The 133,099-nt window shown below is 42.1% G+C and overlaps 4 protein-coding genes across 5 annotated transcripts; 2 read left to right on the forward strand and 2 right to left on the reverse strand.

Moving 5' to 3' along the window:
• Positions 1 to 20,503: 20,503 nt before the first annotated feature.
• On the forward strand, positions 20,504 to 35,001 carry LOC147882846 (eukaryotic translation initiation factor 5A-2-like). 2 transcript variants are annotated; one of them, XM_087400276.1, is made up of 5 exons: positions 20,516 to 20,870; positions 29,169 to 29,291; positions 29,402 to 29,458; positions 34,163 to 34,237; positions 34,339 to 34,954. In XM_087400276.1, the coding sequence occupies exons 1-5, from the start codon at positions 20,748 to 20,750 to the stop codon at positions 34,441 to 34,443; spliced, it is 483 nt and encodes a 160-aa protein (XP_087256402.1). In that variant the 5' UTR covers positions 20,516 to 20,747; the 3' UTR covers positions 34,444 to 34,954. The 2 variants fall into 2 exon arrangements, with proteins under 2 accessions (XP_087256403.1, XP_087256402.1); XM_087400277.1 differs by lacking the exon at positions 34,163 to 34,237 and having other exon boundaries at positions 20,504 to 20,870; positions 34,339 to 35,001.
• Positions 35,002 to 48,730: 13,729 nt separating this feature from the next.
• On the forward strand, positions 48,731 to 62,715 carry LOC147882847 (squamosa promoter-binding-like protein 1). Its single transcript, XM_087401129.1, has 11 exons — positions 48,731 to 49,561; positions 49,793 to 50,727; positions 50,814 to 50,992; positions 51,336 to 52,177; positions 52,435 to 52,512; positions 53,347 to 53,454; positions 53,564 to 53,681; positions 53,763 to 53,892; positions 54,034 to 54,211; positions 60,282 to 60,905; positions 61,275 to 62,715. The coding sequence occupies exons 2-11, from the start codon at positions 49,973 to 49,975 to the stop codon at positions 61,770 to 61,772; spliced, it is 3,510 nt and encodes a 1,169-aa protein (XP_087257255.1). The 5' UTR covers positions 48,731 to 49,561; positions 49,793 to 49,972; the 3' UTR covers positions 61,773 to 62,715.
• A 21,361-nt stretch (positions 62,716 to 84,076) lies between these two features.
• LOC147882848 (Flavodoxin family protein) lies at positions 84,077 to 86,822 on the reverse strand. The gene is made up of 2 exons (XM_087400642.1): positions 86,783 to 86,822; positions 84,077 to 86,454 (listed from the first exon to the last, which is right to left on the reverse strand). Exon 2 carries the CDS (start codon positions 86,229 to 86,231, stop codon positions 84,330 to 84,332), a length of 1,902 nt encoding a protein of 633 aa, XP_087256768.1. The 5' UTR covers positions 86,232 to 86,454; positions 86,783 to 86,822; the 3' UTR covers positions 84,077 to 84,329.
• Positions 86,823 to 122,003: 35,181 nt separating this feature from the next.
• On the reverse strand, positions 122,004 to 133,061 carry LOC147882849 (serine/threonine-protein kinase STY13-like). Its single transcript, XM_087400548.1, has 2 exons — positions 131,591 to 133,061; positions 122,004 to 122,774 (listed from the first exon to the last, which is right to left on the reverse strand). The coding sequence occupies exons 1-2, from the start codon at positions 132,427 to 132,429 to the stop codon at positions 122,432 to 122,434; spliced, it is 1,182 nt and encodes a 393-aa protein (XP_087256674.1). The 5' UTR covers positions 132,430 to 133,061; the 3' UTR covers positions 122,004 to 122,431.
• Positions 133,062 to 133,099: the final 38 nt, after the last annotated feature.

Below are 133,099 nucleotides of genomic sequence, written 5' to 3' on the forward strand. Positions count from 1 at the left end.
AGCTCACTAATCCTTACAAGTTGTTACCAACTAATTTGTCAAGTGATTATACAACATGATTTGGATCAGTTCATGCAATTTATTATTAACTACACCTAGGGTATGTTCAAGTCTAACTAGGGTATGTTCAAGTCTATATGTAAAATCTTAGTCTAAATTAAAAAGTATCTTGTGTACACAACATATTCTAAATTTAAAAAGCAACATGTGTACTATTTGATGGATATACTTGTGGAAATGAATAGCAAAGCTTTTGTAATAGTTTGCAATGTTGTGGCATCTTCAAACATAATTCATACATGAAAAACATGTAAAGAAATAGAACTATGTGGTTTTGGGGAGAATATTGGACAATGTTTTGAGGGGAGAGTATAGGGGGTTTTTATTGCCTTGAGAGAACATACAAAACGCATCTATCCTATGTAGCTTCAAGTAAGAAAAATAAAGTTGGTGGTGCTTGAAGATCTCACATCAAACACTTGATTTGGAGCTATGCTCCTTTTCCAGTCACACAAATTTTCAAGTAATTATCTTCCAGCCTACAATGACTTTGATGTCATTGACATGGTCAATGTCTCTAATGCTGGTTATCAACATTCAAAATTTCCAAAATTGTTCGAGCAGGAACACATAGTTGTGATTGGGTGTCTGTTGAATAATCCATTTGCTTTCCTCTCTTGGGTGGCTTACACTCTCAAAATGTGGGTGGGTAGGAAACCATCAAGTACTAAAATAAAAGTTTATTTTTTAGAATTTGAGCTACAATTTGCATATGCTCATGGAGCTAACAGACTAGTTGGTTCATCAATACACACCAACATAATATTGACAACATTGCATATGCAACGTTATAAATAGCAATGACTTCTATCGATGCTGTCTTCTTGCTCCCCTTCCCCTTTGTTTGTCTCCCTCCCTCCTGTACTTCTTCCCCTCTTCACTCATCATGTCGCACCTTGTTCCCCGTAGTTTGTTGGACCTATGGGAGCTCTTGGGGGTTGCAACGACCACGTGGAGCTTCCCCTTGGTTGCAATTTGTCGCGGCGTGCTCTCTAGCCTTGTATTGTTCTACTTGGGAAGTAGGCTCTCAAGCCTTTTGCACCAGACCCGGGCCACTTTGGGATTGGAATTTTTTGCCTCGCTTCTGGTAGCAAAGTGTCGCATTGCAGCATGAGTGATCGTTGGAGCTCTTTTCGTGCTTGTGATGGCTCTCTTGAAGCTTTTTTAGATGCAGTGTACCTAGAGCAGCTTTTGAGCTGCCTCTTGTGTGCCTTTCATCTCCTAGAGCTCTCTACTTGGCAGGTTGCAAGCTTTCATTGGGCTTTTAGGCTTGGAGCAGCCTCGAGTTTGAGCTTTGGGTTGGCCTTTTTGCAGGATCCTTTCCTCGCCTTTTACCCTTTTCATTTCCATCACCCGCCTTCAGGGTCCACTTGGGAGGCTTGGTAGCAACTGCTATTGGTCTAGAGGGCTCTCATGGAAGCACCTTCGATTCCCAATTTCGTGAAGATTTTACTTTCTCCTAAGGATAAACAAGAGATGCAGTTAGGAATTCAGACCTTACAGGATCAAGCCATGGTGGGCATAATTGTTGGACTTGGAGACAAGCTTGACATTAGAGGGGGGCCACATCCACAAGGTCACCAGTTATGGGAGAGGAGATTTTGTTTTCCAGTTGAGCTCACCCAGCACTACCCTCGCACATGTGGACTAGAGCCTCATTTTCCTTGGCCTGCATTTGGTGTATCTTTTTCCCTCGTACCATGGTTTCATAGCTAAGGACATGGACACAACCCACCATGTGCCCTACTTCCTGGGGATGCTCTGCTTCTCGGTGCTCTAGAGGGAGTACAAAGCCATCTTGTTTTCCATCGGGTATGCATGTGGCATGGTGTTGGAGTCTTCACTAGATAGGATAGGACTTGGTTGTGGCAAATGATGGGGTTTCTCGACTCAAATTGGTTGTAGAGAGTTCAGAGTCCCTTGCGAATGAGATCTACCTCAACACCCTCGATGGGGAAGAGCTATGTTTAGTGAATTGAGGGTTTCTTGGCTACCAACCAGTACCTCTAATGTAGATGGATGGGCCACTTGCCACACGATTGCCACAAGGATAGAGATGGGCTCCTGCCCTCCCCCTCGTAGGCCAAACCGAGGCATGAGCCCCAGGCGGATAGGGCCCAACATCCATGTAGGTAACAACAGTAGTAGGAGTCCTAGACCCCATGGGTAGAGCCTTATGTGGGGAAGTTGACTAAGGTAGGGAGGAAGAAGTTGAGTAAGAGTCACCTCCTCCTAGGAATAGGCCCCCAAGCAGTGGCTGCAAATGTAAATAGATCATATGGAGGGCAATATAGATGGGTTTACGATGGGGTGACTCCAAGATCGACATTTTGAATGATACGCCCTTGCTTGTAGACAATAGCACCCCGCATTCTAGAGGCTACGAACTAAGAGCCTCTCGGATGTGGACTCTTGGATTGTTGGACGTGACTTCAACAACCTAGAGGTTGGGGAGGACAAGCAGGGTGGAGCCTCTTTCTTGGAGATACAGATGCCAAAGAGCAACATGTGACAACAATTTACGTTCATGATCTTTGAGGTGGGGATCCTTGGTGAGAGATAGAGTTCTCTAAACTCCTTGGTAGTCTCCGCTTCTCCTTTGGGTAGCGTCAGCGGGATCGACTTCTAGAGATGCTAGACAGGTTCTATGTGGGTGATTTGGCAAGGCAATTCAGGGGGGGGAGCCAATACCACAATGTTTGACCACTCACCAATTGTTCTTCACCTCTAGAATCTTTGTCAAGGGCTCCCCAGAAAGGGGTATGTATTCTAGATGCCTCGTTTTAAGAGGCGGAGGTACTGTAGATGGTCATAGAGATTTGGGGATAGCCCGAGACCCCATTGAAGGGAGGTTGGGCCCAATGGATAGCATAGGCTTCCATAGAGTATCTCAAGGAGCAAGACTCAGGCTCTTAGTGGCTTGCAGATTGGCATGAGTAAGCGTGGCTTGTCGACCTGCAAGACACAAAGATAAGTTGCGTAGAGTCCTCTTATCACTCACCATTGGGTACAAGAACGTGATAGGATGACGACAAATTTTCCAGACCACTGGGGAGCCACTGGGCATCGTTCAGTAGGACACAATTGTAGAGATTGAGAGATATGAGTGCACAAATGCACTTTGACACCAAGGAGATTCTAGAGATGACCATAGACTGCTATCGGAAGTTGTTTTGGTTTGAAGAGGGATCTCCTTAGGTGCATGCAACCCAGGAGGCAGTTTGGACACATACCCGGGCGATGGTCCTTTGTAGAGGTGCCCTTAAGAGGATGGATCGACACCATCCTTCTTTAGGTGATTCTAGGAACACATCCACACACTTTGATTGGCCTTCCAGGAGATTTTTGACTCAGATTCTCTTTTGCAGTCACTGAGTCGTGGTTGGATTTATTTTGATTCTAAAGGGGGGGGATAAGGTTGATCTTCATTGGTGGAGGGTGATTACTCTACTAGACACCGTGTCCAAAATCTTAACCAAGGTCTTGAGTTTGTAGTTGCGGCCCACCTAGTGGATATTATTCACAGCATGAAGACAAGTCTTGTTCATTAGGAGTGGCCCACCTTCACCTTTTGGGAGGTATTGGATTGCATGAGGGAGTCTCAACCTCTTCTATCCTTCTCTTGGAGTTTGAGAACGCTTATGACAGGGTAGAGTGGTCTTTTTGGAAGGCACCATGCAGAGATTAGTCTTCTCAGATAGATGGATCAGAGGGGTCTCAACCTTATATCTAGGAAGTTCTAGCCAAATGCTTATTGGTGGCCACATGGACAAGGCGCCCTAGTTTTTGAGAGTGTGCGACACAAACTTCTCTATTGGAGCTCAGTCAAAATCTCCTTAGCACGCGGGGCCTTAGTGAGACCAACTAGGTCCTTCTCACCATAGCCTAGTACATAGCTTCTTATTGGTGCTTTCACAAGGGATGCATGGGGCAGCTTAGGCGCATGGTGCACAAGGTTTTATGGGTAGGCTCCGATGTTTCATGGAACACAAAAGCCAAGGTCACTTGGCAGATGGTGATCCTACCATAGACCTAGGGAGGGCTGATAATCATTGATCTGAAGATGTAGAGCAGAGCCTTGCTAGGTAAGCTAGTGGTCCGAGACCTCACCCTTGGCTAAGAACCCTAGAAGCTCTTGCTTTGGCAAGGGCTTCTTTGGAACACCCGTCATACATGAGTGGCATCAGTCTCACACGTGGATCTTTCCATAGGCTACCCTCACAAAGAAGGGTCCTCTGATGAGGAGTCTCCACAAGGTTTGACGGTGCTTGGCTGGGGGAATCATTTAGGCTTGTCCTACACGTCTTGAGGTGTTGGAGCGGCAACCAAATCCGGAGGTTTGGGATCAGGAGCGTCTCATTTGGGGCAGTGGACCCACATCATCTGGTTGCAAAGGGACATCGATTGAGCTAGGTCATTTGGGACCTATAAATGTCTCCCCTTGGAGGTGCAGGCACGAGTGTAGGCACTCTTGCATTTCAAGTGGGATAGGCCATGGTGGATGATAGAGATTGATGCGCCAGTCCTTGTTTCATGGTGGGAGGGGTTGCATAGCTTCTCGGCTCCTTATCATTGGTATGGACAGTTCTTGATGCTAGGTGTGCGTCTTGGGATTCCATTTTATGGTAGTCACTTGGTTCCTACTATAGTAGAGATACTACAAAGTGGGACGAGGGGCCTCCTTCAGGCTAACTTGGCTAGAGGCCCCTAGGACGATGAGGCTTTAGGCTTGCTAGAGTGGCAAATGGTCAGGGTTGTGGGCCGTTTGGGCAGAGTGTGGACTACAGACCCCAACATAGACTTGACACGTCAAGAGAGCACATCATGGCAGCCATTAGGAAAAGATGTAGCTCATTTTGGGGCCTTTTGAGCTTTTTCAGCGCGTTATACATGTTATGTGGAGGGGTCAGAATGACTAGAACATGTGTCAGACAGGAATGCGCTTTCTTGGCCGAGTGCCCAAATCGCTTTCTTAAGCACATTGAGGACAAAGGAAAAATGAAGATCGAGGAGATTAATGCAACTCACTGATAATAGTGATAATGACATTCTCTTCATGAATAACCACTCTTGTTGCTATCTGGAAGGACATTACCTACACTTTGCATGCGTTCGAGGAGTTTAGGATGTTGGGATCTTGTTAGAGAGCATTTTTGCAAGGCTTAGCTACATGCATTTTTTATGTCCTCACCATGAGAGGTATTCCTTGGACGTATAGTCCACCACCTTGGTTGCAGCGCTTGCTCCAGAGATTCCTTAGTCAGTGACCTGGGCTCTTTGGAAATAGGTTGGTTTCTTTCTAACAACCAATTTTTTTTTAAATTTATTTTCCTATGACCAACACATTTTGCATTGCTAATTTGTATGGTTGGTTTTTTAAGCATTAATAGAAGTTCCTTTTCTTTGGGGGGAAAAAAGTAAAACACAATATGGACATGAACATCAACTAGGGTCGACAACATTACATATGTAAAGAGCATGTAGCTCATGAGCCAACCGATTAGCTACAACAAAATTTCCATTCGAAGGTAATCTGACGTGTAGTATGAACCAACATACTATCTCCAAAGTCATTTGATGTGACTACTAGCTAGATATTTAGCTATCTCTAGGACATTTGATGTGACCAATAGCTAGACATTTAGCTACTAAATTAGATTTGAACAACAGAGGGAATGAAGATAATCACCATTTTGCCAGTAGACATGTCACAAATATCTAGCTAGGGAATCAATTGTGTTTGTTAGGTCTGCATCAAAGAGAAACTATTGTCAACAACCTTGCAAATGTGAGAGCTAGCTAGTTGCAACATTGTATTTCCAATTTGATATTTCGCTATAACTAGGTGCATTTTCAATGTAATTTGACCTGAAATATCAACTAACAAAGTTGATTGCATGGCTCTAGCATCATTCAACATCACTTGACAGAGGCAATAGCTAGTTAGCCATTTAATGAATCAGGTAGGAAAACAAAGAAAATGCCATGCTAGTGGACACCTCTAACAATGAGATAGTTTGATGTCCAACATGGATGAAGGATCAAGCACAATAGTTGATTAGTGCATGCAAGAGACAATAATGTTTAACAAATTTTCATATATAAGATTTTGGTGGGACATGAGCCAACTAGGTAATAGAACATCGAGGTAAAATAATGTGCAATAATGACCAGCATGATAGCTCCATGGCCCCAACATCATTCAACATAGCATTAGCTAGCTACCTACAATGTAATTGGATATGAATAATGGAGGAAAATAATCCAATGACTTGGAATGGGATACATCCAACCAACTACAACTATTGAATTGTGGTGGGGGGTGCACACACAGGAGAGAGATACAAAATGCACACCTCATCCAAAAATATGATACAATATCTATTGAACCCTACAAGCACTGCCCTAAGTCTATAAGGACTAGTCACTCACAATCAAATTCCACAAGGGTTCCTTATCTTTCTAACCCTTTGACCCATATACAAACTCATATGTACATTGTCATATGCAACCATACCAATGACACATCCTCAACAATTCCCCATCATTGGATTGGTGTATACATTATATAAATTTGAAAATTTTAAACATGTTACAAGGTATTTTAATTTGTGTGATCCTTGGAGAAACAATGCCTCTTGTCACTTAGGGTCTTAGCGAATGCTATGGCACTTGGATAGTCACAAAACCTCATCGTGGGTTAATCTTGGAATACCATCAATATCCTCCAACTACCATCTCAAACATATAGCCGAGTCACATCCACATTGGGCAAGGGAGATACACTGCCTCTACTATGGATAAAGCGACAATGGCTCTACTATGGATAAAGGGAGATACACTGCCTCTACTATGGATAAAGCGACAATGGCTTGCTTCTTGCTAGATAAAGATACACAATGAGAATTTAGTATGAATGTGTATCTTAAAATAGACTCCCTCATGCATCCACCTCCAAAATCTACAACACAAAGCTTGACAACTTATGACCAACTATGGTTCTATGTGTTATAATTATCCTTGAGATATGATAGCTTGTGGTTTGTTATCCTATTGAGATATTTAGAAATATGCTTTTGCCCCAACCCAATGGTGAACATAGAATTTTTCCATATTTGGCTCACAAGTCTTAGTATAAAAGATATATATGAACTTGTGGATGGCATCAAGTAGATGAACTTACTAGCAGCCTGCTGCTGATAAAGTGTGGAATCTTTAAATGGATTACTTTCCATTTTTGCATCTTGTGACAGACTTCATGGAATATCCTTAACCTCATTGATGTCGCTTCTTGGCTTATATGACCATGAACATAACCATGAGAGGCATTCTCTCACTATGATTTTGTAGACGACATTAGGGATTCTCCCTCACTCCCTCTCACTAGTGCTAGGTCAAATGCCATCAAAATTCCACTTTTTTTGGATGCTTATAATTCATTGTCTTCAACCTAATGTCACTTTTCCATTGCATTGGATCTTGTTGGAATAGTCAGGGTTATGGTCTTAGGTACTATTGTAGCATCATATGGTTACGTTATTATGAGTGAGTAGAGGTATATGGTGGATAAGGGAGTCAACTCTAGACCAATTATATAAGATTTGTTTCAAACAGTTCGTGTACACTACAGATCACATATATTGTGATGCTCCCTATGTACGATGGCTCTCTCTCTTCTATGATATCTATTGTAACATTATGTGCATAGGTTAGTATGAGTGGTGGAGTGGCATGTGGTTAATAAGGGTGAGATAAAAGGCTCAACCCAAAACCATCACCACGTGTGAGACATGGAATTAGCTCGGTTTCCCGCAATGGAAGAGGAGGACAAGGAGGAGCTGTGCGCCCCTCTTATGTGCATGCAGCTCAAAAGCCACGGGGTGGCTTCTTCAGCCTCCCTTCGAGAACGTGTACTTTTGTTGGCCCTCCTAGTGCAGACGGTCCGTGGTGGCCAGAGGCTTACATAAGGAGCATCTCATATAGTCCCTCCAGCAAGGAGAAGCTGGTGACAATAGTGAAGGAGGAGCTGCAGGCACCGGTGCCAGCTCTCCCTCCAAGCTTTCACGTGAAGGTGGAACCATGTGCAATGATAAAGTAGGAGACCATGGACCTCGACCAAGGACAGTAGACAAAGCTCCCTCATTGAGTGGAGGCTCCTCAAGCAAGGACCCAAGAGGAGATAGAGAGGATATTAGGCAGATTATGGGAGACAAGAGGCCACCCTCAATTGGCGAGAAAGAAATTGAAGACCATTTGCCATCAGGCATCTCAAAACCCCGACATGCTTCACAACCAGATGAGGACGGAGCACAATATGCTAATGGAGAATATCCAATAGATGGAGAAGGTAAGTCACAATAAAAGCTTTCTGGGATGACAATCTTCTTCAAGACTCTCTAGCTTGGCTTAGGACTCATGCTTTAGTAGGCTTTCTGCCTAGAGTAAGACCCCCTCTCACTTTCATTGAGTCCTGGATCAGGATGAACTGGATTAGGAAAGGTATAAATGTTTTAAATGTAAGATTTCTCAAGAAAGGCTTTTTTGTCTTTCTTTTTGAGAAACCAGAAATGGCTTCCAGAGCCATGCAAAATAGTCTTTGGACTATTAGGAATTGGCCCTTATATCTTGAGTCGTGATCCAAAGATTTTTCTCCTGATTCTTCTAGATCAACTAAGATTCCTGTATGGGTGGATCTCCCAAACTTACCTCTGTACTTATGCAACCAGTTTCCCTCCTTATGTAGTGGGCTAGGAGAAGTCCTTGGAGTAGAGCAAGAAAATTTTGTCAACCCCAGAGAAAATCCTCAGATTTGCATCAACATGGACATAGCAGGAGATGCCTGGAACCCTTACCATTTTTAAGAGGAATGGTAGTGTATTTAGGGAACAACCCCTTTCTTATAAAAATCTCCCCCATTCTTGCTTTTTGTATGGTTTGTCCACACATGTGGTCAAGAGCTGTCCTCTAAAGAGACCCAAATCTAAGGAGCCATAAGCCAATGCTACAAAGCAGCATCCCCTTACTAAAAAGTGGGTCCCTAAAACTCAGAACCCTCCTTCTAAGGGCCAGTCTACTAGATAGGTTTCTAACAAGAGGAGTGAAAAAGACAACAGAGAGACAAAAACAATCAACACAAATTTCTTTGATACACTCAAGGAGCAAGAAGAGAGTTTGGAGGAGAAAGTCACTGTCAATCAAGATGATAACATGGTCATAGAGGTTGGCTGGTCAAAAGAATTTGAAGAGGATGTTAACAGGGAAGATGCCATGGAAGAGGCAGAAGCCAGGAAAGGCCACTCATGATACTATACCTTCTTAGGAAGACACTAGTCAAGGCAAAACTTTCACAGTAGTTCAACATAAGAGAAGACAATCCAAGGTAGCCACAGTGCCAGTGAATAGCCTCAACCCCAAGGCTAAAAAGGGTAAGAAGAAGAATGTTAGATAAATCATGAACTTTCTTGACTCTCAATGTCAGAGGTTTAATGGATCCAAGTAGGAGTGAAGAATTAGCTTTTTGTCTAAGAGCTAACTCACTCTCACCTCTCTTTTTAGCATTGCAAGAAGTCAAACCAAGTAGGTCACTCTTGAAGATAGGTTAAAAGTAATATATAGAAGAAGGATTTGGTTTTCAACTTCTCATGAGGATGGCAAAGGAGGGACACCTCTAGGTATTTTGTCTCACTATAAGGATTGTATTTCTCAAGTCATTACAGATGCTCACAATAGATGGTTAATGTTGCAGTGTTGTGTGAAAGAAATTGACATTTTTTTCATTTCTATCTATGCTCCCAATTCAGCTTCAGAGAGGAGGGAGCTATGGGAATCCTTGCAATACCCCAGATGGCAATTGCATAAAAATGGGGGACTTCAATATGGTAGAGAGCAAAGCAGACAGATGGAAGGGGATGGGCATATGCATCAGAGGATTTGAATTACTTGTTTGGGAAGAATGTAAAGAGCACTGGCAGATGGTTGATGTCAGTCATAAAAGAGAGTTCACTTGGTGCAACAGTCAGATAGGGGAGCACAGAAGGGAGGCTAGACTTGATAGATTCTATATTTCCCAAAACCTCTTGAATAGACAGCTCTCTCTAAGAGTTGTAACATACTCTTCTTTAAGCTTGTCAGATCACAAGCCTATCTCATTGAGATGTGATTTTGGACCTGGGGAGAGGAGTCCCTCCTAGTTCAAAGATAACCCTAAACTCTTTTAGCTTAAGAGTGTATAGAAACTAATTAAGGTGGCTTGGCATAGAGCTTTCTCTAAGCACACATCAACACCTCTTGCTTGGGAATTGGCTGTTAAGGTTTCTCACATTATTTTAAGAACAGCCAGAAAAAAAGGGCACAAATCAGGGCTTAAAGGATGGATTACATCTAAGGTAACATTAGCACTTTAGAGTAAAAAGCCAGAGAGGGCGACAAAGATGCTCATGAAGAATTAAATAAGGCCAAAAGAGAACTCAGAAAACAAGAACAACTTAGACTAAAGGAGTCTAAAGTGTACTACAGAGACTTGTGGGTAGGAAAGACTGACAAGCCTCCTAAGGAAACCTTTAGAATTATCATAAGGAAAAGGTGTCAAGAGGAGATTCCTCTTCTTAAAGGACCAAATCGCTCTCATTTAAGCAACCCTAAGGAAAATATTGACTATATTCAGAATCACTTCAAGGACTTACTTTCTAACTTTCCCCCCAAATGAGGACACCTAGAGAGCAAGATAGCTCTGCCAAATAATAAGGGATAAAGCTGTTAAATCCTTTGATGTCCCCTATCTAGAAAAACCCTTTAGTCTAGAACAGCTGAAAGAAGCTGTAAATGTTATGGTAGATGGGAAGACTTCAGGGGAAGATGGTCTTCCTATTGAATTCTATAAAGGTTTTTAGGAAAGTGTCAAGGAAGGTTGTCTTCCTCTTCATATAAATGGAGGAATTATAAAACTGATCCCTAAGGAAGGCTCTAAGGATGAGTTAAAAAATTAGAGACCCCTCACAATGTTAAGCTGCAGCTACAAAGGATTCAAAGCAAAATGAAGGATTGGGTTCTACTAGAACAAAAAGGTTTCATTAAGGGACGTCACCTTTTGGAAGCTGTCATCAACATCTGGGAAGGGTGTGAGTATGCTAAAGAGACCAAACAGGATATATGCTTTCTTAAGGTGGACTTTGATAGAGCTTATGACATGTTGGAATAGGACTTTATCATCCAATCTCTGTAGGACATGGGTATGGGCACCTCATTTCTTTCTAGTGTTAAGTTGTTGCTTACTAATGCTACTACTAGAGTCAATGTTAATGGCATTATGAGTGACTCTTTTTTCCTCAAGAGATCAATCAGACAACGCTTCCCTCTAGCTCCTCTTTTATTTGCAATTGCTGCAGACTCTCTAGGTTAGGTCCTTAGAAGTTAGATACAGGAGGGAGCTCTGAAAGGGATTGAACTCAATAATGGTAAACAATTGCTATGCCAACAGTTTGATGAGACACTACTTTGACTCCTAGAAACACTGATCAAGATATCATTTGTGTAATGGATTGCCTTGAGGTTTTCTATCAAGCCTTAGGTTCATGTATTAACCACTCCAAAACAGGTTATGCTACTCAGCAGGGAAGGTCAGGGGGTCCTCCAATAGCAAACATGCATGAAGCTACAAAAAGCTACAGTCTTCAGACTCTTAGGGATACCAATGGGGTTTGATGTCACAATGAAGCAGAGGTGGGAATGTGGGTGCTGGACAGAGATTCCAAAAGAAACTAGATAAATGGAGAAGCTTCCAAGCAAATCTGGCAGGTAGAAAAATGGTTCTTAATCATTGTCTCTATCCTATTATCATTTTCTATCTATGTTGTTGGTCTCCATCCAAGAGTGTGCCTTGGACAGATTTATCAAACTATGTAGATCTTTCTTATGGCAGGGTCCAATAAAATCTCTAAGGTTAGATGGGATTATTGTATCAAACCTAAAGAGGAGGGGGGTTATGGGTGATTGAGATCTCCTCTGTTGCCAAAAAACTATCTGCCACTTGGATCATCAAAGCTACTCTTCATCCTGAGGAGGATTGAGCACAGCTGCTCTTGAGAAACATGAGCTACATCAGACCTTGTAGGGCACCCAATTGGAAAAAATATCCCTTTGTTTATGCTCTTTTTAACCTTGAACCTTGTAAATCCAAGGGGAGTCCCTTGTGGAAGTCCATTTGGGGAGCTTTTGAAGAGATAAAAGCCTATATCCTCTTCACTGGTAAAGGTAACTTCATGTTAATTGATTCTATTTGGGTCTCCTCCATTTTTAGATTTACTACTTTGACAGATGAACAATTCATAGTTGTAGCTAAGTCGTTCAAGAAAGGGCTTCAAACTTGGGGTCAGCTGTGGAGTAGAGAACATATCAGATGGAAATCATGGCTTGAAATTAGAAGAGAGTTCTCTCTATCCAACCAACAGGAAGGATTGATTATGGCAAGATTGGAACTCTGGTAAGGAGAGGTGACTTGGAAGGGAGGTTCAGTATTGTGCATACACAAGAAGTTTAGCTCGGTGGGATGCTCCTCCTTATTACCCATCCCAAGTCCTACTGCTGCTGCTGATATGGAGGATCTATTCAGAACCCTTAATAGGAGATGGAAGGTGAATGATGATAGAACCAAATGATACTACAGGTTCCACAGAATTTGGACTAAGAGTGTGCTTGAGAAAATGTCTTGTCTTGCATGGCTAATACTTCATAAATCTATTTGGTCTAATTCAAGAGGACTCAGCATTGGCAAAGGGGATGGAAAGTGTATGAGATGCATAAACCCTATTGAAGATGTCTTCCACGTGTTTGTTGCCTGTCCTCATGCTAGGAAAATATGGAAATTTATCTAGATGGAATATGGTGAGCCTGTTAATTGGAAAGCTATTCTATTAGGAGATGCTTGCAGGATAAGACATGAGCCTTGGTTTATCATCATGGCCCATGCACTTTGGTTCATTTGGATATCTAGGAATAATTTCCAATTTAATCATAAAGATCTTTCTACTGATGCTATGTTTGCTGCATGGTGGAACATGAAAAAAGGAGAATTGACTTCATCATCAGTGCATACAATCTTGAACATCAAAGGTTAAGTGCAAATATTGCCAGACACAAGCTTTCCTGTTTTATTTCAAGTGATCATGTAAAGATTTCTCCTTTTCTTCATGGTGGAACATGAAAAAAGGAGAATTGACTTCATCATCAGTGCATACAATCTTGAACATCAAAGATTGTGCAAATATTTCCAGACACAAGCTTTCCCGTTTTATTTCAAGTGATCATGCAAAGACTCCTCCTTTTCTTCAAAGATGATCTACCACAACTAGCGAACTCCTTCCCTCTTCCCTAGGTTCAACACCTCATGCCTCTACAAGCAAGGTTCCCTCTACTTTTGCTGCTGCTGGTTCCTTACAGGTTACCTCTAACGTTGAGAGCCTCTCCATCAACTCCCCTTCTAAACAGCCTTAAGCTGCCTCTCCAGGAGCCAAAACTTAGATCCATGGCTTTGGCTCTTCTACACAGAACACTCCTATCCCTGTTGATTTTTCCCAGCTATCATCCATGTCTATTGACCCTCTACAGGGCCTCTCTATTGCTCATGGTCATTCTTTTAACACTACTGTTGCCCAAGACACTCTTCTGACACCTCTTTTTGCTGCTGCCTCAGATGCTTAGGAAGATACCTTCAACTTCTCATTTCATCCTTGAGATGTTTGCTGTAGGAGTTTATGCTTTTGTTAATCCTTAGTATGTAAGGGCTATGCTAGCCACAACAATCACTTATGGTTCTATCTTTTTTGGATGTATGACATGATATAAATTAATAAATACACACTACTTTTTTCTGCCCAAAAATAATAATAATATTTTAAGAGATAGCTCTTAAGGTTGCACTTTTTCATGTGATAAATTTCGACATGTTTCTAGATTCATCTAAGATATGGGTAAAATGGATATGTATGTTAGATAATTTTGAGACTTCATAAAATGGATATGTATTTGTTTTCTTGTAGACAAATGCTCATAGAATTGAGAGTGAAGAAGAAATTAAAGAAGATTAGATATGTACCAAATATCATACCACAATATTGAAAAAGAAGACAACTGTTGGTATTTATGTGAGACATGAATAGACTATTTAAAACTTTGCTCCATTTCCTTGTTTGTGTTTTAACTAATAATATTTTATAAGCATTGTAGGAAACGAGTACTGAACCTGTGCTTTGCATGGGCAACGATTTGCTAGAATCAAGGAAATGGATCAACCAAAAAGTAATTTAGAAACGGCCAAGGCCAAAACAAATGCATGTTTTAAACACTCTAAGCTTCTTTTGGCACATGCATTGATCAGTTCTTAAATTGCTAATCAATTCACCTTGTGTCCTCTTCAAGATTTCATTTAGTCATGATGAGTGTTGTTGATCGTTAGAAACTTGGATTGGCTTTTGAAATTCTGGCTGTCTTAAGTTTTAACCCATGGCTCTGAAACCTTCCATCTCCTTTTTTCATTCCATTGGCCTTCCATCTCCTCCTTCCTCCCAAAGCTGAACTTCCATCTCCTCTATTCCATTAACCTTCTATCTCCTCCTACTTCCCAAAGGTGCCTCTTGTCTTTCCACCTTCTCCCCACTCAAAGCATGCCTCATGTCTTTCCACCTCCTCCCCTCTCCAAGCCTCCATCCAAGAGCTCCTTATTTGTGACACTTGGTAGGCTTTCCAAGCTGCCATGTGTCCTCTCTTTTTTCCCCTCTTGACTGTGGTTAATAGGTTAAAGATATGTATGTAAGAATAGACATGTATGATTCAATATATATATTCAAAAAGAATCGAGTCTCTCTCTCTCTCTCTCTCTCTCTCTCTCTCTCTCTCTCTTTGGAGGCAGAAGTTCAAGTGGCTCTTGTGGCAAATGTTTCAAGTACTATGAGAAAAGGAGATAGAGCTTGAAAGGTATGAATATGTGATATATTTTTATTGTAAGATTTGTGTTTTTTTACAGTCATCCGTTTACCTATTGCCAAGCAAGTCACGTAGTCTGTCAAAACAATGATATATGAATTTCTTTCTTTGGATGTTGGAAATAGTCCTACAATGTCGTAGGCCATCAATTCGAATGTCTTTGATGCCGTAGTGGACCGAAGGTCCCCTGGTGGTTTCCTAGTATGTCACTTGAAGGATTGACACACTGGGCACGATTGTAAGTAATCATGGACAGACCACCTAAGTTTCAGCCAAAAGAATTTAGAACGGTTTTTTTCTAGGACCTTAACAAAACCTAAGTGTCCACCAAATATATAATCATGGAATGACTTTAAGTAAAAAAATTTGACTTGCGACGATAGAACATACAATCTTGGTTGAATTGGTGCTTTGTGATAATACAATAAATCATTCTAGACTCTAAAATTGGACACCTTCTGATCTGACTTAATCTGATTGAGTAGAGATGAGATGGTAGGGTTTTGCAATTGAAGTATCCTAAGGTCATCTAAGGAGGGGAGAATTGTACTATAAGTTGGAACCAGGAGGTGTTGGGAAGCAATCGGTCATGATGCTGTAGGATTTGATGAATTGACCACTTGGACGGACTGGTAGTATACACGGCAGAGTGCATCTACAATTTGGTAAACTTACCAGGCCTATAAGTGATGATGAAGTTGTAATATTGTAGGAGCAACACCCACCTCACCAAACGCCCATGAACTTCCTTCTTCATGAGAAGAATGACAAGGGCTACATGATATGTCTGGAGCTAAATTTTTGATCCAGAAACACATAGGGGAAACTTTTGAGCCACCCTAATTACTGAAATGCACTCTAGCTCCATAGAAAAATAGCTGGATTCAGTATTGGACAAAGATTTACTGGCATTAATAATGGGATGCCAATTGTCATTGTTGTCTTGTTGCATGACAACTGCTCCCATGCGCCCTTATTAAAGGCATCCGTCGGGGTTAAAAATGATTTAGTGAAATCCAAGTGACGAAGAAGTGCATCTTGTCTAAGAGCTCCTTTGATGGAATCAATGTGTGGGTGTCCATTTGAAAGGTACCTTTGCATCAAGCAATTGCCTCAACAGAGAAGACATTGCATGAGAGAAGAATAGAGGAAAGAAAAAGAACAAAATTTGAAAAGCAAGCACATTTGTTAAACAAGTGTGTCCTTGTTGAGGTTTAAATTGAATTGTAGGCATTAGGGGAAGTTTTTATCAAAGATTGGTAGAAGTGGGCATGTCTCTCATGTAAAGTATGGCTGCAAAGCACATAAGAGGGTTTCCTAAGTAGGGTTATGTATATAATCATGTGAATCATTTTTTTGGAATCAAGAAGTGTACATTTTTTACAATATTTTGGCCTTTCCTACTCTTCTCCTCTCGCACCTTCACCACTTCTATTTTACTGTTAAGTCAAGGGTTGGATACATGCACTTTCCCCCCTTTCTCCATTTTCGGTTAAAGCTTTTTGTCTTTGTTTTACTAGCTAGAGGGAAGAACCAATCAATGATTATGATGTTTGATACAACATTTAAAAAGGAGTATTTATTAGCAAAGGCAATTCTAAACATGAATTGCTTTCTAGAGGTATCAAAGTTGGTAGATTATTTCTCTTCATCGTGTTAAGCAACTATTATCGAATACAACTATCTAGATGCAGTAACTTGGACCATAGTAGTCTCATCTTCCTACAATACAATAATCTAGTCTTAGAGCTACTGTGGTTATAGAATCCAAGTCAAACAAGTTTGTGAATAATATTGCATGGGAAAGCAACATAGGAATCCATTTTCTTGATTTGAATCATGGACTACATATGTGCACATACTAATATAGCACAAAATCAATCAAGTGGTGGAAAGTGGTATTAGGTTGCTTTTCTTGATGTCTACTCAAGGAAGAGCTACATTAATTTTATGGCAAAAAAAAACATATGCCTTTGGGTACTTTCAATCTTTTAAAACTCTTGTGGAGAAGCAAATTGGTAAAAAGATCAAGAAATGGAGATGTGATGATGGTGGAGGTATAAATCTCACATACTCGACAAATTTTGTAGGTATCATGAGATTAGAAAGAGAATTTACTTGCAAATGCACTAGATAACAGAACGTTGTGAAACACAAAAATAGAGTCACTACAAAAGTCGCTAGATGTGTGATTGTGGATGATAAAAATTTACCATATACCGACTCCTATGTTTAGCCAACAAAATATTATATGCGTACTCAAGGCTTCATATGAGATGTCAATTGCTACTTCGGTCAATCAAACTATAACAAGTGTATCCGATCCAAGAAAAGACAAAGCTATTGTGCAAACAATTAAAGAGCAAGGCTATACAAATAACTCTTTTGCATAGCTCAGGATCCGCTTGTGAAAGTAAAGTTCTAGACAAATGGACTTATATGACCATTATGCTTTTATGGTTAAAGAGCCAATAACATACCAAGATATTGCATTACATTTAGCTTGACAAGGTGCTATGGATGAGAACTCAAAAGCTATACTGAACTACAAGACATGATCTTCTAATGATGACAAGCATAGTAATTGATCTAAGTGGGTCTAAAAAATTAAGATCAATTCTAACGGACAAAGTGAGAAATCAACATGAGACTTGTAGGCACGCGATGCTCACAAGAGTATGGAATAGGTTATTATGACATGTTTGCTTTGGTTGGTCAAAATGAAAATGCCAAGAGGAGTGATTGCCATAGCTACACTCTTTAATTCACCCATCTATCAAATGGGTGTGAAGAATGCATTTTTGAATCAATAAATTGACAAGGATATCTACATGGATGAACCTAGAGGTTATGTTTTTTGTCAAAAAAATCTAAAATGGAGATTATGGAAGTCTCTTTATGGCTCTATGGCTTGAAGCACGCCCTCGAAAAATGGAATGCTAGAATTTGATACTTTTTTCTATAACTTGATTTCTAGTCTCAATTTGCAAATCCCTCACTATATATACGAGAGCATTGTGCTTTATCACAAGAACTTGTGAACAATGATCATCACAAATGTGAAAGAAAAACTTACATTATAATATTTTATGAACAATTGGGTCATTTGCTTTCTTGGCATGGAGATTTGGAGATCGAATTTTCAGATCATGTTGACTCAGTCCAAGTATGCCAAGAAACTTTTGTAGCAATTCCACATGTGTGGATGCTAAATATTTTGACACTCTAATGGAATGCAACATCAAGCTGTCATAGTAGGTTGACTCACCAAACATAGACCTGAAGCAATAGTGTCAATTTATTAGCAGTTGATCTACTTGGCAATCATATGACCCACTCTCAATTATTGTGTTAGTGTACTCAAAAAGTATATGCAAAACCTAATAGGGTTCATCTTTATGCAACATGTAGAGTGCTCAAATATGTGAAAAGGACCTTAGACTTTGAGTTGAAGTATGAATGCCAATAAGAGCTTCACTTTTTAGTATCCACAAGTGTAGACTAGGCTGGTAGCTTTACTAATAGAAGATCTACAAATGGTTTTGCATTCTCTCTTGGTTCTATAGCTATCTCATGGAAAAGTAAGAAGCAACCCATAGTAGCATTGTCCCCAACAAAGCTATATGGGTTGCAAAGACTCTCATCAAAATTTCAGATTTAATGGGAATCCAACTCCTATATGTTATGAAAATATGAACAACATCATACACTTAGCCAAGAACCCTATGGAGATGAGATGGGGACACTATTTTCATGCCTAATCCAAACACATAGGATGAATTATTACTTCATCTAAGAAAATATAATTTAAAGAGAAGGTGATTTGGTTTATTCCTCCACTAATGAGCAGGTGGCAAACATTTTCATAAATCCATTAAGCTTTGACAAGTTCTCATACTTAACAAATCAACTCGGAGGCTACCAAAGCTTGTTGCAACTTAAGAGGAGGGGGAGTAATGGTACTTAAGTAATTGCTATATATACGGAATAAAGCACGTGAATGAACTTGGAATGATTAATTAGAAAATGTATATTTTGACAAGAATAAGGCTATCATTGTGGAATTAATATGTATTTCCTTTTCGAAGGGGGATAGGAAAGACCGAGAGTGAAAAGACATGAAGATGTAGATCATTAGGATCTTATATATCTATTTTTCTTCACTAATGCTCACGTAGACAATGACTTAAAAGTAGTGGCAAGTAGAGGGTATCTGTACCTTGGTGCCCTTTATCAAGAATTTGAGCTTTATGAATGAAAGACTACTAAAGGATGCCAAAGAACATTTTATAGAAATGGCCCATGTCCACTTTGATGGAATGGAATGTGCCTTTACCTTTTCATTGTCAAAAGGCATAATTCATCTTCATTAACCCCAAAAAGCTTTTAAAGGAAAAAAGGTATTCAAATAGGCATTACCCCAAAAAAGTTTTCAAAGGAAGAAAAGTATTTAAAGAACTTGAACTTCAATTTGCATCAAATGTGCATGGTCCTTCTTTGATATCACATTATCGAGGAAGAAGATGATGATCATCAAGAATCACCTGACTTTATTGAAGAAGATGAACTTAGGATCATCAAAACACAATTCTCTTCTAATGGATAAAGGGTAAAAGAAGCATAACAAAAGGAAACTCCTTTGAGAGGAGGGTGTGGGGGAAGGGGCAAATGGATTCGATTGTTGCCATGTCATGACGAGGTTGCTTTTGTGAGGAGCATATATTAGCTTAGTCCACTATGGCCTGGTATTGGCTTTGCAAAATAGTTGTTTGCTCACTTGAAGTAGAAAGACAACAACAAGGTGGCACAACCACCAAGTCTTGGTTAAGAGGAGAGGAAACAAACAAAGTGGCGGATGGGGAGCGGAGAAAGGTAAAATGGGAGGAGAGGAAGAAAAGCAAGTGATGTATGAGGAGAGGAGAAAGGTAAACGAACAGAGATAATAAAAGTAAGTGGGAGGGTCCATTACTCAAAGGAGGGGGAATGGAGCCCGATTGTGGCATACTCTTTATACATTTAATAGAGACACACCTTGAAACACTAAACCATATAATATTAGACAGAACCCTTCATTAACATAATAATAACGGGCCGCCTAATAAAGACCCATCTTGAAACACTAAACCCTAAACATTAGACTTAAACACCTCATTTAATACTACGGATATGGTCTTCATTGACATGTATTTTTGTGACAGTGAAAAGAACACACCCATTTAATACTACTGATATGGTCTTCATTAGACTTAACATCTCATTTAATACTGGTAATATGGTCTTAATTGACATGTATTTTTATTAAAGCAAAACGAAGACACCCATAGAAGAGTCCGTGATGAGAATAAAATTTTACGAAGGAACCTGAATGCCAGCATTGTTAACCAATGGAAGTCAAGGCACGAGGTTTTGTGCATCCTCAAAGGTCCTAGATTTAAAGTGCATAAAATACTTGCATTTTGTACACGCGCACGTGCGTTGTGCTCTTTTTCACATGTGCTGAATAGAGAATCTGTGCTCTTTTTGCTCGTGCGAAGTACATATCCGTGTTAGATAGCGTCTCTTCGTGGAGTGACAACAAAAGTAGTTTTCCGGCCTCTGATTATTGAAGTTCAGCAATAATTCAGCTATGGGAATTGCATCTCCTATAAGAGAGTCGTTTCCCTTTACCAGATCATGCCTTACCTTTGTTCTTCTTCTTCTTGGTCTCTACTATGTCGGATGAAGAGCACCATTTCGAGAACAAGGCCGATGCCGGTGCCTCTAAGACCTTTCCCCAGCAGGCCGGCACCATCCGCAAGAATGGCTACATCGTCATCAAAAATAGGCCCTGCAAGGTGTGGCATTTGAATTCCCGATGCATTCTTTTGGCCCTTCTTGCCTTTCCAATGTGATTGCACATGAATTCTGCTAATTCCATGTATTTGGCACGACGCGTCTCAAGGTTTGCAGTTGGAATTTCCATCTAGCCGTGAATCTTTAAATTGTCAGAGTGAAGCTAACCACTTCAAGATTCAGGTCTTCAACTCAGAAGTAACTATGACTTCAGAGCAGGATAGCAAGTCTCTCTCTATCTCTGGATGTGCTATTTTAAGATTGAGGATGTTGATAAGTAGTTTTGACCTCATGGCCCAAGCTAGGACGTTCAAGATCGGGAGGAGTCTGCCCCCCGTTAAGGGCCATAGGCTCATTGCCTCTACTTCACTGAGAGCCATTGAAGCTCATGAAAGCACACAGCCAGAAGGGAGTGCGCCGGCAGAGGTTTGGAGCAGATTTGAAGTATCCCGCTGAGGATGCAAGGCGGCGGCAAGTGCTGCAGGAGTTGGGCATCTCTGGCTGCTGTTCTCTGTATCTATTTGAATCTTGATCTATTTTGGGTGCAATATACGTTTTTTGGCTCTTCTTTACTGCTGTTCCCTTCTCTAGACTGATCGTGATTTTGAGGTATTCTTGGGTGCACATGGTGGACCTACTTGTTTGTTTCCTTTGAGTTCAAAGTCTTCCACTGATTAAAGTTCTTCCGTTGCGTAGTGTTAGGCTATCAGATAGTTAGCCCCTTTGTGTCTTTTCTAACATGGTATCCGACCCAAGTAAGATCAAAGAGCGAGGGAACTAAGACCCAAGGTTACAAATCCCAAAAGGTAGGAGTTGTATGCTAGAAGCTCTAGAGATCTACTTAAACAACTGAAAGAGGTAGGTGATGACTTCTAATCATTGAATTGCGGCAGGAGTTCTTAAAGGTTGTTCATCAGAAATCTCTTTACTTAGTGTGACAAGGGCATCCTGCATGCAAATCCTGAACTCTGGTGAGGTGGGTATGTTGGATGGGACTATCTATTCTGGAAAATAAAGATTCGAAGCCATCTGGTTTCACGTGCTTTGTGGGAGATCATTGAAGGAGCAGAGAAGGAGCTTAAAGATCAAGTGGACATGACGTGCAAAGGTGTGAAAGCTGCACATCCAGAATAGATCAGAGTGGGTGATCAGAGATGCTGAGGCACTCTTGATCATCGTAGAACAACTGCAGATTCAGTTCTTCTGCACGTTTAGTTGGCGGTGACTGTATCCGAAGCCTGGATAATCGTTCGTTTTTAAACAAGACAAGAATATGGCACTGATTGGAACGCGTCAAAATCAGCTGTTCATGCTGAAGATGGATGAAGAAAATGACCATCTGGTCAAGGTTAAGGTCCTGAAGGATGAATTGGTTGGATAGTAATCAATTGACCATTCTCATGATTAGCAAGCTGCAAAAGAGCTTCAATGCCTTGGTGATGACCTTGATAGCTGGAGAGAGATTGAACCTGTTGACATTTGAGGAGCACGGTCACTTGTTGATCTAGAAGGTGGCTAGGCAGATACTGTTTGAAGAAGATGGCAGTGAGAAGGCTTATACGGCTACCACCAACAGTAAAGGGAAAGCCAAGCTGGAGAAAGGCAAACCTGTGCTGGATTTCTTTTACAAAACATAGGCTTTCAGTGTGTGAAAGTGAGCTCTGACTGGGGATACATCCTTGGGGGGTGTTGAAAAGAAATCAATGAAGAAGATGTAAGGACATGGCTGAATACCATAAATAGAGAAAAAAGCCACTTAGTACAAGATTTTGTACGTAGAATACTAATCAACTAGCTTGGTAAAGACGCTGATGAACAGTGCGGACTTTGTTACTACATGGTCTGCATTTTGATCTATAATTGATGAAGATCATAAATATCACAAAAACATATGAAGAGTTGTTGCAACGAGTTCCTGCCATAGAGAAGAATGAAACTACCACCAAGAAAAAGAAGACCCGGAAAGAAGACAACAATCTAAGATGCTTCCGCATGAGCCACTCCATGAACATCGCATAAAAGGGAAGCCCGAATCACAAACAAAGCTTGAAGCATGGTTGCACTGAGACGGAGTGTTGGATCGAGTATTAGAAGTACTTCACTTTGCTTTTGGAGCAATTCACTTTGCAATCAAGAGTGAAAGAAGAGCCTAAAAGATGGACCTGTAGAAGAAATTTTGCATCTATAGCCAAGATTATTCAAGAAAGGATACAAGTTCCATATCTGAAATAGTTCTTTCATGCTCTAAGGCTATCCTTGGCTAAGCAGGCCCCAGGGTCCCTACTAGAGAGAGCAAATGCCCATGTCATATGATGTAAACAGTTTAAACTTTATAGCGATGGTGTTCAGTCCTCTTTTAAATCAGTTACAAATTCATAGTGATAGGACCAAACGCTCCTACGGTGGTCACAAATTTAGCCTTTCGTGGCATCAACCTTAAGCTTGGTCATAGTGACAAGGAGCGTTGGTTCCAAAACACGAGGACAATGGCTGCCAACTAAGGGGCTTAGCACATGGAAAGAAATAGAATGGGAATGGGAAAAGGTGGTCCCATGCATATTTCTATCCTATTCCCATCCCACCATGTGCTAACAAAAAAAGAACTAGGGATGGGTTTAGGTAGAAGAGGACACATGGCATCATTTCATGTGTTTGGGAGGTGGGGACAAGGACACTTTCATCCTCCCATGTTTTGGAATCCCTAAAAAAGGGAAACCCATTCTAGTTGCCAGGGTCTAGAGGCCATGGTCACGGGTAACCGGTTGTCCACTTTGTTTTGCTGGCAGGGCAAACATTCACTGACAAATTTAACTACATTCCGCCACAAGCCATCCCAGATAAAGCTCTGTTTGACCTTTTCATATGTCTTAGTAATACCCACATGTCTTGCCATAGGAGATGAGTGCATTTCCTGTAAGACCAGCAGTCGGTACTTTGAATCTAGCACCAAATAAATTCTGTCCTTGCACCACAACAGCCCATTATGCAGCTTAAATTCGGCATGCCCCTGGCTCGATGGCCTCTGTAACTCCACAAATATGGAAACTGCCTTAGAATGCTGAATGTATTCTTCCTGAATACCATGAATCCACTCCTGGTAGATGGTAGAAATGGCAGACAAACTGCAAGCCCACATACGGGATAAGGCATCTGCAACCACGTTTTCTTTCCCTTTCTTGTACTCGATGTCAAAATCATAAGACTGAACCTTAGCCAGCCACCTCTTCTGCTTCATTGACAAGTTGGGCTGCGTAAGGAAATACCTGAGTGTCCTATGATTTGTCTTAACCTTGATTTTGCTACCGTGCAGGCAGTGGTGCCATTTTTTGAAAGCATGGAGGATAGATAGCCAACATTTCCTAATCATACACATGATAATCTAGTTCCTTGGCATCCAATTTTCTGCTTTCAAAAGCAACTACCCCGTGTTCTTGTCTTAGCACAGCCCCTAATCCTTTGCCACTGGCATCTGCCTCCACAATGAAAGTACGTGAAAAATCAGGACATACCAACACATGACCATGAGTGAGGGCGAATTTCAGGTCTTCAAAGCTGCGCTGTGCATCTGTAGACCACATAAAAGCATCCTTCTTCAAGAGGTCTGTTAGAGGGGCTGCCCTCTTGGCAAACTTGCGAATAAAGCGCCTGTAGAAGGAAGCAAGACCTAGAAATCCCCTCAACTGAGTAGGGTTGCGTGGTTGTGGCCAATCCTCAATGCATTTCACCTTTGCAGGATCCACTCGAATGCCATTCTTGCTCACAATGTGACCAAGATACTCAACCTCTTGTGCCATAAAAGTGCATTTGCTGGCTTTAGCATAAAGCTGATGCAACCTCAAAATTTCCAGCACTTGCTTGACATGTTTGATGTGCTTCTGCTTATCCTTGCTGTAAATGAGGATGTCATCAAAAATACCAGCACATATTTGAAAAGGAGAGGCTGCAAAATCTTGTTCATGAGTGCCTGGAAGGTAGCTGGTGCATTGGTCAATCCAAAAGGCATTACCTTGAACTCATACAATCCCCTCTCTATGCGAAAGGCTGTCTTGTGCTCATCCCCAGCTTTCATTCTAATCTGATGATAGCCGGACCTTAAATCAATCTTAGTGAAAAACTGAGCACCCTTGAGTTCATCCAACAGGTCATCTATCCTGGGGATTGGAAACCTGTTTTTGATGGTGGCTTTATTCAAGTCTCTGTAGTCAATGTACATACGGTAAGAACCATCCTTCTTTTTCACCAAGAGCATAGGGCATGCAAAAGAAGTGCTATGAGTGATGAAACTCTTCTGAAGTAAGTCTCTCACTTGAGTTGCCACTTCTTCCTGTTCTACCTTAGAAGTTGGTATGGCCTTATTGATTGGCTTATTGCCAGGTTCCAAGACTATGGCATGATCTACATCTCTTCTCGGAGGCAACTGTGATGGCAAATCAGCAAACACATCTGCAAACTCTGAGAGCAATCTCTGCATATCACAATCATCAACACAAGGAGTGCCACCCTCTTTAGTTACTGACACATTTAATGCATATATGATGCTGCCTCTCTTGAGCTCTCTGTCCAACTGCCGTGCTGAAATGACTTGCAATTTAGGAGCTGCAATACCATGCAATGTAACTGATCCATCCCTGTGGATAAAGCTGAGTGTTAAGGCATTGAAATCCATGCTGATTTTGCCCAGTGATTGCAACCAATCACAGCCCAGGACAACATCTATTGGGCCCATGTCAAGTGCCAAGAGATCACCTGCAAATGTATAGTCATCAGAGAACTTAATCCTTGCATCTTGGCAACAAGATCTACTGATCATATGCTGTCCATTATCCACTTCTACTCTCAGCCCATAGTCTATCTCAGTAGCAGTCAGTCGAACCCTTTGTAAGGTCTTGCAGTTAACAAAACTGTGGGTGCTACCGCTGTCCACCAACACATGCACAATCTTGCCATTAATCATCCCCGTTAATCTGATAGTATCAGCACTTTTAGCACCCATTAGGGCATGCATAGAAACAGTATAAAGTGTTGGTTGGGCATCCCAATAAACCTCATCCTCGTTCACAGGAGCATTACCACCTGCATCTTCACGTGCATAAAAAGGTATCACATCCTGCACAGAAAAGAGTGTTGGCCTACGGCCTCTCATGCCACTAGTGGGCAGAATCTCATACGAATGCGAAACATGAGCCACTCCTCCAACTCATTGGGAGTGCGAGTGTCCCCTTAAACTTATGCACTGTGAGTTTGTTCTTCATATCCTTGGCTGCATAATTCTTGTGTGTGTAACCTCCAGAAGTGTGGGATGTGTCATAAGTGGAATAGGTGGAACAAAACATGTTGGTTGCCAAAAAAAACTCGCTCCAAAACTCGCTCAAAAAACTCGCTTCTCGCACACACTCCTGAAATATCCTTCCACAAAAATCTGTCCAGGCTGCATTCGAGGTGGCCTAGACTCTATGTAGAGCCTCATGTCTGATTCAGATCGAGGCCAAATCCTCTCATAGGCATTGGGCTGAAGCAAAGCTGAGAGATGAGTGCTAGAGGGATAGGATCTCCCAAAAACATCAACATGAGGTTGGGATGTGCCAAATGGCAGCAATGAAGATGGGCCTATATCCCCTGCACATTACTCAAGGATATCACCCCTTGGAAGAGTCGCTGGTGGAAGTCTCTGGCTGAAATTTCCCATGGGTAAGATCATAGTGGGCTGCTCACTAATACACTTCCCAAAGATGGAAGGATTTGGCTGGTTGTGTAGTAAATACTCTACCGCCTGCCCACCTTGCATCTTGTGTGGGGATGCGACAAAATCCAGATGCATGAGTGTAACTTCGTGCTCTACAAACAAGGATGTAGCATCATCGTGTCGTATGAGATCACCCTTCTCAGAAAGAAGCTGATTGCCTTTGTCCTATACGATACCCAACTTGTGTTGTGGCAAGTTTGCCTCACCCCTAACTGTAGCTCTACCTTGGTCTCCTTCCATCGCACTTCCATGTGCATCTTTTCCATCATTTGGCAAATCTGCATTATCATGCTGCTGTGCACCCATGTACTGTTGGAAACAGTAGCTGTTTAGAACAATATGGCTGTGCAAGGGTTGCTTGCCATCATACACCTTCTCAAAAGTGTCATAACAGGCATCTTCCTTCTGCTGTCCATTGCCACAACAGCCATCTTCTTTGTGCTGTCCATTGTCTTCATAATTTGGGCTGTCATTTCGAGGTTGTACCATGTACTTGCAGCTTTTGTCATTCCTACTAGTCATGAACGTATGCCATCTGGTAGTATCCCAGAAATCTGCATGCTTGGCCTGGTTTCTATTACTACCATTAAGTGCAGTCCCATTCCTACTAGTCATGAACATATGCCATCTGGTAGTATCCCAGAAATCTGCATGCTTGGCCTGGTTTCTATTCCTACCATTAAGTTCAGTCCCAGATGAATGCATCTCTATTGTGTGCTTCATAAACATGTCATTTAAGTTGAGCAGCTCAAGTTTTGATTGTCCTTTGAAAACTTTGTTCTCAAATTTTGAAAGTGCCAATACATGGCAGCAATATTTATGACATGCTGCCCTTGCATTTACAGCACTGATGCGAAATGCCTTCATTCCCATTATGGCTGCTAAGTATTGGAGGCAAAACTCCCAGGTATACTCATTTAGTGAGCAATAGTGAAGGGCATTATTCATGTGGCTATCTTTCCCACTGTACTGCTCCTGAATGTGTGGTGATGCAGCTTCAGGGATTAAACTGTCATGCATACCTTGCTCTTGCTGCATAATCTGCTTCTTAGTAGATTTTCTTTGGCATCCTTTGTTATCATCACCGTGGTCTTCAATATTTTCTTCCTTAATGGACACCATACAACGCTGGATGCTCACCTCCTCCTCAAAGACTTTGCCCTCAAAGTTTGCATGCCTAGACATGTCAAGTGCAAGTGCATCCACATCCTTACCTTGCTGGTCAACATCCGCATCTTGATTTCTATCACAGATTTGCTCAACATTGCTTTTCTCATCATCTGTCTTTTCAACCATTTGGCCTACTTCATTGTCACTGTTATGTAGGCTTCTGCCATCACCATGCATACGAGTATTCCTTCCATTGGTATGCTGAACTGCTAGGGCATCGTCTGGAGCAATGTATCGGTCCTGCAAATTGATACAACAGCGTCCTTTCTGTCCGTATTCGTTTCCATCATGTGGGCTGCTGCTTTTATTTGAGCAGCTATCCATTGAACAGACCAATTTCCCTGCTACTGCTTCCCGCCATGGCCTCCCTGAGTGGCTGCCCAACCATGAAGCATAAGCAACGGGCTGAGGCTCTCTGATTGAGTCTGAGTTGGCGAGCGTTGGCTAGATTCAGGTTGAGTGGCTGAATGTCGTTGACATTGGGATTCGCTGATTGTTGTGGACGTTGAGATTCGAGTTGTCGTTGACGTTGGGATTCGCTGATTGTTGTTGATTAAATCATCGTTGGAGGCGCGGGCACGCACAACAGAGTAGTGTTGTCGAACGGCAATCTTCAAAGCAACACCTTCGTGCTTTTATCCGTTCAAGCCAGCTTTGTTGCTGCTATGCTACTCTTTTCCCAGCATCTAGCTCTGTCAAGCATTCATTAGGTTGCTTGGCGCTGGCTGTCAAGTTCAGCTTCTGCATTGCTGTCCGAGTTGCAGGTGTGTGTTGCAGTTGAGCGAGAGCAAGGGAATGTGAAGACAATGGTGCCAAGGTCGGAGCTCTGATACCAATGTAGACAAGGGGGAAGGGGCAGATTTGGAGATGGGGAGAGAATAGCAGAAGGAAGGGAGGAGAAGAGAGGAGAATGGGAAGGAGAGAGGAAGAGAGAGAAGGATGAGGCTATAGAGAGATAGAGAGAGGGAGGAGAGAGAGAGTGTGAGCATAGGCAACAGGTAGCAGAAGGAGGAGGGAGAGTAGATAGGATTAGATGTCACATCAAAAGTCCGTACAAAGGTGTGGAGGTGGACTTATATAGTCTCCCTCTACTATATCTCCTTTTTGCCCCCCTCTAGGCCTAAAAATCCCCTAAGCCAAATCAGGCCTAACCCTCACTTAATTGGCCTGATCTTGGCCTTCATTATACACACACACACGCACAGAGAGAGAGAGAGAGAGAGAGAGAGAGAGAGAGAGTTGTAAGGTTGCGTTCTTTTAATTTTTAGGTTACTTTAATGTATGTAGAAGTTATTTTATGCACGTCTCAAATCAAGATGCCCCCAGAATGGGTTGAATTGCATGCTTTCATTTTTGTCTAATGCCTTAGTCTACCATGGATATGTAGGTAGTGGAGGTGTCCACCTCCAAGACCGGCAAACATGGGCATGCAAAATGTCATTTTGTTGGTATCGACATATTCACTGGGAAGAAGCTCGACGATATAGTTCCTTCCTCTCACAATTGTGATGTAAGCGTTCCTTGGATTACTTATAGAGCACTTGTGTTCCATGCCTGATCAGCTGAATTCAAGCATGTATATGGCTGAGATGTTTTGTCAATGATGTTTGGAGTTCCCAGGTACCTGAAGTGAATCGAGTTGACTATCAACTGATTGACATTTCGGAAGATGGATTTGTAAGTACTAAGATGGATGTTTGTTTATCTTTGCTTAGTCACCTTTTTCCTTTCTTCTTTGTTTCTTGTTACCTTTCCCCTTTGTAATTGACGTATTATAGTAAGCATTGGGTTTGCCCAAGAGACCCTGCGGGTCTTTAGAAACCCAGTATAGCTGTTTATACTTGGGCACTAGTGATGACATAGCATTGCTTTGCTTGTTAGTGTGTCTACCTTTTGTTTTTCAAACAATTTTGTTATCTCATTTTTCTTCTCTTTCGTTCTCTCTTTTATTTTCAATGTAGCAATTTGGACTTTAGTACAACAAAAATATGGATTTGTACTATTGGATATTCTAGTCTTACAAAGGTATATTAAGCTCACTATACAGACTTCTGAAAGGTGCCATTTTTTGTGTGTGCTCAATGAAAGGAGTGTGGACTACTGAGCACAAATACCCAGTTTTTTGAATATTGTTGTCTATGCTAAAAGGGTCATGTTTTTTGCATGGCATATGTGTTTTCATCTCAGTTGACTTTTCATATGCTAAAAGGGTCACGTGTTCTATACCTCATTCTAGACGGTCCACATCTTGAAGGATTGGCATTTGACGTTTGTAATTGCATTCTGGTTGTCAAGTTTAACAATTCTGCAAGCTTATCATTGATATAATAGTGGGCATCCATGACTCAGTTGACTTATATTTTATTCTCATTGCTTTTGACCTAATTCTTTACATCTTAGAAGCACAACTTCCATTTAAGTGTTTTTTATTTAAAGCATAGAAAATGAGGACATTGCCTTTATTTACACAATACTTTGGGTGAGTCTGAAAGAACACATTCATACTTGATCCTTAGTTCGTATCATAATCGTTTCTTTGATAATAATGGTTTTAGTTGAATTTGGTTGTTAAAAGGGTCATGTTTTTTGCATGCCGTGTTATGTTTGCCTCTCAGTTGACTTTTCCTATTACAAAGATCTTGGTCGTATCTTTACTTTATTCTAGGCAGTTATGTCTTGATGGGTTGGCAGTGGACATCTGTAAGTGCATACAGGTTTGGAAAATTAACAAATTGTGCAAGCTTTTCATTGACATTACTTCTCTACAGTAGTGGCCTTCATATTTCAGTTGACCTCTCTTGTATTTTTCATTGCTTTTAACCTACTTCTTTATACAATAATTTGGGTGGGTAAGTCTGACAGATCGCCTGCATATTTGTATCCTTAGTTTTGTTCTTATTGAGATCATAATCATTTCTTCGCTTGATAATATTTTTATTTCAATTTTCTGCATGTTGAGACCCTAGAGAATCCACGCCCCCCCCATCAACACCCAACCAACCTCCCCCCCCCCCCCTCTCTCTCTCTTTCTCCCTCTCCCTCCCTGAGCATGATCACTGAGTTCTTTCAGCTGGATCACACGGATGCCCGTTCCACAGGTCTTAGACATCATCGTCACCCAGAGCCAGCGACACGCCAGCTCAGACAGAGGGTTGATGCACAGATTACACTTGGGGACATTCCCTCCATGTTCAGGGTGGGGGCCAGACCGACAGGTGTGACGTTTGCTCTCGTTAGACATACAGTTGGGACCAGGAGAGAGCGTAGGACGGCACCCACTGGGGGTCTAGCACACTTCTTATGACGGTAGTGGAGGATGGTTTTTCTGTCGATGATTAATATTATTGTTTGACGTGACTATATCTGATACAGTTTTCTGTTTCTGTATGGGTGTGGATGCTCGGTTAGTAGCTCCACCCGATTCGCACCTCACCAGAAACTTGGGCATCTCGACCACATGAGAGGTGGACCTGTCACCGACTTAACATAATTCAATAGGAAACATGAACGGAGTAAATACGTAGGTAGGTGCACTTTGGGAGAGGAGGCCAACTGATGCTCTCTCTTGAGGCTCTTGAGCAGTAAGGGTGTTTTGCAGCTGAGCAGCCTCCCCTTAGTTTTTCAAGATGGATTCTTTTTTCATACTCATGTATTGTTTGCATGTTTTCCATTCCACTTTGTGATTCTCGCTTACACCACTAGTTCTTTATTTCAACAAAGGAAAGAACACTATGACAACATATTCACAAAACAGGAGATGAAAGAAGGGTTTTTTCCTTCTACCCCCTCACATTCTCTCAATTTATTTGTGAGATCAGGGTAAGAGACACTGTCTTCCGTTTAATCTTATAAGTAGCAAGTTGAAAGGAAGGTAGGTCTTATTCTGAAGTATGAAAAAAGTGTTTCACTGCTCAAACGCAAAGCTTGAAATGTTTACATATGGCTATAATGCTTTCACATCCCTCCACACAGTTAGTTCACCAAAATTGGGCAATGATGAATCCTTGGCGTTGCAGCTTGCAATGTTGGATCTCAATAAAGGGGAACTGGCAGGTCTATGTGAAGGCCCTTCTCAACGTTCTCTACGTCTGCATTTCAATCACTCTGCATTTCAATCACTCATGGTCCCCTCTAAATCCTTTCCCTCCATTTGATGCATGCCTCTCATGTCGTATGGATCAGTGTACATGGCCATTTGGGTCTTGTGCAGCCCATGCTTGTGTATTCATTCTCTGATATTAGTTTCATCACGTCCCCCAACCTTCTTTTGCTCTTTAGCCTTCTCAAATCTGCTCAATAACTTTATAATTAGTCACAAAGTCCTCACTAGCCAAAGTTAAAACAATCTTGTAGTCATCCACGCTTTTGGCTGGATGGCTGAGCGACTATGCAGTTCACTCTCACGAAGGTAGTTTTGTACCTTTGAATTTTCCCAAAATATGTGAAGTTTTGGTATGCTAGTCCCTGCAGCGTTACATGGGACTTACAAATGAGGCCTTTGATATCCTGAGTCCCTCTTTGGCCAAGAGCTCTCATGCCACCCACACGCCCTGCTGTTTCATTTCGATTCCATATGCAAGATGGATCGTAATGGTGTTTGGAACATTGTCATAAAACTTACCCACAACACCAGCATTGAGATTTAGAGATCTATCTCTTTCCAAGCCTCGAGCAACCAATAGAACAATCTCCAGATTGCGCTGTTCGAATCCTCTCCACCATTCCCTTCCTGGAATCCTATTCACAAAGGGGCTATGTCTCATCACCGAGATCTCAACAACTTTGAGCTTAAGGTCATGCATAGCCAGGGGCTTAGCTGCTGTTGCATTAAGTATAACCATTCTGTTACCATTTTCTGTTTTTGCAGGGTTCAAGACCTGGTGAGGTCCTCTCTTTTTAATACAAGTCCTCCCATCCATTCAATGAGCAAGGGATGATTGACCCATACCATACGGTTTTGGCAGGGTTCAAGACCAGGTGAAGCCCCCTCCTTGTAGTACAAATCCTCCCATCCATTCAATCAGCAAGGAATGACCCATACCATACTTCGTGAGGTCCCCTCTTAATATAACCACTCTGCTACTATCTTCTGTTTTTGCAGGGTTCAAGATTGGGTGAGGTCCCCTCCTTTTATTACAAGGCCTTCCGTCCATTGAATCAGGGATGGTTGACCCTCTGGATTGTGCCATTCGAATCCTCTCCACCACTCGCTTCCTGAATCCTCACCAAGGGCCATCACCAAGATCTCAACAACTTTGAGCTTGAGGTCATGCACAGCCAGGGGCTAAGCTGCTGTTGCATGTAAGTATAAACACTCAGTTGTTGCCAAAGAACTGAAGGCAAAAATGAGCTTAAGAGTTGGAGATCTGTTTTCGGAGGACATTGAGTCTTGTTAAATGGAATGAGCATCATCCACCATAGGCAAAATTGACCCATTCCAAGTATGCGGCCAGGTTGAAGGAGGCTGAGAAGGCCAAGAAGATAACCGAACAGGAGACCATGTTCCCAAATAACATTATCAAGGATTTGAAAGATGGGCGAGAGTTCTGAACCTCAAAGAAGGTGGTACTCAATCTATGTACAATGATTTAGCCAAGGACAATCCAAGTGAGCGAAACCTTACCCCTGACTTTTTTTGCCCAAGTATGCACCTTGCTTTGGAATACTGAGATGTCTATGCTTGGGATTACACAGATCTAAATGTCAGCTTATAATACCCTTGGTACAAGATGCCAGATCTATCAGACAACTACACAGTAAACATAATGGTTGGTTGTTTCCCTTAGTTGTAGTACCAAAGAACGGGAAGCTACGTGTTTGTGTTGACTAAAGGAAGCCAAATGCAGACCCCTTCCTATTTTCAACTCATTAAATTTGCCACCACACCCTAACTTCTTTTAGACAGTTTTCTCAAGCATCTAGCTTAACTTATATACATAGGTCTTTTGGTTCTTTAGTTGTGTCTTCAAGTCTTTTAAGTAATTTTGTCTACCTTCCAAGTAGTGCAGCTCTTCCAGCATAAGTGCTTTGTAGCTGGTATGAAACTATCGACTCTGGATTTTCTGGGACCTTTCAATGAGAAGTACGAGAAAATAATGTAATCTGTGTTACTATGCATCATGGACCTCAGCTCTCAACGTCCATAATTGGAATCCTTTGCATGGAGGATTGGTATTGATGTGTCCAATAGATCTGTTTACAAGAACATGCAAAGAATTGTGGACAGGGATACACAGTGATGTTTAGGGACCACTAAAGCAATGTTTGTGGCCATATTTTGATATTACAGTGGTCATATGTGTATACATGTGAAGATGTATTTACATTTTACTATTTGATTAAGCTTAGTGACTTTGATCTTGACGCATCTAATGGATATAGGTGAGTCTCCTAAAAGACAATGGGGATACTAAGGATGACCTACGTCTTCCCACAGATGATCAACTTGTTGTGCAAGTAAGGGTGGTATTGCTTTGCAGTAATAGACAATAGGACATACTGTGCAAAGAAACTTCACTGAATACTTTTTGCTTCATACCTATGGAATGTTTGTGCAGCTGAAGGAAGGATTTGCCGAGGGAAAGGATCTGGTGGTCACTGTCATGTCAGCCATGGGAGAGGAGCAGATATGTGCTTTGAAGGATATTGGAGCAAAACAGTGAGCTAATCAGGTTTTCAATGTGTGCATTGTAAAGGAAGCCTAGCACTATTTGTACATATTGCTTAAATGATGGTATCAGTCGGGTCCTGATGTGCCTCTACACTGAAACTGCTCCACCTCGTTGGTTCCAAGTTTCTTTGATAAATGATGTTTATGATGCAGTAATAAAACTTGATTTAATCCATCACCTGGCTTGTTTTGGTCAATTAAGCCTCCCTCCCTTGAGGAGACTCATTTGTAATCTGCATTGCTTATCATGTACCCTGGAAAATAGCTGACGCAGGGGTTTTGGTGACTGTCCCTTTATGTATGCAATGTAGTCCAAATATGGGAGGAAATTTAAAGGCATGATGGGAGTCTTAAATATTTGAAGGAGAAACCCACGATCTAAGTTAGAATTATGCTTCATGCTCTTTTCTTACTCAAGAAATGGCAATCGTGTACTTTCTTACATAAATTAATTGCAAAAGCTCTATGATCAAACACAAATTTTGGTCAGACTTTCAAATGACCAGTCTATCACAAGAACATAGAATGATACTTTACTCTTGTACCTGAAATTTACAACTTTATGGAAAAGATGAAGCACCACAATTGTACAGGATTACGCTTATAGTGAGCTTAATGGGATTTCATATTGCTTCTTGGAAGCCTTATAGACATTTGTTGTGACAAACATAAATTTTAATTGTATTTTTTCGGGCGAAACAAGAGTTGTACTATATTAACAGAACAACTTTGTACAGAGCTTGCCAAATTTGTTTGTCCATAATTTCCAGAAACAAAATAAAACATGCATTGTAGCTCCTTAGCATCATCCACAGTAACAGCGTGGGAAAGACCTATATCCATAAGTGATTCTGGAATCTTTTAAAACCGGGATAGCATCTTATGCTTGGGTACCGATGAGAACATGCGTGCTTGCTAAAGTTATTGTACCTTTCTTTCACATGTCTTCTAGACTAAATTATTATATCACAAGTTTCTTGTCATCATGGCCTCATTCATCGCTGAGCCTCCCTTGAGCTTCCACCTTGGCCACGGATTGAGATTTCTCTCATGTATTAGATATGATAGTATTTGATTATGTTGTACTCATTGTGGGTGATGATGCTGATTAGAGGCTCCATCCTTTCACCTCATTGTATCAAGTTGCTGCTCTCGATACAAAGTCTATGTGAAGAGACCCGGAAGTGCCCAATAGAGATCCTTAGTGAGTGGGGTAAGTAGATCTGTGTGTATCCTGGGGCGTCAATGAAACCCTCCTCTGTGATACGTAAACAGTGATCTCGGTAAAAGCTAAGCTTCACTGGGAGTTCACTCGGTCCCAACTAGGTCCGAGATGTGTGTAGGTGTAAGAGATCCTCATGGATAACGTGGTTGACCTTGTGTGATAGGAGGGGAGAAAATAGACCATCCATGCTATATTGGAAGGGAGGTAGTCTATCCATGTGGAGCCCCAATCACACTCGCTCGCTCATTGTTTTCTTTGTTTTTCAAAAAGATTCCTTAGAAAATTTGGATATATTTTGGTCTTATGAAGGTACATATATATAGTAGTCATACACTTGAAGGCTATTTCAAAAGTCCATACGTTCTCTTTTCTTTTAAAAAAGAAAAAGGAAACTTCTATTAATGCTTGAAAAACACCATACAGCTCAGCTTCAAAATGAGCTAAGGATGGTAAGTACAAAGAGAAACAAATGGCTGTTAGAAAAGAAGCAGCATATTTCCTAGAGAACCTAGCTCATTGTTTAGGGAATCTTCGGAACAAGGACTAACAACTAGGGTGGGGGTTTATACATCCGGTAGATATCTCAAGGGGAAAGGGTGTAAAAGACGCTTGCAAGCCAAAATTTTTCGTCTTTTGACAGTCACTCTCGTTCTTGGAGTATCATGCTCCCAAATGGTGTGCAAAGTAAAGATGATGTCTTGTCAAATGGCAATGAGGGTAGCCGTTGGAGTGATGTGATGTCCTCCCATCACTTGACTACTACACGCGACCCAACTGTTCCACGCAGTAATGTTGGGGACACTATCTTCCAAACATTGTCCTCTGGTGAGGGCGTCGGGCTAACGCAGGAAGGTGGTGAAGCATCATAGATCTTTAATCTCTATCTACAAGACCTGCTAGCCATGGACCTTCTATGCTGTCAAGACTGGATCAATCAAGAAGGCATGTCCTCTCACTTTGAGCCATGCAACCATTTCCCAAGTGAAGTCTCTTTGCATCTGAGCTACTAATTTGAGGTCCACTAGCCAGATCCTCGAAGTTGCAAGGCATCCCCACAGGTAGTGGGTCGAACTCCCTCTGTGTGGCAGAAGCATCTACCATCTACCCGCATCTGCTCTAACTAGGGACCGATGGGCAGTCCCCCATGAGCCAACCGTCAAAAGATATGGGAGACAGCCTCTTAAAGAACCTCTTGCTCAACCTAGTGGTCTCAAGCTAGTCCAAAGCCGAGGCTAGAAATGGAAGACAATCTCTTGAGGAACCTCTTGCTTAACCTAGTGTCTTGTTGAAGATATATGCTTTTGAATCTAAAGAAAATGCACCACTCGTCCTACCATTGTTGAACTAGCAGTTTCTATGGCTAACTACATGTTTGGTCATGGAGCCCGTGCATGTTCCAATTGACCACACTCCAACTCATGGGGAAGGGGTTGTAGTGAATAAGGTTCACCTATGGCTGATAGCCTGCTCTTGAGAATCAGACCTTTGTGACTTCTAAGGGGATTTGGAGGGAGAGTAATCTATGTCTATGCACCTACGTACCAAGGTCGCGACTGGCTCAATATCAACCTTCCATGCCCATACAACATGAAGAAAATATCGACTCCAAAAATCTTAGCTCACTGCTACAACAGCCAGCAGTCCTGTGAGCACTACTTGGGGCGACAAGTGAATCACTCCAACTGCTAAACCGAAGCCTGGCCTCTCTAGGGAAAAGTCGAGCAGAAAATGAGTAGAAGCCCATACTTGGGCCACAAGTCCACCCCCTCCAATCATTCATCATTTTTATAGCCGCTCATCCATCACGGCATTGAACTTCTCGGTGGACTTGTTTTGTAGGAGACCTCTTGGGTAAGAGGAGGGTAAGAGTCTACACTTTTTGTAGGAACCTCAAGGGTGGGACCTATTTTGTAGGAGACCTTTTGGGCAAGAGTTTCTACACTTTTGGGAGGGACCTCTTGGTTCTCTATACTTTTTGGAGGGATCTTAAAAATTTTAGGCTTTTACTCTCTCTCTCTCTCTCTCTCTCTCTCTCTCTCTCTCTCTCTGCCCTCGCAGCTCCCTCCGCCCCTCTGCCCTCACAGTTCCTCCCCTCCACCTGCACCCCAGCTACCTCTACTCCTCCACCTCTGTAGCCTTGCTCGCCCTTGCCTAGCGCCGCCTGCGCTTGCTCCGCTCCTGCTTTGTTTGCCCCCCCCATGCAGCTAGCCTAGCCACTGTGCATCTCTAGCCTACCCACCGTGTAGCTAGCCTACGCCCCCTCCCCTCGCATAGCTAATCTACCCTACCCTCGTGCAGCTAACCTACCTTGCCCCCCCGTGTAGTAGCTAACCTACCCCCCCCGCATAGTAGCGTGCTCTTGATGCTGCTTTTTGTGTAGTTGCCCCCGGCCCCCCTTTGACCTCTACATCAAACCACCCCCTGATGCCTCTTCATCGAATCCCCCCCTGCCTCTTCATCGACCACCCCCCCCTTGTCGAGCAGGCCCACGGTCCCAGCCTCCCACCATGGGGGGGGCCCTCATGTTCCTGCTTCTACTCCTGCACTAGGACTTGTACAGGAGAACTAGAAGTCAGTCCAAGATTCAAAATTCAAGAAATGGGAAAGGGAGAACGAGATAAAGTGATGGACAAAACCAAGACAGACGATAAAAAACTCAGCAAACACAACTGAAACTCGAGGATGTGAACATGCGCCACAATCGAAGCAAACTTCAGGTTGACAACAAAGCAAAGGCGGGATCCATCTCAGCCTCAACTTCAGCCTCAGTCTCTGCTTCTACTTCTACTTCAACCCCCACTTCAGCTTCAGTTTCAGTTTTAGCCCCTGCTGCATCCTCATCTTCAGTTTCAGCCTCAGTTTCAACTGCAACCCCTACATCCCCAGCTATAGTTTTTGCCAGTGACATACCCATGACATCGCCCTCTTCCCTCTCCCCTGGGATAGGGGGGTTGTCACAAATTTCATCCCTCCCTTTCTCTGCCATTACAGCTCTCTCATTGCTTATGACACCTACTTTGGACTTGTCATACACTGCTCACCATTACACCTAAACCTTTCTCTCCCCTCTCCCTCTCAGTTAGCCTCCGCTCCCACACCTAGTTGGGATTGCCTCATCCATGCCATTGACCTCTCCATATCTTACCTAGCTCACCTCGGTCACCACCCACTATTTGGCCTCATCCTCATACTTTTGTGCCACAGCCCTTCCAGTTTCAACTAGAGCACGAATGAGCTGACCCACTAGAGACCTAGGAGACCTTATTTGTGGAGGTACACAGTGTCTGTGCACGCGAGATGGAGCTGACACGCTTCACACATCGCTTCACCCAGTTCTAGCATTGCGTCATACAGGAGCACCAGGCTTGTGCCATTTGGGAGTAGGATGATCTCATTCAAGGACTTAGATAGGATATCTCATAGCTCCGGTTGGAGGTCGCAGCCATACGCATAGTCCGAGGGAGCACTCCAGTTGTTGAGGCACAGATTGCGAACATGCAATCTATAATTGAGGAGACTTCTTGATGGGTCGACGTGGCCAAACAAGAACCTGCAAAAGCAACCATTTCGGCTACCCTCATGGAGTAGTAGTAGAGAGCCGGTAAGGCTCTCAACATCAGAGTTCGTGGGATCCCGTGAATTGAGGCTACAACAATGATAGATGCAACGGTTTTCATGGCCACTAATCTGGGTGTAGATGAATACATGATCGAGAGGCCATGGTGGATGGGGAGAGACCCCAACCAAGAGCAGCCCCTGACCATACGGTTCCATGATGCTCAGGCACGACTTTCGGCTTTACGATGGAAGTCAGTCCTACGAGATCAGCCATAGCAATCTCCATGGACAAGGACCTCACCCCCCTAGAAGTTGAGGAGAGGTGCTCTCTGTTGCAGTAGCAGGATCAAGCCCGCAAGGATGGAAAGTGGGCAGTGGTGTGAGATGAATGACTTCTGATAGGCCCTCGTCGGGCATCAGACCCCCCTCCCACATAGGGAGGCGGGGTCTATGAGACTTAGATCTCCGAGACCCTATCCCGTACCATTTGGAACTATAATGGTACCTTATGGTCAGAACTAGCGAACTTCTTGAAAATCTTATACAGGTCTTTTACACACAGACACATCCCAGAGCGCCCACTACTAGTAGTTAGCAAGTACACATGGGGGTCTGATTACAAAGATAAGACGAGGGACACAGGGGGAGTACGAGGGTCAGGAGGTGTTATAGTAGGAGTTCTTTATAGATCCACCCTTTTGGGGACCTTATTAGTAGAGCAGAGAGATGCACATTCAGGGTTTCTTTGGATCCAGTTTTAACACATGGACAGCCGGGATTTGTTTGTTATAGTATGCTACTTCCCTCTCGAGACCTCCCACTTTTTAGAGATATTCGAGATGAGGTTGAGACATCTCCATTTATAGCTCTTTATCAGTCCATTGTTGACTTCTCAAGCCACGAAGAAGTCCTCCTAGTTGGGGACTTCATGTGAGGACAGGAGCCTGTCAGGTACCACTCCTCGTTTGCAGGGATGATTCCATTCTATTGCCATACATTGACCTTGAGGGAGCAGGTATGCTATGGGTTTTGGTTGACAGGCGAGGCCCCCGATCACATCTTATGGGCAGGCCATATTGGATCTAGGCAAGATGCATGCTCTCATTATTTATAATGGTCTTGATAGATGGCCCGCCTTAGGTGGTCTCACATGCTTTCCACATGGGGGGGGCTCTAGCATTATTGATTACATCATGGGAACCTGTGCCTTCACATCTTGCATCACTGATTTTATTGTAGAACCTCTTTCTCCAGGGGCTAATCATGCCTACCTATTCTTATGTATTTTAACTCCTTGTCGCAGAGCACCTTCCACCCCACAGATTCCTTACTTCACCTATCATGACATATGCTTCAACCACGATCTCTTACCTATTTACTCAGGTCTTTTGTACATACTTCTCACTTATATTGACTTCATATCCCTACTATTAGAGGACCGCGCTGCCCTGATCAATACATGAGGCTACCATTCACACTTTCCCTCACACCCTCGCTCCACCCACCCACGACCACCTTGGACCGTACCTTGTAATAGTTGGTATGATGATGAGTGTAAGTCTTTACGCCGTCAACTCAAATTCGAAACCAAAAACAATCTTTTGAACGAACCAGAGATGCTATGTGAGTATTGTCCATAGGTACATAGAAAGAAACTAGATTTGGTTTGCCAGAATGAGGAGGAACTACTGAACATTTTGTTTAGCAACATCTCTAAGGACTTTTGGCAAAGATTCCTAGAGGTACGGCCCCCGTCACCACTCATTGACACTCAGGTTTGGTATGACTATGCACGCACACTTTATGATATCCCAAATCAGCCAGTTCATGACCTCTCACATATGCCACACCCCACATCCTACACACTCTTCAATAGGGGAGGAGTGAAGGATGCCGTAATGAAACTTCATAATGGCCTATCGAAGGATCATAAGGGGCTATGCATTGAGTTCATTACATATGGGATTAACCTCCTAGCCCCGATCTTACCAAAGATCTTTAATGAAGCTGTTTGTTTGGGGTTTCCACACACCTGGACCATTAACACTATTTCACCCATCCACAAGGCAGGGAATCCCATGAGCTAGAGAATTACAGGACCATTATGATTGGACATGTCATGTCTAAGATTTATGCATCAGCGCTTGAATCTAAGGTCAGTCAATTTGCAGAGTGTCTAGGACTTAGAGCAGCCGGACATGCTAGTTTTTGACGTGATCATGGAACCATGGATGACGTTCTCACACTCAAGTGTATCATCGAGGAGGCGAGGGCACAGAAGCTGAGGGTTTACTGTTGCTTTGTGGACTTCCACCCTATTTCCACAAAGCATTTGGTATGGTTTCAAGAGCCTGCCTCCTGTGACACCCACAGGATTTGGGTTATGACCAGGAGATCATTTGGGCTATCATGGCACTTTACAAGAGAGTCTCAGGCAAAGTCCGTATGTTGTTGACTTCCTATGTATGATCATGAATTTACTAGTTGGGATCGCTATAGTTTCATTGAGGAAATGAGTTCATCAGTCATTGATCAATTCGAAGGGGGACCCAAACCATATGATGACTTGTTCGTATAAAACTTAGCTATGGACCGTGCATTGGCTTTTCATGTGGCTCACCCCTCTACCCATTTGGTGAAATAATATGTGGCCACGATAATGTATCTAGCCCTTGTTCCTTTAGTGGCTGGGCTCATCAAGCCAATAAAGTCTATGACTCATTTCTCAAAGGGCTGATCGGTGAATATTCCTGTTAGGGGCATCATGTCCGCTTTATGTGGGATTTGCACTCTTTGGTAGGGATCGCATCGCTTGATAAACTCAGTTGCATCTCTAAAGAGAGTTTGCCACCATATACCTGCCTGCAACACTTTACATGCCGTAACATCAGTGGCGAATTGAGCGCCTGCTATCCTAGAATGTGCTTCTTTGAGCACATTGATGTATTCGTGCTCACACACACATCTTTGCATGATGCCTCCCTTGCCCATGCGGTATAGTTGGCTTGCAATTAGCTGATATGGTGCTACGTCCTTGATGAGTTTGTGGGCTCTGCCCCTCTTGAGGGCTTTATCTTGCGGCAACCCGTTTGCCAAGTAGTGGTCTATTTCGGCTACCCACTTCAGAATTATGTATTTGAGGAATAGGGGAGCATATTGGAGGTTATCATCGACTCTCGTTGGAGCCTCCCCATTGGGAACCCTTGAGAGGTGAGGACATGGGTCTTCCCTTTACGTACCGCGACTGTGAAGTCAAGCTCCAAGAGGATTAGCATCCACCTTATGATGCATCCCGTCATGCAAGGCTTGTTAATCAAATACAGTAAGGCTTGATGATCTACAAAAAAGATGAACTTGTTGGCTAACAAGTAATGCCTGAACTTCTTAACTGCATAGACCATGGCCAGGCCTTTCCTCTCTATTGTCGTGTAATTAACCTCGGCATCATTTAATTGTTGACTAGCAAAGTACACTTGGTCCTCTAGGTTGTACTCCCCTAGTTGTGCTAACACACATCCGATGGCAAAGTTTGAGGCATCTATGTGGACATGGAATATTAGATTCCAATCCGAGGCCTGCAATACTGATGCTGTGGCCAGAGAAATATATTGATTGGAAATAGTATTGCATGCGCACGTACAAAGACTAGTAGGCAGTGATAAAAAAGGGGTTAGCTTAGGGTCTTGGCACAACCAGGAAATGCAATTATGGAGGACTAAGAGTTCTCCTATAACTGTACCAAAGAAGGATAGATATGAAGCTCATTGTGAACTTTCTTTGGTGTAAAAGAGAAATCATCGAGTAATCCAGAAGCGAGGTGGAGGCAATGCTTGAGCCCCCTATGATGTTGCAAGATTCCATCCTATGATATCTGGGAGTGCCTCTTCCTATGATGGACTTAATGAATTCTACCTTCTTGATGAAAAGAGATGAGGTGAGTTACATCGAGACCTCTTGAGCAAGACAAATCCATAGAACACAATGTAGCTTGCAACCCTAGTAACGTGGTGATGGGCTCTTCAAACTAGCCAACATCCTTGAGATCTTGCCTTAGTTCTCCTTTTGTCACCAAGAACATCAATAGATACAAACTTGGAGTCCAAGTTGTCCTACCCTAGAGCATAATAAGGATTTGAGTCTAGATGTAGAAGAAGTCTCATCTCTTTATTGCTTGAAACAAGCCTCCTAATAAATGAATGCCCCAATTGATGCATTTCTACATGACCTTATTTTTCAGACCTCATCTAGAAATCCCTAATTATATATATACTAAAAAAGTTAGAGCATTGTTGGTATCCTTCTTTATGTGGAAGATTTCTTGCAAAATCATGCATAGAACTGCTCATTAAGCATCAAATGCATTCAAAGTTTTCAAAGTGCTATTTGAAAATCAAATGGTCCCCCGTTTTTTTACATTCTATTGATTTTCAAAAACATGCACTTAAAGGAAAAATATCATGCATTGAATGCATTCAAAGAGTTCAAAGCCCTTTTTCAAAATGAGATGGTATATCTTTTTGAAGAAATTAAATCCATAGGTTGCAAATGGGTTTGCTAAATTAAGGCTCACTAGGATTGAACAATTGATAAATATAAAAAATGTACTTGACAATCACCCAACTAGATGTTTGCTTTTCATCAATTGGTGTGCAGAATGCCAAAAAACCTCATCTTGATGCAAGAAGGCTTGTTAGGTATCTCAAATACATGAGATTATGATACTCAAATAGCATAGATCATCAACTAATTGATGCAGAATGCTCATCTTGATGCAAGAAGGGGTTCTTAGATATCTCAAGGATACACGAGATTATGGATACTCAAATAGCTAATGATCCAACTTTTATGGCCATACATTTTAGATCTATAGTGAAATAGATAGCGTCTTACATAATCTCTCAATATGTTACATGTAGCATTAGATTTGTAGTGCTATAGATAGCATCTTAGGTAACCTCTCAATGTGTTACATGTAATATTAGATATGTATTTGTGGTAGTTTGCTATCGTTATGGTAAATAAACATACCAACATTGCAATAGGTTATCTATATAGAGTCTATATATGGTGATAACAACAAACTGGCTTGAGGTGATGTTATGCTTTTCTATCACTCACCCTTTTTTAGATGGCTTCAACTGTCATGATTCTGAATCCAAGTATTTGACACACTCCTTGCTTTTACAACTGATGCACTAATTGTAGATTGTATAAGCTATACATTTGATATAATGCATCTTTGAAGGCGTTGTTGCACATGTGAACTCAAGATTCGCACACAATATGAAAGTGGTTAAAACATCCACGTTTAAGAATATTTATTACTCTCATTAAAAAGGTTGTTCTTTGGTGTGTAATAGATCTTAGATCTTGATATTTCATGGATAAAATTTATAGCATTTTTTCCTATGTCTCCTTGAGAGTAGAGACAAAGCTCTATCTAAATTCTCTTTCCCTAGAGCATCATTGAGGCTCTCACATGGCTAAACTAAAAAAAGCTCCTTGTTAGATTCTCTTTCCTTAAAGCATCGTAAAGGATCTCATATCACCAAAACACAAACATGACTTCAATACATTGGAGAGCACAAACTCATCAAGTATGAAAAGAAGGACAATACAATTCCCCCTGGGCCCCCTTTTCATCCCCTTTGTGCCCCTCTAGATGCGTGGGTTATGTGCACTCATGTAAGGCATTTGGAATATTATTGAATTAAAGCACCAAGAGATGAGAATAAAGTGGACAAAGAATTCCCTCTTCCATGAAAAGAAGATATGGAAAAACATAGCTCATTGAGCCAAAATATCATGGGCTTTTGAAGTACTCTCAACAATAGAGTTTTGCCCACGGTTGAAAATATATTCAAACACAAAATTTGATTATGTGACAGATTAAGTGGAAATCTCTCCATTATTCATCATCTAATCCATCCTCTACACTCAAGTCATCAAACATGCTAGTAAAAAGTAGTTGAATCGAATAAAACTTAGCACAATTATGCTTGATGTACAAATCAAGCACAACACCAATTATGCATGACATATAAATCAAACATAGTAGGAATTAGCTTGACATATATATCAAACACAACATCAAGCATACAAGCACTATTAGTATTGATTGGAAACAACCCACCATAACATCAAGCATATAAGCATAACATATATATCAAACACTCTTAAGTAATTTCAGTAACATCTTCACACATGGTTATCATAAACTTTGGTATTATTTTCAAAACTTTGTTTAAAGCATGAACATCCTCCAAGATGGACACCGATGACAAGATTCCAAAGAAGGAGGAAACTAGAAGCATTAAATGGTTAGGCATCAAGTACGAATAGTAGCGACAAGGAGTTTTAGACCTCGAATTATTTGAAGGGAAAGATCTTGAACCACCTCAAGGGAGACGTGTAACAAGAAAAACACAGAGGATAATGAGTAAAAACAATAACATCAATCTTATCAAAAATTTTAAAAATAGTCATTCTAATGTTGTTTCAACATCTTCTAATAACTTCCAAAAAAAAAAAACTTTCTTATGTGAAAAAACCCTTCAAGATAGTCTTGAGACATGAGTGAAATGAAATTGGCCAAAGCTTGCAGTGTACGTACTCTTTAATAGTATGGATACCTCATCCGTGGGCCAACTCCATTATATTGCCTTGTAATGGTGTCCCATGCTAATAGAATAATGTCTTGGTCATTTCAAAATAAAAGTGCAATACGTGAAGCATAACCAAGTTCAAACTCTATACGTAAAAATGGTAATTTAAATCCATCAATCCTTGTTTCACATCCCATAGCATCTTTTTTTAACTAGGGGAGTACTTGGATGGAAATTTTGGTAGATTTTACGTTCATCTAGCTAGCCATACTTCTCAGTTTTAGCTAAGGTGTATGTACTTGGTTAGTGCTGGCATTGTACTCACGTCCCATTGCCTCACATGCTCCTCTCACATGTATATACAAATACCCACACATGGGCAAGAGAGAGAGAGAGAGAGAGAGAGAGAGCATGTGCACATGTGTTGGAAAAATATAAACACAAGTATTCTATCTATGAACAAGTACTTTAAATTTTGAAAAAAGCGTGATGTAGATACATGCATAAAATTACACTTTTAATTATACATGAGATTGTTTTGCAGTGTCATTGAGAACACACATCGTGGATATTTGTTGAGATTGATGATAAAAATCCACTTTCACATAGTCTTAGCTAATTCATAGTGCTTTATATTAAGAGAAATAATTCTAAGCTTATTTCAAAAAAAAATTCAATTGTTAGAAATCTAACTAAAAGTACGATGTTAGTAGCATTCCTTTTTAGAAGATCTCAATACATCACTTTGTTTAATAGATTACTTCAGTAGGTCTTTTGCCATTTTATAACAAGCATGTTGCGCATCACTTCACGTACCCATATTTTTAAAGAATGGAAAAGTGATAATTTCAACAAAGGAAGATGCGACTTTCTTTCTATGTATTCACGTACGCCCTATATTCAAGTAAAGCATTGAGAATGTCAAGTAATACACTAATTTACTCTTATGATATTGGGCAAGCTTGTGTGCCTTAGAGCTTTTCATTCTAATCGATTTCACATTATAGTTTGCCAGAAGGATTTGTTAAAATGCATGGTTTATATTGATGATATAATAAGCAGTTTGTAATAAATTGTCTTTAAGGCCACCATGTTCTAAATTGGCTCACACTTGACAAGATGTTACGTTGTACCATTCGAAAGCAAATGCTTGTGTGCCTAGTATAAAGTAGGCGATAGTGGTATCATAAATTAGAGACATTTGATTCCACAAGATAAGTAAACTAGAGGCTCTAAAGAAGCTTCTCCTAGGAGAGATTATAAAATTGATAGTTGAGCAAAGAGCAACATTAATTTATTTCTACATATTGGATTCTTAGTCTTAGCAGATTGCATAAGGTACCTTTTCTATAGAAATTTTAAGAGAGTACTTATATGAGTTTATGGCTTTGTATCTTAAAAGACACTAGAGACATAGTATACGCAAGAGGCAATTATATTCATTTGGAAATTCATAGAGATATTGATCTAGTTAACGAATGTTGAGGGGAAGGTTCACACTATCATGAAACAAACTCCATCATTATTTGCGAGAGCAAGAAATCCAAAAGCAAAATATTTAGATGAATGCTTCAAAGTAAGCGCATATGCAACTTAATCGGCCAAGGAATTAGTTACCCTTTTGTGGTGGTAACTAATTGCCAAAAGGTATGTTGACAATCAACCTTACAAGTGGAATAACCTCTCCACTTGAACAACAATTTATGGCAATGGTGTTAACTTATGTGAGGCTGCAAGATTCACCCTAAGTAATATTGATTGGGGGGATACTTGTTGCTTGAAATCCTCCTCCTCTCTTAACCCAAGCAACTATGTTGAAGCCAAGAATAGGTAGATGCCATTTTCAAAGATATTTACATACGTTGGTGGGAAGGTGGGATGCATGAAGGGCATGGGTGGTAAAGGATAGTTAGAAATGGGGAGGGTATGAATCTTAAGAGAATGGCATGAGGTTGGAAGTTAAGTCCTAACTCATTGAGATGGAAGCTCATCCAAAGGAGGTGGTCAAATAGAAAAGGAGGGCAAATAAATGTAAGGGGACAACTCGATGTGAGGACAAAGGTAAGTGGGAATGGGGGCAAGCAAATGAAGACAATGTTGACATGAGGGAAAGTATCAAGGATGTCTATGCACACATTTGGTGGGGGCCAAGGGAGTGGAAGAGGTATCCAGTAAGGGCAAGGAAGTGCTGATTCGGACTTTTAGTGAAGTGGAAGACGATAAAAGCTCATCTAAAGGAGGTGGTCAAATAGAAAAGAATGCGACGGAGGAGCGGAAGAGACGAGATTAACATGGTTGATCAGAGTAATTGAGGCAAATGACTATGATGCATAAGTGAAAGTTACTAGATGATAATAGGACCACTATATGTGATAGACATGAAGATTTATAATATGATATGATAGAACACAAAAACCAAACTTGTGTTGATCGACACGAGTTCTTATATTATTATAGAGAAGTCAAGTCGAGAATACGTACGGTGTACCCCCGGGCTCTTGCCACGTCAGGGGGAACACAAACTGACCGCCGGGCGGGGCCCGCAGAGGTGGCAGGCAGCCGTGCGGCCAAGTTGGCACGGCCCTCGGCGCGGGGAAGGACAAAGGCCCTCGTGGCAAGGACGGTGGGCCAATGGCAACCTGCCAGGTCAAAGAACGGGTGGTGGGGCCCACGGGAAGGTGGCGCTTTTTCCGACGTGGGGGCGCCAAGCTGGCGGGGAAGGATGATGTGGCGGCGAGGGAGCGCCGTACGGTACGGTGGAGGGGTGACGTGGCGGCCGTGTGGGGCTGTGTGTATATGTACGTGGACGTATAAAAATTGTTATTATTTTAAAAATTATATAATTCGTGTGTGTACGATATGTAGGTCGTCGTCTTCTTCTTCTTCTTCAATCGAGCTCCGCTTTTCGACTTTTTGAAGCTCTCGCTCGGTCTCTGCAAAAATCTGCATTCTTTTGCTTCGCCATCGCCGTCTTACCCCCGTTCCCCTCGCAAAATCGACCGTCTTTGTACCAGTTTTGCGCAGCTTCCACGGTTCCTTCCACCCCTCCCAGAATTCCTGCCTCCCTAGCCTTTGCCGCTTGCACAACAAGTCTCCTGCTCCTTTCCGCCTTAGCCCTCTTTCATGTAGCTGTTAACGGCCCCATTGAGCTCCTTTGCGCGCAGAAACGGGTGAAAGAGCACGAGATTGATCGCAGAGAAGGGCGAACGACAAGGCCCACGGTGTAGAAGGTTCGCCGTTAGTTTCCCGGCATCGATGTAGCCACAGGGGAGGTGGAACAAAAGGCACGGAGCAAGGACTCTATAGCTCGTGCCTGGGGCGAGAGCTCCAGCGTCCGGATCCGCAGCCGTGCGGTGTCGGTTTTTGGGCTGTCCTGTCTGATGAATACGGTGAGTTTGTCTCGCAGACACGGGTAGGGAGATGGTCGAAAGGTGAAGGGAAGGAGGGCGACATAGCTTTTCGTGAAGAGAGTGCAATCGAACATGCCAGCAGCGATTTCATTGGCGGGTGCCTTCGTCTTGGAGCGGACGGTGAAAGGAAGCAGGCAAAGAAAGGAGATGGCTGAAAGGTGAAGGTAAAGGCAAAGCAACGCAAAGGCCAGGCCGCCGTTTAGAGGCCCGATCTGCGAGGCTGCGACCCAATCTATCGGCAGCAGCTTGGAGTGTTTTCACCTACAGCCCCTTTTATATGGGTTCTTCGTCTGCACGTCATTCCGCACACAGGTTCTTCCTCTCTCTTGAAGCTTTCATGTTCCAGGTTCTGGGTTCTTTCGTCTTAAGATTTGCACCTCTCGCCCTCCTCTCTACCCCTGCCCAACCAGCACGATTGTGCTCAGTTTACAGTCTGCCCCTCTTACTACCCTGCCGTTCATGTCAACTTCTGGTTGCCCATAATGAATTGGCAGCTGCTAAAGGTTCTGGGTGGATGATACGCTTGGGAACTTGCATTTCCAGATCTTGCCGACCTTGATTGCGTCTACACCGAGTTTTCCGCTGCAGGCTGTTGCGCAGGTCCCTTTTAAATTACGCCTGGCTGGAAGTTGAGGAGGAACTGGAACTTGTCTCCGAACAGTATTCGTGGTTGAACTTAAGAAGTTCCAGAACTCCGTCTGAGACGACATAGTTCAGTTCAGGATGGAGGGTGATATGTGTCCTCAGGTGGCGGTTTATGATAGCTATAACTGTGGCGGTCCGCCTTTTTATCAATATCAGTTCTTCCCAGGCAGAGGTTGTGAAGGCAAGTATGGAGTCAAGCAGGTTCCCCTTCCTGGACGGTTGAACCTCAATTCTGATAACTCTTATATGTCTAACAGCGAGCACAATCTGAACCGTGAGGCTGGTAAGCAGATTAGATCTGGAGATTGGGAGGGTTTCTCATTTATGAGAAGCCCTGATGCTGAAAACGGTTCTAGTGCAGGGGATCCTGTGAAGAGTCGTGAGAGTGAGGGGATGGAAAAGATCAACCCTTCAGATTTGAGGCTTGATTCTTCCGATAACCAGTCTGATGTCAGTGCAGCTGACTCCCACCATTTTGCAGATCTCGGTACATTAGAACATAAAAGAAAACCGACCCTATTCAGTAATGGCAGCCCCACTGATCACGCTGGTTCAATAAATGGACATGACTGTCTTGATGAGGATGCTGGAAGCTTGTCTCTCAAACTTTGTCCAGGTTCATATTCTTACATGGACGATGCACGCAACCCGAAGCGCTACCGTTCCTCTTCCCCTGGAAGCCAATTTCCTGCCTGTCAAGTGGATGATTGCCATGCAGATCTGAAGCATGCAAAGGACTATCATAGACGACACAAAGTGTGTGAGACACATTCTAAGACGCCTCAGTCGCTTGTTCACGGTCTTATGCAACGATTCTGTCAGCAATGCAGTAGGTGAGCGCAGCATTCTGTTTGATTTTGTTGCTGATTTGGAGTCGTCAAGTTTTCTACGGATCACTCAATCTTTCTCTGGTCTGCAGATTTCATCCTCTACCAGAATTCGATGAGGGTAAGAGAAGTTGCCGAAGGAGATTGGCCGGACATAACAAGCGAAGGCGGAAGCCCCATGCTGACCTTGCTGCTAATGGCGTACCTTTGCCTGATGCTGTTAGAGGCTCTGAATTGCTAAGCATGGTTGCTATCCTGTCTCAACTTCAAAGTAAGACTCTGAATGCCAGTGTTGCCAGTATGGCCAGCATTGTTTATTACTCTCTTTGGTTGCATTTCCTTGGGGAAATGTAGACCTACGATTAGGAGAAATTTATTAGCTGTGTTTAAGCTTCCTGATTCTTTCCAGTTTTGATAGAAACTTCTGCAGGTTGGTTTCTATCATTGTTTGTCTTTGGACTGTCAAGCTCCTGAAGTCATGTCAAAACATGAAACATCGGAATATGAAGAATGAGTTTTGCTTAATGCCACAGCTTGCATGTCGCTTGTCCTGAAAGAGGTGGTTTTGGCATGCTGTAGATCTAAGTATGTAACAGTTATTGTTGCTTCTGCAGCGTCAAAGGCAAAAGAGAGGCTTGACATCTCTAGTAAGGAACAGGATTTTATCTTGCAGTGTCTTAAGAAACCAGATTCATTCCTGCCTTTGTCCACAGCTTTGGCTAGAGATGCAGCACCAGCTGCACATCAAGCTCCTCTTCAAGCCCTGCCTGGATTGCAGAGGTCAGGCCAAGAATCTCAGGCAGCACTTCTTACTGCTTTAGCAAGCCTGCCACCTGAGGCACTCTTATCTGTGCTGCGGAATAGTCTGGCTTCCCAATTTTCACCAACTCAGGGTAAGGTGCAGCACCCGCATATATCTCAGCAGCCCCCACGCAATGATAAGAACATCACCCCCCTGTTCTCACATGGTATGAGCAGCGGAGAGGAACCGCGCAAAGCATCTAATGGCACTGTGGAGCGCTCAAATATACAATTTGCCCACCCGTTTTCTTTTTCTGAGCTGGCAGCCAGGCCAACTGGCCATTCAAATCCTTCAGAGTGGTCGTCAAGGCCAATGCTTACAAGGCAATACTTAGGGCCTGCAGGTTCCCACTGTATGGAAGGTGATTCTGGATGTATTACTGCCAGCAAATGTGCTGGGGCTCCTGCCGAGCAAATTCTTTTCCCAGATCATGGTGGCAATGGGGTCAGGAATGGAATAACTTCTAGGATAAATGGGGCAGTTCGTCACTCAGAATCAATGGAAAGGCTCCTGTTTGTGGATGGCTCAGACAATCGGACATGTCGGCGAGAGCTGGGCCAAAATCATGTTTCTGATCCGCCTGGTCGGGAGCCAAGTGATGGTCAAGATTCTGGATCAGACCAATCACCTGCAAGCACTAGCTCAGATTGGCAGGTGAGTTTGGTTTTGTATCTAAACTCCTCATCATTCGACAACTTTGAAAAGATACATTTAAGTGAGATTTCCACACTTAAAAGAGTACGTCACTCATTGGTTCCTCTTTCTTTGAGCTCAGCTTTGTATGCTTTTTACAATGGGGTTGATTAGGAAGAAATTTTCCTAGGATAAAGTTCTGCTGTTGTATGGTTTTTTGAGATTGGCTGACAAGCAAAGATGTATTGAAGATTAGCTTTATATGACATTGTGGACAGGAGCTGAATCGACGCATTATCTTTAAGCTTTTTGATAAGAAAAGTTTGGAAGACTTTCCTCAACACTATCGTGCAGAGGTACAGAGTTTCTGCTCAAGACTTATATCGCACAGTGATCGATGACTCATTAACCTCACTTTAACGTAAAGTCTAGATCAAGGCTAAGGCTTATATGATAATTTGCCTGTGGCAAAAGAAGGAAAAATTCCTAGACATTGCGGGTCGTTTGAAGCACCAAAACGTTTTGAAACGTTTCCAGCATTCCATTAAGCCAATGAAGTGTGTGTCACCGTTCACGGAGACTGAGCACTTGAGTTTCCTCACCACTGTTGATTCTTCGAGTAGGCTCTGCTGATGTATGTATACAGGATCTGCAAGCACCAGTTGTTCAGGTAGCTTCACGGTGGATGTCCAAAGAAAACAAAGCATCTCCTTCCTGTTCTGTCCTTGGATGGAAATGGATTGTGCTTGTCAGAATTTTTTTGTAAATACCAAAGCATAAAACTAATGCCAATAGGGCTATGGTTAGATACAAATATATTTGCAAAGAAAGCAGAAAATTTGTGTGAGCTGTGTGCAGTCGTGTTTGATTTTGTCATGAAATTAATTTTCTTGAAAGCGGGCTTTGTCGTGAATCTTAACAATCTGATTTAAAGGATGGGCTTGTTGATGATTGAAGGGAGGCTTTGAAGTCAATCACGCACCAGGGGCATGTCTTTAGTACAACATTTGTAGCTGTGGGGAATTGCTTGGTTAGTGAATTAGTTTTATATTGTATCTAAAAATGGTCCTGGCCTAAATGGTCGACCATGTCATGGGGACATTTTTTCACGTCAGAAGTGAGCATCTTCAGAGCAAACTTTCTGTTTAGGAAGGTCGTGATTTGATTAGTATCGTTTAGGCTTTTGGCAGATAGGTGAGTGGTTAGCCATTGCTCCCACAAGCCTGGAGCTCTATTTGCGACCAGGGTGCATTTTACTCACGGTATTTCTAACAATGCCACAGCTTCATTGGGAACAGGTATTGCATTGATTGTGCAGTACTTCTGCTTGGGTTTTACTTTTAATCTCACATGCTTGAGACTCTCTTAACTTGTTTTTTCTTTCTTGATCTTCTCATTTGGCTGCAGCTGGTGGCGAACCTGCAAGGAAGTCTGCAAAGACTCTTGAGATATTCACAGTATGACTTGTGGACAAAGGGTAGAATCGTAGTGCAAGTTGAACGGCAGAGGGCACTCATTGTTGATGGTAATAATGGTAGTGCTTAGTCATTTTCTTATTCTGAAGACTATTTGTACACCCTCTTATCCCATTTTGGCATCATTGCAGGTAAAATAAAAAATATCAAATGCTTGAGATCAAACGGTCCTATCTTGAAGTCTGTTCGGCCATTGGCTGTTGTAGCTGGTGAAAAGGCTACGTTGGTTGTAACTGGACACAATCTGGCTCCCCAAACAAAGTGAGTTTAGAGAAGTACTGGGCATTTCAATGTATCTTTTAGTGTGCTCATTTATATGCCTATTATTTAGGAGATTCACTCATCCTTGTATTCATGTCTGTTGGGTTTTGATATGTATTATGGATATGATATGCTGTATAGGATTTTGTGCGTATATCATGGAAGATATGTGCTATATGAATTGCCCGTGGTGGGGATCAAGGATATGCATGCAAATCGCGATTCAGGGAATCCTGAGAGTGGAGAATCTGACAGGCAACTGCATAGACTGCATTTTCCTGGTGGACCTGCCAATGTTTTGGGTCGCTGTTTTGTTGAGGTAAGCTGGCAATCCAGGAGCTCTCTGTCAATGTGTTAGCATTTTGCTGTCCAAACTTTTGCTCTCTGATCCCACAATTGTTCATGAATTTCAGCTGATTTAATAGAATGACTCTCTCTCTCTCTCTCTCTCTCTCTCTCTCACACACACACACACACACACACACACACAGAGGTTAGTTTTGGTACATGTGGCCTGATGTTAAAAAATTTCTTCTTCTCTTCATCTCTCTCTCTCTCTCTCTCTCTCTCTCTCTCTCTCTCTCTCTCTCGCACACAGGGTAGTTTTGGTACATGTACCGGAGAGAATGAGCTGCATGATACGTACAGCACCGTACAAAAGGGATGTACCTGCAAAGTTTGTCACTTTACTTTGCACCCATTTGGTGAAACTTTGCCGTGCCCCTTTCTCCACTCCTGTGCAAGCATCTTCCCCACTTTCATTGACGGTGTCCTTTGCCCTTTCTTCTCAGCCCATGTTTGCTAGTTGCTGCCCCTTCCTTGAGCAACAGTTTTGCTGCCCCCTTCACTCCCCCCCCCCCCTCTCTCTCTCTCTCTCTCTCTCTCTCTCTCTCTCCCCCCCCCCCCCCTTCGCTAGGGTTGCTCAAGTAGACATGCAAGAATGAACAAGAAAGCAAGCAAAGCAAGAAAATCTATGAAAAGTAGCAAGAAGCTAGAAACCATTTTTTGGCTTTTGCTTTGGTAATTGGTTATAATTTAAATAATTATGCGAACATAAAATAGAAAAAATAAATAAGAAATAATAATAATTGTATGGATTAAACATTTATTTAGATAAAAATGTTTTCCTTGTGACCCCCTCTATCTATGCATATAATAATCAAACATTTAGGCCTAGAACAAATATTTTTTCCTAAGCTTGCTAGGGACATAAATTGTGCTAGATAGCTTAGATTCAACAGAACATGAAATCTAGGTTTAAGTCTAGATGTGCACTATCTAGTGTGCCATTGGATTATCAATGTAAACTTGTGGAATCTCAATAGATAAGTGGTTCTAGAGATTACTTTTTCCTCATGAGGAGAGACTAAAATGAAAATGTTTAGACTTCACAAGCAGTTGTAGCTTGAATGAAGAGATTTTGGACTACCTTTTGATTAGCCTTCTCCTCTAGTGCTAGCCTTCATCATGGCTGAGTCTGCCCTTCAACTCCGGAGTGCCGACAGAAACTCAGTACGAAGACTTTGTATAAATGGATGCTCAAGTATGTGTGGGTGTGTGGATTTGTATGTGAGAGCATATTTTTATACTATGGTCTACACCCACTGCTGGGCGCTGATGACGTCAGTGGGGATGTCATAGTAGCTAGTCCCTGCTATGCATGATGGAGTTTATGGTTTTCAACCTTGTGAGTGACTCTCATGAGATTGAAACTGCACTATGTTGTGTTTTTAGAGGATGAGTTTGGGAATGTTCCTGGATTCATCTAGGTATATGCTTCTGCCGTATAGCGGACATGCAAATTTCACCTTGTGAAGTTTTCGTCCAAGTTGCGGCCTGCTGGTATTGTGATAATTCTTTCTATCTTAAATGGTGCGTTGCCCTATCAGCTAGATTTAGATTTAGATGCTCATTGAGGAGAGACTAAAATGAAAATGTTTAGACTTCACAAGCAGTTGTAGCTTGAATGAAGAGATTTTGGACTACCTTTTGATTAGCCTTCTCCTTTAGTGCTAGCCTTCATCATGGTTGAGTCTGCCCTTCACCTCCGGAGTGTCGACAGAAACTCAGTACGAAGACTTCATATAAATGGATGCTCAAGTATGTGTGGGTGTGTGGATTTGTATGTGAGAGCATATTTTTATACTATGGTCTACACCCACTGTTGGGCGCTGATGACGTTAGTGGGGATGTCATAGTAGCTAGTCCCTGCTATGCATGATGGAGTTTATGGTTTTCAACCTTGTGAGTGACTCTCATGAGATTGAAAGTGCACTATGTTGTGTTTTTAGAGGATGAGTTTGGGAATGTTCCTGGATTCATCTAGGTATATTACTTTTCCTCATGACATTGACCTTGTCACCCAAGCATTATTGCCTAACATGCCAAAGTTCGCTCCCAAGGAACATGGAGTTGGAACTTATTGAAGAGTGTAAAAACCCTAGTGAATACACGAATTGCGCATCTATAATAAGTTTATAATAAGTTTAGGAGGGTGATGCTCTTAGGAGCGGTGTTGGCTTAGGAAGTTAAGAAGTAAAGATAATGGTCATGCGTAGTCTTGTAGGACACATAGTAAAGTCAGTACTAAGTAGATTTATATGTGTTCTTAGGGCACATTTTCTAGTAGTATCAGAGCAAGCAATCCTAGCTTGGGAGGTGGGCAATTAAGATATAGATGCACGTAGTGCTTGTGGTAAAGGAAAGAATTATCAATGATTACATCTAGTTGATAGCTATGTGCGATAGTGCATCGACAGAGCAATCTTCGTGGCTTGCATTTATCAATACTTGGTTGTTGGTAGATGGATACATCTGTTGAATGTCACATCATGGTGAGCGAGTTAATAGTAGTGATGTGATGTGCACGTGAATTGCAGCCATGCAAAGTATGTAAGAGATTGCATTATCGATGCATCATCGATGAATCTCTTTGTTTGGCATTGCATTATCTATGAATCTTTGTCAAGTATTCCATTAGTGGCTTGCCATTGTCAATACTTGGCTGTTGGTAGATGGATACACCTGTTGAATGTCACATCATGGTGAGTGAGTTAATAGTAGTGATGTGATGTGCACATGAATTGCAGCCATGCAAAGTATGTAAGAGATTGCATTATCGATGCATCATCGATGAATCTCTCTGTTTGGCATTGCATTATCTATGAATCTTTGTCAATTCCATTTTTGATAAATCTCTTTGTTAGGTAGGTGTTTGGATGAAGGTTGGTTTGGGTGATCTCGCTTATATGTCACCAATGTGATGCAATCGTACATTGCTTGAATTAATTGTGAATCGACAATTCACGTGGATTCTTGATGGTAAAGGAATCCTCATAGTATGCCAAGAAAAAGCATATTGTATGACACAATTGTGTGCTAATTGTGTGATGCCTTGTTTGCTTGATCAAGCGAATCCTTGTTGATGAGTGGATCGTTGCATAAGTGGGTCCCTATCGGTAACAAAAGGTTGTCGCATAAGCCAATTATCTTAAAAGGCAAGTCAGATTCTCCCTTGTAGACAAGAGTTTCTATTGCAAGTATTTTGGCATATGGGAGACTATCGGAATACTTGATAGTATAAGTGGTTAATATTAGATGACTTTGTGACTAAACTCTTGCTGAAAAGCCTTTGTTTTGATTGCAAATTTTGCTATACTTGTAAGTCAAAGCTGGCAAAAGTGCAGACAGGCAAGGATAATGGAAAGGAGTTGCTAGGATCTTCTGTACCTTTGCCCACTACCCTTTCTTCATGACTTTGGGATCAGTTGCTTGGCTTTCCCTTTCAAGTCCTTGTGTTTTTTGAGAGGCATGACTCTTGTTGGGCTTTCTCGATTCGGCGGCACCTAGTTGATTCATGCTCTTTGGATGATGTTCCAGCCTCACCCTTCAGAGCGGTGCATGATTCTATGAATAGTTTTTTCCATACGTTACCATACGCATACATCATACGAGTATGGAAGTATGATTGGAGTATGGTTCAGCCCCTACGGTTGAAACATACGTGACCCTAATTTTACTCAAAAACATTTAGAAAGATATACATTGTACACATTACATTGACATAGAGCTACAAACTTTCTCCAGAGCCCAGAGTCATTTGGAATCTAGATTCTGATACATAGTGTCAATGATAGATCAATACTACACCAAACATCATGATCAAAGGTAGTAGGTAGTAGAAACTTGGAAGTAGGTACTACACCAAAACATCAAAGGCAAAACATCATAGAAGAAAAGGCTGTCACAGCTCGGAAATACATCTGAAAATTGAAATGCATCACGATTCACAACCGATGAGGCTCAAGCCTCAAGCTGCAGCCTGCATCCTCATCCTCATTTTCATTCTCTTGCTCATCCTCATCCTCATCCTCATCCTCATCATCATTTGCATCAGTGCCATCCTCCTCATCCTTCTCCTCCTTGAGACCATCCTTGAGGCCAACCACAGCCAAAGTTGGCCAATAGTGTACGGAGTACGGATTAGAATAGTGCTAAACATGTGTTTTCCAAGGTTTGGCTAGGCACAAAATCGATCCCCCCTCCCAAACAAAAGAACCCCACCCGGGCCCCCCTCACACACACACAACAAAAAAACCAAACCACACCCAAAAAACAAAACCCTGCCTATTTATTTATTTATTATTTTATTTTTTTTAAAAACTCGTACGGAACGCGTATGAAAAAACGTCCGTATGCGTACGGATGCAACTATGATTCTATGGATTAGCATTTCAGCATGGCATTTCTGGAGAGCAAGATGCACAGAGGCCTTGATCATTCTGAGGTCCTCCCCTCACACTTTGGCCAGTATTTGGACAAAATACTATACATATGTCGATGGCCACTTTGATGAGCATGTAGGGGTCCTCCGGCTGCCTTTGCTAGGAGGGTTACTTACAGAGAGGCCCCACTTTCTTCTTGGAGTCTACTACAAGGTTGAGATGGCATTTTCAGCCTCAAGCTTGGTTGCTTTCTAGGTCTTTTTGAGGAGCTTCTTTGGCCCCCATTGAGGCCTTAATTTCATGCACTACATGTTGTATTTCCACTTTAAACTTATATAGTTTGAATTTTACAAAAACTATATTTTACAATTTGGGTTTGTTTGCCTATTGTTTGCTTTGTTGCCACCATGCAATCTTCTCACATACTTAGAGTTAGTGTTGAGCGTGCTTTTGATAAGGTAAGCCAAATACTAAATGCAGAGCGAAATGTATACAATGCCCAATGTCGTGAACCATTGGAGAGGGACCTTGAGCTTCTTGAGCTCAATGGTGATTTGGATGGTATTTCTTACAACGAGTTTTGAAAGCTCGAGAATGGAGTTGGATGTTTAAAAAACGACTCTGTAACTGTGTCAGTGATGCATCATGGTGAGAGCAATTATGTTTTGAGTGGTCACAGCAGTGCAATAAAGAGTTTGGTCAAACCACCCTTATTTAATGGAGAGAGAAATCAACATAAAGATACTCTTTATACTTTCTTCACAAGTGACAAGGTTCTCGTAGGTGAAATCTAGCTGCAAGTTATAAATCTAGTTTGTCTTTAGGCAGCAAAATCTATAGTGGTGGGTGAACTTTCATGATGATAAGCAAGCTACCTGGTTGGTATTAGAGGTGGTCTTTGTGAAAGAATTCCTACAAAATTGGACCGAAAAAACGACAGGAAGAGTGGGTTCCTTTGGGCTTGGGGAAGACCCCATTGAATCAATAAATTTCAAGATATCGTGAGGCCATTTTTAAGCTAGAAGAACTCACCAAATTTCAAAGATTAGTGGGTTTTATATGTGGTTTGAAAGAACAAGAGAGCCATGGGAAGCACGGATTCTATTGGTATGGGGAAGACCCCATGGGCCATTGCATCAATATATTGCACGGTATCGCGAGGCTGTTCTTAAGTTAGAGACCTTACTGGTTTTATGTGCGGCCTGAATCATGATTATAAGTTGAGGAACGAGTAGATTTGATTAGATGTATGATGAGTTTGTAGCAAAATCTAAAACTTTATTAAAAGTCAGACCTTTCAGTCTGAAAAGCTTGGAAAGCCTTCAAGAGAAAAGAAAATGTTAAGTCCTCAGGCTCTTAGAAAGTACACATGATAGATACATGTGCGCATGTGTGTGTGTGTGTGTGAGAGAGAGAGAGAGAGAGAGAGAGAGATTATAGCATGTATCAAAGTTATGTCAAGTTGCTGATTGAAGTGCTGATTCACAGAGAGAGAGAGAGAGAGAGAGAGAGAGAGAGAGAGAGAGAGAGATTATTGCATGCATCAAAGTTATATCAAGTTGCTGATTCACAGAGAGAGAGAGAGAGAGAGAGAGAGAGAGAGAGATTATGCATACATCAAAGTAATCTCAAGTTGCTGATTGAAGTGCTGATTTGTTCTTGCAGGTAGAACATGATCTTTTAGGCAACGTTTTACCTGTGATTGTGGCTGATAGTGCAATCTGTGCAGAGCTCCGCACTCTTGAACAGGAGCTTGATTCAGCTTGTTCAGGGAGGCCGGGACGCAGTGATGGTTACCTGTCTGATGGATATTATGTTGATAAGAAGGCAGAAGCAATTAGCTTTTTACACGAATTGGGCTGGGTTTTCCAGAGAAGTTACTCATCATTGAGTCCTCCCTCCTGTCTGGATTTAGATGCTCTGCGTCAGTTAAATCTGTCTCGATTCAAAGCACTCTTAAACTATGCAGTATTGCATGATTGGTGTGCGGTGGTGAAAAAGCTTCTAGATTTGCTCTTTAGCTTCAATGTGAAAGAAAATGATGACTCATGTGAAGAGGCACTACAAGTCTTGTCAGAGGTGAACCTTGTTCATCAAGCAGTAAAGAGGAAGTGTAGGTTGATGGTGGAGCTGCTGCTGCAGTATACAGCATGTGTGGACAAACCTAAAGACCAGAGTATTTTCACGCCAATTATGAAGGGGCCAGCTGGGTTTACACCGCTTCACATTGCTGCAAGCATATCAAATGCGGAAGATATTGTCGATGCACTCACAAATGACCCCTGCGAGGTATGAATAGTTGGTTGCTTCAAGGACTGCTTATGCAACAAGTAGTCACATTCGGCTTCAAAATTCATGACTTTGGCTCCGTGTTGTGTTTTTACATATACAATCATGCAGTTTGTATGCACTATGGGAATGTGCAAGTAATACAGCTTTGTTATTTTGAGTACATGCACTGAGGAGTGATTTGCATGGATGGAAAGATAGTCCTGATGATCTAGGGCTACCACATAAATGGCATGCTTTGAATTTGCAGATAGTGTGCTTACTGTGTGTGATGAGAAATAAAATTCTGTCCTTGTGTAATTGTGATGTATATGCCTGAAATGTTTGGAGTCCTTGATGTTCTGCCGTTTATAATGTATGAGTCTGCAGGTCGGCTTGAACGGATGGAAACATCTTTGCGATTCTTCAGGGAGGACACCTGAATGGCATGCTCTAAATAGTGGGAATCGCTCTTATATCCAACTGGTTGACAAGAAGCTAAAGAGTAAAGGGTCTCCGTGTGTGAGTATTACAATATCGGATCTACCAACAAAAGTTGTACAGAGCACCACAGAGGGCAAGAATTTAAGTTCTGAAAGGGTCAGGCAGACTGTAGATCTGAAAAAAATAGTGGCTGAGCTTTCAAGGTTTCTCAGGGAACCAACACCACGTCCTCATGTCTGTAGAGAGTGTACTACAGGATCAAGGTTACGGCACCGTTCTGGGGCATCTGGCACAAATGGGAAAATGTTTAGGCCATCAATGATGATGATGGTTGCAATCGCCACTTTGTGTGCAACTGTTGCCCTTCTTTTGAAGGGTCCTCCCGATTTGGAGAGTATCTGTTACTCCTTGAAGTGGGAGGCTATCATGTATGGATCTGTTTGAATTCCTGACTCCTCACTTTACCCTTTGAGACACACAAGAGGATTTTCAGAGCTCGTGCAGATATGTACATACGTGTTGGTGTCTTCATCCTATTCTTTTGTTGTTTTTTCCTCTTCAAGAGAAAGCAAGGCCCACACCGGCAGCTAGGTAAACAGCAGGCCCTAAAACTGGGGTTCTTGTCAAGAGCCTTTGTGAAAGACTTCTACCTGTGAGATTTATCCATGGGCCAATAACACTGAAGCATACAAAATTAACTGACACTGCTTCTGGGAGTCGTAGTTATCAATATCATGGTGTATATTGCTACATCAACCAAGGCATAGTGGACAAGGATTGTATCATTGTAAATTGGTTCATGTTCTGTTTCCTCATTGAAAAACCTAACATGTGTATATTGCTACAATGACCAAGGCATATTGGACAAGGGTTATATCCTTGTAAATTGGTTCAATTGACCTGGAAAGGTCCTGAATTGTATTATGGTACCAGGAGTACAGTTATAGTACAGTGGCTAACAAATAAGAACAAATGTTGGCGTTAGTGTTATAAATTCATCTCTGCAGATGCAAAGTTGACCCTCCCTCCCTCCCCCTCCATCACAAGTGGGTCCTTCACTGTCTTTTGCAGTTTGTCAGCTCTTCTCTAAATTGAAACTAGATCCTCCCCTTAAAAGCACTGGGAGGAAGGAAGGATCCCATGAGAAGCTATGCAAAAGAGAAGGAAGTTCTAATGCAAGTGATGTGTATAATTATTCGAAGCAAGAAATAAATTCTGATTGGCAGCTGGGCACTCATTGGAGTGCTATGCAACTTAATTTTGGAAGGTTAGTGACAGTGACTGTAATAATGGAAACATGACACAAGTTCTCATTTTTATATCAAGACACAAGTTCTCATTATTACAGCGACTGTATAATGGAAACAAGACAAGTTCTCCAAATTTTCATGACATTTCAAAACCCCAAACAATATGGAACCAAATATATAAGCCCCAGAAAATCCCTTGATCAGTGTTTAAAAAATGATAGTAGCTGTTATATAAAGTGTTAAATAGCTCAAGTATTATTGAAAGGCATAACATCATTAATTTGTAAAACCAATGTTTAATTGGTTTCTTTGAACATTTTTCCCAAAACATATATGATTGTATTAGACAACTTAATGCGTCTTTCTCCTTAAATTTTTATTTGTACAATTTATACGAGGGTTGTGCACAAGTAGGGGGACTTGAGGTGAGGAGCATATTTTAGGATGATGGCAGTCAATGAATATGGCTTGGGAGATGTGAATATACATTGTTAGACCAACATTATTCTCATTTATGCCTAGGGCCTATGTGTGATATTGCCAATTAGTTAAGGTTGCTGATTTGGTCTTGAATTGGAGGGAAAAAGGATTGTACTAGTTAACATGGTCTTAGTACAACCTTGATCCCATATAAGCATAGAGGCTAGTGCAATTCCCTCTCTTGCTTATTGGAAACCTTCCTCATGTTGCAATCCCCTCGCTCTCTCTCCAAAGCATTGCTTTTGCCATTCTTGTTTTTTGGTTCCCTCGCTTCCCTTTTGAAAATCCATGTCATGGTACAATCCCTTCGCTCTCAAGCATTAGTTGTGCATTTATTCTTTCTTTGTGAAGCTTCAATGGCTTCTTCCCATTATTGTCCTCATAGCATTACATGTATATTTCATTACATAATAGAAGATGGGGTTTGGAAGTCACTGACAGTAACGGTCAATGGTTGGGTAATAATGCTTCCATCTTGCAACGGCTCTCACAAGTGAAGAGAGCTAAACGAGACGACATTAGGAACCATTGGAAAGGTTGCATAAAGTGGTTGAACAAGGGTGGTTTGCAAAAGTTCAACATGTCTACATGGCAAGGACTTGTTTATGAGCCCTACAATGCAGCACCTCTACAAGCATTATTGTAAGTATTTTGATACAATTTGCAAATGTCGAGTTTTTATTGCGTAAATGGTTTCAATGCAAACTAATATACAAGCACACTATATAAGTATTGGGCAGCTTCATTGCCTAGCTAATGGTTTCAAATTCTAATCTACATGTGTTTCCATCATGATGTGTTGAATGAATAACTTTGGAGTGCTTGAGTGGGACATTTCAAACCATTCATGAAGAATGCTTGGATCCTCTATACCATGAACAATCGTCATCTTTTTGAGCAAGGGTGGTTTGTTTTTTGACTACGCTCAATATAAAGTTCCTTCTAGACTAAGTGCAGAATATGAAGTTTGTATACTATGCTCAATGTAAAGTTCCTACTAGAGTAGAGATGCATAAAGTTCCTTCTAGAGTAGAGATGCATATGGGGAGACTGAAGATTTTACCCATCCCATGCATGACCTCCCTCAATTGGGAGATCCCAGATACAACCACGCTGTCAAGTTTCAAAGCTAAAATCTCACAGGACATCTAGAAAGCAATGACACTAGAAGGGATCTTAAGAAGAATTAAGGTCATAGGATTTTATTTTTTTACCCACTCCTTGGAAAATGTCTGGCATAAATTTTTAATGGTAATACTTTTAATCCTTAAGGCATTTTGTAGTGGTGCAGAAAGCAAAAATGATTAATAGATCATGCTCTACACGGTGAGCATATTACATTTGAAGTATTCCACACGTTAGAACTATTTAGTACTCATCATAAAAACCACCTCTTGGTCCATTGCAGCCATCCAACACATAAAATGAATAGTAAAATTCATTTTGTTGCCTTTTACGAGCGACGTGCGCAGTAGCTGTAGACTAGCAGAACCATAGAGGAGACTACACCACTTCAAGTGAGCCATTGCCCATATCAACTTTATTAGTTCCCATCCGTGTTAGGCCCCTTGGTTTTATCATTGATGTACACATTCAAAGATTTGTGACACTTGGCCAAGTTGTCTCTCTATCACATTCAAGACAGTTGCAAATTTGCACACACGTTCTACCCATGTATGACTTTGCATTTGCTAACTCTTTTCGGCTTTGGTTCCACCACACATACATCATCCTTGTATAGCCTCTTGGCTACTCCTGACAAATACTTATCATTTTATTATAGGCTTGATTTTTGGCACATAGTTCTTCCATCACATGACTTAGTTCATAGAATGACACGCTCAAAATAAGCCCCACAATGGCAACTCGAGCATAACCCCCACAATGGTAGCTTTCACACAGTGTTTTCATGGGTAGAAACTCTTAACGGTACATGGGTTAGCCTCTAGCACGAGTAGCATACTACTTCTAGCATGGAGCTATTCACATCACATAGTTGATGATATACCAATCATGACTCTGAATGAGATCCGTGAGTGGAAAGAGAGCATTGAATTTTAGCAAACCTAAGGGGGGATTTCTATGTCACAGACAAGATATTCGAAGGGGTTGTTCCAAAAATTTAAGATGGAGAACTATAAGCATGTGGCCACTCCATTGGAAAAGGGAACCAAGCTGAGTAAGCATCATACAGCTAAAAAGTTTGATGGAACATTGTACAGTCAGTTGGTTGGCAATTTGATCTACTTATGCTCGACACAGCCAGACATTGCCTATGCCACATGGCTTCTTAGCCAGTTCATGCATTGTCCCACAGTCACGCATTGGAATGCAACGAAGAGGGTTCTTAACTGGGGTTAAGGCACAGTGACCTTTAACCCCCACAGAATGCCACCAGTGGAGAATGGCAGTGGTGCCAATCTCTCTTAATTCTCCTTCAAAAGCTATAAAGTATTGTTCAATGCATAAAGAGGCATAGGGCAAGGTCACCCCGTATTATGAAAGAATCATTTTACAAAAGGGCAGGACTCCAGAAAAGAGCCAATGCCCTATCCATCAAAGAAAAGCTCAATGTTAGAGACATCCATATCCTCCTCATGCAAGGCATCATATAAAGGACTACTGCAATGAGGCTCGAAAGAACTCATAGGGGTGCTGAAAAGGAGAAGCAAGAAATGCCATAGGGTCTACACACACACGCGCACGCATGCACACTATATATATATATAGATATAGATAGATAGATAAGATAGAGAGAGAGAGAGAGTGTGTGGTGTGATGAGAAATTCAAATAATGATACGGTAGATGATGATGCTACAAATAAATACAGTACGAGTGGACCAATTGAGTGATGAGCTCTAATTAGAAAGTTGCACCCGAATAGACTCTGAACTTGATGAAAATGGGATCCGAATTTCAACACCCATTACAAATAGTACATTCTTGTGTGCTTCATGGTGATAAGTTTCTTTATTTGCACATCATGTATGCATGGTCGAAAGGGAGAGTTACATCATGTATTGCAAGGGTTTAAGCTCTTCTCTCATGCATGAGACTACATAGAGGAAATGTGAAGCTATGTAAAAATGCAACTCTCAAGAAAATTAGGAAACTTTTGAGTATGTGTCCATGGGGGAACACAAGTTGTTATCCAATCATGGGCAAAATCAATTAAATATGCATTGGAGTTATTGGAAATCATTGTGATTGTACTACTAATTTGGAAGCTAACCGTGATGTGAGAAATTTAAGAGCACGTATTTGGAAAGCATTAGATAACTTAGTAAAGATGTTGAGAAAGCCTTCCATAAACAATGAGGATGTGCAACTATATTATGTTGCTATGATGAAAGAGTTTAATGAATCCATGGTGGACGGATGAGTTGAATCACACATTACCTTTCACATGGTATGTTTGATCTCCATAGTTTCTTTTTGGCATTGACCTCTTGTACCTTTATTTTGGATTTAGCACATTAGTTTATTTTTGTCCATCCATCGAATGATGGAGTACCTCATTGGCATATTGGCCAGATGCCCATGACATGTAAATCACTGTTGGAGACTACGCAACGGTGTTAACACAAGGTGCACACACACACACACTCTTCCATTGTAGAGGATGTAATTAAGCACCTATTATGAAGGTGTTGTTTCCCCATAAGAAACACTACTATTGACAGCGACACATAATGCAATATAATATTTGCCATGGTGCCTACAGTGGAATTTTTGATACATGTGTACCTAATTGATTATGGCCAGAATTCCTCATCATGAGGATCGTGAATTCCTTATCTATTAAATTGGAAAATATTTGGATAAATTTTCCCTTATGCATATGGATGTTGAGTAATTAGATGAGGCGACAAGGGAAACTACAAGAGAGCTAACGGATAACCGAAGTGTAAGAGGATGACTATCCAACTGCTTCCACCAACTTCGAGTTAATGGAAGGCGACTCCAGAGCCTTAGTGGAGATTTTGGCGCAAGATTTGCACGGGCTGAGAGGCGGCAAAGGAACGGCCAGCAATTAAGGGAAGTGCGTACTATCACGTCCCCACAAAAGGAACAACTTCGCCCCTACCCGAGAAATGGGGCATCCAAGGTTCATCAGAAGGAAATTAGAGGTATTGAGTAGACAGCCCCATTGCTTGTGCGAGATAGAAGAAGCAAGTGAACTCCATACGTGAGGAGGCAGTGAGTATACTTGGAGACTTGGTTTCGCGCATCGAGGAGCCTGGAGAAGACGTATCCTACACGCGCGACAACTAATGGACCTTCCACAGGTAGGTACTTACCTTGAAATTCTCATCGACGAAAGGATGAAGGACATTCTTGGGAAGAACCCGCCTCTCCCACAAAGTATCTAGCAGGCCTCCTACTTTAGAAGGCGGTAGAGGTGTTTCCCCATAAGAGGTTGCGAGCATAGTGCGTTCGCAGACAGGCCCAGCCAGCACGAAGTGCTCTATTTCATACATAAAAGCTATAGACGATAGCTTCTCTGCAGGTTTGCCAGTCTATACGATATAAGAGATGAGAGAGCCCTGCATAGTCAAAATGCTGGAAGGGAGAGGAAGAGCCTGAGGGATGATCCCTTGATATGCTGGAACGTGACGACAGTCTTGCTATAGCTCCCAAGATAACCGGGAGCATACGTGACCTTCACAGCTTGGTAAAAGGCATAAGGCCTTTGGCACCACCCTGTAGCGAGAGTACGCATTTCCATATTGCATTAGAGAAGCCCTTATATGCTTTGGAGTCAAGAAGCGTCATGCCAGTCCATGATTTATTCGTTTGTCATCACAGAGTTTTCGGTGAGTAACTGCCTAGAATAATGGATGTCACGCACTACTTCCGTCATGAGCGTATACAATCTTCATAACGGAATACAAAAACGCCTCATCTTTCATTTGCCCATATTACGAAGTCACGACGCACTTATACGTAGAAAATGGACGAGCAACTTCCTTCACTTTCACTAGGTTAAGAGTCTGTATGAATATCGTCGAGAACTAGCAAGCGAGGAGATTCTAGAACCCCATAGGTCTCCTCTGAGGTATGAAGGCGAGCAGGCTTTGCACGCCATATCTCAACCGCCATATACAAAAAACAAAGTCACGAATGTTATCACTGTCAACCCGCGTCATAAGCGGTCTTGGACACTCGGACCTGCAAGGAAGAGTGAGAGAATGCTCTGAGCAGAGTACGAAATGAAGAATAATTAGATTACTTTTGATCTCCATGCAAGACGCCATGCTAAACTTGATGATGGAAATTTGTCGTGGGATCCCATCTGAAGATTCGTATGTTTTCAAGAACGGGGTCGGTCTTTCTCTCGTAGCATTGCTTAGTGTTTCTATGGGGACAGCAGCCTTGACTCAAGTGATGATATCGTCCCTGTACTTCAACTGGCACAATGCCTAAGATATTAGCCATCGTCGGCGCGTATATACTGCTTCTTTACTTGTCGACAAAGAGTTTGCTGCTTGTTTACACCGCCTGGGATAACGCCAGGGGAGGACGAGAGTCAGGTCAAGCAGTCAACAATTTGCACGAATGATGTATTGAAATATGGTTGGAAAGTAGAATAGGGCAGGTATTAGATATAAAATACCAGCCTACATTCATACTTGTATTGGAGATTATGAGTTAAATGTTTATACCATTTATTTTCATACACTTTAGTGGCAGAACTGTTGACCGATCTGGACATCAGAGAACATCCAGAGGATAAGCTTGACCGGCCATGTTTAAACAAATAGTGAAATTCACGATATATTGGTTGACCTTCCCCTTCATGTTAGTGCTCAAATATTTATCATAAAAGTTGACTCATGAGAAGTTATATGGTTATTAGCTTTCTCAAGGCATTGGTATAGAGAACCCAAAAAACAAGGGAATTACAAACTTGTTAAAGATATCATATCATAAAGAGATTGAGACCTCTATGAAGCCACAAATATGGCAAATTGACCCCCCTTGCTCTAATTATTATGTAAATTGATACTCTATAATTTTCTTTAACTAAGTACTCTTGAAAGTGTAAGTGAAATGTTGCAATTCAGGATGAGGGACATGGATAACATCTGTGTGCCAGCATGGATGCCTGCAGTCTCACATTTGAAAAGGTTCTTGTTCTAACATTTTTTTTATGTGGATGGATGCAGGTGAGTTGGCACGCTTCTCAACCAGATTTGTAGATGAATATTTTTGAATGTTACACTGGCACATTATGTATTACCAGCGAGATGAAGGAATACTTTTGTATACCATATAGTACTGGTTGTTCTTCCCGATTTGATGGCATCTTGCTATTGAAGCATTTGGTAATGGAGGCTAATTGGATTCACGTATAGCTTTTTGATATCACCAGAAAGTTTGGATATAGATCCATTTTTACATGAAAACACCCCACATGGGTGTATTTTGGATAAACATAGATATCCCTAGTTATGGTCATTCTATTGCTGATTTTATGGAATATTATATGTCTCTTTGTGACAAAGATCCCCCCATTTGATAAAATGAGGGATTTTAGTAAGATGAATGGATTATGATAGTTTTGGAGCAGCAATTGTATCCTCCCCCACTAGTTTAAGTTTGGTTATGCCACCAAGATTTAATATACATAAATGATAAAATGGTTGTATTTATTTTCAACATATCGAGAACTTTATATGATGGAAATGAGGAACCTTGGATTGCAATAGATTTTGAGACATTTTACAATATATGGGTATGATTATGAAAATTGGTAAAGCATATTTTTTAATATGTTAATGTGTAAGGGCTCCTTGAATTGATGAGGGAAAGGACTTTGAATTTTTCAAGGTTAAAGAAGTATGAATAATCAATGAAGGAGTAGAAGAATAGGTTGAACACACACTTGTATAGCCATTGTGAGGTAAGAAAAATCTCATGACTAATGGTTATGCTTGGCTTTGATTAGCAGGCCTCCTTATGGCACAAGGATCTGATTGCTCTCAAGTATGTGGATCTGCTGCCATCACCATCACTTGGATGCCAGGCCATAATGATGATGTTGAATAAAAGAGTCCATGAAAGGATCATAGCCCTGGATATGCAAGAAATCAAAGAACACCCTGAGTCTAATAAGTTATTGGTGGTAATGCAACTTTCCATCAATGATTAGTGCATAATTTTAGTAATCGGCAAAGGGAATATGGATAAAATTCTCGAGGTTATTAATCAGTTATCTCTATCTTTGGACCAATTGATGGAGAAGGATAATATCGCTTTATTGGAACTTGCTGAGAAGTCTCCGTATACAATGAGGAACCTGTTTATGTATTTTAATCTCCCTCCTCCAACTGAGCCTTTGTCCCCTGATAATCTGGTTTGAAGTGTTTTTCTTTACCAGAAGGGTCCTCCTCTAGTATAGCACAGAATAGCTTCTGTGATCTTGAAGGGCTTTCAGAAGATATTCAAGAAACAATATTCTCAGATCAGCTTATGTCTATAGCAGTCACTCCAAGGAAGAGCTCTACACACACATATACTAATCCTTTCTTCCCCTTGTGGGTTTTGGAAGTTGATTTTTTGGCTTATGATAACAAAGTTTGGGAACTCCACGACATGAGACATGTGGATATTTTTGGTTGACCTTGTTGATTCATCAAAGACACTTTAAAAAAAGAGCAAAAAGGGAAGCACAAAGCTTCAATATTAGCATCACACATAATCATCCTTTATCCAATTTTTGTCCGATGTCAACTTTCGCCATAGGCAGATGCCCTTCACCCGTGGGTGTATTTGGAAGGTGTGAGAGCCATATATCAGAAAACGAAAGGAGGACACCTAAGTACTTGAATGATACCTTTAATGTTGGCCGCCCGTATATAAAATGCAGATGTTTGGAAGAAAACATTGAGTCCAGAGCACATCCATTGTGGTTTGATCATGGAATTTGGTACATGTTGCATAATTTACCAGCGTTCTTTCCAAACACACACACATAGGCAAATTGTTGCTTCTATTCATGTTCGGAAAATCCATTACTCAAGGCTGAATAATTAGGATAAAAGATTATATCCTAGAAAAGTTATGAATGTTTAATATCTATGGAAAGTTGCCATTGTTTCTAGTCAAAGAATTTGAAATGAAGCTTATGAAATCGTCAAAAGGCATCCAAACATTATCTGTGGTGGTAGGAGCAGAGAAGAGAGGGAGAAAATTTTGGTGAATCTAAAGTAGCCAAAGAGCTCGTTTCCCTAGTTGGCCACATCTTAAATAAGATGGAACCATGCGTACCAAGTCAACCACAAATATAAAGAAAAAGAAAGATAGGGAAAGCTAATAGATCCCCCTGTTTGATAAGACACCAATTTGTGAGATACCCCAAGCGTAAAATAAGGCTGAGAGATCCCATATGCTGACAAAGGCACTAGTCCATAGGAGGCCCATATATATATATAATTTCAAGATCGTACCTATAGATGATAAAGTCCTCTACATTTTATAGATGTAAAAAATGTTCATAAATTATATGATGATAAAGTCTCTTCCATTTATTTTATAAATGAAAAAAAGTCAAAACACTAACTTCATGCTATTGATGATAAAGTCCTCTATAACATGAAAGCATATAGTTTCTTGTTTTGGGTAATGTTTCTAAAAAGAATTTCTTAAACCTTTATTCTTTAAAAAGAGACTTTAACATGATTTTTAAAAATATCATCTGTAGAATAAATGGAAAAGACTTTAAGGTGGCTTGAAGTTAGCTGCCTCTAGTTTTCTTTTCATCATGATCAAATCACCCATGACATGTAAGGCAATCCAATGTGTCCTAGAGAGTCTCCCTTGTATGATGATCTGTGACGGTGAGTGTGGAGAGGGTTGCATGGTGTATGCCTCCTTGATTTCTAGTGTGGTACTAAGTGCAAGCCTACCACATGCCATTCCCCCCAAAACATTCATTCGTGGCTTGTATTTTTCTTATTTTCTACTAGTGAAATCAATGCAGTGTCATGCTATTTTTTTCTAGGCTTTGTAGGGAAGGATAGTTTTTTAAATAAAAATTCCCTTAACCAACATGATGTCTAGTCATAGGCGTGCTAAGGGGAGCATGGATGAGAGTTTCGGAGTGTAAAAGGATCCAAGGTGGAACAAGACTACCTAGACGTGACCTTGACAAGTACCTATATTTACAATTGTTAGCCATCAAGTTGCTTTGCATCTTTGTACGTTCTCAAAAGGGGCATGGATAGCTTTATTATGGTGAGACATATGGAGGCAATGAGTTTGTGTGTGGGGGCACATAGAGGCCAAGTGTTAAAATAATTTTGAGTGTTATAAAGTGTGGAATTACGAGAGGGAAACTTCAAGGACTCAAAGAGGTGCTTGTGTTCCTTCCCTATTTATTGGGCAAACTACATCTTGCGGGTGAAAACAATTTCATTATCTTTAATCCCATTAAAGTGTTCACATAATTGAGAGGGGAGGAACCCATAGTTCAATAAAAGGAGGAAAGTATGACTATCAAAGCACATGTATGTAAGAGAACAATGAGCAAGAAGATGTTCACTATAGTTAAGATTGCTTGCAATTTTGTGTGCAAGATAGTTGGGGGTCTAGTAAGCCAAGACTAGAGGGATAAAGGGAGAGATACAGAGTAATATCCATGACCTACTCGAGCTTTAGAGAGCCATCTATAAATACAAGCTTGATGGAGAAATAATAGAGAGGGAAAATGTTTAGGGAGGCATTGGGCAAGGTGAAAAGGACTATATTAAGCCATTATTATTAGGATGATGTGTTGTAGGGTTTGATATCAATTAGAATATGTGAATTGATGCACCAACGAAGGACTTGGTAGATATTGGTGCTTGTTCTAGGAAAGGACTGCAAACAGAGGAAGCCATGTTAGGGTCCATATTATGAGCACAAACAAGGCTCATCACATGCTCCTCAAAAGTACGTTATGAATAGTGTTGTATGGTCCATATTATGAGCACAAACAAGGCTCATCACATGCTCCTCAAAAGTACTTTAGGAATAGTGTTGTAGGGGTGCAAACGAAGGAAGCCATGTTAGGGTCCATATTATGAGCACAAACAAGGCTCATCATATGCTCCTCAAAAGTACTTTAGGAAAAGTGTTGTAGGGTCCATGGTTTTATATGACTATCTCCTTGGTTCATTCTTTAAGAGATTATAAATTACATATGGGATGGCTCTAGGAAATGATTTTTTAATCATATGTGTTGGGATAAATAAGATAGTAAATATTTTAAGGTTAGAAGAAGCTACTATATGAGCCCATAGTAGCGCTTCATTCACTATAAAATCATGAGGGGGGGGATAAGCACATTGATGTTGAGTCCACATGTGACTAGTGGCATTCCCATACCTCCAAAAATAAAATATTGGTCAAAGGAAATGGGATTGTTTGATCTGTATGGCATTTTGCAGAGCTATTGGCATGTTGCTTGCCTCAATATTCTCAAGGAGTTTCTCTAGATTATGAATATTTATGACTTTTCTAAGAGTTTGGAAAAGATACTTCCATGTTCCATAAGTTGTGCAGTTTTAATAGTTAGCTACAAAGTGGATCACGTCTCGAGGTTAGCCTATTTTTTGCATAAGGGTCATAAGTCAAGAATGGTCAATGGATCCAAAGGCATTATCAAGTCAATGTAAAGAATATAAAAAATATATTATTGTGCTAGCTTAGCATCTTGGAATGCATTCATTCTATAGTGCACTTGTCTATGGGTGCTACACTAGATTGTAAAACCCTCTTTGGATTCATGAAGAGCCTGATGCATCTCATCATACTCAAAGAGCATAGTGGTTAAAGTGTTGGTGAAAAGCTTATAAGCGATGTTTGCAAGAGAGGTAGGCCTATAATTGCTCAAATCATGTGGATCTGCCTTTTAGTGAAGCAATATTGTGTTGCTTATTTTCCAAGAGGAGGGGATTCTTTTAATAGAGTAGCATATCTAGAAAAGGTTGAAAAACAGGTTATGGAAGTCTTCTTCTAATCTTTGTGGTAGTTCGTTAGGCATATTATCTAGTCCCAAAAATTTGTCATGAGCAAGGGAATCGAGACATTCCTCTAAGATGCCTCTATGAAAGAGAGAATTGATCTAGTCCTTCACGTTTCCCTCCTTTCCACAAAGACAAGACCATCAAAATTATGCCAAGGGATTTGGTGGGCTTGACAAGACTAGAGATTAGGGTGGTGCGTGAAGTCGTAAGTAGGAGCAGTGTGAAGATATGTTGTTGATGCTAATATATTTCATTGTAGATGTCTTGAGGATGAGTTAAGAGATATTGCTTGGATTACAAGGCATCTTGGGCTATAATAGAAATTCTCTTTAAAAGGCTATTATGGATGACTCTAGAATTTGAAGTAGAGATTTGTGGCATTGCTAGCAAAACTTACTATAAGTAAGCTTTTGATGGTTGTGGATAATTGAAACAACTGCTTGCTTAGAGGTTTTCACAATAAACCTTGCAAGGATTTCTATTTTAGTGCCTTCTTAATGATGGACATAAAGATGGGAAGTCTTTTTGAATTTTTTGAAAATAAAAGTCTTTGGTCATAATTCTGGGCAAGAGTAGTAGTCTAGTTGGTAGAGGGACTTATCAATAGCTATAATTATTCATGCATGGTTGGGGACATAGGGAGAGTGGATCGTTTTTAGGATCTATACTCACTATGACTAGATCCTAGATTGTCAACTTGGTCTCTTTGAGAAACAGAAGCACGTTTGTACTCATGAAAAAAAGTACGAAAGCTCAATTCCTATTTTAGTGGCTTCTTACTAGTGGACATAAAGATGGGAAGTCTTTTGGAAGTTTTTAACGTTAAAGTAAAAGTCTTTGGTCATAATAATGGTTGTGTCAATCCTAGGTAGTGTCGTAAGCATGTTTATAATTGCTTAGATTATTTTTTGTAGTAAGTAGAATATCATTTGAAATAAACATCGATAATTCAAAGGGGGGATTGAGGTGGGGGGGATTAGAAGGAAGTAGAGAAAACTTTTTAATATAAATGGAACTTGTGGGCAAGGTAGTAGTCTAGTTGGTAGAGGGACTTATGAATAGCTATAATTATTCATGCATGATTGGGGATATAGGGAGAGTGGATTGATCATAGGATCTATACTCACTCTGACTAGATCCTATAAAGAATTTATAATCTAGAATGTTATGTTCGATATTTTGCATTGTTTTATTAAACATGATGATAGATATATACATCTTTATCCCTTAGGGTTACAATTTGGTTGGCCCTATGCACTTATACTCATCTCTAGAATAGTGCAATTTATACTATTCTTAACACCCCCTATTAAATTGCACAACATAAGTAGAGGGTGCATGTACTAGATATATTTTTTGGATTTTCTAGTCCATACGATGCAACCAAGACTGAAAAAGAAAAATTCAACTAGTATGTGCATGTTTGAGCATAGTGAACAGAAAGAGAAAGTCTTTACACCGTGTATATCTGTACAACTTAAACTTTAGTTCCCCCCCTTAAATTATAGATCATGTTTTTCCTTTAGCAACAAAACCCAAAAAATAGATCAAATGGAAGAGGAAAGTATGCCAAAAAGAAAAAGTCCTCCTGGTTCAAAGATTGGTAAATTAATTGACTCTATGAATGATTGCGTGTATGACTATGTGTTGTTGATGGTTGAACCAAGAGTGAACAAGTCATAAGGTGATGTGGAATGTGAAGCTAATCTATAGAAGATGCATCTAGATCTGATCAAGAGGATATAATCCGAAAGGTCGTGACGATCAAGGGTGTTACTAATCCAATAGAATTGATATCATTGCCTGAGGTAGCATCTACAATATAGAAATATCTGTCATAGGCAATGGGATCATAGGCGATTGCATAATCACAATGGATAGAGTATCTAGGGTTGCAAAAAAGTAGGGGTCGTAGCTGTAAATGTCTTACTATACTTCATAAAGGGACTTGAAAAATAGTGAGGCATGGCAACTCATCAAACATATATGCTAAATTGTCATGAACTAAATGTGGTCTATTGTGTACATGGTTGAACATCCATTGGCATCAACTGTAGCATTTGTTATAATCTCATCAAGCAGTTGATGATAAGAATGCCTAGAAGCATAAAATACAAATTTAAAAGTATAAACAATCCTCGAGGAATGTGATTTGCCAAAGGCTACTATAAGGATATAGATCCAAAGTCTTGGATTGAACCACTAATCGTAGAGCACAAAAAATCGATTGATTTTCCTTTTTAGAGCGCCCTCAAATTCTTCCTGGACCAAGAGATACAGCTTGATTTAGGTGGAGGGGCAAAAGGAGTGCAAATGTGCTCAATGATGATGTGGCAGTCAGGGGGTCACATGCAGTGACTGTGCTTGGCAAGGGATGTGCCAGTGGAGCCCTGTGCCTAGGTGGCACCTGTGTTCACATAAAGTGCCTGTGAAGCACTATGTGTGCTTGCAGAGGGTCAGTGCCACTTGGTAGATGTGGTGGCAATGATTGACCTAACACATGGTCATGCTGACCCAACCATGGTTAGACTAACCTACGTCTAGTTGACTAACTCAAGGTTAGGTTGATTGGTTGACTTGGTCAATGATGATGTGGTTGATGAGCTGGTAGTATGACATGGCAGGTGATGTGTCACTGATGATGTGGCATATTCCACGTGGATGCTGATGTGGTATGATGATGTGGACCTGATGATATGGTTGCCACTGTGGCAGATGACATGGCACTTGGACTTTGATTGATGATGTAGCAAGAGGATAAGGTCTGCTGATGTGGCAGTCGACTGCCACGTGGTAGATAAGGTTGTACACATGGCAAAGGATAAGATAGGTGAGGTGGCAGGCTCACAGGGCTGTTGATGTGGCAACTGGATAGGGTTGCCTTGACGTGCCACGTGTACCTAGAGGTTGGAGTGACAAAATCTTTTGGATTCTATCAAAATCTAGTGAGATTCCATTGATAGAATCTTTTGTAGTGCTGCTGCAGATCCTCTTCAGTAGGGGGAGGACTGTAACAATAAGGAATAGATCCCTAAGTCCCAAGCATACTAGTAGCAGCTCATCTTTTAGCTCTTCTTCTTCTGACTCTTCATGAGACAAGTGTCGAGGTAGAAGCAAAAGATATTTCAAGGCTAAGAAGTTAAATATGTTTGATTTATGATGGGGCATTTGGATAGATGGAGAAGGCCACACAGTTTATTTGTCAATTTGATGTGGCTTTTGGAACAAAGAATTACCAGGAACCATCTAAACTTTGGATGATGAGCTTGCATTTACAGGTATAACTAGTGCTTGGTGGAGTGCCAAACTATTTAAAAAGTATTTCTATTAGTAGTTCCGCACGAAACAATGTGTATGAGGTCCATATTGCATGGGATGGCCTTCAAAGGTTTTGGATCCATATTTGCAGTGGCTCCATTTTCAAGAAATTTCAACAAAAGCTCAGCTTAGGAAGTATCGGGTAGCTCAGCTTACGAAGTATCGGGTAGGGTCGCCACAAAATATTCGAGTTGAAGTGAATTCAATGAAGGATTCAATGCGTCAAGACCTCATGCATTCAACAAAATATGGATTTATGATGAATATGAAGGGTTCACCTTCGTACCAGAAGGAGAAGCAAGATATCCCAGAGTAGAACAAGTTTGTGCCACAATAGAATTATTTCCAACCATTCCAGTTCAAAAAGAAAGAGTTTCAGCCTCAGAGGTCGAGGGGACCCCAGAACCAGCAACCTTATAAGGGAAGAGCTCTCTTTACACTTGAGCAGTCGAGACCTTCCAGAAGGAAGGTATCTAGATGTTTCTGATGCGAAAAAGAAAGGCATGTCATTGCCCAAGGCGTGTATCTCTACATGTGAATGGAGATGTGAGAGCCTCATACAGAGGACTTACATATGAATCTGCACAGTCACTCTTGACCTCCTATTGTGTATCTGCATCGTTTGTTGGGGCAATAATGAATGGAGTGGTATCCATGCATGAATATGATGTTTGAATATCGCATAAATAATGAGCTTAAGTTGATGTAGGTGGAAGAGCCTCATAATGAGGGCTTACTTGTAAACATGCATGATCAAAATGTGTAGGATGACCCACGCAAGCATGTGATATATATGCATCCATTTTCTCGACCTACTAGATCTCAAAATTAGTGTTGTAAAGCGTTACATATTCTTTGGGCAAAAGTTCAAAGTAGGTTTCCACTCACGAATCTCATCTAGAGTCATAAGTGGAATATCATCACTGTGATATAAACGGCCCCATGTTGGAGATTATTTGGTGCTATATGCTAGACTTACCCATGTTTAAGAGTGTCTATCCATGAGAGCCGACACTTATGCTGTCAGATAGCGCTCAATTAGGATTATGCTCAAAACAAAATGTTTTCTATACAAGATCCAACCTGCATGGATGTGAGAGAAGTACTCAATAAATGGTTGATCTAATTCATGATGGAACAACTGTGCCAAGGATGCAAAATATCAAGCTTGTAATAACATGACAACAATGTGTCAAGAATAGTAGGTTGTGCTTTCTACAACTAGACTACATGTAGCAATAAATTTATCTTCATGCATTTTATGTGTTGGGTGAAAGAGAGTGCAATGGATCTTGATGATGAGGCTTATTGAATTTAAACTATGTGAATGCCAAAAATCAAATTTTGGTGTGACCACTACATAAACTCGACATTTTTATCTTTTTACAACATCACAAAATTCCTCATGGATCAAAAGTTATGGCCATTTGAAACTTTACCAAACAAAAGAGGGTGGTCAAAATAATGATGTGGTAGGCATGTTGTGGTACTATATGTGCATATGCTGCATGGTGATGTGGTACTATATGTGCACTCATGTGGTCCAACCTAGCAATTAGCCTCCTTGGAGTTAAATGTGAGGAGTTTGGATATCTGGTATGGTGGCAGCTCGTGGGATAGAGGACTTGATTAACATGTGTGAAACATTAGGGGATAGAGGATAGCTTCTTGATCTTTGAAGGGTGTGTTACCAAGGACAAGCAGTTCATTTATGGTCTGGCCCTTCCAAAATGGTGGGAAGGTTTGCTGTTATTGCCATGATCTCCATACAAGGGTAGCTGAACCGAAAGGCTTGCTCTTTTGGTTGTAACCCTCATACTTTTTTCAAAAGATTGATTATTATGGGAGGGGTGAGATGAGATCTCTCGTTGCTCTTTGCCTCTTTGTTTTGGTGGACAAAGAGGTTGAGGTAGATGAGATAGTTGTCATCTTCAACACAGTTTGTGCGCAATGTGGTGAGTTTTAGGTCGATCCTAGAGATGAGGTATATTATTTTGGAGCAAAAGCCATCGTTAGATTAAAAGACATGTCCAAAAAATAGATGCAAAATTTCAGCCACACAGTTATCATAGTATATAGTAGTAGATGTAGTCTTATAGTGGAATTTCAATGCAGTTTATGGGGCCTGAGAGTGTGTGTGTGTTTTGTGGCCAATGCGAATTCCATCTATCAATTAACTGCACATACAATTTTAAATGCTGGATTCGAAATGTCTTGATCTAATGGCTCAGATGCATGTTCAGCTGACCTGAGCGTTTCACGGAGGAAAAGACTCTCCTTTGTTGGAGCTACAGGAACAAACTCGTAGAGCAAGGCTTTGCAGAGGGATGATCCCATTCAGACTGTCTCGAATCCAGTGAGGCTATTAGAGTCTTGCAAAGCTTTCAGGAGGAAAGGTATCACTCAAAGCCAGGCTATTGGCACAAAAGAAACCTGTCTTGTGGACAAACTGAGTGTTAACAGGCAAGGCAAATAAATTTGCAGATTTGCTCCAAAATCATGACTCGGCAGAACCAGAAAGATGCCAACCAAGCTCCAAAGAAAGTGCACAAGTACTTGAATAGGATGGGCAGGAGATATGAGACCAATCTTGGCCTGCTGCAATTATTTCAAGACTGAATGTGGTCGAAGCAGTTGTGGAGCATAGGCTGAGCAGAGCCAAAGACGAAGCTCCCAAAAAGCAATGGCTCAGAACAATGCAAATGACTGCATGTGACAATGTTTCCAATGTTCTCTGAAAGTTCCTGCAAGACAACTTCTCTCCCCTGCTTTGCCCTTGCACTTATGGGCAGCAGAAATAACTGAATAAATAACCGGAAATGAAGTATGTACCTGCTGTATGTTACAGCATATGCTGAACCCACAGCAAAACACGAACCTGAACAGTCTTAAGTTTACGCAGTCTCCTGAGTCTTGCTGTAGCTCCACATGTATGCTGCAGGTACATGGTTTACAAATTCAGCTCTGTTTTTTTTATAAATGTATTGGTGGCTTTGTCTGGCAAATATTTGAACTGAGAGGTTCTCCTGAGTCCTGCTGTAGCTCCACATGTATGCTGCAGGTACATGGTTTACAAATTCAGCTTTGTTTTTTTTAATAAATGTATAAATGGCTTTGTCAGGCAAATATTTGAACCTCAGATAATGTAGTCAGCCTGCATGATCAGAAAAACAGTCCTTTTCTGAAACAGCCTCTTCAGACCACCCCAGACTCCATTCCAGAATCAGTCTTCAGGAAAAAGATGCAGCCTTGGGGCAGATCTTCAGAATTAGTGCATGTCTTTAGAACAATGGCGCAAAGTATCATACCCATTGGATGTCATATTCATTGCTGGGCATGCATATTCTCAGGGTTTCCAAACCTAGCGGTAGCTCCTGAAGCTTGGATGCAGCCTCCACCAACGCAGGAAGATTGGATGAACTATGGCTCTGATGATTGATCTACAACTGCAGTGTTGCTATCATGTTGCTATGGCTGCCTCCTGAGGGAGAGCTGAGACAGTTGCCCTTTGCCAATGCCACTCTCTCTCAGATCTAAAGTAGCACGCGGTCATTTCACAGGAATGCCAAGGAACTATTGCAACCCAAGTTCAATGATGAACCAAAGCTGGTCTGGACAAGCCCAATTTGAACAAAATCTGAATAATTCAGTTCAGCAGGGACTGAAATTCCGGAATAGGTTGTAGGGTTCCAACAATGGAGTACTTTCACTGTGATGAGAGGGCATGTATTGTTGCAGGCACTGTTACAAATCAGAGAATATCTTTACGGCAAGCAGCCTAGGGAGATGTTTGGGTTTTCTCACACCCCCTTGAGCCACATGTCATGAATCTAAGCCCTTGATTTCATCTTATGCCCTTGATTTCGTTTGATGTAAAAGCTAAGCTTTTGACTAAAGCACTAAAAGCATATAGGTGCTTTTCACAATAAAAAGACGATATAAACTTTTCAAACCTATTTGATTTGAAGAGATGGTCTACTTGATTTGCAATTTGGGCTTATTGGCATGTGAAGCTTTAGAGAGCCTCGCGATGACCTTATGCTATTACTCTCACAAGCATAAAAGCTCAACTTACTACAGTGATCAAACTCCCATTTTCCCGAGGTTGGAGAGACATGTAACGCTAGCAAAGTAGAGAGAGAGAATGTTACGTGCTCTACTTCAGACTTCTCTAATGATAGTTGTCTTTTTGTGCTATCCAGAATCTACTAAACAATCTGAGAATGTTGAAATCATTCCGCTCAAGGACACACATAGATCCTCTCAGGGTCACATTGGCAAGTTTTATGGATATTGTCTCTTAGTGTTCGACTACGATTACGACTCGACATTCAAGTAATATGTCGGTTTCTTATCCATTCAAGAGACTTATCCTCGACGTTTATACTCTCGACACCCAAGGAAGGATCCATTCCCTCAAATTATAACTCTTTGGGAAAGGAAGCGCGCTGCCTCTCCACCCACACTATGTGTGGTTATAATACTTATATATTATATATTATAATATAAATATTTTCAATTACTGGTCCATTCAAAAATTCATTGAATTCTTACAACATTCCTCTTGTTTAATGCATGTTATTGATGCGAGGGAGCAAGGAAATCCAAGATTGAAGGATGACTATACCTTTATTCATATGGTTGTAGTCCATGTGACAATATTTTAAAAACTGCAACGAGGATCAGTAATTGTATCGCCTTATTCATGTATTTATTGGACTTCAGCTTCAAAATATGGAAATCAATAATAAATCACCACCTCTGACATTTGTAAGGAGGATCGAGTCCTAACGGACCTTGTGTCGCATCTCATGTCCACTATTTTACCCATTCCCTTTTTCCTTAAACAATTGATAAAATAGAAGAATTCAGCTTCAATTTCGAGTTAGTAGTTACTTGCTCCAACGACTGCCTACCCCAAATCTAGTTGTGGTTTTGCTTCAAAAACGTGGCTGAACAAAGGCAAGGAAAAATGGCGACTAGCTTCCAAAAGTGGTGGCACACAAGCAACTTCCCTTTGTTTGTCAAAGCGAGGATGAGGTGCATGTGGGCGTGGGTGTGGTGGGCAGCATCTCCTTGTACTTTGGATTCCCCATGGCAGGCAATAGAGTCCACATGGGACTGCCATATGACCGATCAAATGGGCTGCCCAGGGACTTTATAGGCCTCCAGGACCTGGCCTGGTACGCAGTACAGCAGGGCTGTTCGGCCAGTTTTGGCAGACCCTGATTGGGTCAGCCTGGTTAAGGGCCAGTCGGCTTAAACAGAAGGGCATTGAGCCCTATAAAACGTCCCCATTGTGGGGGGCTGCAGGCATTCAGACAGCCAGCATTGCAGACTGTAGAGAGCCTCTCCAGAGTGCACCAAAGGCACTAGGAGAAAGCAGTGAAGGGCAGCAGCAAGGCACAGCAGTATGCCATCAGTTCCAGCCTCCAGAAGTATAGTATGGCACTAGAGAAGGTGGACAAAGGCAACAGCAGTAGAAGCCCTTAGCTACATGAAAAGCTCAAAAGTGAGCAGATCACCTCAGGACAAAAAGGGTGATAGCTGCCAGACAGATTTGGGGCTCTTCCCATAGCCACTGAAGACCTCAATAAGAGGTGGATGGCAGGGGTGAAGCAGCAGATTAGGCAACAGTCTGTGGCCTCCATTCCAACACTAATGGACAGCATCCCGCTGTCCATGTATTGCTGTCAATTCCAGACCTGAACATGGTTTACATTTCTATGTAGGTGTGCACAGCAGAGAGAATCTATGAGTTCTCATGTGTGATTTTGTGGATGATTCAATTTTCCGCTGCATATTCCAACAATCATGCTGAAGGGAGTGAGAATTGACAAATGTTGGGACTATCCGGATATGCCAACCCAAGAGGCCATGCATACATTGTACAATGGGATCGCATAGGAATAAGTCTTGGTAACAGGTACATTAGTAAAATGTCCATTGAGGTAGATCGTTTCTGCATTGAAACATGACTTGTACGAAGTCGGCATGCTCGAAAGCGTGACTAGCTCAAAATGCAGCACTACTTGCCAGAGCCACAATCAGCCCACTGCCACCTGCAGGCTGCCAGAGCACCCCTGCTCCTTAACCTCTTTTGGTGCTTGCAGAGCTGTTGACCTCAGCCAAAGCTTTCCTTGCTGCATTGTAAAGGCCCTTTACAATCAAGTGGGCCTAAGATTTTTACCAGGATGCCGTTAAGGCCCTGGTACTTCCATATGCTGCCCCTGCAAGCTCCGGCTACAGAATTTGCCCTCCAATACCCTCGTTGACTGATTCACATATCAGCTCTAAAGACAAGCAGAAAATAAACGCAACTACATAGTTGTTTACAAAAGAGAACAAAAACATTAAAGCGTTGGGACGGTTAGAATGCCCAGCTCTGAATTTCAGAACTAAGTTCAAGACAACACTGAAGCCCAAATCTGTTTGGCCCAAATCAGTGACAATCCTGACAATCCTACATTCCAAATCCATGCTAACCTCGAAGCCCTACTTTCCAGTCTAGCTCGATCATGGATATTTCTTCTAATTTATTAATTTGATGGTAATACAAAATAAAAACTCTTAATTCAAGACTGATGTTGATGGAAGAAGACACATCTCTCTCTCTCTCTCTCCTTGAATGGCAAAGCTGTAATCTCAAAGGATACTTTCTGACATAAATTCGAGCAATACACTAAATGTCAACAAACACTCGTATGCCCAGAGCTCAGTTGAAGGTCGGTAAGCCTAAGCTAACATAAGGCTTAGACATGCAAAAGCAACGTGCATCCTTAAAACCATGGCAATTTCTCTACTCTTAAAAAGTCATGTAAGCAGGAACATGTAATATTAAATCCCGGGTTCATGGTGGCCTTTACGCTTGACAGAGGGCCCTTGACATCCTAAAGACAATAGATTACCGCATGTGCAATGTAGTCATGATCACATTCTATCACCATGCTTCCACATAATATTTCCCAGCTCTCTCCAACTTTTTAAACCATTTTGTAGCCATCTCTTTGGAGAGGTCACCTTCCTTGACAATAACATCCTCCAAAGCTGAGGCCACATCTGCTGGCATCTTATTGGCAGACCCTGCAATATACACTGAACTACCTAAATGTAACATTCTCCACACCTTGGCAGACTGCTCCCGAATTTTATGTTGAACATAAATCTTAACTGGTTGATCCCTAGAAAAAGCTACAAAAAAACCGCCCCCAAGTTTATCTGACAGAACTCCAGAATCTGCTGTTTGGGCAAGCCAGAACTCTCTGTAAAGAAAATCGTTCCCCTCATTTCTGCAACCAAAGAAGAACAATATTGGTGCGACACTCTGGGATGCTGACAGTGCTATGCGTTCTTCAATAAAAGCCCGGAAAGGTGCACAACCTGTACCAGGTCCAACCAAAATCAAAGGTATGGAAGGATCAGGCAGCTTGAGAGCTCCCTCACGTGTCCACACAGGAATGGAAATGTCAGTTTTATTTGGATCGAGTTCAGATAGCCAGCTTGAGCACAGGCCATGACGTATTCTTTTAAAAGGGGAGCGCCAAGTTACAACAGCAACTGTGATATGGACTTGGTTTGGATGGGCCAGAATGGAAGATGAAATTGAGAAAAACCTTGGTTGCAGTCTTGGCACTAATTGTAACAACCATTCGAATGGTAGTTGAACAGAAGGGAAGTCCTCAAGTACCTCCAAAACAGTCCGCCTCTCCCGTTGGTTATATTGATAGAGATCATCACGTCCTTCTGGTGATACAAAGTACTTCAACCTTTCTTTCTCGTGCTCCGCTGTTGCAAAGTGACTCATCACCTCAAAAAAATACCGACGAGGTGAGGCTGAAGCAACATCCATAACAGCTTCAACGATGGCTCGAATGTTCACCGGTTGCCTGCACGTGGTGACACTCTGTTGCACACCAAAATCCCCTCCCTGAGCTTTAGCAGGCTCTACCAGGACTAAAGCAGCAGGATCAAGACAGCATCGCCTTAAAAAAGCATGTATAGCTTTCGGATCTTGAGATGGAATTATTGCTAAAGTATCCCCGGGTGCATATGTTATACCAGAATTCCCGAGATCAAACTCGATATGACGAACATCCCTCTCATCAGCGTTGGTTGTAAGCCGCTCATTGCGTACCATACGAGCTAGAAAGGGGTTTCTTGGACCAAAGGCCAAGTGTTCATCTTTCATTGACGTTTCGACCGGTACATCTGCGGATTCCAGCATACTCCTAACCTCATTGTGATCAAGTTTTCTTTCCTGCGTACCTGACTCTGTATTACAGGATGAGTCGCAATAGATGACACGATATCTTGGACTGTCTAATTTTTCAATGCCATAGCTCAAAACAGAAGAGCCCAATCGCAAATGGAAAATCCCTTCCAAGGCCTTCCACAACGAGGTTAACCAAGGGTCCAAAGCTGCTTCATATCCAGAAGTGTGTTGATCATCTCCAAGTCCTCTTGCAATTATTGATTTTCCACCCAAATCATTCAGTCGTCGGTCAAGCTTCTTCGCCACGACGTTGTACTGCAAATAGCCTGAATCTCCGAGTCCAAAAAGGGCATAGTTTAAGCCATTCAACCAGCTTGGATTCAAGCTCCGCCGCAGCAAAAACCGCCAGAAGCTTTTCATGGAATCAGGCGGGTCTCCTTGGCCTGTGGTGGAAACTACAAAGATCACAGTGTTTTCAGTCGGAAGATTGTTGGGATGATAAAGATCCATCGAGATGACAAAAGCGTTGAGGTGTTGACGCTCGGCCTCTCGCCCGATTCGCTCTGCAACATCTTGGGCATTTCCAGTCTGGGAAGCATACAAGACAAGCAACGGAGGCTTTTCCGCCATAGCTCTAGGATGTAAACTTGGTCTCGCCCGTTTGCTGAGAAGGCGCGAGAAAGCTTAAGCGCAAACCGATCCTCCTATCGATGATTTGCAAATCGAGCATAACAGATTGGATGCGGTTGGCATGCCAGATCCAGAAAATTTCGGGGCTCCTTGGATCTGAGATGGAGCTAAGAAGCAACCAAAAATCTTCCTGCAAGCTTCCTGTGCACGATCAGCTATCGAACTGCAAAGACAACAGCAGATTGAGCGAGAAACTACGAATCTGTGATGAAAACCAGCACAATTTTTCCTTTGCACATCTAACCCATCCTTTTGTTGTTGCATTCAAAATCGTTTTTGAAAACTTTCACATTCGACAAAGCATTCAAATTACATTGGACAAACTTTTGTTCCTATTCAAATCTATTTGAAACTTTTACATTGGACAACCTTTTGTTGCTATTCAAATCTATTTGAAAACTTTTACAGACATTGAAACAAAGTAAAGCATCCAATGTCAAACTTTTCTTTTATTCAAATCTTTTTGAAAACTTTTAGAGGGACTTATTAACCTTTGTTGCATCGAGCTCTTCCTTTGCAAATGTAAAGCATCGAATGTCAAACTTTCTTGCATTCACATCTATTTGAAAACTTTTACACTATAGTGAAGTTGCCAACTATCTATTTGTTTGAAATTTGTTATCTCCACAATTGAGCCATTTTAAAGAAATTTAAACACGTCTATGTTAACTTTGGTTCCATTAATGTGAGTCAAGAATTTAATAATGGAACCAAAGTTAACATAGATTGGCCAACAAGCCCAAGCATTGTATGTTCTCAGGACCTAAGAGGTGGGAAGAATGAAGCTGGTAAAATCAAACTGCGACATGTGGACGTGGCGTATGATGCTTCAATCTCGATCTTAACCAAATCAACATGAAAATCAGTAGCGCCTCGTGATTCATTAGATATGCAGTTTCGAAGGGTATGGGCGAGTATGGGATTACCCTTGGGTAAGACCAGTTTGACTCCACACCGATTCAAAAAGTCTCTGCATCTTGATCCAAATTATCCTCAATGGAAGGATCTGCCAAGGCCTCCCTATCAAAGTTCAAACTACATGTTTGGATAGAGTATAAGCTCCCTTCTTCATCGAAGTCATTGAGACAAACCATTCCACGTTAGCAAAGCATAAAATCAATGCAAGGTAGAAACCCTAGATGGATTTGAAATGTAAGAGTACAAGTTGGAGTCGTAAGAGACATGTAGACATACCAGTCGTCCATTCGAGGAATTGATCAAGAAAAGTAAACAAAATTTTGCCCCGAATCAAAGAAGATTGATTCCTTGAATCCAACACCCTTGTAAATCCACTCATTTTCGACTTCGATTAGTCCCGAAACTAGTAGTACATGATGCCGCATTGCCAGCGATTACAAGGAGCATCGGTGGCAATGAGAGCGACATCAAGGCATTTGAGCATTACTAGTTTCTCCAACATGGCCATACCCTAGCTATGGGAGCATACATGGCAAAGGTTTGGAGACAATACATCATTTGTTTGATCACTAGACATTTCCACCATATGTAATTGGTCATATGAGACCTATCATAGATGTATCGGCTTTTCCAAATCATGTCTAGGCTCAAATCAGCAGGTCTTAATAAATGTAGCCAACATGGAGGAGCTCAGGGTTGTCCGATTCGAGGGAATGGAGGGAGTGGCGGGTGATGAGCATGGTGATAGTGTTGTAGGTGGCAAAGAAGAGGGTAGCGCGACCTCATGCAACGCAACGAGGTGGAGGCAATCAAACAGTTTTGCATGGAGACGATTGAAGGAGACACTCATTATCTTGCTGTTGAAGAAACAGATAGCCCAAACATCCCTCTAGGCTGCCTACCGTAAAGAATTGGAATTGAATGAAAAATGATGACATGTGGCTTAACGAGAGGCCTAACTAGTGCCAATCATTGCTATGTTGAATTGCTTGACTCTAATCTGTCAAATGTAACTAGGTTGTATTAGGCAGGCTTTCCGTCGTCGAGCACATAGCTACTAGCTTGAAATTGAACTTGAATCTTGGAATTTTATCAAATTTTTAAAAGAAAAAAGTGAACGTGGAGATGAGACACGACATAGAGCCTGTTAGGACCTGATCCTCTCTGCAAATATCAGGGGTGGTGATTTATTATTAACTTGGCCATATTGTTTATGTGTTTTGGGAGTTAAAGCCTAACAAATAGATGAGTAAGGCGACGCTCACAAGAGCTCATAATTGATCCTTATTGCGGTCTATACAATATTGCCACATGGACTACAATTATATGAATAAAGGTATCGATATCTTTCGATCTTGCATCCAAATTGGATTTCCTTGCTCCCTTGCATCAAGACATGCATCAAAAGAGAGGACATGTAGTAAGAATTCAGATTGAAAACAAGAAATTTTGAATGGGCAAGCAATTGAAAAATATTTATATGATAATATATAATATATAATTATAATAATCACACATAGTGTGGATGGGGAGGCGGCGCACTTCCTTTCCCAAAGAGTTATAATCCGAGGAAACGAGCCCTTCCTTGTGCGTCGAGAATATAAACGCCGAGAATATTAGCACTGAGAATAAGTCTCGCGAATGAAGATACTGGCATATTACCTGAATATCAATAGTTGTAATCGTGGTCGAACGCCAGTAAAATCACCACGAGCGACTCCTAATATTTATTTGCTCCAATTTTTGCTACAAACAAACTTAAACCATCAAGGTGAGAAAGTAGCTTGGGGCCAGCTCTCCCAATCTTCACCTGTCTAGAGTACCAAAGAAACATGATGAAAGGGCCAAACATTTTACACCTTAATATACATGTTCCACACCCTTAGTCCATCACAACACCACCTTTCAACAGTAGGAGATTTGTTATTTCTAAAGCGATACCCATGCGGAGCTTCATATGCCCAAACACCAGTAGGCTCTTGGGTCCTTGATTCCTTGCACATCCCACATATTTTCACAATGTTTGAGATTCAAACTCTCCAAATTCATCAGCTTACTGTTCCTTTTGAAAGGAAAGGACCTCAGCGAGCTGCACCTAGTGAAGCTCATTTACTCAAGTATACTCAATTTTTTTCCTCACTCTAAGACGTGCACCACCATAGTGGCTCATCTTCGTGATGCTCTCGAGTAGATCTAGGACACTCGTAAGGCTCAAATCTAGAACTCGAAGACCTTCAAAGTCTTCTTTCCATCAAAAGTGTGCAGGTTTCGTTCTCTCAAATTTGAGCAAGATTGAGCGATCGAGGTACTAGAGTCTTTGTATGAATAGTGCAAAATCTCTACAAACATCTCCGGAGTCCCATCTCCTAGCCATGATAGTTCTATTGATTCACAAGCATGTTTTCCTTATATCTCAATTAGCATTATGAAGGAGCCGGGGAATAATTTTGGTAGGATAGCAAGTGGACCTTCTTTTAGTGAAGCAAAATCACCTACTATATGCCACTTTATCTTTCGCCTATCAACTCCTAAATTGCCACCCATCCCTAATCAACCCAAATATGTCATCTACCAAGATCGTATCTATAACCTTTGTTACCACCTATGAATTGCAACTGGCCGCCCTCCTAAATCAGCAGCCAGAATAGGCACCTTAGAGTGTGAGAGAAGTGAAAAGCAAATACTAAGGTGATGGTGAATCAATACGGTTTGAGGCAACTCAAGTACCAACGAGGAGATGAAAACATGGTGTGAAAGGGAGGAATTAGCAAGCAACAACTATGGATGGGATTCTAAAAGTCCAAAAGCACACGTACAATTAGCTATTATGGGAATCAGTACCCTTGCTCTTTACTTGCCAGTTCTCAAAGTTATCGTGTCCTAGCTCTTTCGATAAAGCTTCAACTCAAAACATGCACCTTGCAACACAGCATGATGATGTTGTTTGTTTAACACCATTTACTACCTCCTCCAGACTTCTAACAGTTGTTCCTCGAGTGACTACACTCTTATCGACCACTCAGCAACTAGTGCCACTCTTTCATCGATTGGTTTTGTTGTATGGGGCCGTGAATTGAGCTCTACCCGCCTCTTCACCAGGTCATGTGGCTTCTAGCTCGTCTCCAAGCTCCTTCACATAGCTCAAGCACCTCCGGCACGCCCGCTTGTTTGCAGCATTTCCTTCTCTTGCAGTCACCTTTGTTCGAGCTCTAGATGCGACTCGTATTTTGCAATAGCTCCCTCTCATGAGTCGGCTTCAAGCTTGTATCTGCTATTCGCATCTTCTCCTTTAGATGACCTAGATTCTTGGTCACCGCTCTCTAGCGTAAGCTTCCGCGGTCTATCGGAGATGCTCCTTCAGTACCTCGACTCTTCCACTACAAACTGTGCCACTCCAACTAACTCGTCTCCAACTAGGCTCTGTATGCACCTTTCAAACGGCCAGATCTACTCTCTCTCTCTCAACTACACCATTTCGAGTTGCTTTTTTGCACAAGGCTCCTTCTCTGCAGATCATGGGCTGAGTCCGTCTGCAGCTCCGGTATTCTAAGGTCTGAGGACCTCGCGTCCCAAGGCTCAAGAATCTTGTATGACGACTCGCTGGATTGTCTCACTGAGAATTAGAACGTCCATATCTGGTGCTCTATTTTGAAGCCAGGGATCTAGCAGCACACGCACAAGGCTACTACAGCCAAAAGTAGAAGATGGCAGTGAAGCAGATGTCCCACAAGTCCAGGAAAAGCAAACAAGAGTTCATGATGGAGAGCTGGACAGCTAACCTATATTTTTTGACTTTCTTGCTTGATATTTGCGAATAGTGGCACTGAGAACCAATTCAATAGCGAGGAAATGATCACCGAGGGCCAATAATTTGACATTGACACGGGCAAAAAATCTTGAGCATTTTGACAGACTTGTTCCATCATCTCACATGAAAATTGGAGTAGATCGCAATAGAAAAATGCCGAGCTAGCTCTGTTTTTCTCTTGTTACATGTTATAGGCATGGCAAGAGCCCGACATAAGACCAGTAGAGCTAGCACTATCCTTGAGCATAGTCCAACGTCCAATTGAGAAAGCTCTCTCCCTTCGATGAGGCAAGAGAGCCAGCCTAATAGTATTTGGTTATGGAATAGGGAACGTTCGGAGGGTGGTGGATTTAATCACTTTAATCATATTAATCAGATTGACGAAAAGCATAGTGTGCATAGATTGTTGAATTGTAAAGCAAGAATCGACAAAAAGCAGACTCAAATTTGGAAGAGTTTTTGTAGCCCTTGATATCAATTTAAGATCAAGGGGTTAGGATTGAACACGTGGCTCAAGGAGAGCTCTTAAATCCAAAACTTCCCTCTAGGCTGCCTACCGTAAAAATGGAAGACTTAACAACGTCCTGCGCACACACCTAGCCATCCTCTCTGCTCAAGTAATCCATGATTACAAGCTTTCAGCCAGAATGAAATTGCATAACTTCATGAAGTTTGGGAGCAATCCCTGAAGCCGCCCATGCAGTGTGTGCATCTTGTAGTGGTGAACTTTGCAACTAGATAACAACCAGTGGCATCCTTCCCAAGGAATACAATGCTATCTTGGCTGGGTTGCTGAGAGAGCCTCTTCACATCTGACCAATCTTGTAGCGCATATGGAATAGAAACATTGATGAAGTCCTGAGGTTTGTAATCAAGGACAAATGTCTTGAAAGCTTTCAATGCACTAGCAAGCTTTACCAATCCTACGTTCCTTGGTCCCCAGCAGCTGATTGGGTCTGTCAGAGGCTCTGCCATAAGTGTGCCTTCTTTATCGCATGGATCATTGCTATTCCAGTCCATGGCAATCGCTATGAATTGAATATCAGGGACACTCCGGAGCACACCTACTGCATGAGAAATACGATGTCTTATATCCACATTTGCTCGAAATGCTCTCCTGATATATTCCAACAACTGAAAAAGGGGATCCAAGCGATCTCTCTTGTCTTGTGCACCTGCTATCCCTTCAATATTTCCCAATAGAAGCAGCCCATCTGTTTTGTCACCTGTGCTAGTCTCAGTTACAATGGCCACGTCTAGGTAGCAGCGAAATGCATGGTTCAAATGGACTGTGATTTCTGTCTTTTCATCTGAACAACCTCTAGTGAAAATGTCCCAAATCATCCTAGCAAGGCTGCAATCTGCTTCATCAAGGCCAACACTAGTAGAATGGCTATGGGAGATCTGGCAGAACCGATCAAAGGACTCGTGCAATAAAACAAGTAGGACATGAGGCTTTGCTTGTTTAGGTCCCCTGTAACACTTCCACCTAGGCTTGTTCTGCAGATTGTACTGGTAAGGACTCCATCCACTATAGAGACACAGCGAAGAGGAATCTTTGATCTCCTCATGGGGATCAAAAGTCGAAGGAGGACTAGAAACAAGCAGTGACTGCTCCTGAAAGAGCTCCAAAAGTGCGCCACAGCCAATCTGATTGCTAAGAAGGGACTTTGCCTTGGCCCCAAATCCTTCGCAGCCTACTTGATACATAAGAAGCGCCTTCAAATGGGCCTTGACAGTAAAACTGAGACTAGCACAGGTGACAAACAGATGGGCTGCTTCTATTGGGAAATATTGAAGGGATAGCAGGTGCACAAGACAAGAGAGATCGCTTGGATCCCCTTTTTCAGTTGTTGGAATATATCAGGAGAGCATTTCGAGCAAATGTGGATATAAGACATCGTATTTCTCATGCAGTAGGTGCGCTCCGGAGTGTCCCTGATATTCAATTCATAGCGATTGCCATGGACTGGAATAGCAATGATCCATGCGATAAAGAAGGCACACTTATGGCAGAGCCTCTGACAGACCTAATCAGCTGCTGGGGACCAAGGAACGTAGGATTGGTAAAGCTTGCTAGTGCATTGAAAGCTTTCAAGACATTTGTCCTTGATTACAAACCTCTGGATCAATGTTTCTATTCCATATGCGCTACAAGATTGGTCGGATGTGAAGAGGCTCTCTCAGCAACCCAGCCAAGATAGCATTGTATTCCTTGGGAAGGATGCCACTGGTTGTTATCTAGTTGCAAAGTTCACCACTACCTATTCAGAAGATGCACACACTGCATGGGCGGCTTCAGGGATTGCTCCCAAACTTCATGAAGTTATGCAATTTCATTCTGGCTAGAAGCTTGTAATCATGGATTACTTGAGCAGAGAGGACGGTTGGGTGTGTGCGCAAGACGTTAAGTCTTCCATTTTTTTTAAAGCAGCTCCGAGAGGCAATGATGCAGGCTCTTGATCAAGGGCACAAGACTACATTTGTCCACGGAGATTTCAGGCTTCCAAATATCTTCGTGAGAGAGATGGTTGATCCAGGATTTGAGGTCAGGGTGATTGATTTTGACTGGGCAGGACGTGTAGGATCTGCTGTATATCCACAGTCTCTAAATCCCAAGCATGAATGGGACAGCGATGCAGGAGTAGAAAAATTAATTCAGCCCATGCATGATTATGTGTTTGTCAAAAAAGTGGGAGTTACTTATAAGAGGAGGAAGCATTAAGAGCACCTCCCTGCATGAGCTAGCAGGGCTATCCCAACCCTACTAGCAGCTTGTCCCCATGAGGTTGGATGCTGCAGGGCTAGCAGCTTGTTTGCAGGTCCCCATGAGGTTGGATGCTGCTGGACTTAGTATATGACTGCCAGGCCAGCGTTCCCAAAATCCCCATCTCCAGCCCCAGCCTTGGGCTGCTGGACTGGAAGAACCGGTGTGAAGGTTGCGTTGAAGGCACTTTTAAGCTTTGGACAATTTCATGGACAGTCCAGACTCTTCAGCACGTGCAGTCGGTGGACTTCCAATATTTTATTCAAGGCATCAAGTGCCTTTGACACAGGGAGATGCTCAGACCTTGAACCTTAAGGCTGCTCACTGGGTAGCCCTCCCTAGCGCCAGCCCTGGGGAGGCTCTCTAAGCCTGCCAGTGCTTCTTCGTAATATAGTCCAACCTACCTTGCAATTTTCCTGCACAAGACGGTTTCTGATCTACAATCGCATTTACGAAAAAATATTCTTGGGCTTGGGCAAGCATCAGCTAGCGGAGGGAAGATCTAAGGAAGCTAACAGCAGCCTTGTCGCTGTGGCTGCAAGTTTTTCCTAATGTTAGGAATGTTCTTCTGGCTACATAATGCACAATGTATGGCTTCTGAGTTTAAATATACTTTTGTGAAGAGAAGTGCGATGACTGTGTTCAGATGGGTTGTGAGTCAATAGGATAAATGCTGAATGTGTACAAAATTGTACTGGTGTGTAACGATAAAGGTGAAAGATTTTGCATTCGTCTTTGTACTGTAACCCTGCACAGCATGAGCTCATAGTCACACACAAACCAATGGATTATGTGCTTAGAGTAGAGGTTATGCAACTCTAGCTTGACTAGAGAGACAATGCTTTTAGTTTAGTTTCAACATGATCCCTCCTTTTGGACACATTGGCCCCACTGACTTTCTATGATACTGTGGTCCTGATGCTCATCCTTAGTGAGCAGTGAGTTGAGAGGAAACGGCTCTCAGGTCCCTGGCTTTGAAGAGGTGCAGGGGTTGGTAGCAAAGTAAGAAGGGCGAGCAATGAGCCAGCCCCCTATTGCTCGACTTTGTGCTCAACTCGGCTTCTTGCTCTTTTGGTGGTTACTGATCCACCATTTCCCCGCCTTCATCCATTCCCTTTGCATTGGAGGTGCCCTGTTGGTTGTCCCCCTCCAATTTCTCATGTTCCTTAGGGGTGCCCACACTGTTGTTCCCCCCTAATTGTCCTACTCAGAGGTGCCATTTCCTCTCGACTCGCTTTCCCCTCGACTTTCTCTTCTTTCTCCTACTTGTCCTGTTCCTCCTGTTCCTTGTCTTGTCCCCCTGCTCCCGAGGTCTCTGTCCCTCCCGATGGTAGTGCACTCGGCCATGGCACTTTCACTGACATTAACCTGTGATAAAGCATATATAGGTGAGGACCAAGCTTACAATGTGTTTGTCCCCTGTTAACAGCTCAAATTTGATTTTCATATGCCTTTTCAAAAATTGTAAACTAGTCCACATGGAGTTGGTCCTCCATTGCCATGATTACTTGGGCCACGTATTGGCGGGACACATACCCTATGCTCTTTTTGAGTCTGATGAATTTGGATAGAAACCTACAGATCATCTTCATCCATTCATCCTTCGATTTGTTGATAAGATAACCATGTGAAGACGAGTACCTACCTGCGCCAAAGAATGCATCATAGCGTTTAGCATCTACCATTTTCTTTGGGTCGAACTGCTACTTTATCCAAAATGCCTTTTGCAGAAGCTCGAAAGTAATATGGATGTGAGTTTCGTTGATGAAGAGGCTGTGGTCATCCTCGTCGTATGAGTCTAGAATCTTTTTTACCAGCTCCTCGTCATAGACGTTTTTTCATGGTAGTTGAGTAAATTTCAGGATTCAATTTGATGCAAGGATGCTAGTAAGAACATCATTTGAGAAATCTTTGATGAGGTGTAGAGTAGAAACGCGAGAGCTATGCCTCCTCTTCTATCGCACTTGATGATCCACCATCACAACAAAAATGACGAGGCTAGATATAAAGGAAGACGGCTATGAGGGGAGATGTGGATGAGGAGCAGATTGGCTTGACGGGGATAGGAAGCTCAAAGGAATGAACAAAAGTGTAAAAAAGAAAGCACAGAAGAGTTTAGAGATAGCTATTGGAGATGATGAAGATGATAACGATTGAGTATACTAAATTTGCAAATGGTTTTGATCCGTGGAGCTTCAACTGTAGTTGTTCAGAATTTGTGACTGCAGTGCCCGTCAAATCAATGGTTGCATGAGTCTCCCTTACTTTAGCATGATGTTTCAGAATTAATGATCCCTTAAAGTTAATCATACCACATGGCGACACACGATGCACTTGGTCCACCACAATTAAATAGCTAGCTGCCATATTGTCTTGTGAAAATTCACAAAGGCATTGGCAACCGAGTGATTTATTTTCAAGTTCCATATGTGTGAGGAACTCATTGCTCGGTATGGCTTTACCTTGCTTCCATTGTACAACTTGAAAAACACATTACCTTCCAAGTCTACGAGTTGTACTGTCCCACTGTCAAAAACTTCTACCACCGATAGGGTCCATTCCATCCCAACTTAAAAGTAATACATGCATACTACTCCCAAAATTCTCAGTATTAGCCAAAAGTTGTAAACAAAACATCAACTAATATTATAGGATGATTCTATGCATCTATCCATTCCACCGGAGTATATAGTGTGCCAGTGTCATCTTCAGAAACTTCATCAGCAAATCTGGTTGAGAAGTGTGCCAACTCACCTGCATCCATCCACAAAAAGGGCAAGTTAGAACGATGACCTTTTAATGTGGGACTGTAGGCCTCCATGCCAGCACACGGTTGTTATCCCTATCACCCAACTTGATTTGCATTTATTCTCATTATGGCACTTGAACTTCAAGTTATTTAGTATATGTCAATAAGAATACTCAATAAATGGCAGTAAAAACCTTCTGTAGATGGTCCTAAAATTTTTGTAAATGACAGTAAAATATCTTTTGCTAGTCAAAATGTACATGTTGCATTTCTTGGGTGACATGATGGATCATCTCGCAAGCTTGTCATATGCCTTTCAAAAGTATTATGTGGATGTTACAACAATTCCTAGCCTTGTGGCTTCCACCATCACTTCACTAGAGATGGAGTTTATGGGGCCGCAAGACATCAATTATCACACTTGCATGTAGCCTAGTTGGCAGTGTGCCAACTCTATCTGAAGCTGTCCAGCCATCAAACCACACATGGCCCTGGTCATGATGGTTATGGATTCCCTTCTATTCTTGAGTTTGGCGGCCAAGATGGTTGGTTATGTACTATGCGCACGGCTTTGAAAGGAGATATGTACTATGGAAAAAGAATTGATAGGTGTGTTATTGGCAGCGATCTAAGCTCTTGAATTTCAACGTGCTTTTTGTAATGAAGGCAAAAGTAACTTGCAATCTCGGTTTTCTGAAAATCATGTGTTGGAGAGCTTTAAAATCCTTGGACCCTCCACATTTCCTTCAACTCAAGAGCTGAAAAGCTATGGAGGAAATGAACTAGGAGTGTTGGTATAACAATTTGGAAATAATGCAATTTTAGTGGATGGCACACATGTAGAATGTTTGATTGATGGTCGAGCATTGAAGAGGGAATATCATATACTTAAAATACAAGCAACATCAGATTGGAAAGGCAAAGTGTTGAAGGATACGTGGTGCTTTATTGGTAGAAATGAAGTGCTACATGAGAAATATCCCATGCTTCTTCAAGTTGCAGAAATTACAATGTTGCAATGCAGTAGCACAGCTATTTGTGAAACGGGATTCAGCATTCAAAACATCATTAAAAACAAGTTGAGAAATAGATTGGAAACCAAGGACTTGGATGCTCTTATGCAGATTTCAATTGAAGGTCTAGCTCTAGCAGAATTTGATTTTATGCAAGCTATACAACTATGGTGCAATGCAGCAAAAACATGTAGACATGCATATTCTAAAGTGGTATGAAAGTGTATCATGCATCCTTGAGCTGTTTTGGTGCTTTTTTATGAAGATGTATCCAAATGTTTTCCTGAATGTATATTCATCTACATTTTCATGAATGTATGAGCAACTATGTTCCTTCTTGTAACATGTCCATTCACATTTCCATAACTTCAATATTATCTACAATTCCTTTAAAATCATAAATGTAAACTTTTTAAACTGCTAGGATATGTGGATGCAGTTTTTCAAAGGCCTTGTTGACAAAGTGTAAAATTTTATTGTGGTTAAGTGCTCAAATTTCCCTTCTCATAAGGGCAAATCTTAAAATCCCAAGTTTCTGATGACCAGGCTGATCCAAAAACCTACCAACTTTGAGATTTCAGGTTTCTCATTCTACAACCGAAAATATTTTTGGGGAACATTGCTATGAACAGTTTCATGAAGGCAGAGAGGCATGGAATTCTATGTAGAAGTTACTGATGGAGAGCACACTAGTCGAGGGACCAATGGGAGGGAGCAAGAGGCATAGATGTTAAGAAAGAAGGGAAAGAGGGGGCTTTAAATAAGGTGGGAGGGAGAAAGTTGGGGAAGTAGTTAATGAGAAGTCAAGGTAGTCGTACAGCCTGGGAGGGTAAGTAGGCAGCCTAGGAGGGTAAGTAGGCAGGCTAGGAATTAGTTTGGGGTAGTTAGGTAGGGAGAGTAATATGAATTAGCACAGTTTGGGGTATTGTAGTTAGGAAAAAAGGGGGGGGAATAGGAAAATTAGGAAGGGTTTAGCAAAAAATTAGGGAGAAATAATTAGAAAAAATAAATTAAAAATAGAAATTAAATAAAATAAAATTAGGGGAAAATAGGACACAAAGGTGGAAAGAAGGAAAAATTAGGAGGAAAGAAGATAAGACTAAGAAATAAGAAAATTTAGAAAATGTTAAGGAAAAATGAGGATAAAATTAGGACAAAATTGGAGTTATTTAGGAATAATTTAAAAAAGGTGAAAATTTTTTAGATAAGTTAGGGGGAATTAGAAACTAGGAAAAGGTCGGGAAGCCAAACATGAAAAGAGAGAGAGTCGGGGGTAGGGTAGGTCAGGTTTTTCCAGGGAGTCGGGTATTGTTGGGGGTAGTTAGGGTTAAATAAAAGAGTCAGTTAGAGGAAAAATAGTAACAAGAATTTGAGAATATAGAAAAAATACAATGAAAATTTTAGAAAAAATAGGAGGAATAAGGGAGGGGAGAAGGGAGAAAGGGAGATTTAGGGAAAATATGAAAAAAATTAGAGACAAATTAAAGGGAAAATAAGGGAATTTCGAGAGGGGGAAAATTAGGAAAATTAAGGGGAAAATATAGAAAAAGATTAGGGAAAATTTAAGGGAAGATAAGGTGAGTTTAGGAAAAATAAGATGAAGTTTTAGGGAAGTTAAGATACAATATAGTAAAAGAAGAAGAAATTAAGGGAAGTTAAGAAGGGAAATGAGAAATCTAAGGAAAATTCAAAATTTTAAGAAATTAAGTGGATGCAAGAGAAAAAGGGAATAGTAAGTGTGTGTGTGTGTGTGTGTGTGTGTGTGTGTGTGTGAGGGGAATTGTCACAAGAGAGATTTTTTTGTTTATGAGAGAGAGAGAGAGAGAGAAAGAGAGTCTCTGTAATAAGAGTGTGTGCATGTATGTGTGTGTAGGTGTACACGAGAAAGAGAAGGAGGGGCGGGGGGGGGGGGGGGCGGGGGATCTCCTATGTTTTGAGTGTCCATGTGTGTATGAATGTGAGGAGGATGCTCAAGGGAGAGAGAGCACACGTGGTTGGGTGATGGAGAGAGACATATTATATGTGCATCGAGAGAGAGAGAGAGAGAGAGGAGGGGGGGTGGGGAGGGTGAAATCTTTGCCCCTCAATCAACATTACATGGCCACTCATCTAGGTGAATCATTGATTATAATGAGTATAGAGTCACTTCAAAATTTTATTCTTGAAATTAAACACAGTTTATGATCCCACCTTGAGACCCAACGGAGCGGGTCTCTAACCCATCGTAGATGGGTCATGTTACTCATTTATATAAAGACACATGACTAGTTAGTCTTATTTGTTTTGATCCTTCACACAAGAATTATGCACACAGAGCAGTGACAACGGAATAGAAAGAAGGATCCTTCCATTTTATGCATGCATTACATCAAAATTTGTTATAGCATATGCACACACAAAAATGCAGATATCACACCCATCCGTCATTGTTTCATGTTTTAATGTATCAATCGGTCATCAAAACTCAAGGAGTTGGGATGAAGAAGCTACAAGATTCAAAGGAACCACCCTCACAAAACTGAGGGAAAGGATCCACCCTCCAAACATAAAAGTGCATGAAGACAACACAATGTTTGAAGGATGTAGCCTCCACCATGAACTAGTGAGGCACCAATGTGGCATGCCATTGCATGTATGAGACCCAAAAGAAAGCAACACCAAGGATGTTGCTAAAAGGTGACTTCACAACCATGGAAAAAATGGCGCACCAAAGAATTCCATAAGGATATGGACAAATGTAGTAGGGGTAATAAATGTTAATGGTCAAACAGCCCAGGGATGAAGCACAAAATGTAGCAAGTAATGAACCCATGCTCTTCATGGGTAGAGATACAGGACCATCCTCAACCACTCCCTATATGAAGGTGGATGTTCCCTCAGCTAGCCAGTAGAAAGCATTTGCTCGAGGGAGTCATGCTCTCATTGTTTGATTAGTTTCTTATGTGAATGGTATCATAATGGCTATGGCTTAAGAGTAATGCAAGAGGTTGCAAGAGATCTACTTTGTGCTTTAGAAGAGGACCATCATCTCAACATCAGGTGGAGCGCATCAAGCACTTTGTGCAAAAGCATGCATATCAACACCACTCGATTCAGCTCCTTCTATAAATGTGACTCTATTCTTCTGGAGATGTACTGTTAGTTTAGTGGAAAAGTTTCCAGTAATCCAGCAATGGTGGTTTATAAATCAAATGCCGCAAGGTAGGGCTCATTGTCCCCTACATCTTGAATGATTTTGTGCTAGCTTCTTTCGTCAATGCTAGATTCAAGAATCCAATTTGCTTCCTTTGTCTAGATCCAATGGAGCTCTTGTTTGTTTGCTTTGTTGGATGAAGGAAATGGATCAACTAAAATTAATTCAGAAATGGCCATGGCCAAAATAAATGCATATTTTAAACACTGAAAACTCCTTTTGGCACATGCATTTATCAGCATCCTCTTCAAGATTTCATTTCATCGTGATGCGTGTTGTCGATCATCAAAAACTTGGATTGACTTTTGAAAATTTGGCTAAGTCTTAACCGAAGGCTCTGAGACCTTCCATCTCCTCCCTTCATTCCCTTGACCTTCCATATCCTCCTTCCTCCCAAAGTTGTCTCTTGTCTTTCCACCTCCTCCCCACTCAAAGTTTTCCTCTTGTCTTTCCATCTCCTCCTGACTCTCAAAGCTTCCATCTAGAAGCTCCTTCTTTGTGACACATGGCAAGCTCTTGTTCTCTAAGCTGCCATGTGTCCTCTCTTTTTTTCCTTCTATCCGTGGTTAATAGGTTAAAGATGAAAGGGAAAAAATGATGCTTATAACAAAGATACGTGAAATGATGAGGTGTATGATTGAGCATGGTTTTAGGAGTTGATTAGCAAGCTAATTTAGGACCATGATGCCTTGCTTATTGTAGAGGCAGTGACACATTGCTTAAGGCTATATCAATGTACTTGGTTTTGGAATGAATACAAAGAGTTCTTCTCCATTTGTTGCTCATGGCATGGAATGTTTGGCTCTTCCCTTTCGCTCTCCTCTCTCTCATCATGGACCTATTCATTGCTAGCTTTTTCACATTCTTTAGGTAGAAGAAAAGTTAAAACAAGTGCACACTAAAATAGAAGGTGGTTCTTTAAGTAGAAGAAAATTTGTAACAGGTGAGGAGGAACAAGAAAGAGAGCAGTGTGCTAAGTTCTCTTCTTCATACCTGAGTTGATAGGTTAGGGAGTGTTCATTGCAGTCCGAGGCATCTTGGTTGTATCAAGCTGATTTAATCCAATGATAATGAGCAAGTTATGAGTTCTCTTTTGTTCAAAGTATGTTTTTATGTTCTATTGTCTAAGTGCACACGTCTAAGTGCACACTGACCTTAGGGCTGCAAGAGTGAGCATCTTCACTAAGCACAACACTGAGTTGGGTAATAGACCAAGCACTTCTGAGTTAGCCGAATGAGTGACAATGTCATCAACATTTTGGCAATCCTATTGGGGAAGGGTCAATTGAATTTTGAATTGACCAATTATCGGGGTAGGAGACTTAGAGAATCGAGTTGCTATGACAGTATAGGACAAAGTTCATGAAAACCCGTGATGAAGCAAAAGGGCTATTGGGCATCATGGGCTATTAGAAGAAATTTATTCAAGTAACTCTAGATAAGTGGCGTCAACTAGTAGTGTGCTTAAAGAATGGGGTGTGGAACATAGAAATACTTGAGTGCCCTTTGCTTTTTGATGTAAGCAATGGCTGACACATGCTCAGAGAAATGAAGAAGATACACGGCTAGACATGAGCCAAAGACAATGGCTACATCCAACTATGCAAGGTGGAGCAGTCTTGGCGGAGACAGAATTCAATGCTTGAAGGAAGCGAGTAGAGGCAACTTTCCCCAATAGGGAGAGGTGAACACAAGAAGAGAGACTCAACTATGCTACCCTAGGGGTGGAAGTTGACTACAATGCAGAGCTAGAAGGTTAAATAATGGTGTCGGGCCAAGATGTCCCAGAAGGTTAGCAAGTGAAGGCCCATCATGGAAAATGGAATCTGAGCACTCACCTACAGAGAGTTTGGATTTCAAACAGATGGCATCTCCTCAGTAGAACAAAAAAATGAACATGAAGACTAGCTCAAGGAGTGACGAGAACATCTTCGTGATACTGGGCTATCATCCTTGAAAGAATACGTCCAAAAATGTATGAAGCCAGAAGATAGGCTATATGGTTGATGGTGGACAAAGAATCCGTCATCATGAAGATAGGCATGCTTTTGATGGAGAGAGATGCCACCATAGATCTAAGGTGAATGAGGAGCAGCTAAGGTAGTTTGCGTGAGTTTCTCTCACAACACATAGAGAACCTACTTTGTCGATAGGTACATGTCAAGTTGTACCCTTAAGGCGTGATGACAATATCAATCGGATTAGGATTCTACAATGACCTCACAATTATGAAGGTGACAAAATGTGGGGAGTGAGTGAGTTAGTTCTTTCAAGCGATAGACCTGCCTACTTGGGTTTTGGGGTGAAAAAGTTCAACTCAAGCTCCAACATCAAGGTAAAGTTCCAAATTTTCAAAGGCATAGATGATGAAGTCCTTATAGGTCACTTGCATAGTTTCACATGTACCTTAATAATGAATGCTCAAAGGTGGTTCAATCAGTTACAAATTGGGTATTTTCTTGATTGGTATGCCATGTCATAAGCTTTCTTGTGGAGGTTTCGATAGGAGATTAATGAAGAGGATGTTTGAACAAAGTTGAGCGAGCTAAAGCAAAACAAAGGCGAGTCCGTCCAAGACTTTGTGCTTAGGATGAGAGCTCTTATTAATCAATTGAGCATAATTCCGGATGATAAGTCTATGCAAGCCTAGTTAATCACAAGATGTACCCAAGTAGATTTGCGCAAGCCAGAGATAGTCAATCCAACTAGAACCTATGAAGAACTGCTAAATCAAGCTGTCGCCTTGGAGAAGAGTGAAGATTCAGAAAACAAAGTGAAAAAGAAGGATGCTGAGAGTGACACTGAGGAGACTCCAGCCAAGAAGGATAAATTAAAAATCGAGTTGAAGAAGGCCTGAAACAAATTGGGAATTCGAGGTAAGCCAGGTAACAATGAAAAGTGGTGTAGCAGGTGTTCTAGAGGTCGACATGTGGAAGAGGAATGCAAGACTAAGTATTGCAATAACTGCACCAAATTTGGCCATGATGACTCAGAGTGTTGGTTAATAGCAAAACTTACCTAAGTGTTAGTGAACCAAGTAGCAAAACTGAGAACCAAGCACCAAGTGGCAAACCACCACATATTGAGCAAAAGGACAAGGGTAAGTATGGTAAAGAGATAAATGATCCATCTAAAATCAAGTGTTTCTATTGTGAAGAAAGTCATTTGCACTTTAATTGCCCAATCTGAGCAGAGCATTTAAATTTTTTGAAAAACAACATGGAAAGGAAAGAGGTAGATCCAGAATGCCAAGCAGTTGTAGCTGAATTGCCAGAAATAGCTAATGTACAAATAATCACTCGATCGCAAGGGTCCGTGATAGTAGCTAGAACCCAGTCCGTGATAGTAGCTAGAACCCGATCGCAAGGGTCCGTGATAGTAATCACTTTATATATGTGTTTGGGCATTGTACAGAACCCGATTATGTACAATGCTCAAACACATATATAAATGAATGAAAAAGAAGATTAGGGTGTTCTGCACCCACCAAAACTTGTGTGGCTCTCTGTTTCTCTCTCCCTCTTCCGTTCTTGCTTCCGTTGAGAGCCAGGTTGATCTAGCTGAGCGTGCGTGAATGCTTGAAGCTCAGTAGCTCTGTGGGAGGAAGGAGAAGCTCTGTGGGAAGCTTTGTGGGTGACTTTACTTGCATCCGAGTGTGTAGAGACCTTGGAGGAACCTTTGGAAAAGTCACTTTGGTTTTGTGAAGTGGTTTTGAGAGCCTGTTAAGTGTTTTCAAAGAAAAAGTCGTTTTTTGAGCTTTTGCCTGTTCCGTTCGATGACAAAGACTCCCTATTGACTTGTAGAGGCAACTATTGCTTGCTTTTGGTATCCACTTCACTTCAGGAGCTTGGAAACACCTTCATTCTTGAATCTGGGATCATTTCATTGGATTTTTGACTCACTCTGTCAGTTTCTGCGTTTTTCTGCCTAGGTGTTGGAACTCAAGTTTGGAGCAACCATTTGCAGATCTATCAGTTCCGGTGGACTCAGGAGGTGCTAAAACTTATATGTTGCTCATCATTCACACTCCGGTGGAGTTTACAAACAGCTCTGTTTCCAAAAACGTTTTTTAGTCCGTGTGTTGGACCCAGTGATTGAGACCACGGTTTCCAAAACCGTCTGTCCCATTGCATTCTGGATGCCCAAAAACCCCTACCTGTCAGTTCTTATGCGATTCGGCAGAGGATTTTCAGAGTTATAGATCTCTGTGTATTCGATTTCGTCTCTCTGTTATGCATTTTTCATTCTAAGGTTTTGAAACCTTAGATTTATGCCACATGGTAGTGGATAAGTGTTGACTCCCATTTCTCACTCATCGATTGGGATTTTGGAGTTCCGACAAAAGAGAGATATTTGCATATTTTCTTGCTGAGTCCGATTATGTAATGGCACCCATGTTTTGAGGTATCTCAGGTTCTATTTTCAGTAGCAGTCATTACCGTGGGACTATGATTTCTTGAGCATACCTTATGCAGATCACTTTGGTTGCAGTTTGAGCAGTGTGTGCTCATTCATGGTGTGTATTGGGTTGCAGTGGATAATCTTATAGGCCATTTGGATGCATTGCGGTCCTTATTGGATGCACTGATGGGCCCAAATTGCCTTGTGGGATGCTATTTTTATGGACGCTTTGTACATGGATGCTATTTTATGCTGAGGGACAGCTTTGACACATTGCAGGTGATGCACTGATAGTGTTATGCTCTCTTGGATGAGATATTATTGATGCATATGCTAGTGGACTGTGTTTATGCTTGAGTCATTTGGCACTTATTAGCATTTTGGATTGCCATTGCAGTTGGCATTTTCTTTTGGGCCAGATTTGCTCATATGGATGCATAGTATATGCACATGAGTCAGATACTTTGAGACATGAGTTTTGGTGATATTTCACTCTATTGTGGCATACACATTTGGGTGCACCTGGTATTTGTGTGATTCTCTCTTGTAGGCACTAGCATTTGGGATTTTTGCTTCATTTGCATCATGGCATCCTCTTCCATGTCTGAAAAGGAGTTTTTTAGCATTAAAAAGTTTGATGGGACAAACTTTTCTTTGTGGAAAGAACAAATAAGGGATGTGCTTATTCAAAAGAAGCAGATTAAACCCTTGGCAGGGATTGAAGCTAAGCCTGCAAATATGTCTGAGGATGATTGGAATGAGTTGGATGCATTAGCAAAATCTACTATTAGACTTCATCTTGCAGAGTCAGTTTATTTCAAAGTAGTAAATGAGCAGACTACAGAAGATTTGTGGAAGAAACTGTGTGCCACTTATGAAAAGGAAACTGCCTCTAATAAAGTTTACCTCATGAAGAGGTTGTTTGAGCTGCAGATGAAGGAAGGGGTCTCCATTGCTTCTCACTTGAATGAATTCAATATTATTTTCACCCAGCTTCAGGTTCAGAAGATGAATTTTGATGTGGAGACTAAGGCAATATTTCTCTTATGTTCATTGCCATCCTCATGGGATACCTTCCGTATAGCTGTCAGTAACTTTGCACCTGGTGGAGTACTAAAATTTGATGATGTTGTGGGTAGCTTGTTGGCCGAGGAGATTAGACGGAAGTCTATGGATGGCAACAAGCAGGATGCAGCCTTAAATGTGCAAAGGGGTAGATCACAGTTCAGGGGGAAGTCCCAAGAAAGAGGGAAGTCTCGTAGCAAATCCAGGGCACGGAACATTGAGTGTTACCACTGTGGCAAGAAGGGCCATATGAAAAAGGATTGCTACAAGCTGAAAAGAGAGCAAAAGGATAAGAAAAAGAATGCAAATTTGGGTGCAAATCAAAAGGAAGAGAGTCCAAGGGAGGACAAAGGAAAAGTGAAGGTCGAGGAGATCAATGCAGTCACACATGATAGTGACAATGACGTTCTCTTCATGTCTAGTTTATCTGCAGAGTTGCTTACCACTTTAGATGATGCATATTCCCAGGATTGGATTTTGGATTCTGGTGCTTCATTCCATGTTACTCCCCATAGGGAATGGTTCTCCACTTATGACAGTGGAAAGACAGGTTGTGTGCATCTTGGAAATGACTATGCATGTGACATAGTGGGAGTAGGTGACATAAAGTTTTCTTTTGCAAATGGGTCTGCATTTATTTTGAAACATGTGAGACATGTGCCTAAGTTGACCAAGAGTCTTATTTCAGTGGGTCAGCTAGATGATGCTGGTTTTCACACCACTTTTGGCTTTCAGAGTTGGAAAATTCAAAAGGGCTCTATGCTTTTGGCCAGGGGTGCCAAGTGTGGGACTTTGTATCCCTTACATGTATCAGAGGTATTTGATCATGTTGTTGCAATAACCAAGCAGCCAAGCACTTCTTTGTGGCATTGCAGGAGGTTGGGGCACATGAGCCAGAATGGAATGAAACTCTTATGCCATTTGGGTTATGTGCCGCATTTGAGTTTCTCTGATTTTGAATTTTGTGAGCACTGTCTCTATGGGAAGTAGACTAAATCAGCCCATAAAAGAAGGGGAAAGAAAGAGTTTGAAAAGCTTGATTTGGTGCATTCAGACGTATGTGGTCCCATCCCTACACGGTCATTAGGCGGGGCTGAATACTATGTGACATTCATTGATGATGCAACTAGGAAAGTGTGGGCTTATGCTATAGCTCAGAAGAGTGATGTGTTCCAGGTATTTCAGAAATGGCTGGCCTTGGTTGAGAATCAGTCAGGTAGAACGCTTAAATGCCTACGGACTGACAATGGTGGAGAGTATCTCTCTCATGACTTTCAGCATTTCTGTGATACACGTGGGATTAAGAGGGAGCGCACATCCCCTCGTACTCCAAAGCAAAATCCAGTTGTAGAAAAGATGAACCTACCATTCAAGAAAGGTTGCAATGCATGCTTTCCAATGCAAGTCTTTCTGGTGGTTTTTGGGCTGAGGTAATGAAGACTGCAGTGCATGTGATCAATAGATCACCTAGTAAGAGTTTGGATGGTGGTAATCCTGAAGAGGCATGGAGTGGCAAGAAGCCCTCTTACTCTCATTTGCGTATATTTGGGTGTGAGGCATATGCACATGTGCCAAAAGAGCTTCGAAAGAAGCTAGATCCTAAGTCTAGGAAATGCATCTTTTTGGGTTATGGTGAAAGTGGAGAGATGGGCTATCGTCTCTGGGATCCAGAAGCAAAGAAGATCATACGCAACCATGATGTAGTCTTCAATGGGAAGAAGATGCATAAGACACCCATGAGGGATGTGGAAATGAGGAGAATCACTTTCCAGGATGTGAATCCACCTACATATGTTGATAGACAGCAAGCTGTCCATGCACCAAATGTGCAAGAAATGGTACCACCAAGTACTCCCACAGGTATACAATCAAGGGTAGATGATGGATCATCTATTGGTGGAAATGATGAGCCAAATGTGGCTGATATGTAGGTGGGACAGCAAGCCGAAATGCCCTTGAGAAGATCATCTAGAGTGTCTAGACCGCCTGATAGGTTTGTTCCAGGGTAGACTATGTGATACTTACTCATTGCGGGGAGCCTTCTTGCTATAGAGAGGCTATGATGCAAGAGGATCAACGCAAGTGGGAGTATGCTATGCAATCAGAGATGAGTTCACTTATGAAGAATAAGACTTGGGACTTGGTTTCTTTGCCACCTGGAAAGAAAGCATTGCCATGTAAATGGGTCTACAACATGAAGGTCACAGGTGATGATGTGCCTAGGTACAAGGCCCATTTGGTCGCTAAAGGGTTCAAGCAAGAGAAGGGTGTGGACTTTGATGAGATATTCTCTCCGGTTGTGAAGATGACCACACTTAGATGCATGCTTGGACTAGTGGCAGCAGAGGATATGGAGCTTATGCAGATGGATGTCAAGACAGCTTTCTTGCATGGGGATTTTCATGAGGAAATTTACATGGTGCAGCCGGAAGGCTTTGAAGAAAAGGGCAAAGAGCATTTAGTTTGCAAGCTGAAGAAGAGTCTCTATGGTCTTAAGCAAGCACCTAGAGAATGGTATCAGAAGTTTGATGCTTTCATTCGGTCCCAGGGTTTTAGAAGGAGTGAAATTGATCACTGCCTCTACACTAAAAGGGCTAAGGATAATAGCCTGATAATCTTGGCACTATATGTGGATGATATGCTATTGGCTAGTAAGAATACTTATGAGCTAGATGCATTAAAGGCCAAGTTGCATGAGGCCTTTGATATGAAGGATTTGGGACTTGTAGGTCATATTCTTGGTATGCGCATCACGCATGATCGGAGTAGGAAACTCCTTTGGCTTTCACAAAAAGAGTATGTTACAAAAGTATTGCAACGTTTCAATTTGGAGGGGGGGAAGGCAGTAAGTACTCCATTGCCTCCATATGTGAAACTGAGTCATACAAATAGTCCCAAATCAGATGAGGAAAGGGCCACGATAGCCAAGGTTCCTTATGCATCAGCAGTTGGGAGTCTTATGTATGCTATGATAGCTACTAGACCAGACATTGCATTTGCAATGGGAGTTGTTAGCTGGTATATGGCTAATCCAGGAAAGAGGCATTGGGAGGCAGTTAAGTGCATCATGAGGTACATGAAGGGTACCAAGGAGATGTGCATCTGCTTTGGTAGAGGAGACATGCGTGTACTTGGATACACAGATTCAGACTATGCAGAGCATGTGGATAGTAGGAGATCCACTTCTGGTTATGCGTTCACCTTTGCAGGTGGTGCAGTGTCGTGGATGTCTCACGCACAGAATTGCGTTGCTTTGTCTACCACAGAGGCTAAGTATGTTGCAGCCACAGAGGGTTGCAAGGAGGCTATATGGCTTGATCAGTTAGTGGGAGATTTGGGGATTCATACAGGTGTACCGACATTGCATAGTGATTCCATGAGTGCTATTCACAGCTAGCACGGAATCCGGTCTTTCATGCAAAGACCAAACACATTGAGGCAAGTACCATTTCATCAGTTGAGGACAAGCGCATAGAGCTTGTCAAGGTTCATATAGATGATAACCCTATAGATATGCTGACGAAGAGTCTACCTAGTCAGCGGTTTGAGTATTGTCGTGTATTGATGGGCATTGGATAGTATGCTCACTGGTTGTTCTCCCTTAAAGGCACATTATCCTTTAAGTGGGAGGTTGTGGGTGTTAAAGGTCACTGTGCCTTTACCCCGGTTATGTACAATACTCAAACACATATATAAATGAATGAAAAAGAAGATTAGGGTGTTTTGCACCCACCAAAACTTGTGTGGCTCTCTGTTTCTCTCTCTCCCTCTTCCGTTCTTGCTTCCATTGAGAGCACTCTCAAAGGGAAGAATGAAGGGGGATGGAGTGGCAAACACAAAGGCACTACAAGGAAAACAAGAGAACACCCAAAGACACTCTTGTAAGAGAAGAGAGAGCTTGTATTCCAAACTTGTGCATACAATAATGAAGACCAAAATCAACCATTTCGCCTTTTAAACAAGCCACCTTTTGAAGGGAGGGCCAACCCTTTTCTTAATACCACTCTTTCTTGTCTCTCTTTTATTACAACAACCATTTGGGCCCATATGGCACCAAGGCATTCTCCCAACCTCTTCTTTTCTTCAAATGGCTCTTGTGTTATCCATATACGGGATCCAAATGGTTCTTGTGTTATCCTTGCCAATTTGGATGATCCCAGTACCTACCTCTGTCCTAAGCCATTTGAGGCTCAAACCCCACAGGACTAGATCGCTGTTGAGCCATTTGTGGCTCAAAATCCATAGGGTGATATTGATGTTGAGCCATTTGTGGCTCAAAACCCATTGGGCCAGATCCGTCACCATGCTCCATGGCTATGGCTATTAACATGCCCCCCTTCCTATTGCTGAGTTGCCCTCAGATCATCCGTGCTAGAGTAGGTGAGTGGAGAGGACTGTCTGGAGTACTGCGTAGCAGTCCAATTGGCGGGAGGTGATCCACGTGAAATAAGAGTGCAACTTCTAGAAGTGGGTGGCATGCATGTCCTCGAAGGTGCAAATGTGATGGCCATGGAGGTTGTGGAACCAGAGTTAGAGGGTAAGTCCAAGAATTGGGAGGGATCGTTGTTGGGATTCAAGACAATCTGGTTGGTCAAATTATGTAGTTTGTCACCAATGGATTGACTGGGGATTCAAAAATGCCAAAAATATCCCAAAACATTTCCAAACCTTCCTCAAACCATGCCTATGCACCCAAATAACTTTCCAACCACTAAATCCTTCTTCTTTTCACCATAATCACTTTTGAATCCCTAAATCTTTCTTCTTTTCACCATAATCACTTTTTAACTCCTAAATCTAATTTCTTCTCACCATTTTGTTATGTCATAAGCTCAAAACTTTGTTTCTTCCATGGATCCTATTCTAGCCTGTGCTAATTTGAAATCTTTGTTGCTTTAACTCCATTTTGGAATATGATCCATGCTCATTGTCATGCTATTTTTTAATCTAAATTTTTGTTTGATTGAGCTCCCTAAATCCAATCTTATTTCTCACATACTTTCATGGTTCCATTTCAGCATGTTACCAACAAGAAGTAAGAACTTGAGATAGGTTCTGAGACATGGAGGTGCATGCGGTACTCTTTCAAGAAGATTACATCAAAGAGCTTGGGATGGCAAGTTGTCCAAGACCCACCATCCACCTCGAGTTTTCATATTAGGATATTTGCTCCAAAATTCCTTGATGGGGTTACTGGGAAGTGGTATCTCATCAAAATCATACCCATCATTGGAATTTGGCATGGGAGTATGAACTGGATTATCCGGATCCTGATATTCAAAATTAAATACTGTGTCATTTTCTGCTAATGGCAGCACTAGTAGTGTCGAAGGTGATGATGGGGCAGGGAGAGAATCTGGGGACATGGGGGAGAAATATGGAAGAGTGTTAGTTGTGGAAGGGGGAGCAGAGGGGAGGGGGGGAAGAACTAGGCAAATTCTTTGAGCAGCTTAGTAATCCTCGAGGGTAGGATTAGCAAGGGAAGGGACGAAGCTAGGTGTGAGGGGCTCGTAAGTTTGTGACTGTTGGCTTAGTTGAAAATGGTGAGAGGCATGAGCAAAGAGACAATGAAGGGAATAGATGTTAGGATGGAGCTCAGGGAAGGTTAAGAGAGTAGTAGTAGCAAGGGTAAGTGAGGTTATGAGGTTGGAAGAGAGAGTGGTTAGATATGGAAAGTTGGATGTGAGATAGGCCCTGTCATCTTTCGACACTTCTTTTTGCTAGTGTGATGGGATCATCAGCCGTGCTCAGCTATGTTGCAAGGGTGGGATGTCGGTTATGCCATGCCTTGCAAATAATAGTGAGGGCCTTTATAGAAATGGCAATAAACCAACAATAACCCCGAGGGGAGGACTACCCATGAGGCATACATATGCGATGAAAGCATTGGTCCTGAGTGCTATAAACCCGGCATGTGTAGACATGTAGATTGATTGTTGGATGAGCGGATATGATCCTGATTTGGAGTTGCTTCCATTGGATAAGCACTCGTGCATTGAGGTGATCTTCCGCTTGTAGAGTGGCCACAAGCTCTTGATACACCACCATTATGCATTGTAGTGGGACTTCATTGATGTTGTCTTCCATTAAGCTTGGAGATGATTATCTTTTGGGATTGCATCTCATCCATTTTTTCTTTAAATTTATGGTAAATGGATGTATATTCCTCCTTAAGCTTTCTCATTTGCAAGGTGACCTGCGCTTGTTGAGTGGTATTGGACCATTGATCCAAGACTTGTGCTTGTGAAGTGCTTACCTCTTTAGTGGTAGTGAGCTGGTCCTTTAAGATTCTACAACCCCTTGTAAGCTCTTTAATTCTAAACGTGCATATTGCCAAAGACTGTTGCATGTCTTCAAGCTTGTCTCGGCAATCCTGGAGCTCTTCTTCTTTGTGGATTAGAGTGAGTCGAGCTTGTGCCAGTGCCTCCATCTACTGAGCATGTGTGGAGGTCAAGGAGTTATATTAGGTCTATAGGATTACCGTAGCTTGTACTGCTGTTGTCAGCTGTATTTGGCTTTTGGTGGAGGTTAGAGGTCACCTCCCTTAGTGCCTTCTCTTGAGCTTGGAGAACTTGGTTCATGCGCACTTCTTCAATCTCCTTCTCATCTATTTGTGCCCGAAGTGCCTTGACCTCTTTGGCGATTGCTTGGAATTGGTCTTCGATTACTGCTGCAGTCTGTGTGTCCAATTCTTGTGCATGTTCCTCCTTGGCCAAGCTAGTGAATAGTTCGGACATTTGGATCATTTGGCTAGCTTGATGATGGAGAATGACAAATGGTGATGAGGATTGGTGATACTACTGATATACCATCCTTATCTGTAGTACTTGTTGGGGGTTGTTCTAATGGTATTTCAGTCACTTGGGTACAATAGTTATATTGTTGATCTGGCACTAGCTCCCCTTGTGGCTCATGGACTGGCATTGCGTCACTGGATACTCAGCTTCATACTCGAATGGTGAGTCTACTTCCTCGGCTTGCAGTTGTTGTATTGGAACTACCTAAGGAGTTGGATTTGATGCTCTTGGATATGGTCATGGATTCGGATTCCTAAGTAATTGCGGGACTTGTGCAAGTGCCGGTTGCTTGTACACTGGCATGGGTGCCGATTGGTATTGTTGAGGTTGAGGCAGGTTGCGCATGTCGAAGATATAACTATTTTCATCATGGTCACCGACTACGCAGATATGGCACCACAACCTTGGCGGTGGATTTGCTTGTGCAGTGATCCTAGCTCTTAGGGGACGGGGCATTCATTTGCTGTATGATTGGCCATGCAATGTGGGCACCATACATTTTCTCACTGTGGATAAGTTTGAGGTGTGAAGCTTTTGTTCCATGGCCTGCATCATTTCTTCTTTTAGGTTCATGGTCATGGCCTCTAGGCAATCTTCATTGGCAGTGGACTTGGATTTTTTCTTTTTAGAGCGCTTATCTTGTGCACTGGATCTTCCATCATCACTGTTGGTGTCAGAGTTAGTCATCCCATCCTCGATGTCAATGGCTGTTGCATGAGCAGCACTGAATGTTTCGTAACTCCTAATCTTTTTCATGTCTTTGCGGATTTTCTTCCTTAATCCTGCAACAATGAACCAGGCCGTGAGGTACTTAGCATCGCGGCATTGGTCACATTTGGTAATTATGCATTTCATCTTGCCTAGGTACGTGTGTACATCTTCTCGATGACCTTGTTTGAGCTTGCTTAGTTGGAGAGCAGGATCATCTTGTAGTCTCTCCATTTGAAAGTGCCTCTTGAATCCAGTTTGCAGCACATCCCATGTGACTCTTTCTTCCGCTAGGAGGTCTAGGTACCATTCTAACACTTCATATGTTAAGGCCATGGGAACCAGGCAACTTTGGTTTCATTGGATTGATCTCCACCTGCTTGGCATGCCGCATCAAAATGCTGGAGAAATCGGGCTGGATCGCCCCTATCATTATATTTGGAAAGTTTGAGTTTGCTTAGGGGATGCCTATCTTGATTGTTATTATTGTTGCAAAAATTGTTGTGATTAAAGAAATTGTTCCCCTCCGCATCAAGGTCAATATCCCAATCATTGCGATGGCACCCGGCCATGTTGCGTCGAGGAGGAGTCAAAGGGATTTCTTGAATTTCAGGGGGGGAATCGGGGTAGAGGATTGTTGAAGGCGATGGTTGTAACGGAGTTGTATGCGGATTTGGCGAGCGTTGGTGTCAAAGGCAAAGCGCAGCTACATGCAGGTGCAATGGGTGTCTCTGCCCGCAAGTGCAGGTGTTGATGTAGTTGTGTTGGGAGTGTTGTAGGGACCATCGTGTTAATAATGTGCCTAGGATTATCCCACGTGTGTAGGAAAATGTGCCGGTGCAAAGAATCGTCGATCGGAGGTCACGATGAAAATATACAAGCAAATTAGTACGAAAAGAGGCCCACACGGGGGCATAAATTAACGAGTGCTAGGGATGCCAAAATGGTGTGAAATGGGCTGGAAAAATGTTCCATAGCGTGGTGTTTTTGTGTGTGAAACTGTGGTTCAAACGTGGTCCAATTTGGGTCCCAAACAGGTGAGATACGAAGCGTTGAAGTAGGGGTAAAATGGGGTCTTTTTGGGGGGGTCCTTGGCCTTAAGTATGGTGTGAATGGTCCTAAACTCTAACTGGGGTGGACTAACTAAACTAGGGAAGTTAGGCTAGTTGCTAGTTAATATAACTGTGTAATTATAGTAACTATCCTAACTAGCTGTAGTTAGGTCAACTAACTATAGTTAGGCCACTAACTGGAGTACAGTTAGTCTAGAACCTAACTAACTAAACCTAGGTTTTCCTAACCTAACCTAGGTTAGTCTACCCTAACCCTATATAAACCTAGGTTAGTCTACGAGTTAGGGTTTAGAGTTTTTTTTAAAAGAAATTTAAAAAAACGAGGGGGGGGGGGTGTCGGGTGGCAGATTAGTGAGAGGAGGGGGGGGGCTTGTCATGGCCGAGGGAGAGGGGAGTGTGGAGAGGAGGGGAGGGGGGGTGGTGAGGGGAGGTAAGGAGGAGTGGAGAGGGTTGGAGAAGGAGGGAGGGCGTAGCATTGGAGCGGTGGTTGGCGGTCTGCAGGCAGGGTAGGCAAACAATTGGTGGAGCAGGGAGGAGTGTGGGGCGAGCGTCGCCACATGGCGGGTGCTGCCAGATGGAGGACGGAGGAGGCGGAGCTATCGCAAGCAGGGCGAGCGCGAGGCAAGCATTGCCGAGTTGGCGAGCAGGAGGGTGCAAGAGGCAGGGCGAGCGTGCCATCGGGCCTTGCCTTGCCTTGCCTTAAGCAAGGGCTTAACAAGCCCTTAGATTAGATAGGGAGAGGAGCGGCCAGTGAGGGGAGGGGGGGGAAAGAGAGAGAGAGAGAGAGAGAGAGAGAGAGAGAGAGAGAGAGAGAGAGAGGGGGGGGCAGGTGGGGGGGGGGGGGGGGAAGAGGGGGGGAGTTTGGAGGGGGGGTGGGAGGGGATGGTGGAGAGGGGGGGGGAAGAATGGAGGGGGTGGTGGAGAGGGGGGGGGGTGGAGGAGAGGGGGGGGGGGGGAGAAATGGAGGGGGTGAATGGGGTTGGAGGGGGTGAAGGGGGACGGGGGGAATGGAGGGGGTAGAGAGGATGGAAGGGGGGGGGGGAAATGGAGGGGGGGTGGAGGGAGTGAAGAAGGGGGGGGGGGGGGGGCGGGGGGGGCACAGGGGGTGGTGGAGAGGGTTGGGGGGGAACTTGATGGACGAAAAATTTTGACGAAATTCTAAAGGGACGAAGAGATGGTCATCTTAACACTCTCCAAGTCTTTCTTGATGTAACGGGATTACTGAGGGTGAATGGACGGTGGGTGGATGGCTAGGTTATCACTACAAGAAAGGCTCGAAATAACTCACCGTGTGAGGATGGGAGTAGGGTGGTGATGGTCGATGGAGAGGGCGGAGGGTCTTGCGTAGGGATGGGAGTAGGGTGGTGTGAGGATGGGAGTAGGGTGGTGGCCGATGGAGAGGGAGGAGGGTCTTGCGTAAGGCTCAGAATGGGGAAGAGGATGGAGACTAGATGTAAAAGAAGGAGAATGAGGGGGTGGAGTGGGTTTTTATAGGAATGGGTGCAAGGTTAGGGTTAAACCCTAAACTCTTCCTGGGCCATAACTTTTCATGGTTACCTCGGATCGCTCTTCTGTAAAAACATGAAATGAACAAAATTGCAAGCTCTACGCATTTGTGTCCATTACCTAGCTTAATTTGTTCTTCAAGTGTCTTCTTTTTAAGAAATAAAGAAAATTTCTTAAGGTAGTAAAATGCTTAGGGTTGATATGTTTGGCTAGAGTTGGAAAAAAATTTTACTCTCCTTGCCCTTGAGTGTTATGTTCATGAAAGTTCGTAGTAGTTCAATTTTTACACATACTTGCATATGCTTACTTGTTACTTGAGATGCTAGTCTCCCCGCCAACGGCGCCAACTGTTGGCTCTTTCCTGCAGGGTTCCGAGGCTTTTTGTCACCTACTAATATATCGGTGTTGTCGTTTGTAGTATAAGTGTAGCTTAGGACCTCGAGTCGTATTCCAGTGAGAGACATAGGCTTGAGTCAGGTACGCAAACATAGTGCATGCATATGTGAAAGGGACATGCATCTTCATGGTTGGGGTAATGAAGGCTTTCGCCTTCATTGGGGGTTGAAGGGTTTAGGAGGAGTTTAAGGGTCAGAGGGAGGTTCAGGGTTTAGAAGGAGGTTCCAAGGTTCAAAGAGAGGTTCCAGAGTTTAGAAGAGGTTCAAGGTTTAGAAGGAGGATCCAAGGTTCAGGGTAGAGTACATGGTGGAGAACTCATCTCCCTCGTAGATCATGGAGGCTAAGGGTTGAGGCATATAGAAGTTGCATGTAGGAGTTACAAGTTGCATGTTGCATGTAGGAGTTGCATCTTGAACTCACATGTTGCATGTAGAACATGCATGTAGGAATCGCATGTAGGACTTGCATGTAGGAGTTGCAAGTAGAAGTTGCAAGTAGAACTTTCATGTTGAGGATTCCTAAGAGAGATTATTACTAGCCTTATGCAAGTACAAGCAGAGCATTGCCACTACTCTACACACACATTCTGTACTACCTAAGTCCTTGTTAGCACAGAGACAACAGTTAACATAGATACTAATGAGATAGGTGCATTGCCATGACTTTGATAAAATAAATAAATTTCACCTCCATAAAGAAGACGAACAAAATTTGAACGTGGAGAATTCTTCAAATAAAGTTTGTGTATTTTATAATGTGGAGAGAAGGTTACATCTTATAAGAACAAGGAGGTTGGCAAGACAAGGTATGTAGCTAGTCTTGGCAGGGGGTTGAGGGAGCCAGGGGTGGAATCAAGATTGGGGGCATAGGAATCGGTTTGTGTCCCTCTCCTTTAATCATTTCCTCCAGATCTTCAATTGCCTCTATCAAAACCTCTTCATAGGTCATTTCTTGGTATTCGAGATCCATGTCCACACCATGCAAGCTTGAAACAAGGTGTGCTCCTAGTAGGAATGCCCAATCCACCTTATTGTTGAAGATCTTGCCATATTGCAAGAATAGTGCCTCCAAGTGCTCTACAAGTTTCTCTTTGTGGTGGCCATGAAGAGTGGTGGAGGGAGAGGGTGAGCAAGCTAAGAAGAATAAAAGGTTGAGAGGAGGAAGAGGTTCGTGGTGATAACTTAAGAGGAGGAAGAGGTTTGTGGGGGTAGCTTGAGAAGAGGAAGGGGTTTGTGGGGATAGCTTGGGAGGAAGAAGAGATTGAGAGGAGTAAGAGGTTTGAGGGCAGGGGATAGCTTGGGACAAGGAAGAGGTTGAGAGGAGGGGATAGCTTGGGAGAAGGAAGGTTGAGAGGAGGAAGAGATTGTTGGGGATTCTACACCACAACAAGAGCCATGGAAAAGTTGCGTGAAGCTGCACGTTTGCCAAGGAGGGGGAGAGTAGGGGCCCCCCCAAAAGTCAAATGGGTGAGCAAATGCCCCAAGTGGGGGTGGGGACAAAAGGGGGGCTAGTGAGAGAGAGTGGGGACCAAGGACATTCTCTCCACCAATGAGAGGCCAAACAAGAATCCTCCATTCTTTTACTTCCCAAGCCTTCCTATTGGCTAGTTTCTTAATCACATTTCTCAAGTGCCTAATCCAAGAGGCCCTTTTTGAGTCCAAAATTCCCCTAATGCCCCAAGGGACTTGGAAGTTGGAAGGGGTTGCAGAGGAGAAGAGGTGGAGCTTCCCCTAGAAGTATGACATGTAGACTATGCTCTCCCCCCTTTGGGTCTTTATGTAGTTATTGTGGGGGGTCTTTGCCATCCTTCCCACTTCTTGTCAACTGTCACTTCTTCCCCCCTCCTCCTTCTACTTATCACTTCATGCAGCCCATGGTTCATCATTCTGCCATAATTATGCAATCTATCTTGGTATTTTTCCATTTCAAGACCATTTTCATTTCCAATGCAGCACCTCCTTTACTCATTAGCCTATTTGGATGATCTGATTGGATGTTCATCAAAGGCTTTGGATTGGCCTCAGTCTTTGGGCTCATTGGGACATCTATCAGGACTTTAGCATGTACGAATGTGACTGTGGCCTGTATGAACCTGACTTTCATCTATAAAATCATTGTCTTCATTCCGTTGATGCACTTTTGGTAGTTCATTTCCTTCCAAGTCGATAGGGTGACTATATCATTTTCAAAGTAGTGTTTAATTCAAAAATGTCCAACCCATCCTCGATGCTAGAGTTTTTGCTTCATCGCCCCTAAGGGAGCACTATACATGATTACTAGCATAACCTCTTTGAGTACTTTCTTCTTGATGTGGCAATCATGCCATGCTTTTCTCCTTTGTTGGGTTATGCCTTGGATCTAATCTACTTGAACTCACACTTTGTCAGGGTAGTTAAGTTTGTCTAGGCACTTCATGACTACCTTTTCTTGGCCATTGGTATGTTATGTGGCCAAATGAAGACTCAATATGAGGGATTCATCTTGTACCATTGCTTTCAATCCAATGCTAGCAAGGAGGGGGTGTGCATCATGGTGAATTTGAATGTCGTGTGTTATGCCCATAGTGATGTCGATAATTTGTGATCCCAATTGTTTTGGTTTTCATTCACCTTCTTATCGAGAATTGTTTTGAGGGCCTTGTTGGTTGCATCGATTAGACCATTCGCACGTGGGGCATATGTGGTCGATTTCTTATATTGAATGAGGAATTCCTTCATCCATCACCTCAACAACGATCGAATTTATGAAGTGAATTCTTGACCTGATATGATGTTGATGGGGCACCCAAATCAACATATGACATTATCATACAAAATGCAATGTGCTATGGGTTGTGTTGTCCTTGAGGGATTTTGCTTTAGCCCACTTTGTGGTGTAGTCAATCACCACCACAATGTATTTCTTCTCCCTTGGATGCATTGCCACACTAAAAAAACCCATGAATTCCACGTCCCCACTTTTGAAATCGTTTCTATGCATACTTGTTTATGGTTTTCAACTTACAAAACAAATGATGGAAGCGTTGAGGAAGAAGACTATAGACACTCTTTCACACATCTTGATGGTTCCTCCTCTAGACTCACATGCTTGCAAATGGAAGGACGTTAGGACTTCACAGGAATGAAGAGAATGTTCTTGTTGATAGTGTCAAGGAGGATGGATCATCTACTTCATCATCCAATGATGACAATGATCTTGATTATAATGAAAATGCTGGTATTGATACTCAAAAGAATTCGCAGAGTGAGAGAATGCATGTACACTTTTCAGTTGTGTAGCTATTCCAAAAGTTCATCTTTCTTGGAATATCACTTTAACAAAATCTACCCAACTTTGTAATTCCTTCGACTACAAGGCAAACCATAAGGACTACGTAGTGTGCTTTTTTAAAATTATTAACTATTGACAGCTTTCCAAATCTCTATGAAACTAATCTTAAATTTACCTCTTTTCTTGATGGTTTTTTTCCATAGCCATACTGTACAATGGTGATTTTAAAAAGTTTTAGACCTTTAATTTTAAAGAGAAGTTGCTTGTGCGCAATGTTACTTACTTTATACGCAATAGTGTTATCAATTGTAAGAGTGTCACTATAGGTCTCATCTGAGCAAGATCTCATATAAAGATTAATATCTTGTGCAGGAATACAATGAAAAATAATTTCCTTAACAATTACAAAGGCTTAAAAATAACCCCATGTCAATTAAAGGTCAAGAATTCCCATCTCTACAAGCAACGAATTGAACTAGGCACTATTACAAAGGCAACAAAAATGGAATATGAACAACATAAAGAAAGAAAAGCCATCATTCAAGAATTCAAGATTGAAAGCAATCTCTTCTTTAGATGATGGCTAAAAGAGTATGTTAAGTAGCTAAGAGGAGATGGCATGTTTACTGCATTTTGGGTTTTGATGTACTAGGTATTCAATCGTAGACTTGGAAGGAAGAGGACACAAGATCTCCAATCCATTTCATGGGTACTAGACCTACAAAAACTTGGACACACAAACACCCCACTTAAGTCGCATCATCACAACACTCGACAACCTCATAACGTACAAGGTCATCCTATGAAGCAAAGCAAGAATAACAAGATGCTCGTGTTTCGCAAATGCCAAGACTCTAGATAGGATCCTAGACAAACAAGATTTATATGGGACCTACTTAGACTCACAAAAAGCTCATGGTTTTTTATTCCCCTCCCTCCGAGGAAACATCTTTAAAAAAAAATTCCATTTTAGTTTCAATTTTGGTTTCTAGACACCTATAGTTTTAATGGTTCCTTTTGTGGCTACCAGGCTCCTGTTCAATCTAGATTAAGGTAATGTGTGATGTTTGTTACTCAAGGATAAAACACTCATTGGTGGGCCTATATTTAACTACATGACAAGCTGCCATCTTAATCCCTATTAGTTTTACTCAAGGGTTAAACGCCTCATTAGTTATCTCCTCCCTTTTCACCATCATTTAATGCCTTATCCACTATGACTTTCTCATGTTGTTCTTTGAACTTCGTCTTCTAGGGATGCTCTCTCTCTCTCTCTCTCTCTCTCTCGCCCCTCTTGCAAAAAATACACAATAGTGTGCTGGCCTACACGCTAGTAGAGATAAATTCTTCTCAGGTCTAAGAATGAGTAAGCTCAGCCATTGTTGACCTTTGACTTGACACATACAATTGTATAGAGCGAAAGGAAAGGCTTTCAACGCAGCTTTGGTGGATTGGACTCTGCAAGTTTCAACTCTAGGAAAGGTTGTCAAGCAGGCTATCCGTGCTCCCCACTATGCATGCACATGCACACTCGGATAGGTGATACTGATTCTTAATATAGACAGCCCGGAAAACTTACTCCTGTTTGATCTAGACAATTTGGACCTTTATTGACATCTTCAGAACCATTTTTGCACCCTCCTCCACTTTTCTTTTGAAAGCTCGTCAGAGTAAGCTTTTGAAAAAGAGCATTCAAAAATGCTGCAGAGTTTTTCAGAATTATATTAAGAAAGAGTTTTCAAAAATGCTGAAGAATGGGCAGACCCTGCAGAGGCCACACAACAGACTACAAAAACAAAGGACCGAATATCATATTTTTCCTCTCTGTGTGTGTGTGTGTTGTTCTCTTTTTTTTGGTGGCGCCGGGGGCCTTGGGGGGGGGGGGGGAAGGGCAACCAACCTGCATAAAATTTGAAACAATTGCACCACCAAAGATTGAATGACAAATCCTGTAATACTCCATCAGCCAGCCATGAAATTTTCTTGGCATATCATCCTTTGAGGATTAGCAAAGCGACCTCCCTCTCATTTAACAAGATTGATATAGCTGGAAAAATTCCTCTAGATCATACTTCAAAGCCACCATATAAAATCTCAAAGCTCCCCCAAAAAAAGAACAAAAATAGTCAAAAGCCCTGCAGCTTGGTAGTTGTGCCAAAGCCACTGCTTTTATTGTACTCCATCCCACACCCCAAAAGAGAGAGAGAGAGAGAGAGAGAGAGAGAGAGAGAGAGAGTCCTATTCTTATATATTATTAAGGCAAAGCACTTACTAAGAGAGTAAAGAGACCATCAAAATATAAATTGGACTCTTGAGTCTATCAATATAGGAAAAGCCAGACAAAAAAACCTCTCCCCAGCTTTACGGTGTGGGGAATAGAATACATGACCAATTCTTGAATTAACCCTAAAAGACCACTTTGGTTCTATACGATAGAGCAGGTCACTGGGACACAGTGTACAGATACGCCATGTTCTTAATCTTTCGTAAGAGGGTGTGTCAAACAGCCACAACGAAACCTTGCAGTCCCCACTGATTTGGTAATTACTTGCTGGGCATCTTCTAAAAGTTTCACAACCTGAGAGAAAGATGGCCTTTCATCTGGATTTGCATCCCAGCAGCGAGTCATAATCTGTGAAAGGGCTGGGGGGCAATCTGCCGGTATTGTAGGTCTCACACCTCTATTCACAACTGCAAATGCTGCCTGAACTGCAGTCATGTTCTGGAATGGAAGATTTCCAGTTATGAGCTCCCATAGAACTATCCCGAAGCTGTACACATCCACTTTATGATTGTAAGACCGATGTTGTATCATTTCCCTGTAGCCACAATAAATGTATTAGCACAGAACATGGTTTTCCCTGAATATCTTCAGACCTTGTAATGAATTGCAACCTATGATTAGCCTGCCAGTAAATGAAAGTTAATGCACCTATAGCCCATAAGCCTGTACATCCCCCCAAAGACCTAGCACGAAAGAAAAGGAAGAGGAAGAACTGATTAATGTAGACCCAGGATCATACTTCAGAATTCCACAAAGAGGGTGGCAATTTGGTTGAGAAGTCATTCACATTTGACAAATCTTTGTAATCCATATATAATTCAAACGTATCCAAAATCGCACCAATAGAAGCGTTCAGCCAAGTAGAGAAGAACCACAATTCAATGAAAACAGAGCTTCGGATAGCCTGTTCATTCAAGGATAAACCAAAACAAATTACAGATTCACAATTAACAAAGAATGTTAAGAAAAACACGCTGACTCTATGAAAGCCACACTCTATGAAAGAATTTACTACTGACCAACTTCTGCCGACCTATATTGGGGAAAAAAAAATTCATGTAATGCAAAACCATTCCACTGTATTTAGTGGTGTCACAAACAGAGCATATGAAATCGTCAATTAGGCCCAAGCAATGAAGTTAAATAAAAACTTTGTGGTGATACATCGACTCAGGATATAAAAGGATAATTATGTCATCCTCCTCCTCCTCATCAATATCATCTGCATCTTCCTTGCAATGGGACTCCAAAAGACTAGAGCTGCTTGAAGTTGCAGCAGCACCCAGCATTCCTGTAATAACAAGAGGGGCTGGAATCTCCTTTCTCCCTCTGTAATCTCTTGCAAAGCAAGCAGCCTCTCATCATCTTTCTCCTTGTCGATCATATCGAAAGGTTACTTCTATCTTCTCGAATCCACTTTCCTTGATTTTGGAGATGTGACACACATTAGATGGATGTACACTAAATTCTCTTACTTCTTTGGAAGGAGCTTATTCCTTCTTTTAGTATGGATAAGAGAGAATGTTTCCAATTCCTCTCACATGTAAAAGCACATGTGCCTTGCAAGAGCACTCGAAGAGCCTATTGATACAATTTTGGTGTGTGAGCCCCAAACGTCTCCGACCATTTCGCCTTTGGTACATACTCCTTTCATCCTTCGCAATTGCACAAGCAAATGTAGCTGACATGGATTTGTAAATATCTCACTCATAACATAAGATGCCATGTCTCTCAACATCATACTTTGTGTACATCTCCGTAGCATCCATTTTCACACAAAACCTCCTTATAACCATCTTGATTTTTCTCTCTCCAAATAGAATGGAGAACAAAACCAGATGCGTGCAATGGGAAGGGCATCATACCCCACCTACGAACAACAAGGCTCTAACATCAGCCAACTTTGAGGAGTCAACCTATAGTTTGTATCTTCTCAACTACTTGATCAATGCGCTCATATACAAGCCCCTAGTAGCCCCTTCCCTATAGCCAAGCGAAGGATCTTCAAAATAGGTGCACATATCTTTACAATCACTCTTGCATCCTGCCATAATGAAGCACCCAAACAATGCAAGACACCAGTTGTGCTTTCGCAAAGCGTGACACCTCCTTGCAATACTCTTCACTGACAACCATGCGGCGCAATCCATTGTCTACTCTATTATCCAACAAGCTTGCTAATATGATAAACATGTATGCAAAGTTCAAACCGAGTTTGTGAAGGTTTTACCAATTTCTTTTTGCTGAAATTCTATAGAATGCAAAAACAGTGTGCTTCCAAGTAACAAACATCACAATTTGGCATGTGGCAACACTGGCTTCATCCATTCAAGCTATACAATGTCCTCAAACAAAAGGTCAAGGCGATGGCAAGTACATTCTACGATAAAAAATATGGGACCACTCTTCCTCCACCAATTCTCCTGCTCACACACAGTTAGATGCATTGTCCGTGCATCCTTGCACCACATTATCAGCCCCAACATTGAGAATGCCATCTATCAATATCCCAAAAATATAGCCCCCTGACTTATACTGCCCACTTGTATCCATTGACTTCCAGAAGGCTGAGCCAACAATGCATGAGACCATTATATTAATGATAGACCAACACCGAGTGTCAAACTAGCCATCACACACATGGCTGCATCCATATTTTTTTCACTTCTCTCACATGAATATACCACTTCATTATTTAGCTCCTTCGTGCGCAAAACTTTGTAGGATGGAAGCCTGGACGCTTGAAGCTAGGCCAACTTGGCCAATCGCACGAACCATTTTCAAAAGTTAAGGATTCCTCACCTTCCAATGAGGAATGTCCTCTACAAAGAAAAAGCGACGAAAAGCAACGTATGCATCCTTCTGTGCATGTGACTCCGTGCTTTGGCCAAGGCTCCCTTTGACAACTTCGGTTTCTTTTGTTTTGCCTCATGTGCAAATGCAATTACACTTCTGTTAGTTAGGAGCAGTCCTGTTGCACTCCACAAAAAACAAGTCTATGTTTAGCAATGCAAATTTTCAGAAGAGGAGAGAGGGGGGACTCCATCCCGGTATTGAAAATGTGGCAGGATCGTTTCGACAGGGGGGTGAGGTGAGCCATGTGTGGTGGGCAGCTTGCAAATCGGAGGATGGGCATTATGTCACTAATAAACTCGAGTTCCCACGGTTCATGAATTGGAATCTGTCCAACTTCAACAGCCCCTCTCAACTAAGCATGGCGAAAGTCCAATCCTGATCTGCCCAAAAAGACCAAGCAAATTTCCAAAAAATCCAAACGAATTTGGTGTCTGCTACCCCAAAAACGTTACTAAGACCTCCCCTTCCAAGATAGGCCAATAATCATCAATGATCATATAAGGCGCTCTCTTTCTTGAGTTCATTGGCTAGTTGCATTCCCAACTCATCAAATTGAGTGGCACGTTTACGTGCCACCATGGTGTCCTGTCAATGTTAATGGGTGTCAAAGTTGGCTAGGTACTCTAGGTACGCTCTCACTCCTTGCTGATGTTTCAAAGAGCTTGGACACCAATGCTTGAGAGCCTTTTTCTCATCAAGTCGAGTTGACGGTGTTGAGATCAAAGCGCACGTGGGCGGCACATTGTTGTGCACATAAGGCCACACCTTCTTGTCAATGAGGGCTTTCACTCCCACACTGTTTTGGCAAAATCCTTGGATATGGTAGCTTTTGCAAGAAAAACTCCTCTAGAAGTAAAAGCGTTCCCCCACCTGTGACCCTACTTCCTCATTTGCCCCTAGGGCTATCACTAGCTTAGCCCATTTTACCCCCTTCATCACCTATTTGTTCACCCACCCATGTGCCTTCATTGAACCCACCTTCGTCACATGTCATTAGGCATCTTGACATCTACCAGCTTTGACTAGGTGTCCCATTAGTTACCTTCCGAAGCTTCCATAACACACACAAACTTTTGACCTTCAACTTTCAAATTGAATACTTGGTTCCATCCGATTTTCAATCACCAAAGCTTGGAATTGGGACATAGGTTGTTGATGCCATAAAATGAATTACCTGCTAAATAAAGTGATACAAGTAAACATTCGCAAAGCAAGTCTATGGATAGCCCAATATCTCCCCAACACACGCTAGAAAACAACATTGATCATGACCACCATACAAATGATCCCCAAAGAGGAGGGGACCTTTAGCCTCTTCGAAAGGCTAGCAAAAGGAGAAATGGGCATGCAAGCAAAGCTTATAAACAAGGGAGAAACAACAATCCCCCACGAAGAGGGTGTTGGGTGCGGGAAGCAATGGGATGGGAGTGGAGTGCAATGGAGCGAACGACAAGCTGAAGCAAACGTGAGTACTTGCAAATGGATAACGAGAAAATACAAGGCCAGTCAACCATATGGTTGCCAAGTGAAGTCAACCTGAGAGTTGACTGAGTCCTAGGACTAGCCTACAAGGCCATATCAGAGCAGCTTTTGGATCCAGTCTGCTCCCCCTTGTGTAGATCTGTAGCAATTTGCTGTGGGTTCTCTTCCAAGCAGTCTCGAATAGCCTCATTGCTTCAGCAACTTCTGGTAACTTAGCCCCGTCACCATCGGTACAATTTGCAAAAGTTGCCCATACAACCATCACTCCCACCATTCCACGTACAAGACTACAATCGTGGACAAATCATCGTATAATCTTTGACACTGCATGCAATCATCCGTACAATTTACATACACTCTACTTTTTGAAGATTTGAATGTACAACATGCGATTGTCACAAATCTTCCATATAAACATCAATTTGCAAATCAGTCGTCCACACCAGGTTTTCATTCAATCGAATTTGTTGTACATTTGTCGTTTGAATGCTGTATACACAGCTTCATTTCAGATCTACATTATGCCCCCCTTTGGAATGCCACTCAATGTGTGAAAGAGATTTTTGCAGGGAGTGATGTACTTTGAAGTACCACTATCAAAGTACTAGTCTAAGGCAGAATCTGAGACTGCAAAAGCTGAATCATGCAAAGTAGGATTATAATGACACTCCACAAGAAATGCCCACTCATCATGGGCAAGATTGGTTGCCTCTATATTTGTGACATGAGCACCTGTAGTATTTGTGACAGCAAGACCTTGTTGTCCTGGCTGTCCCTGTTTCTTCTTCTCGGAAGCAATAAACTTCCGGCACTAAGAGATGTCATGTCCTGGTTTCTTGCAATAATTGCAGCGTTTCTTCTTCTTCCCATCAGCAGGAGAAGAAGAGGATGAGGTACAAGATGTAGGTTTGGGCTTGCTATAATTCCCCCCCCCCCTTTTCCTTTGCCCCTATGATCAGTAGCAAAGGCTTGATCTGCATGAGTAGAAGCAGCCCTGTTTTGACGGCTCTTCTCCTCCTAGGAAAACAAGCTGATCAAAAGAATAGTGCTTGGGTTACCCATGGCCACTAGTCTTAAGTTGTAGCTAATCCCTGATATGAGTCAGGGAGTCCATCGAGTGTGGTGGACACAACCTATGAGTCTGGTACAACCTCATCGACATTGATGAGCTGCTTTCTGAAGTCCCTGACATGTGTCAAATAGGCATCCAGGTTGCCCCCTGCATTCATATTAACATTGTCAAGCTGCCTGCTCAAATAAGCAACTCTGGCCTCATTGTGTATCTGATAAAGACTGGCCAAAGTGTCCCATGCAGCCTTGGCTGTTTTGCAAGACTGAATGTGAGGTATAACAACTCTCTTGCAATTCATGGCAATCACTGCATGTGCATGTGCATCTCGCTGATCCCAATGAATTTGTTCTTGTGTGGATTGGTCAAGTGATTGTCAATGCAATGTCAGGAGATACCATCACTTGTAGAGGTTTTATATGTTCCAGAGGAAAGAATCTGATTTCTATCTCAGCCATCTCCACACATGGCTTCACAATTCTTTTTTACGGTTATCACTGTGCCGTTTATGATAATCAGCACGATAACTATATTGTACTTACTGGAACACTTGATAGATAGCTATATCATCTTGACATATATCAACTCGCTGCTATAGGAGCTAATGCCATGGCTGAATCTGCAATTTCTGATACACATCTATGGCATGAGAGATTGTGACATCTCCACTTCAATAGTTTGGTGAAGATGCATTCACATGACATGGTTGTAGATCTTCCACCCATGCACATGCACTTTAAAAACATGTATACGAGGGCTGCTTGTTGGGCAAAATGCATAGGTTTCTATTTCCGAAGGACAGGACCCTTGGTGCATCCAGGAAGTTGCATCTCGTACATAGTGATGTGTGCGGACCGATGCAGACAGCATCACTTGGGGGGTACTATTACTTTGTTCTTTTATAGATTACTTCACCAGGTTCACTTGCATATATCCCATGAATCAGAAGGCAGATGTCTTCTCCTTCAAGCGTTGGAGAAACTCTTGACCTTCTGCACTGACAAGGGGAGGTGAGTACATGTCCGAGTAATTTTCTGAATTTTTAGCAGCCCGGGGTATCATTCATCAGTGCACAGTGCCATACACCCTGCAATAGAATGGGCATGCAGAGCATAAGAATAGAACAAAAACAGAAATGGGCCAGTGCATGGTTAAGGGAAAGTCTTTGCCCAATAAATTCTGGTTGGATGCAATTATGTGTGCCAACTATGTGCTCAACTGAGACCCACTCGGGCATTGAAGACCATGACTCCCTTAGAAGCATGGACAGGTCGTAAGCCTGTCATTTCTCACATGCGGGTGTTTGGGTCTCTTGCGTATGTGCATTTACCCTCTCAGTTGAGACCTAAGCTTGATGATAAGGCTGTCAAATGCATCTGAGCGGGCTGTCATGAGACAGCAAAAATCAGTCCCTCGTTGGCTTTTGGGACCCTCAGGGACAGCAAGCAGGCTGAGCCTTTGCCTGTCCGCACTAGAGGTGCGCACAAACAGATGCAAGGCTAGTTTTTGGCTGTAGCTTTGATTGCCACTGCCTGTAATGAAGAGCCACTATGTCATAAGGATGCTTTTGGCAACAGAGAATGGATGGATGCTATGAATGCTGAACTTGAGTCCATTCATGCAACACACAAAGCACATTGAGGTTCATTATCATTATGTTCGAGAGCGATTGTCAGCTGGAGACATACAGTTGTCCTCTGTTCCCACGGAGGAAAACTTAGCAAATCTCTTCACGAAGGCTCTACCACGGCCCAACTTGAGGCTTTTCAACATGCCTTACTCTTGGCACCATTTGTTATGTTCTCCCTGTACTACCATAGGTTGCTATATCCGTTTTGGACGAATATGTGCAACCATGATTAAGTTTCCAGGTATACCTGAGATCTTTCAGCCATACCATGTTTGGGGGGGGGGGGGTTGTTAGCACTTAGCCCTGGTATGGCCTTGTAGGCTAGCCTTAGGACTCAGTCAACTCTTAGGTTGACTTCACTTTGGAGAAGTGTTCTACATTGGCCATTCAGCCATACTTGGGGCAGCCTGCCATGCAGGTTTCGAGTGATCCTACAATCACCTGAGGCACGTACCAAGCAATACATACCAGCAGATGTTCAAAGAGTAAGGGCAGCATCAGGAGCAGCTGTACAGCAGTGTCACAGCTGGTTTTGAGCAGTCATCGGAATCAGGTCTGGAGCAGCAGCACATAAGCCTCCATTAGCTGTGCCAAAGGCGCAGCTTTGGGTGCAGTAATTACCAGCAACAGGAGCATTGCAGGAGCAGCCCAGGAGCCCTCATTGTTGTAATGAACTGGGACTAGTGTTTTCAACCAGCTTGAATCAATATAGAAGGTAAATATTCTCTATGTAGGGGCATTGGAGATCAGTGCTAGTCTATTGGAGAGGCTGAAGGTCCCCTTTGTTGGGTGCGGGAAGCAATGGAATGGGAGTGGAGTGCGATGAAGCAAACAACAAGCTGACGCAAACATGAGTACGTGCAAATGGATAATGAGAAAGTACAAAGGTATATGGCCCCGAAGTCAACCATATGGTTGACCATGGCATTAATTTGCTGTCAGCACTGGTCTGATATGTTGCTGCTGTCCTGTTCCAAGTGACCAAGAGCTAGGCCTGGCATCGGCTGGTAGGTTGCCCTGCATCCTCCATTCCAAAGCCAACCAGCTGGTTGGCCTCGTTGAGTAGGCTGGATAGCAGGTTGGCTGGCTGGGTGGGACAAGTCTGCCCAAGGCTGGCTGGCTGGCTGGGTGGGACAAGTGGGTCCCACCAGCTGGTCGGCTGGGCTGACACCCACCTCGGTGACTCGGCTGGATAGCAGGTTGGCTGGCTGGCTGGGACAAGTGGGTCCGAGGCTCTGGCTGGGTGGGTGGGACAAGTGGGTCTAAGGGTGTGTCCCACGCACTCGGACCCACGGTAACTTTCTCAATCATAGTGCTTTTTACACCAAGCACCCAGAGTTCTTTAAATCTTTTGGATCTGAAGATGGCCCCTCGAATTTCCTGTCCGAGATATTTTGGATCCCACCTCCCATCAGTGAGACAGCCACACAACAATCCACATTTACGCTCTGGGGAGAGTCTGATGATTATCAGCATACCCACTAGGATTATGCAGGACTCACCCATACTGGAGAACACGCACTCATGCCGTAAGGTACAATACTTTAGCATAACCTCAGACTAAGCAATTCAAGGCATCCCTATCACATGAATAAGATGATATGCAAAACTCCATGGGAATATGATGGCTCTAACAGTAAAATCACCCTGTTACTGTCCGATTTGACAAAATATATGCCGCCACAAATAGTGATCTCAATCAATACACATGAAACGCCAAGTCACATCATCAGTGGCAACAAGTATGTTTACATCCATCGAGGACTAACGCTGGCACACTCCTAACCATTAACAGACCCACAAGCAGAGTTCCTATCCACTGTAGAGCTCAGGTTCATCAGCTGCATCCGCAACTGGTAGCTCCTGGGAGAAACATAGAAAAATATAGCTTTTCAGCAAAACACAGCTTAGACAACAAGTATGCTCCCAAGAAAACTCGTAGATGTCTCCAGAAGGGCTTCTAAATTCAGAAATTCGCAAGGCTATTTGGATAAAGGAGGGCAATGATTTACTGACTGGGAATCATAACGCAGTGTGAATCAAAGAATTCATCAACGAGGCGTTAACATCAGACCGATTCAAAAGGAGTACTGCTCAGATATAGGAATGCAATTATTTATATTTATAGCACTGTAAAAACATGAAAGGGCCTAATAAAATGCATTCTCCCCGTCCCCTACGCGATTCATGTTTACAGGAAGACATGAAGCTTTGCCATGAAATTGGCGGAATACGAAAAGGCCAATGCACAACTTTTCATCTATTCTCAAAATTACAAATAAAGTACAAAGAGCAAGAGGATTGGAGAGCTTACGGAGCCATCCAACGATAAGTTCCAGTTTCTGGGGTCATGCCTTCGGTCTGCACCTCGATCCTTGCAACTCCAAAATCCGCAATTTTGATAGACTTGTCCGCAATCAGGAGGTTATCCGACTTTAGGTCTCTGTGGATAACCCCGAAACTGTGTAAATATTCCATCCCTCGAGCTACATCCAATGCGTGCCTCACCGCGAGCCTCAAGGGCACCGCTCGCTTCCTCGCTAGAGACATCCTTAGAGAGCCGCCCTTTGCATACTCGGTGACGATGCACCATACCATGGGCTTCCTACAAGCCCCGATGAAACGGACCACATTCTCATGCCTCAGGGTTGCAAGCATGATGACCTCCTGCACAAATTGTTGCTCCATTGACTGCGCTCTCTCAAGGTTGTTTTCAGGCCTTTCAAGGATCTTGACTGCAACATCTTCACCGTTGTAAGTTCCCCTGTAAAGCCTGCCAAAAGCTCCTTGAGCAAACGCTGCACCCATATTCAGTCTGCGCAAATCAATCGTCCAATCATCGTAACCATGAAGCCCCTCCACAGGATATCTTTCATCTAAGAGCGCGTTGGAAAGCGCATCCTCCCCAATAGACTGTGTTACACTGCTATTGTGCACCACGCTGTGGCCTACCTTCTCGTTCGTCCTCGTTTTTGTCCGCAAATCGGGATGCATAAGCATTGTTGTTCTGGAATTGTTCGATGCCACGCTGCTGTACATGGACCCCCCGTTGCTAGTTTGCTGGCTATCAACTGACATGTCCGACGCTTCCCCAAGCCGATGGTACAAATCATGCTCAGTGAATATCTGGAAATGTCCATCGTGGGCTGCCATGCTCGCATGCTGGTGCTGACAAACCCCAGTAATATTCGTCTGCTCTCGTCTTCCTTGCTAAGCAGCTGATGAAATCTTCTAATTGCGACAACCCCTGTCCTCCGCTCTTCGGTGCCGCCTGTCTTTGTCAGAGAATTTGCTAAGCAGCTGAAGAAATGCTCCGATCGTAGAAAACCCTGTGATATTCCTCACAGAGATTCGATCCTGACGAACCCCTGCGATGATTTATGCCGGAGCTGGTAGATCTTCTGATGCTACGACTTGAGAAAATCCGCTAATCCAGGAAAACAAGTTGAGCTTCTCTCTGATCCCAGCTCTCCACCGGACAAAATCCTCTAAATTGAGTCAGAAGATGAGCGTTCTGCGATGCGAGACTCACTCGTTCTACGAAGTGAAAGACGGCCGTTTTCTAGGCTGAGGGAATGAGGCAGGGAATTGCGAAGAGGGGGAAGAAGGGCCGGCGGGAGGGGAGGGATCAAAGAAGGGGGGGAGAGGGAGAGAGAAGGGGGAGGGAGAAAGGGTCCATGGGAGGAGATGGAGAGGAAAACGAAGAAAAAATGGCAAAAGGGGCAAAGAGGATGACCCCGAATCAACGAGGAAATTACAACAAGAAAGAAAGAAGAGGAAGACGAAGAAGAGAAAAAAGAAGAAGAAGAGACTCGTTGCTTAT

Source organism: Dipteris shenzhenensis, chromosome 29 (genome assembly GCF_047967505.1).
Source record: "Dipteris shenzhenensis isolate YYH24624 ecotype China chromosome 29, Dip_SZ_1.0, whole genome shotgun sequence".
Classification (NCBI taxonomy): domain Eukaryota; kingdom Viridiplantae; phylum Streptophyta; class Polypodiopsida; order Gleicheniales; family Dipteridaceae; genus Dipteris; species Dipteris shenzhenensis.

What these genes read in the sequence shown, in the direction of transcription:
- LOC147882846 (XM_087400276.1), top strand. Translation starts at nt 20,748, where the DNA reads ATGTCGGATGAAGAGCACCATTTCGAGAACAAGGCCGATGCCGGTGCC. An exon ending in CTTCCTCTCACAATTGTGAT is followed by an intron (nt 29,292 to 29,401) that starts GTAAGCGTTCCT and finishes TGGAGTTCCCAG; the next exon opens with GTACCTGAAGTGAATCGAGT. An exon ending in ATGATCAACTTGTTGTGCAA is followed by an intron (nt 34,238 to 34,338) that starts GTAAGGGTGGTA and finishes ATGTTTGTGCAG; the next exon opens with CTGAAGGAAGGATTTGCCGA.
- LOC147882847 (XM_087401129.1), top strand. Translation starts at nt 49,973, where the DNA reads ATGGAGGGTGATATGTGTCCTCAGGTGGCGGTTTATGATAGCTATAAC. An exon ending in GCACTAGCTCAGATTGGCAG is followed by an intron (nt 52,178 to 52,434) that starts GTGAGTTTGGTT and finishes CATTGTGGACAG; the next exon opens with GAGCTGAATCGACGCATTAT. An exon ending in TCACAAATGACCCCTGCGAG is followed by an intron (nt 60,906 to 61,274) that starts GTATGAATAGTT and finishes ATGAGTCTGCAG; the next exon opens with GTCGGCTTGAACGGATGGAA.
- LOC147882848 (XM_087400642.1), bottom strand. Translation starts at nt 86,231, where the DNA reads ATGGCGGAAAAGCCTCCGTTGCTTGTCTTGTATGCTTCCCAGACTGGA.
- LOC147882849 (XM_087400548.1), bottom strand. Translation starts at nt 132,429, where the DNA reads ATGGCAGCCCACGATGGACATTTCCAGATATTCACTGAGCATGATTTG. An exon ending in ACTTATCGTTGGATGGCTCC is followed by an intron (nt 122,775 to 131,590) that starts GTAAGCTCTCCA and finishes TTGTGGCTACAG; the next exon opens with GGAAATGATACAACATCGGT.